Genomic DNA, 121,868 nt, shown 5'->3' with positions numbered 1-121,868 from the left:
CGGGAACAGCTAGAATAGGAGAAGCAACGTACTTGTCAGATGTGTGAATCTAGCTCAAACCCCTCCCCAAGCCACTGGAGTGGGATTCCTCTGAAAGAAAGCAGTGATTGCAGATCACACCCACCAATGATTTTGAATCAGCCATTCCTGCCTTTTCAGTGGGTATTTTTAAAGAACTGCCCAGTTGCAAATGAGCCTCCTGGGCTTAAGGAAGCAGGAACTTCAGGTGCGGGCAACAGGCTCCCGCTGTCTCCCACTGCTGTCCTCGTGAATTTGGTGACAACACTTCACTGATCTTACAAGCAGCACAGTCAGGCTCTTTGGACAGACTGTCAAAGTCTGGTTAAAAGAACGGAGCACTGAAGAGTTTAACTAATCTATATGCAGCCAGTAGTGATTATTAAAGACACACTTCTGAAGACTTCCAAATACACACACAGACATACGTATCTTCCAGAGGAAATAAAAAAGTTTGCACTTCAGAAATATGGTTCAGATTAGATCCATGTTTCCGTAGGCTGAATCTAATTTTCCTGAAAACACAGGCAAGGGAGAAATGGAAAAGATGTAGAGATCCCTGCCCATGGCAGGGGGGTTGGAACTAGATGATCTTAAGGTCCTTTCCAAACCATTCTATGATTCTATGGTTGCTGGGCAGCATTCTTTTCCTGTCAGAGGTATAAGGTGGCTTGTGTTTTCAAATGAAAAAATGTAATCATCATTTAAGACTGCTCCATAAAAACAACCCAAGTACTTTTTGAACAGACCTTTGTTACAAACCTCTCTTCAAAGGACTGTGTAATTGGGCAGCCCTGGCAAAAGGAGATAATGTTCATGTATGATGATACACTCTAGGAATAATCAAAACATGAAAGGTTCATATAGACACCTTCTGTATTTAACTAGAATGGTCTGTGAGAGTGGCAACTTCTCTATTTTCCTCTCTCCTATAATCTTGCTTTGAAATAGTCAATAGGTTTTTTTGTGGGTAGTACCAATGGAAACAGGACTTGGCAGTGACAGCTTTGGGCAGTGTGATGTACTGTCATGGTACCACACACCCATAAACATGTCATTCCATTTGTTTGCCCAACAACTGACTCTGAGTATGGTATCAGAGATAGGATTGCTGTTGTCTTTCAGCTGGGAATACACGTGTCAAACACTTCTCCAGTGCTAGTACAGGATAGATGCTTGGCTCACTCAGACTGGTTCCCTTGTGAAACTTGTGCTTGTGTAGACATCAGTAGTTTTGTGATTCTGGCTGGGATGGGTCACAGGCTGCTCAGCAACAGAATTACATTTAATTCTGCCTTTTAATTTGAAATCAAAACTATCTTGTACCCTTTTAGGTACAAAATGAGACAGCAAAAATATGACGTGCTTTAAAAACCTGCCCCATGGAACCACAAGATTTTGATGTGTAAAGATTTTAAAAAGTTCCCCAAAATATTTAGAAAGAAAAACCCCAACAAAACAGTCTATTTAAGAATACTTTTAATTTTTATTACTTTCTAGTAGTCATTTTCTCACGTCTGCTTAAATTCTAAACCAGCTATACAATTTACCTCATAGATTTCTTCCCTGTAGGAAAAAAAAAACAAAGTCAAGGACAAATCTTGGGAAAGAAAAGCTGGAGAAAGTACCATCATTCTAAATAGGCTGTATTGTTATTGCTTAATTAAGATAATGAAATGCTAAGGGTTGGAGCAACTGAGGCTGGGAGTTTTCACTTGGCATTTCCTTTCTGCTTTTGTTCTTTCTGCAGAAGACATGCCCCCTTGTGGGGAGAGGTTCAGGCCCATAAACCACCGCTCTCCCTTGACAGGTTTGGGTATCGGGCAAAAGAAAGTTGTCACAAACCAGCTTTTTGCTTCTGAATTTCTCACTTTTCAGTCCCTCCTTAGACGTGTGATACCTGGGGTACCTCACGTTGGTCTATTCTGCGGGCTGTGGGGAGGATGGGGAAAAGCAGCAAGCCATAAGGCTCTTGAGGAGATGATACTAGATGGCTAACTAGGAAGAATAGCGTGGAACCGGTTCCTTCAATTGTGTCAAATACCTTAGTTTTAGGACCTCCATAAAACAGAGGAAAACTGCTCTAAAGAAAGCACTGCATAAACATTTGCTCGTGACAAGGGTAGGAGGACACAATTCCCCGGATCTAAATGAGCATCCTATAACGCAGAGTCATCACTGCAGGGCTCTCTGCACTGAACTCCTCATTGGCAGGCTCTTAACCCTTGTCTAAGCTATGGTAGCACTGAAGGAGTTCTGAAAAGATTTGCAGGCTCTTAAAAGCCTTTTTCCTCCCTTTTTTGTGTGTCAATTTGGCCGTTGCAACCACAATGCAGTTATCTACATATGTCCTTGCCCACACCCTGAATTAATTTTGTTATTTATTAAAGCTGGTCACTTCAAAATGCCAAAAATTTAAGTGACGTGGATCATGAACATCCACTTACTGTTATTACCATGACAACAGATCTTCAAGTAATGTAACAACTCCACTGGAGTTATGAAAACTGAGACTATCAAATTGCATTCAGTGTGAACACCGGGTGAGGAATACCAAACAATATGATACCTCATGACTATTAAACACAGGGTAATAGTCTTCTTCCTCCCTTCAGTATTGAAAGTATGTTAATTTTCACATATGAGCTATAAGTGAGCGAACTGTCTCTCCAAAACAGATACGGGCTGATGAAACAAACAAATGATCTTTCAATACAAGTAGAAAATAAAACCCAAGCACATTAAAGCACGGGGTCTGGTACAGTGACAGGAGGCTATTCAGCTCCGCTACGTAAAGAGAGGACAGAGAAAGGGCACCGAAGTGCACCATAATGAGCCAGGAAGGAAGATGGCAAGGGAAGAGAAGGGAGGAAGTCTGCGCTAACAGTGCTTCTATCTGACCTATTAGCATAAGACATGACAAAACAAACACCGTGTTTTCTAGATTCACATAACATACGTTAATCTGTCCAGCAGCGGGTTCTTTGTGTCTCAAAGTGCAAGAACCCCAAGGTCCTCTTTCAGAAAACTGTTCATCACTTCAGGGAGAAGGGGTTATTCTACACTGGTTTTGTTCCTTATACCTCAGTACACACCAAGTCACTTTTCTTATCACTATGGGTACATCTGTCTGATTTGTTGCTCTAGACATAAACAAACTAGAGTATGCAGTAACCTGACTTTTGGGTGCCGACCCTCATGGCAGACTACAGGGATATTCTTTTCACTTGTGTGAAATCTTCATCTGATTTCCCTTAATGAGAAACTGTAGAACACACCAAACAAAACTTGAAACATGAGCTAGCCGGCTTGAGACAATTCACATGCTTCTGAGTGAGTGATTCCTATTTCCTTTCCATTCCACATAAGAGGACTCAGCACTTGAAATACCTGAGAACTGCAAAGCATTGCAATGTTCATCACTGCTGCAGTTGACTAACAAAATAACAAATGTAAAGTCAGTTGTTGGAAGGGTTCTGCCCTCTGCTCACTTGCTCAACCGTTACCTAACAAACTGTACGCAAACTGCATTAGCTTTGCGTCAGAAATAAATTGGGGTAGAATCTCAAGCCTTCCACTGAATCATCTCTGCAAAGATGGCCCATCTTTTCAGCAAGCAGCAGCCTAGAGAAAGCAAAAGAAGATGGGCTGTATTACTTGAGGACAACACAATAGTGAAGGTATTAAATACAGCAATTATTACCTACCTTTCTTTGGCTAAGAGAACAGACATCCCCACCAGCTTAGCAAACTCATCAGCTGTGAGAGAACCCTTTTCAGATACCTGTTAAAAAACAAATACACAAATAAACAAACTGTGGCATTAAAAAGAACAGTCAAGTTCTCTCAGCTCCTGAATCAGGTCTAGCCTTGTGAAGTGATAAGCTGGTAGCAAATCCCTTGCGGAGACAAGTGGTTTGTTTGCATTTTTTAAAAGTACAAATAATTATGAGTATTTCCGCTTACAAATACCTCTTCTTGTGTCCTGGGAAAATTGCGAAGTATAAAAAAGGAATGTATAAAAGGGTTAAATGTGTAAAAAAAAAAAAAAAAAAATCACAAAATAAACCAAATCACTTTTTAAGATACCTTGGGACAAAATGAATGGAAAAACCAGAATAGCTCAGACAGCAGTGTACTGTCACAGCCCAGCTATACTAAGTGATTTTGCAAACAGTGAAGCCTAAATGAGAAATAAAAGACCTATCCAGGGCAGGTCATTGATTTAGAAATTTAAGTCATCCCAGATGGAAGTGCAGAATTTGAGTTTAATGGGATTTAAAATATTCCCACTGCCTATAGAAAAATGCGCCAACCTCAGTACTCCATCCGATATTACAGCATACTAGGGGAACAGTAAGAGCCACCATCACATTCAGTTGACACAAAAGATAACTGTTTTTTCAGTCTTGGGATTCAAAACTTTGGCCCCATTGCCTCAACCAGGAGAGTTAATGCATGCTAAAATCACAGAATGGTTCAGGGATGGGGCATCCACAGCTTCTCTGGGCAACCCGTTCCAGTGCCTCACCACCCTCACAGTAAAGAACTTCTTCCTTATATCTAATCTATTTCAACCTTTTTTTCCAGTTTAAAGCCACAAAGGTTGGACAGGTGGATGCTTAAAATATTAGGTATGAAGTCTATTCTTATTGCTACTGCATTCAATTTCACAGATAAACATGTTTTCTTACCCTACAAATCAATAATTCTTCCATTTCTCCATTGCTTCAGATTCAAGCAGACTTATAAATCCAGATGAAGTTGCTATTTCCTGCTTCCCATCTAACTTGGTGGGGAGGGGTCTACTCTGCATCACTCTCAGCTGTAGTCTTTTTACAGAAACTCAGACTAAATTAGTCCTAACTTGATACTATGAAGCTAAGTGACCACATCTGGGTAATGGAAGTCAGCTACACAATTTAATATGCATATCGGTGATTACTTACTTTTCCTTCCTAAACCACTACTCTCATCAAGGGTGACTTTGGGTTCCTTTGACCTCCTGTCTTCACCAGCTGCTCAAAACCTCTCTCCTGTCTGAAAGCCTGTGACTTCCTTTCGCTTCTTTTCAGAAGTTTCATGTTACTGTACACGATACATTAAGTACAGGGTGCTTTTGGCCACAAGTCTGATCTCATCTTCCCTTTCTCTTATGGGCTAGCCTTCCTCACTCAAAGCCTCTCCCTTACATTTTTCTATGGAGTCAAAGTTTCATATTATGAGAATAAAAGAAACAAGGCACTTCAGTAATAAATCCACCATCTGTTGCTTTTTGCTGTTGACCTCATTTGTTATCAAGAAAAGGGTTTTCCTTTCCTTTCAAAGAGATAAGCACTCTTACTGAAGGCAACAAATTAATTAGAAACCAAAAATGATCAGAAAAAACCCAACTAAAATGGACTGGATTTTTTTGTAAATATAACAAAATAAACTGACAGGATTGACATACACTGAAAGATTTCAATTTTGATAATTTAGGATGGAATCTTTTAGACAGCTATATACATTTATCTCAATCTTTTTGATGAGAGAAAGCTATATGGTAACAATCATGCAAAACATACTTAAGAGTCTACCTCACGTATCAAGTGAAAAGGTGTCTGTGATAGCTCTATTTTATCTCGACTGCCTAAGTTAAAGTCCTTTTTGACTTTGATGTTTAAGTTTGGATACACCGAATCAGCCTTTACTCGACTTTATGAAAAACAAAAAATTACATCCCACTAAAAAAGACACAGGAAAATAAATCAAATACTGGGATAGCAGGACTTTAAAGAGTTCAGAGGTAGCAAGATCACAAAGGTTTACCACACCAAGCAATTTATACTATTTTTTCCTTAAGCTTAATTATATACGTGCTACTCTCCATCTGAGTGCTCTTCACAGCAGCAAACTCAGTACAAGATGTTACACATACAATGTGCTCTTTTATGAAATAAACCCAAGCTAAACAAGATGTAAGAGCTACTTTCACTGCCTACAAGCACATTGTGTACAGTCTGAAGTCCACTTCTGTTAAATTAAGTGCTTAATACATGCCATGAATTTCATCCTGCGGCACAAAAGATTTAGAGGAAGGCTGAAGGTTAAGGAAGTTTGAAAAGAGATGGAAAAATGATTCATCCCTTGAGGAGAAAGCAACGACTTAAGATTATTGCCTGCACAGCACTTTGAAGATGAAAAGCGCTATTTAAGTATTACTGTTAAGATCTGGAAGTGGTATATTTTGTATTTCAGAACCTCAAAAGGAAATCCTGTACCTCAAATTTTAATACCTAATGTGTTTAAATTTCCCCAGCACGGTCAGAACACTGAAGGAAATGAAGGACACTTACTGTCTCTAAAGCAGAAGCTACCATTTCCTCTTCATTATGAGACTGGAGTTCAATCACCATCACACCACTGTCAAATATCCGAAGCCTAAAATCCAAGAGAGAGTCAAAGTAACTAAAAACCCTGCTCACATTACCTATGGTCACATTTCTAACACATCCACACCTATAACCACATTACAAAAGGAAAACAAACACAAAAAAAGCCCTCTGTAAAATGAGCTGAATATTAAAAGTATCTTTAAAATCCGCAGAGACTGAAAAGAGCAGGGCATACGCCTGGGCTTAGTTAAATACTTATCCTAGTCTGAAAAAACTATATTGGACATGAAAAGAATATTGCCTGCCTAGCAAAGTAAGACACGGTTAAAAATTCCTATTTTAATGTAGAGAGGATGTTGGTGCATACAGCAGCATCTTTTAAGCAAAGCATAACTTTGTTTAGAACGACAAAATAATCTCCTGGAGGTAAACTACTAACTCATTGAAACACCGTGGTCTGCCTTGAGAGTGCCATGTTTTATAAATACATCTGTAAAGCTCTTACCTTAGTGGTAGTTTCAGTGACTCCAGCATCTTACAAGCATTTACTAAATCTTCTGGTGACAGCAACTATTAAAATAGTAAAACATATTTATTCACAGCTTGCGTTTCAAGTATACAGCGTAACAGTGAAACAAACACTTTTAGTAACTACAGATATAAAACAGACCAGGCTACACAATACTATTAGTTTTCTTTCTTTGTATTGTGCAGTCTATTTTCTTGGCTTGTATGCTCCTGTTTCCTTACTCTGTATTCTATAATAATCCTTCTTGCCCTGTTTACAGAAAGAATTGATGTATTTTGTAAAAACCCCAAACATTCACCATTCTTTAGTACTCTCCGTCCTTTCAGTTTTCTTTCACAATAAAGATGGATTTTTCCCTTTTATATGGTATTATAAAAAGCAGCATACGTTATAACAATTTGCAGAGGATACATAAACATTACATGGAAGTAGGAGAAAGAAAAAAGGTAAAAAAACCCCTAATTTTAATAAAGGGCTGATCACTTCATGCTGTTAGACAGGAAGCGTGAGCAATTAGTAGGGAACATTTTGACCCTTTTTCTTTAATTACCTTATCACTGAAGTGTATTTTATGAAATACTTAATAAACCCAATTTCTCACCTCTAATCCTCGTGCACGATTTACCAGACAGTACACTTCTGTAAGTGACATGATCCCTCCTCGCTCCTGTGTTAAGCACAAGACTGGTAAGAGAAATAGCATTAATCTGGTAACCATGGTATCTCAACTTGCATTTGACTGACTGAACAGGTAAAACAGAGGAGCTCATTGATGGGCCTTAATGAAAAATCCTACCCAAGCAATACCATGTATTTCTGCTGTGTCAGGTAAGCTGTTTATGATACATATTTCTCTAATAATTTTAAAATGCAAACCACCGATACTATACCCAAAGACTGTGAATTACTTTGATTTTAAAGCAGAGAATAAATCTCAGGAACAAGGAATTTCAATATATTAAATCTATCAATCAATTTACTGGTTTTTATTTTCAGACACACTCAGTTTTCTGTTCTCATCACAGTAGGTAGCACACAGCTTTCACAAGAATACTGTAATATCTATGCTTTTTAGCAGACATACAGCCCTATAAGTTGCAACATGAAATCTAACTCTTTGGTGAGACTCCTGAATTCTGTAATAGCTGCAGATCAATTAAAATATGAGATATTACTAAGGTGGGGTAATCTATGTAATAACTCTGTGCTACATTTGCAAAATACGTAATTTTTAAGGAGTTTAAAGACTGACTACTTATATTTTCCAAGTCAGTGTTGTTTCACTCTTTCTTTAAAAAAGTAATATTCTGCAGCAAGGGATGAAATCAGGGCTGTTCAAACAGAAGAAGGACTGCTAGTATGCTTTTCTGAATATCACTGATATTTTGCAAATTAGAACTTAAGATGCCATTACTCCACAGAAAAATTTTTACTTATATCTAGACTTTCTGATTCTGAAAGAGGATATATATTTCTTTCATAAACACTGAATATGAGGCTGTGCCACTAAATCTGAGGCTTTAAAAAGAGGCACGGTACTACAGCTGAAACACATTTCTATCAAAATTTAGGAACACATGGAAAATGCTGGTGCAAAATTAGGTACTTTACCTCCAACGGTGTCTGCAGTATTCCAGCCAGTTGCTTTGCCAGCTGCATGTGGTACTGTGTACCAGATCCATATGTTTCCCTAGTAACTGGATTAGCTATGCCCATACTCAGTAGGTAGGACTTGAACCTGATAGTCTAAACAAATAAATAAATGAGTTTAAAAGTACATCAGCTAGTGAATGATTCTGGTTTTTAAAAGCCTTTGATTTTATTCCTATAAGACAGTTTTAACGACTAAATCCATTCATTTTACTAGCAATAAAGTCAATTACTAGCAAAGAGAAGGCAAGACTTAATACAGTTTCTTCTTGACCAGCAGAGGTCAAAAATACAGAAATTTACACAAAGGCAATAAAATATTTACTTTTAAAAGGGGTCAAAAGACAAGCTAACACTAAACAAGTAAATCCCTTTTACTTTATGTAGAATTAAATCACAAAAAAACCCAATCGTGAAGTGTTCTTTATTAACATTGCATGTATTAAATGGATAGCTTTTTGCTTTGCATAGGAACACTTCTGTTGACTTTAAAAACAAACTTAATTTACCTCATCCTCAGTGATATCACCTTGTTTTTCCTTTATCTTATTAGCTATTGACTTGGATAACTCCACCATTTCCTTAGCCTATCAAGAAAGACACATGGATAAGTCAACTTTCAGCTCGACAGAGAAAAGCATGCTTAAAACTGAGAAAACAAGCATAAGTCTGCTTGGGTAAGTGACACATGCCATACCTTCTCCATCAGTTTGCTGAGATCCTCAAAAGCCTGAAATGAAAAGTGGACACTACAGATCAGTATAGTTACAGGATTCAGCTTCCTGGATACAGTAATCTGCCTTTGTCCACCTATCCAAGCTACTCGTAAATATTATATATAATTGGTTGATATGTCTGGTTCATATCAGGTCTTAAAATCAAAATTATACAATCCATAAAGAATGCAGAGAAGAAGCAATCACACACTTTTCTAGTATGTGAACACTAGTTCAATATGAAGTCCGTATGATAGGAAGGAACAACAATATACTGAGGCCCAGAAAAGAGTAAACTGTTCAAGTTTATTATGCTCTCCTAAAAGTTGGGGAAAGGTTTCTTGATGGTGGTGGTAGGTTTTCTTCCAACAGTTAACTCTTACTCAAGGAGATCTATTGTTTCTGGCCAGCAGCAAGCTAGCTACAGAAGTACTCCTCCTGACAAGACAATTTTCCTTTAATCAGTAGATGTTACCAAGTTAGTAAGAAACAGTAATTTCAAATGAGCAAGGAAGAGGGTAAATGCTTTAACACGTATGTATGCTTAACCAAAGAGACAAAACCTCTGAAAAAGTGTGGCAACATCCCTTCATTTTAGTGTCACATGCTTAGGAACAGTGGTGCTACCACAATAAACAAAAAACAGTTAAAAAAATCAATGAAATAAGGTCCACGAGACAAATTATCAGATTTAAATAAATTAAGATAAAAACTAGATTAAAAACATCCTCTGAAAACTCTAGTTGTCGGATCTAAAACCAAAATGCCTGCTAGCGCAAGAGAAAATTATTTGTACAAAACAACTTACTTCTAGTCTAAGAAACCTTTTGTTTCCACAAAAAATGTATGTAATGAACTCGACATTCACCATAGGACCACAGTTATATCAAGTCTATTAAGCTTAGTAAAGTGCTATGTTCTCAAATGCAACAATTCTACAACTCACAAAGGGCATTTTTAGGCTTCAACAAAACATACTTTTAAAAAAAGCTGAAGGTACACTGAAATTCCAAAGTTTTACTAATGATAACCAACTAGCATTGAAAAATTCATGTTAAGAAAAAAAGTTAGCATCTATATTAATGCAACTATATTAAAAAGCAACTCCCTCGCAAGCTCAACAACACACATTTAGCCTCCTCATCCACTTCTCTCAAACATATGACAACATGCCCAGTGAAACTGGTGTGAGAAAAATTTCTGAACCTCTTCAGCTAAAGTTTGCCTGACAGCAGCACCCAACCCCTCCAGCCACAAGTAAAGAAGGTTGTTCAGTCAGAGTATGTCAAATGACCAGAGATACATCTTGCCTACAGCTTCCTGCCATTGCTTCTATGGGATTCCTAGCTTATTCTAACTGATCCCCTACTGAAAAGACGCATTTTAGCAGAGTTTGTGCAGGAAGACCCGATTGTTCCCATCTACATTTAGGTGCCTTACTTAGTAGCTTATTGGTCTGAGACTCAACATGTGAAGAAGATAAGGAGATGCTTCTAAGAATGGATAAGGTTGCTTTTCATCTGAAACCCCCTCTGAATGATGCCACTGTTTCTCCACTAACTGGAGAAGTCTAGCCTCTTAACACCTGGTGTTAAGCTAAGTGTATCCAAAGCTAGGTATCCAAAATTAAGCGGGACAAGCCTAGGTCCAAGGCGAGAACAGAAAACATACCACTGTATAACAATAATCTACCACTATAAGAACAAAAGCTCCTCTTTGGAACATTTTTTCGTGCTTCCTAATCTACCAAATTCCATAATTTACAATAGATTTCCCAATCTCTAATGTAAAACAAAGTTGTTCTACTGTACTTGTATATGCTATCAACAAAATGTTTTCTAACAAGGCTTTTCCCAGCTTATTTCCAATCTCTATAACCTGCATGAAAACATCACTCATCAAAAGAGCCCTTGATTTAGCTAAATAAACAGCATGCTGTGTCTAACTCCTCCTCTGCCTGACTCACCGAGGGCAGGCCTGGAAACAAAGGGGAATGTGCACACACCTAACAGGAACTTCCTCAGATAAACAAAAGGCTAAAGAACTGGATTCTTATCAGCAGTGAACAGCAGATGCAGGAAGCCTTTTCCTGGAAGCCAGGGCACCATTTTTTAAATTAAGTCATTTATAACATTTAAAGCTGGAGGAAGGCAGGATTTTACAAGTCATGGTTTTCCTCCGTTCATACAACACATATAAATGGATTTCTTTTACTCTCTGACAAACCTACTAAAGGAAAAAATAACCAGACAATACCTTTTGAACTATATTCACATGCATGTAACCACAATACCTTTTGAACTACACATAGAACTTCATTCATTATGTTCCTCATAAACAGAAAGCAAAAAGTTTAACGCTACCAGTATCTGAAACAGCACACGGCCTGCAGAGGTGCTATAATTTTCTTATGTATCAGACCAGTGAATGCCTTTTTCATTGTGGCACACTGAATCCCATAAAGCTTTGCCATGAAAATTAATCTATTGCATGCAGTTCTGAGTACTTCTACATCAATCTCTACTACCAAGACAGAAACAGCCTATTTTTAAGGATATTGCTCCCAGGTATATACGAAGAAGTTAATTGCCTCTTGTCCATCAGTATTGGTATCTGGAATTCAACTATTGTGCTGTTTCCAGGGAAAAGGATGGTCTCCATCTAGCCCAGGTATTTTGCAAAGGCACTTGTAACATCTTGCTGATGCCTGGACTTTACAGTAACTATAAGCCTAAACCTAACATTGAAAATTTAAATATTTATAATATGAAAACCTAACTTCACCACAGTTAGGTGCAGACACTTGGATCAGCGTATTCTTCTTACTAGATATTAAATTTTCAATTGAAACCAAAATTAGCTGTAAAAAAAGAAAAAAAAACAAACCCCAAACTTGTAATAGTCTCTTTCTGCACACGCCTTTGTGTTCTGCTTCCGCTGATGAAAAGTCACTGAGATTTCTAATTCTACCAAAATCGATTTTACAAAGACACACCGTTAGTTTCAAAGAAGAGCCTTCTTGAAAGGAACTGTTTCAACGAAGTATCTTTACATATAGTGAAAAGCCAGTTAAACAAGGTAAGTAACTGTAAGTTACACACTCTTAATCAATTCAGACTTCCCAACAGAAACAATAAATAGTCTCAGTTGTCCCTAAAAGAAAATGTGAATGAATGTAAATGGTTCAGACAGGTGGTTGACCTTGAAACTTCAGTAGTATTTACCTCGGAAATGTTTTTGTCAGTCTCTTTTCTTTTTTCCTCTAATTTCCTTTCGATCCCCACAATTCCTACAGCCCTTATTCTTCCTGCCTGCAAAAGAAAATAATGAAAGGAATCAAAATAGGAAATGCTAAGTTTTCTCATCCGCCTCTCTGTGAAAAACCTTACATTATGAGACAGGAAATGTTCCCCCAAAGAGCTAGTATCATGCATACAATACTTCATATATTTCTTGAAAGTATGTTTTAAGCCAGTGTAAAAAAATAAACAGCAAGTGTAAAGCATGTATGAATTTGCTCTAGTAGACAGATAATAGATTATTATATCGAACCTATTAATATGAAGATGCTTAACAGCCTTATCCAGATTGAACATCACAGCTCATCCCAATCAAAGCCTCTGAGTCCATATGAACAGCCATACTAGAGCTGTGGAAACGCTATCTAAACATGACTACCTCAAGAAAAACACCCTGAAGAAACGTAGCCACAGAAACATGATGCTAAGTGCAGTCTGATTTACCTTGCTGAGAGGTATCAGTATGAAGGTGATGGTCAACCTTCCAGTTGATGCCAAATGTGTTTTAGAAAAGCTGGTACCTAAGTTACAGTGGTGCCAGCCCACAAACCTCTGACTGCAAAGATTAGCACTAGTGTTAATGATTTGCTATGGCTTAAGAATAGGAGCAGGAGGTAAGGCAATCTCATTAAGTGATTCCTGACACAGGGTACAGGCTTCCCCATGAGTCCAAATGCAACTATGTTTATAGGCACTACAAAGGACGACATGTCTGATCTGACATTGAACAGTCTTTAAATTGTGACTTCATTCATATAGTATTATATGAAACAACATCTACATGTTTATCACAATTTATAACCTAGAAGTATGCAGACAGATAAAGAAGGCAGTCTAACATGGCAGAAATTCTCCATAAGTACTGTCCATTTAGAATACAATGAATTAAATAGGTTCTAGAGAGTTATATAAAAGTTGAATGTTGTATATTCGACTTCCAGCCACAAAAAATAAAAACATAAATCACAAGAAATAAAATCTTTCAGCTTCATTAGATCTCTCACGCTGAATAAAATTGTATGCAAATATATATAATGTTGGCATAAGTGTGTGTGTATGTTTGTCACTACATTAAAAAAATTGAGGTCTTTCAAGTCTAAACACACTTGAGAAAGAGAGGGTAAAGTGTTCTATATCAGGTGAAAACTGTGAAAGAGAAACTAATTTATGCCAGTGAAGAAACAGGCAAAGTAAAGCTGAATTCCCATTTGTGCCCATGATGTTGGTTAGAGAGGCATGCCAGCTGCAGCATATGGGGGCAAAAAGAATCAGAACCAAGAGATTACACACAGATTCTGCTCGGAAGCTCTGCAAATACCTGTGGATCCTTATTAACTTGAATGGTCTGACCAGTAGGCATGCTCTCCCACCTCCTTTGTGTGATTTCTTCTGATAATCGTCTATAGAACTGCAAATATCAAAGAGTGACAACTCAGTTTCATAAACTGTGTGGAGTACCTCTGGATACTTCCAGCATCTTGGTGGTAGACTAAATAAATTTCACTGTAAGACAAAGCATGGTCACACCTACCCATCCACAGTACAACATTCATTATCTGGAAATTCTTAATGTCCAATCTTCAAAAACATATGCATTAGTGGAGGAGCCATGTAGTCACCAGCTAAACTTGCCTAAGTACTTTTTTCAGATTTTTCAAAAATGTTCCAAAACATGCTCAAGTTAAAAATGTCAAGGTCTGCTTAAGGACATGCTTTTAAATGGAAAGGAAGTTGAACAATACAAGTACTATTGATTTGTTAATTCAGCAGTATAAAGAAAGCCACACAGATCAATTACACTTATTCGTTTACTGCTAATACCAAGAGGTGGCATTAGTTAATTAGTTAATAGTAAGTGTATCCCACTGACCAAAATCCAGAAAGAAAATCTATTCCATTCTTTTGGTTGTTCAGAGTTCATAGGAAAGCATTCCAAATTCACAAAGAAAAGATCTGGAGTGTAATTGATACGCTGGGTAACCAGTAAGCATAGCATGTTTGATTTTCAGACACGAACATTAACGTGAAAATAATCAAGGTTAGAATTAGGCAAAACACCTTAACAATTATAACAAGGCATAAATCTACACTCATCCTAAGCTGAAAACTGCTCACAAAGAAATGAATGTGAGTCTAATTAAGCACACGCATTTATAAGGCATTTATAACTAATTCCAAGTTGAAAATCTGATTTCAACAGGTACAGCTTTTTTCATCGTTCGAAGTTAAAGCTCTCAGTCTCTTCAAGTGAGGATCTTATACTGTGAAATTTATTTAGAGCATGCAATTTCTTCATGATTATTAGGATAAGCCTTCTTTTAAAAATAGATCATGGGGTTTCTTCCAGACTGCTCGAAACTTTTGAGATTCAGTGTAGGTAAAAATAAAATAAAGATTTCTAAAGCGTAAACAAAGCTCTGAGGCAACAAAAAGTGTTCAGCACTAAAATTAGAGAGATGATTAGGAGTAAGTTGCTTGATTCCTGTTCAGTAAAGCATTAACTACACAGAAACACCTTTTACTCTGTCAAACATTTAACAGATTTCAGAGACGTCATTCTGGAAAATCCTGTGCTCAATTTAAAAGATTTAAAAAAAAAAGTATAAGATTCTATTAAAAGTACTAACACAAGAAGAAAGCCTAATAATGCTTCTTAACATTTCTGGAACTCTATGTGCGTGATTTAATCAAAGTATAGAACCCTGAAGCTTCATAATGTTTGTGTTCAAAAAGGATGTATTGAAAAAGCTCCACCTCAAAAGTAAACATGGAAAGATCATGGAAAATTATCATTAACGCAGCAAGCAGAGAAAAGCATGTCCAAAGATCTGATGTGCTGGGCTTGCATGGTACAAAACTTACCTCAATCTGCCCATGTTCTTTGAAAGAAAGTTTGATGTAGGAATATTTGCTGCTTTGGAATGGACCAGGCTCTTTGTTTGAAGAAGCAGGATGAAGATGAACCACTATTTTGGCACTAAAGAAAAAGTTAAAGGAAAGAGAAGAAGCAGCTTTCTGTAATACGTAAAAAAAATCTTCTATGATCAAAGTTGACTATTTAATCAAAACTTCTCTTACCTTTATCTCAGATAGGTGCTTAAGTACATGAAATAATACTTTATGTCTGTGCATCAACATTTAAGTATTTTGACTCAATATTATAGTAGATCTTGCATAAAACCTACTATAACCTCTAAAACATCTCACAAATTTAAAATGTACCCACCATCAATTCCTAAAAAATAAACTTAACAAATTTTTACATTTCAAGTAACAATTTCTGAAAAATCTTTTAGTTAAGATAAAAACTAATATTTGAGTTGGCTTTTCACTTGCAGTAACTACTGCCAAAATACAGTATCTCTGTCACAGGAAAACAAAAGGTCTCAGTATTACATTTAATCTATCCCACTTGTATCCCACTTGCAAACACTGTATGTCAGTTTGTCCAAAACCAACATTCAAAGGTAATATGCATGGAAATAACAGTCTAAAATGACACCTACCACCAAAACAAACCTTGAGATAGCATTATTTTAGGAACATAACAGTCTGCTATCACAGCATGACTGCAAGTTCACCATTCCCATTTCATTTTACTGATACTTCTTCAACGGTCTTTATTTACTTGACTTTTCCAGGATTAGCAAATTACCTGATTTCCTCTGGAAACCCTCAGGATATTCCCTCACCCATTCTGTAGGCTGCAAGCAGATGTCAACTACATACATATTTCTGCATTTTTTTTTTCTCTTTTTCTTGTGAAACTTAGAATCACAGAATTGTTTAGGTTGGAAAAGACCTTTAAGATCATCGCATCAAACCGTTAACCCAGCACTGCCAAGTCCACCACTAAACCATGTCACATCTACAGGCTGCCCAGGGATGGTGACTCAACCACTTCCCAGGGCAGCCTGTTCCAACACTTGACAACCATTTTGGTGAAGAAACTTTTCCTAATATAAACCTTCCCTGGCACACCTTGAGCCCATTTCCTCTTGTCCTGTTGCTTCTTAGTTGTGAGACTGACACCCACCTCGCTACAACCTCCCTTCAGATAGAGAGTGATAAGGTCTCCCTCAGGCTCCTTCAGGCTGAACAACCCCAGTTCCCTCAGCCACTGCTCATCAGACTTGTGCTCCAGACCCTTCACCAGCTTCATTGCCCTTCTCTCGACCTGCTCCAGCACCTCAATTTCTTTCTTGCAGTGAGGGGCCCAGAACTGAACACAGGATTCAAGGTGCAGCCTCACCAGTGCCACGATAATCGCTTCCCTGGCCCTGCTGGCTACGCTTTTTCTGGTACAGGCCAGGATGCTCTTGGCATTCTTGGCCACCTGGGCACACTGCTGGCTTACACACTTCTTTATACACATACCATACTGAATTAGTTATTCAAGCAAGTGGAAACACTTGAGTTCCTTCTAAGTATTGCTAGCATTTCCACATTCAAAATCAATCATATGGTCATGAAAAGCTGTATAATGTGGGAACATGGCAGAGTTTCTACTCCCAACCAGTTCTGTGGCACAAAAGACTAAAATGAGCTTTCAAATTCAGATCCAGAAAAATCACTGTTGTCATTTATGACTAATCAAATCTAAGCTAGAACATATACTTGTTTAGCAATTACAGGACAGTTATTTAACAAATCACATCAGACACTGTTTTGTCATGACTCTCTTACACATTTGACCTCAAGTAAGGAAAGCAGGTCCTTGTAGCTGTCAGTCTAGAAATGTAGATTGCAAATGGAATCTACCATGAATTAATATATAACCTTGGGCACCTCACATAACATGCATGTGCAAACTATCCATCTGAAAAAGACAATGACCTTACCTTTTTCCTATCCCAGCTGCTTGCTCTTCAATAAAGACGACCTGAGACAGAGGTACAGCAATGCAGCACTCCTGGAATAATCAATGCAAACACAAGTGAAATTAAAGACATATCCTGCCTACTTATTACCTAAAACCAAGTGTTCTCTTACCCCATTTCACAAGCAGTACAGATATCTACAGGTGCTGCCTGAGGAACTCCATATGAAATATGATAGTAACAATAGAAACATTCTATTAAAGACAAATATAAGTAGAAAACTAATACAAAGTTGCAACTGAGTTCTAGTTAGTCAAAAACCAAACTTGAGTGTCAGCTTTCTACACCTCAGGCTAGATTCATAGAAGGACTCAGGAATTTAAGAAGGCTTTAATATCTACATTCAAAATTTCCACACTAAAATTTCCACACTACTGCAGCTTACCCCTGAATGCACAGGGTATGGGTTCTTAACATTTTTTGCATTGATGTTACTTTGGAAGCTAAAATAACATCCAAAAGTACCAGTCTTTTGTGCTTTTGTTGAACATTTAAACAACTAGACTATCCTCTGAGTGGAAGAGGAATTTCTCCACCTACCCCACACCCACTGACTTAATCCAGAACTTGATGCAGCTCGACACACATTTATTGGGCTGTGCTTTAGATAAAACAAAGCAGAGCAAGAAACAAGACTGTACCCATCTGTGGGAGAGTAGGCTAAACTCTTACTATATGCACTTGAGACAGAAATTGCTCATTAGGTGCCTCGTCTTGTTTTGGTGAATATCCTTTGGCAAACATCATCTTCCACAACACAGCTTGGTGACTGACAGTCACCCAGGATATAGGAAGCACAGGTTGCATTCCCTCTTGGAACCTCTCTCTTCCATCTGCCAAGAGGGTGTGCCTAACACCAAGCCATAATGAACACTGTTACAGGGCCCTCTCAAACCCTGCTACCAAAATTGCTCCTCTTTGCATGGAATAATTAAATACTCATTAAATTGGAGCTTAGGGAAGTAGACATTCAGAGACTTCGACTAATGAGTAAATCTCTCATTGGGAAAAAACATGGGTTGTACTTCCTGTTCTAAAACCTCTTAATACAAGCTATCTAGATTTTTCTGTGGCTCCAGATTCTACAGCCATTACAGAAAACAGTTACTGCCTGGCAAAATGCTCACACAGTTCTGGACACTTTAAATACAGGCAAAATGATAATTCTGTTAAAAAAAGGTTTTGAAAATGACAAAGGAGTCCAGCTATGTATAGCGTGTACACTGCCAAAATGATTCATTTAGTTCACAGCTAGAAAGTTATGAACTTATTGTAAGCACAAGGTCTTAGAATCACCCCTTTCTGGTGAGAGAAGCGATACAAAAAGAGAGATGTGTTAAAAATGCTGTGAGTTTATTTGGATTTTTTTTTGCTAATGTCTTATGCTCATATTAGGCATGATTTTATCATTTAAAATGTTGTACAGATATAGCTATGTAACAAACTTACAAGATTTACTTTTATTTTCCTCTGGAAATCTGTATTTTCTATACTGTTCAACTGCAGGTGGTATGTAACAACAGCAGTCACACAACACAGCTGTTTGGCTTTGTAAAACAGTTTGCTATGTTAACCTAATGACAAGTGCCCCATTTATTACTCAAGTCTGCTGACACAATAAAAGGGAACTCTCTCTACAGGTTTCTTCTAGGTATGCTAGGTAAGGTTTCTAAGGCTGACGTTACATCACAGCTGAAATTAGCGAACAACTCACCATGAAAATAAAAGGGCACTGTGCTACCCATGTTTCAGTCGTAAGAGCTTGAAAAGGCAGCAGCTTGACTTACCACACTAACAAAGTGATCTATATTTATACGTCCCTGATGAGGACTGGGTGATTTCTGCCAATATCCTGGACATGTATTTCTGCCCTGTCTGTTAATCAAGCCTGGAGCTTGTAAAAATCTTTGCTGAAACCTGAAACTATTTTTCTTATTCTCAAAGATTCTTCTCTGTTGATTTAGCAAATTCAATTAGCTGGGTACAAGAAACCACGTGGCCTAGGAGCAGGGTGAGAGGTCAGGAAAAAAAGAGACAAATGTCATCCTTTTGTTGGGAAGGAGAGAATAGGGATATGGACAATTGTAAGACTTGCTGAAACCATAATGCTTAATGTTACTCTATGCAAGAAAATGTCCAAGCCAGAAGACTGGAAGCTGTGCATGTGGCAGTACATGCCTACCTCTCAAAAAGAGATGCTGATAAACAAATAACAAACAGACATTTTAGCAGAGATAAGTAATCTCACACTGACTGTACCAAACCCAGAAAGTTAATTTATAGAGAACAGGTCATGGCCTGGATAACCAACCCCCGACTTGTTTAACAATAACCCCACCCTGGGACCAGCTCTCAAAACATACTGAAAAATTTGACTAAAAATAGTTCTGCTGTTCCTGCAAACAATCTGTAAAGAACAAATATACGGCTTTGCCAAATTAGGAATAGCCTCAGTGACTTTACCTTCAGAAGGCTCTAAGTAGCTTCCTGCTCTGGAGCAAGGACGTGGTATTTGGTAGTGAGCGGCCTTTGGTCACGAGAGATGCTTCAGCTATCCTTGCACAAAACTAGTCCAGTGAAATATAATTTGCCTTTAAAAAGTCGTCATCTGAACAAGCTCTGTCTAAACTTTGGCTTCTGGGGCTAAGTTTCTAGAATACTGTGTCCAAAATAAGCATAATCCAACCTGGGTCAGATTAAGACTTCTTCAACTGCAGCTGTGAAATGGTGCACATTGCCACAGTCTACTTAGAGCTTTGCATCTGTTTGTTGTCTTCACTTCCAGCCTGCAATCTCAGGCTTTGGCTTGATCATACAAAGCATTCAGCAGCAGTATTACTACACTGTAGTTCTGACTGTCACCCGAGCTCTGAGCCAGTTCTCCATAGCAGTACAGACAAATGTTCCAGCTTCTTGAAGGGATGGTTCAGCACAGGAACAGGCAGTGGGGAGGGTAAGACCCAAAGAAAACAATACTGCCACAAAACACATCCTATTGTCAAATCATGGTATGGTGGGAACAGAAGACAGGGAAACTTGGAACTGAAAACAGTGAGGAAGAAAAGGTCTTGCTGGACAAGGAGCACGGGAGAGGAGTTAACATGATGATCTGCCTGACGTATTCAACTTCAGTCTCAAACCCAACATTTTTTAGTGCATGATACCAGACTCTTCTATTCTATTTTTGTGCTGTAGAAAGGAAAATTTGTATGATTCATTCCCATCCCTCCTCATCTCTGCATGATTATTTTATTAAAGCAGAATTGGGTGAAAGATCATTCCTGTACATAACTTTCCACTGTGAGCCAAAAAATGGACTATACTTGTAAAACAAAACACACACAAAGGGAAGCAAAACCTTCTCTCCATGTGCAGCCTCTTCAGTGGCAAACTACTTGTTTAGTACAGAATTTACAATCGAATAACGTAAAAAGAGACAAAAGCGGGACTTACATGATTCTTCTGATCCCTCCAGAGTAGCCTGTGTGTGCTAAGCAGTAATACTCCACTATCAAATTTCACCTAAACAGGAAAAATTAAATGTATCAACAATAAATTTAACTAGTAAGCTGCATAAACACTGATCTTGGGAACATTACACATTACCACAACATCGTGATCAGATTCAACAAGGCAATATTTTGAGAGCATTTTTTTTTTTTTTTTTTTTTTTTTTTTTTCAGAAAACACAATAAATTAAGTTTAGGAAACAATGGAGAAAATTAGTATAAAAGGACTAGATAGATATACACAAACTTCCTTTTTCAACTATATAAATTTTCCCCTAGGATATCCTGAAGGATCCTCCCTCCATATGCTGTGCAAGATATACAAACATTCTTAAATATCATGTTCTAAACGGGGCTATTGGCTTTGGAATGCTACGTGCTGACAAAGAAAGTGAAAGTTACACAAAAAAGCAGAGCCACCTAATAAGAAGATGCTATGCACAGTCTGCAATCTTCCAGCGTGTCGCACCGGAGTATTGCTTCTACCCATTTTACTGCTGAAATGTTCTTTATTTATCAGGCAGCAATCAGTATGTAGAAAATCCGTGTTAGCAAATTGCTTCCTACTTGTAAAACTTGAGGCATGTTTTCACAGCTTTTTATGAGGGTATGCAACTACTGTGGTGTGGAAGAAATAAGAGATAAGGAGTTCAGCCCAGCAGTAAAGTGAAGCAATAAGTGGGTAGGCTCAGATATTGACAGAACCATGAAGCACCAGATTGGAAGGGACCTCAAGCATCATCTGGTCCCACTTTTCCAGGCAAAAGCAGGAATAGCACACATAGGTCCATACTTTTCCAGGCAAAGCATGACCTAGACTAGATGTCCCACCCAGCACCCTGTCCATGCAAGAGAGCACCGTTCAGGACCAGAGCTAGAAGGCATTTTACAGCTACCGGGATGACTCAGGTGTGAATTGTGTGACACGCAGACATGACATCAAAGCCGAAGAGAGCAGCACGGGGGGTGCTCAGCCCTGGCCCCGGAAGTGGCAGCCCACAGAGCGGATGGACATCATGACACTGCCACCAGCTACCCACGCCCGATGGGGATCCCAGCCCCCCCTCCGTGTGGCACACACCGCCCGAGACCCTCCTCAGCCACAAAGCCTGGCTCCCTCCCTTAACATTCTCCTCCCGGGGCCGGACGCTGGGGCAATGAGCACTCTCCTCCCGCAGCGCTGACGGATGCTCCGCCTGCAGCCCGGGCCCCTCACACGCCTCGTCTCGCCCCCCCTTGCCGGATACCACCCACAGCCACGTCTCCCCCCGCCGCCCGCCTTGGCCGGGGCCCACGGCCGTGCCCTCTCCCCGCCTCTCCCGGCTCGCTGGGCCTCGCCGCGCCGCCGGGCCCCGCGCAGGGCCGCTCCCGTCACCTTCTCCTCCCCGTCGTAGAGGCGCACGCCGCGCTGCTGCACCACCAGCGTCTCCCCCAGCTCCAGTAACCCGCTGGTCCACGCGAACCTGTCCATGCCGGAGCCCCTTCCCCTCCCCGGCCGCCGGCAGTCCAGGCCGCGGCCGCCGCTCTCCGCCCGCAGCCGCCGGCGCGCCAGGCCCCATCCCCGGCCGCGCCGCGCCCCCTAGCGGCAGCCTGCGGGCCCGCCGCCATCTTCCCGCCGCGGCCGGCGGCACCGCCCCGCTCCTCTCGCGCCGGCGCCCGCCCAACGGCCGCCGCCGCACGCCCTCTGCCGGTGCGGCCCCCTCCGCCGCTCGCCATTGGCCAGTTCAAGCCCCGCGGCCGGCCCAATCAGGAGGCGCGGCGCGGCGGTAGATTCAAACGGCTCTGTAGCGGGCGGCGATGGCGGCGCGCTCTGTGCCCTGGTTGCCGGACAGCCGCAGGGCCGAGCCGGGCTACAGAGGTAAGGCCGCCGTGCGGGCACCGAGCCCCGAGGGCATGGAGCCTCCTCCGCTCGCTGCCGGGGCTGCCCCGCGTAGCGCCGGGTGAGGCCGCGGCGGGTAAGGGAGTGAGCCGGTGGGAGAGGGGAGCTGGCCGCTTTCCGTGGGGAGCGGGCGGAAGGGTCGGAGACCGGATAGGCCCTGGCAGCGGCGGCCGCGGTCGTGGCTTCAGAGCTGAGCGCTGCGAGCGAGGCAGTGAGACCTCGCTCTCCTCTCGCAGGGCTGGGGCCGGTGCTCCCCCCAGGCAGGGCTTTTCGAGCGAAAGCCTTTCTTCACGGTAAAAGGCACGTCTTAATCTAAGAGCATCCTACTGCAACAGGCGAATGCTCTGACATATACCTGCACTCCTCTGTTCGTTATTTTCTGACCGGTTTGGTTTCTGCAAGTTTAACAAGTCTAATTGCTTTGGTGGGGCTCTGCTCTTTGGAGTCGGCAAGACTTGAGTTTCAGAAGCATAAGGTGCCTGGAGGCTCTAGGATACACACTGAGCCGGCTGCTGTGCAGCATTTCTTAGGTACCCTGCTGGTGTGCGCCTCCTCAGAAGCAGGTCATGCATGCAGCCTCTCGGGCTTCATGCAGCGTGGGCTTGGACAAAACATGAAAGATAATGAGCACATACAAAGAGATTCAAAAGGCGATTTCTGCCTGCCTAGGAGGGGCAGAAGTCAGGGTTTATATGTGAGTTCATTGAAGGCTTCCATGGCTGAATGGGCCTGTCGATGTTGGGGGATGGTGCAATGCCATGAGTTCTGAATACAACAAAGGAATTATTGTTCTGAGTCAAAAATAATGCTCCAACTTCTTGCTCTCACATCCTACTGCATGTGAAACTGTTAGGATTTGGAATTCTAACTGTCTACACTGGCCCTGTAAACGCTTGACCTTGCTTCGGGTGGCAGGGCCATCTTATCCCAGCTGCTTCCAGCAAGCCAAGGTCACTAACTCCTTACAGGAATAAGGAATATTCTCTGAAAAAGATCAACAGTATAGTCTTATGAAAGGTGTAAGTCTCTAGTGTGCAGTCAGCCAGTGAAAACATGAGAAAGTATCCTGTTCTGGAATCGCTCTCTGTATTAAGACAGTGACAGCTGGCTTCAGGCCTTTTCGGCATCACTTCCTGCTGTTACTAACACTGCCGTTGGTCCAACATTTGTGCAGATGCCAAGATCACCATGGAAGAGAAGCAAATGATTTTGCAGACGGTCATTTAGGTTCAAGTGCTTGGTGTTTTTCATGTGTGCTATACTTGCGCTACAAGCAAAGTGTGCTTGCTGAACCAACAATGTGTGAAATACTGCTCAGGCATCCAGAAGGCAGAAGAGTGAGCCTGAACTTCTTCCCATCACAAAACTGTGTTTCTTTTAGCTTAACGCAGCAAACCAGCCACCTCCTATAGCTGTGAAATTACATCCATCCACCCCTTGAATAGTCTTTCTCAAGAAATGAGAGAATGTGTAAGACATCATAAGATGTGAATATTGAACTTTCTTAATCCACAGTGTCTACATTTCATAATTTCTTGATGCTTTTCTAATTGCATTTCCTTCTAAGAGACAAAGTTTGGTATTACTAATTTAACTGAAAATGTAGCAAATCTTTATTTTTTTTTTAACCCACTAGAACAAAGACGTCAAAAGGTTGAAGAATATCTATCAAGAAAAAAGACCTTTTCTGGTGTGCCCATTCAAGAAAACGAAGCATCCATCAGGTAGTACTTCTGCTATAGCTTATATTCATTTAAAAAGGTCCATGGTTGGTGGGAAAGACATAAATAGTTCTTGCAGAGAACCTCAACCAAAAGGTGAGACCATGCAATGAGACTAATGACCGCATGGATTTCCTAAAGTCCTTTTATTGTCAGCAAATACTAAAAGTTTTTAACCAAATACATAATAGATACAATTGGTGAAGAATATCATCTGTTCCTCTAGAGACAGACAGTTTTCATATGGAGAGCTCTTCCTTCAGATGCCACTTTGCTCTTTGCTTCTATAACAAGGGATAGTATGAGAGGAAACTGCCTCAGGTTGCACCAGGGGAAGTTCAGATTGAATATTATGAAAAATGTCTTCACCAAAAGGGTTGTCAACCATTGGAACAGGCTGCCCAGGGAAGCGGTTGAATCACCATCCCTTGAGGTGTTTAAGAGATATGTCAATGTGGCATTCAGGGACATGGCTTAGTGGTGGGCTTGGCAGTGCTGGGTTAGCGGTTGGACTCAATGACCTTAAAGGTCTTTTCCAACCTAAACAATTCTATGATTCTGTAACTTCTGGTCAGTTCCCCTTAACATGTATTCTCTATCACTGGTGACATGGTGTGCAGACTGCTTTTTGCAGCATTTCAAAGTCACTGATTATTTTCACTAATGTACCTTCATGTTCAACTCAGCTGGCTTCCAAAAGATCATCTGATGGAAAGATATCAGTTGCTAACTGAAATGTTAATTTTCAGTCACATGTTTCATACAATGAATCATGAAGCATTTGAGGAAAAATGTGGATTTGTAACTTTAAACTGAGATGTTTTTCTTCTGAGCTGTCAATACATTTTCATAGTTGCCAGGAGACGATACTGGTCTTGGTGGTTTTGTTACTCACCATGTAGTCTGGTGCCAGCTCTGGTGTCTGACTGTAGGTTTTGGAACCTGTCAGTGTGGTAGGAACTATATATCCTTGTTCAGACTTGCCCCAAATGGCCTGGCTTCTGATGATTGCAGCAGATGAGCTTCAACTCCTTGTGCTGCTCCTCCTTCCCCCTCAACTGCAGCATTTAGAAACTTGACCTTCTCTAGCAGATGCATCAGGCCAGACGGGTTGGTGCTCATCCTTAAACATGAGAATGACACCTAGTAAATTCTGTTCCCTTCTGTTAGCCAGCTCTTTCATGGTGTAAGAGGGGATGTTTTTCAGCCTGGGCTCTGATCAGTGATTGCTTAAGCATTTATTTTCTTCTGAAGGAAGAGTACAAGCTGAACGGAAATGCTTCAGTATGATTTCAGCCTGCAGACTGCCACCTGGCCCATGTGAACTCTGAAGATAAATTCCTTTGTTACACTGCGGGATGATTTAAGATGTCTTAGTTTTGTTTTGTTTGGTTTTCCCCTACGCAGTAGCAGAACAAGGAGAGCAACTAGCAGTAAACTGCAAGACAAAATACAGCTTGCAACATCTCCGGAGACAGAAATGGTAAGTTTTGGACTGATATTCCAGTACTGGTGGCACTTTGTTTCTCTGGCTGCATCGTTCTACTTGCTTAAACTGTATTTTGGTTATATGATTTCCAGAGCATATAGTTTGCAGGTGCAGAGGTGCAGTTTGTTAAAACTTTATTCGATGACTGCTTATTACATGCTTTTTGGAGAGCTGTCACATTACCGTATGTAATGGATCATATTGATATTCAGTTTATACCTGGCTGGAAAGGGTTTAAAGAGGATACCATTATTGATGAAATATGACTAAATTTTGACAACATTTTTTGAGACTCACAACTTTTAGGATATATCCTTGGTCTTTGAAGAAGTTATTTAAAAGCTGAGCAAGGTTTTCTGTCAGAGTAGAGAATTCTTCTGTTGTACTCTGTTCCTTGCGGATGAGGGTGCAACCTAACAAAACTGTTAAGTGTGTGGTGGTTCAGCCGTGATGCTGGCAAATGTAATGTAATCAGAAGTAGGTGCTAATACCTAATCAGAGTTGAAGGGAATGTTTTCCCTCTATCATTCTGTGCCACTTTTCCAGAGTTAAGATGCACATGGTTGTGCTGCTTAGAAATAACAAAATACAGATTCTTCTCCAGACCTGCTTTCAGGGAAAGGTGAGGGAGGGGAAAAAAAAAAAAAGACACAAAACCTGTGTTCATGTTAGATGAGTTTGAGTTTTGGTTCCAAAAGATTTGAGAGACCTGGAGTTATGTGAGGAAGAAAGCAAAAACCCTTAATTTCAAAGGATTTTTTAGAGATTTCCTGAAGGGAGATACTTTGGTCTGTTTTAATGTGTCATGTGATTTTTTTAAGTTGAGTTAAACTACATCGCTTCCTGAAATAACAGCTCTTGTACTCAAGCTGTAGTTATTGGCTTAGCCAAATCTAACTTCTAAGCCTAAATGACAGACCAGGAAATGAGATGCGGTGTACTTTTCTTATGGTTTGAGGGCATCTTCCTTAAAGGAGAATAGTATCAGCTTCTGCAGACTTCCATGGGTCATTCAGCTATTTCTTTTTTCATGCTTTTGGATCTTTCAGTCTTCCATAAGATGCTGCTTGGACAATGCTGAATTGGTTGCTGTAGAGCATCCTCTTTAGAGGAAAAGGCAAGGTTCCACTTCTCATGGCCTCTAGGCTAGGGTTATGCTAAGAACATTCAGTTGAGAATTTCAGGGAGTAGTAAGGGCATATAAAATTCATGTGTCTGTTCATAAGTACCGCATCCTACAGCTCATTAATAAGAAAATTTCTTCCTCTTTTGGTAACATATCTTAATGCCCAACTGAAGGTTTTACTCCACTTATATATATATATATATATATATATATATATATATATATATATATACACACACCTTATTTATAAAGCCATCCACACCAAGCGGTGGAGTGGTGCTGCTATTAAATGATGGGCTATTCAGACTGTGAGATACTGCTTTTGACTATATACAGCTCAAAGCAAGTTTCGACTTTGACTTCTCTTAGAAGGTGATTTTGACAGTTAAAAGACAGTAGCCACTTAGAGTTTTGTTTCTATAGGAAGAATGTAGCCCTCAGGTTAGGCCTTCTTACTTTAAAGACAGAGTTTAAACAATCCTTATTTGTTTTTTTTTTTTTTTAATGTGAACTCTACAATAATAGCTGACAAATATTCTACTCAGTGTATATACACTGCTTTTGTAGACACTTTTAAAGTGGCATTTACAGTTAACCACTTTAGTCCTGTAAATGGGTGAAAACCTCTTTGGAAACAAATAACATGCAACATGAATGTACTTCTAACATCTCCATGGATATGCTCTTGATTTCAGGAAAATAAAGAGAATGCTAATGAACTGTCATGGGACCAGTCAAGTGGACCCTCAGAAAAAAATGTTATTTTAAACTCTTCCACAGTCACACTGACAAATTCCAAACTGGGGACAAACTATACTCCTGAAGAACATGCTTCCAAGTCCGAAGTTAATGAAATAAAATCTCAGCATGTGTCACTTACCAAGTGCTTCTTGCAAATAAAAAGCATAAAAGAGAAACGATTAATGGCAGAAAAACAAAGTTCAAGTGTCAGCCTACCAAAGAAACCAGTGCTTGGTACATATCGTGGCAAAGTTATCCAGTCCAAGATAAACTCCTTCCGAAAAGCACCAAAAAGTGAGGTGGGAAAGAGTTCTTTGCCAGACAAGAAGCTTCTTCCTTCTGCCACCAAACCAGCAGCAAGTTCCTTGTCCATGAGCAGCTGCAGTGTAGCTCTGAAGACCATCAAAGCCACAAATAACCGTAATTCTGTAAAACCGAATGGTGTCCTCCCTGTCCAGAGCAAACCATTTGACAAAGCTGCTGTAAACTCGCAGTCTGGTCTGAAGAAAAGGCAACTGGCATCTGCTGTAGTGCCAGAGAAAGTAACACTCCAAAAAATGAATGGTGGAAGGGGGCCACAGCCACTGAAGGCTGCTTCTAACAATCCTGACCGCAGAGTACTAGGAATGAAGAACTGTGGAGATTGTTGTGAAGATGCAAGACCAGGAGTTCCAGCAAAACCGGTTTCTGTTGTTCCTGGTACAAAGTCGGGACAGAATTCTAAAACTAATGGCAACAGAAAATCTGTTATGTCAAAAGAGTCAGCAGAAGAGAGAAGGTAACAGTTACTGTCATAGCTTGATCTTGGGAGGTATCTAGACTTTCTTTCCAAGAATATCTATTTTGATCTATTTCTTGCTTTAAATGCACTGAAAAATAAGAGAACTTGATGCCCAAAGGGCAGAAAACTAAAACTGTAGACTTAGGATGGAGAAATTGGGATTCAAACTTATTGCAGCAGCTCTTCAGGCTTATGGATTGTCCTGTGTGGTTATAAATAGAAAATGTATATAAAGCATGTTTAGGGACTGAGGGAGAGCACTTGGCAATGACATTTTTCAGCTTGGTGAATGCAGCTTAGATGATGGAGTGAAGATTCATAATCTAAAATTAATTTAATAGACCTCCTTGTAGAAAGTTGCATTTACTAAAAATTGGTCTAGAGGGATGGAGCTGAAATATATATGAAGACCAAATTACATTTATACATCAGTTTCACTGTTTAAAAGCTGTGTGATGAGGTTGTTCTGGGCTCCCCATGCTTTTGTCTCTTTAGAGATAGTTCCTATTTTTTCCAGTTTGAAGTGGAATTAGGGAGGAGAGGTGGCACAGATGAATAAATCGGAAGCAATTTTTTTATCCTCTCTTGAAGAAAAGGGTCTGTAGCCTAAGCCTCTTGTTGCTGCTGGAAAGAGATTAAAATGTTCTGACCTGATAGATCCCTAAAGCAGATAGCAATATGCATGGTTCTGAAATTTCCATGCAGGTCTAAATGGCAGCTGTATTCCTCTTAGGACTAAAGGGAGAGGATTCAAGGACTGTCTGGAAAGTATATCTTTGTATGACTTAATCCTAGTTAGTGTCAGTCAATGTAAAAAAATGATAAAACATCTGTCACTTCAGCTAATAATATCCTTACGTGCAGAGCTCGCCTGGATGAATGGAGGGCATCTAGAGGCAAAGTGATGAGGAGACCTCCTATATCTCTGCTTCTGGGACCCCAGTCTAAAAGCGAAGAAGCTGGTGATTCTTTAGAGCACATATTACACAATGAAAAGGCCAACGAGACTCTCGCAGAATGTCTGCAGTTAACTGAACAGGTATTCAGTCTCTTGCCTACCAAGTTCCAATCATATAAGTCCTATGGGCATGCTGGACCTCTGAATCAGATGCAGGGAACTAACTGCTCCTCAAGTTAAGCAATATCATAGCTTATTGCTGACACCTGAAGACATAAGTTCTCATGTAAGCTTTAGTAACTTACTGAACTACCCAATAAGATCAGGTAATAATGGTAACATAATAAAGTAGAAAAGCTGTAATATGAGAGTAGCTATGAAGTAATTAATCTAAAACAAGTTTGCATTTGCAGAAACTTGCCTGGACTTCTAAAAAAGTCTGGTTTAAGTAGTTCTGAGGGTGTCTGTGCATTCTACCATGCCTTCTACTTACAATACTGTATAAATCTCATTTGGAAGAATTGGTGAATGACAACTCTTCTGCCAAAGAAAGAAAAAAAAATACTTGTTTTCTTGTTCAAAACCAGCTAAAATAGAGCTCTTCAAAATGTTCACTTCAAAATAAATCTCTGCTCTTGTGTTGACTTCAGGAATGTCAAGGCGATGAAGTACGTGCCATGCTGGAAGGTCTGACAGAGAGCATTCCTGAGGCTAAAAAGCTTGCAAAGTATTGGATCTGCTGTATGCGTCTTGAACAGATGGGCCCTCTTGAAAAGCTTATTGCTGTCTATGAGGAGGCCATTTTGGCAGGAGCAGTGGTGAGCAGCTTGTCTTGAACTTTGAGATGAATTAATATAAATGCATAAACGTGTGGTATATAAAATACAACTACTTCTGATTTTAATAAATCCTTTCATAGCAGAAGGAGAGCCATATGACTTAGTTGAACATGAAAAATTAGATTTGGTTTGCTCTGTAACCGCTGTAGATGCTTACTACTTGCAAGGAGAAAGGTTTAGGATCATCAAAATACCATATGACCTAGAAGAAAGTAAGGACTGAGAGTTGCAGTATCACTAGAAACCCAAAACAGAACTTAATTTTACACTCATTGATGGTCTTAATTCTACACTTTATTATCAGCAAGATTTCAAGGCATCAAATACAGCCATAGTGCACCCAATACAGAAAATACGAGAATCGCTTGTGTTCCAACTTAGGTCTAAACAGCATTAAATGAAGGTTTGTAACATGGATATTATAAGGTCTATACTACTTTCCCTCTAATACCTGTTATACCAAATAAGCTGAAATGATGATTAATTTTGGAGTTTTTTTTCCTAAAACAATACCACTTTTTTTCCAGCCTAAAGATGAACTGCGAAACACACTAATAGATATCATGAAAAATACTGAAAGCCTTCTTAAGTCTGAGGATGGTAAGTCCAAATACTCTATTCTAGTTAAATGTTTGGCATGACAGGTAACACAAGCTATCTGTTGAAACCATTTGTGTTTATAGTAAATTCTATTTCATAGAAACTTCTCTGTTTTATTTTTTACTCAATTGTCTTTGAAAACAACATTGACTAATCCTTTTCAATTGTGGGCATATTAAAAAGAGTAGCGGAGATGCTTTCATATTCAAACTTTCTACTTAAATTCTATCAAAGCAATGTTGTTCGGCTACAATCAAAAAGTAAATAAAACATTTTTGTGAGTTAAATATCAGTTGCTGCTTTGACACATAAACTTCACTAGCAGATGCATGGTTGTGTTATGGCCAATTAAAGGTGGTATACTGATTTTGGAAGCAAAGTAGCTGTATACATTCCTGTTGAATATAACATAACCTGACAAGTATTTGATACCAGAAACTGACTGAAACACTTGTTCAGACCTGCTGTGCTGAGAATGACTCATCAGGATGTACTTAGCTTGAGTTTTCAGGTTGCATTATTAGTAACTTAAATCGCTGTGGCTCAGACTCAAAGAATACTTAACTTTCATTCTCATGTAAAGCTTTAAGATTTCATAGATCTCTCTAAAATATTAATTTCTCTTTAGTTGTAAATAATCACAGCTGTACTTTCTTCAATATTTCAATTTTAGGGGGAACTGTGATAGACACTCATTTAAGCGAGGTAGTGGAAGTCAGCAAGGAACCAAATCCATCTGTAGAGCAGGTTCAGGAGGCCTCCAAGGATATCTGCTCTGATGATGACCAAAAAGCAGAGAGTGATGACAAGAAGGCAGAGATTAGCAGTGAAGTGAACAAAAAAGAGGAAATGGATTTAGACTCGAAACCAAGAGAAGAGATCTTGCTGAAAAAGAATAAAAAGCACAAGACTAAAGAACGTGCAAAAAAGAAAGGGAAATGTGAAGCAGAAGAGAAGCATGAGGATGGGGTAAAAGATATAGTCCAAGCAGTTAATTCTCCTCAGAAGGAGAATGACACATCTTCTATAATAAGATGCAATCCACCTACCACTCCATACTTGGAAAGGTAAGATTACTTCAGGTAACTATGGAAATCTGCAGTGTCTGGAGCAACAGTATTGTTTGTCGTGTTGAAACGGGGAGGCACTGCATCTGTGAACACCTGCTTAAAAGGGCTCAAGAATTTAAGGGTTTTCTTAGGACTGCTTCCTCTTCCTTCAGGATGAAGTCTGTTTTGTTTTTTTTTTTTTTTTTTTAAATAAATTCCTCTTTATTCAAGCTATTTTGCTATTTGAATGCCTTGCTATAGAGTAATCCAACTTCTGTGGCAGAGACATAAATTCCAGGATTAGAATCCCCGCCCACAGGCCACATGGCAGCAGCAGTTCTACACTAAGCTAGGTAAAAATACAGGTGACTCCAGCCCTTGCCTTTTCAAAGGTATATGTGGTTGTATGTCATATAACATGGAAATGAACAAGATGTAACTGTCCTGTAAAGACTCTTAATTGTATCTTGAGGCAAAAATCTGGGTAGTAATCTCAGGACAAAACAGATGATATTTAATTTCTTTTTTTGCCACAAAATTTCTTCTAAGATTGCAGACTTAAGAAAGTTGTGCTCAGCTTGGGCATCTGCTGGACTCCTGTCAGCTGTCTGCTGTCCCTCATAGCAAGAACAATAGTTTCCCCCTGCTGGAATAGGAGGAAATCTTCCTTTGGAAACTTGTTAAAGGAAGTTCCCCTGAAAATATTTTTCCCAAGAAAAGAGTTGTATATCTGTTTTAACTGTATGAATGGGAAAGAGCCTGTTTTCTTTGGCTACGGAAATGGGCTAAATGGGAATCACGATTTGCTGTTTGTAGCACCTGCTAGATGCTACAGAGATAGTTTATATGACGGTGTGCCTATGTTCAGTGGTGATTTCCCTTTTTTCTTTTCCCAAGTGTGAAGATGCACCATGAGGCAAATGACTCCAGTGCTAAAGACCTGAAACTTGTAACCCCTCTGCGATATTCTCAGCGCATTAGAGAGAAGATGTGCAAGCTGTCAGATACAGTTAAAGATCAAGATCCATCTGTCTCTTCATTTGAACAGCCGGGAGAACTGGAATCAAAAGCCACTGCATTTATCCACAAAGAGAGCAATGTGATTGAAGAAACAAGTGCTGAAGTAGAAGAGTAAAAGTAGCATTAATGCTACATGAGGGTCAAAGATTGGATCCTTTTTAAGAAGAGTTGGGGGGAGTGTTTTGTTTTTAACAGCTTTGAGAGAGGAGCTACCTAAAACTTGCATAGATCACTTCAGATGAAATTTTACTGCCAGAGTCACAAAACTTTTGAATTTATAAGTTGCTGCCTTTTCAAAATCTTAGTAAATCTGGTCTGGTTTAGTACTCATAAATATCAGTGTCTTCATGTTAAATATGCTTCATTAAATATTGAATTAAGGACTAGGTGTAACACTTCATATAACGGGTCATAGTATATTGCTAATACCTACTCTTTCCCTATTGTAATTCCTATAAATTCTTTAGCATTGCACAATCTAACTTTTAGGTTAAGAAGCAATAACAACATAGTCATTCCAATAGGGCAATGTCTGCTACAGCAACGTTTAGTTTTTGAAAACTGAAACCAGCTAGTAAGATGTACACTAAATTTAAACTGTTGTATCCCTTAGCTAAGGTCTGATACACTAATTACTATGTGACTGTTCTAATGTTGGTTTGCATTAGTCTGTAATATGGTAGACTTATTAAACTAATCAACTGAGTTATATTTGTTCTTTATTTACGGGCTCTAGGCTGGAAACTAATTGTAGAACATGGCTATAGGCCTAAGTAACTTTTTGATGCTTCCCACATTTAGTTTAGTTCCAAAGTGGATTACCTTATAGCTCTGTCAAAAACAAAACCAACCAAAAAAAACCTCTCCTGTTTTTCTAAGTTTTGGGATAGTGCAAAAATTAATGTATTTTCTTTGCTTTAGGGTCACGTTTTGAACAGGCTATTGTGGAAACAGTCTAGTCTGGACATAATTCTAGCTTCTAGGGTCATGTGAGATTTTGGGTGAGGAAAATACATCACAGGTGGCCAAGACATCGCCTATGGGTACATTATAGCACAGACTGGCTCAGCTCTATTGAGTGTATTTTTCAAAACATGTTGACAGTAGGGGCTTTTTTTTTTTTTTCTTTTTAATAGACCTGTCAATCTGAGAAGCCTAATATGACTGCCTCTTTTTTTCCCTGGGAATACGAATCATTTATCTCTATATTGCTACTGTTCTTAAATGTAAAAAAAATAAAACCACAAATTGTATCAAGTAACTACGTATGTGCTTAGCTTCAAAAACTGAGATTATCTGTCAAGAAAAGGGCACGTCGTGTGAAATGTGGTGCAACCATAGGTTCAGTGCAATTGCGATTGGCTTCATGGTGTCAGTGGTTCAGTTTCTAGGCCCAGACTGGGTGCTGGAACTGAAAATGCTATTGAAACACAGTGACCGAAAGCTCAAATTTACCTACAGTAACAGAAGTTAGGTTTGCCAGTATTTATAATCTAAATCGTTGTTAATAGTTGTGGTTATTGATTATTTCAGTCAAAAAATTGAGTGGGCATGTTTTCTGTATCATAAAACTGATAAACTGTAAAACACACAACCAACTTTCTTACCTAGAGCACCTGCTAATAACTGAGTTTAATATTAGATATATTAGATGTATTTGGAGTTGGTAAAAGAATTGCAGAAATGTTCAGTCTAAAACCATTAGTGTCAGTGTTGTTCCGATTGCTCCCTTGTTGTACTTCAAAGAGAGAGTGCAACACTATGAGAACGTGTGAAGTTTTTCTTCATGACTATGTACTTAAAGACTCTATTGCGGTGGGTGGACAACAGGTGCCTACCAAAACTCCTCTATCTGTCCCCGTCCTCAGCTGGACAGGGGAGAGAAAATAGAACGAAAGGCTTGTGGGTCGAGATAAGGACGGGGAGAGATCATTTACTAGTTACTGTCATCGGGACAACAGACTCGACTTAGGAAAATCAGCTGTTGCACATAGGTTGGTACGTGAGGCTCGGCCAAGGATTCAAGGCAGTCGGGCTTTTCTTGGGGGCCGCCCTACTCCTGATACTGACCTCCCGAAGTAAGGTGCGGTTTGCCTGAGGGAAGCAGGGCTGCCCCTGCTCCCGGCCGCCCCGCCGCTTCTAACGCCACCCTCCGCCGGGGGGGCGCGGGGTCCGGGAGCGCTCCTCCTCCGGGCGGTGGGGTTCCGGAGGCGGCCGAGCGCACGCAGGTACCGCGTCCCCCGGAGCCGGGCCGAGTCCAGTCGGGCCGGGCCGGGCCGCAAGGAAGGGAGGCCCAGACAAGGGCAGCCCGCCTGGCGCGCCCCGTCGCCATGGCAACGGCACCACAGCCAGGGCGGGGAGGGCGGCGGAGCGCGATCCCCCAGCGCGGCGAGCCGAGCGGCACCCCCAGCGGCTGCCCCTCCACGGCCACCCGCGGTGCCGGCCCCGCAGCCCCCGGGCAGGAGGTTGGACACCACCACCCGTGTGTAGGTCCCGCTGCGAGGGAGGCGGTGGCCGCCTCCCCTGTCACCGCCGGCGGGTGGTGTCCTTCGAGCCCCGTCACCCCGCCCGAGGCCTGGCCCCGCCGCGGGAGTGCCGCGGGCAGCCGGGCGGGAGAGCGGCAGAGCCCTGGCGCGCAGCGCACCCCGGCTCGGTGTGAAGGGCCCCCCTGTGCCGAGGTGCTGCTTCTCGCCAGCGACTACGAACAGGAGCTGGCTTGGACCCGAACACCGACACTGAAACTGCCTGGGGTCACCCTGCCAGCGCCTCGAAGTGGTGCTCAGACACTGCCCGTCATAGAGCCTCCCGAGGCAGCCTGTGAGGGCTTGCCTGGCCTTCCCGGCAGGAAAAGCCTAGTATCTTAGCAAATCTCCCTTTCTAAAACTCAGGCCAACTAATAAGAACGGCTTGAAGTGTTTGCTTATGTTTAGCTGTGTAAGTTTGCTTATGGATATGTTGCAAGTACCCAATGACATTACTGTTTCTGTCAGAGGTTTCCAGAGGACTGCTGATGCCCAACTGCACTTGGCTGTGGTCTCCTGCAGAATGCAGTGGCTATTCGTCTTGCTGCCAACCAGTTCACACCAGTTTCAACTAAATGAACATGAAAGAACATATAATTTTATTTTTCCTCCATTAAAAGTACAACTCTACAGTATTGTTAACTTCAGGAAATAATGAGTCAGACTTCCCAAAATCATATAATCTCACATAGTGCTTTCTACTTTCTCGTGTTTTAACTTTAAGGTGTACTAGGACTAAGCTTCAAGCTTCTCTTTATGAGACACTCATAAACTTGCTGCTTATTGAAAATTCAGATCCGCAATAATTTGCAGGCTTCCAGGAGATGACATTTTTAGGAAGGATCATCAGCAGTAATAAAAATACGATAAAATATAAAAACTGTGATGAAAATGACAGTTTTAAAAGGTAGCGTCTATTTCAGTAGCATAAACTTGGATGTTAGAGCACTGACTATGTGCAATACTAATTTGGGGACTTTTTTGTTTTAGCCCCTGCTTTAAGACAAAGACATCATGGATAAATATGAAATCATTAAAAAAATTGGAGAAGGATCTTTTGGGAAAATATTCTTGGCAAAAGGAAAAGTGGATAATGAGCAGTGTGTTATCAAAGAGATCGATTTAATTAAGGTAAACCAACAAAACCTGGATGATAACAGTAGTTATTTACCTGATTGTGTTAATTGTATTCAGCAGCAGTATGAACTTGGGTTATGTTTTATCTCCTTTGTAGTTCCATCTTCATTATATAGACTTAAACTTTCTGAAGACTGTACTCTGTGCTAATGTAATAATTTTACAAGTGTAGACAAAATACATATTTTGATATTGTGTTTACTTTTTACTTTGTTTTTGTTCTTTCAAAAACTTTTCCCTACCTTCAGTGCCTGACATTACTTAATTCAGATTTTACGCTAGAGGATTCAACTACAATGAAACTATTACCACTGAAATAACAAATCACAATTTTGTGATATATTTCTCTAAACCTTTTAATTTCCTCCCCCCCCCCATTTTCAGGCTTGAGTAATTCACAATGATGTCTTTCCAATGCTCACGTTTATGGCAGTTTGATTCATCTCATTTTAAATTTCCATTCTGCTGCTCTCAGCATCTGAGCTGCTTGGCTACACTCCCTTTCTAGGAGAACAAGAGAAATACCTGGTTTTAGGAAGCTGTCGATCATGTGAACTTTAGAGTGAGCTGAATCAGGCCATAAAAGTGCTCTCTTCTTTCTTTCTGTTCACCAGAGGCAGGTTAGAGTCAGTAGCTCAGGTGTCAGAGAAATACCACTCCTATATCTTGTTCCAGAAAGACAGGCAATTTCAGTCAGTGCCTACATGCTTTTGTCAGGTCTTTTGCTATTCTGGGCCACACTAGTGAATTTTTAATATCTTAGAGAATTATAATAAAAGATTTAAATTTTATGCATCAGTTTTAGAAAGAGCTGTATAACTGCTAGTTTGAAACCCAGAATTGATTTGCTAGTTATGGCAGCTAGAGAAAAAAGAATAGTTTCTCTCTATGCTCATGACCAATAAACCCTACACATTTCTAATCTTAGATTTTGATGTACACAAAATAGAAAATAGAAGTTAATAAAATATTGTGGATCCCACTCAGGAGCAGGATAGGGAGAAGTCATAATGTTTTTTTTATATGGCAGAATGTGTTTCATTCACTTTCTGATTTTTGAATCTTTGAATCTTATGTTTCAAAATTATTTCGTAAGAATGAGGGTAAGAAACTTTTTGTAAAATAAGAGGACATTTTGATGGATGGATACTCAGAGACATGCATTTTCAAGAAGTTGTATTGATGAAAGTGTGATCACAATGAACCAAATAGAAGTTTTCCGTTTAACATAACAGGGCAAAGTTTGCCCGAAATGTTACAAGAACTTGTAACACCAGTAAAATGAAGGACTTTTTTTCTTTTTATTCTTTTGAGATCACCCATGTTAGAAAAACAGAGTCACCTAGACCCTTATTCTTCAAATAATTAAGGGAAGTTCAACTTCAGAGTTGAACTCCATCCATCAGCTAGCTTAACAATAGCATTTGTGTAAAAAGTTCAAAGGTAGACATTTGCCCGCTTCTGTAACGTCATAATTTGGCTTGACTTCACTAATGTTCTAATATATTTCCAAGCATACACTGCAAATTGATACTTTGCATTACATATACATCACGTTTAATAATATTTCTGCATCACTTTGGTACACTGTCTTTTTGTATTTGTGGAAATGGTTTGATAACAATGTAACTATTTTTGAAAAGTTAAATATATCATTGCTAGCATATCGTTTCTTAATTCTTTGCAGATACCTGTGAAAGAAAAAGAAGCCTCTCAGAAAGAAGTCATTCTTCTGGCCAAGATGAAGCATGCAAATATTGTAACCTTCTATGCTTCTTTGCAAGGTTTATTCTTAACATTTTCTATTTGTGATTATAGGACTGGAAGGCAGCAAAACCAACCTTGCTAATTTTGCCCAACCATAAGCCTGTCCTCCATGTCTTACTTACCAGTGGGGACAGGTTCCAACTCCTGAAAATGAACCTGAGGTGTCAAAAACAGTCATCACTTGCCCTCTTCATGTGTGTGTGTGGGACCTAAGGTATTGTGGCATGAATGCTACATCCTGCAGTGTCTGCATGGCTGAAGCTGAACTTTAGTCTTGATCATCATAGGACTCCAGAGTTCAATGAGAATTTTTTGAGAGGTTCAATAGAAGAAGAGAGCTTTTGAGTATAGCAAGAAATAGGTCCTGTTGGCCTTTTTTCTTGAGCCATATTTTGAGGTATCACTCAAGGATACAGAATTCTTCAGGACTGAAGGAGATAGAACAAAGTCTGTTCTCCATAAGAGCTAATTCCCTGTGTTTATTTTTCCTGCTGACAGCTGTCATAAACAATGCCTTATGAAATGAATGCTGTAGTTATGGCTTGTGTTCAAATTGTTTTCTATGATCAGGACTGTAAAATTTTGAAGGGACACATAAATCTGGTGGTTTTCTGGACCCCAGAGAGGCAAGAATAGGGTGATTTTCCATATAAAGTAGTCCCTGTTGTTTATTGCTACTGTTTGGACACTGTCTACTTCTGATCTTTCCCCTAAGCGTAACTGTATACTTAGTAATTATTGGGGAACAATCCCAACTATGAAGCATTATGCTAAGCATTGCCTGTAAGAACATCTGTCTTTCTGTCAGTATGGTCTCTTGGGAGTTTTCTCATGTATTTAATATTTTGGTGAATCTCTGTTTAAATGTATTTTCATATCTTTTAGTTTTTGCACCAGGTTTCACTGGAAGTATCTATTTTTTCTCATTTACTCTTTGAAAGGGAGGAGTGGGTAGAGGATTAGCAACCCCCTTTTGAAAGAAGGACCATATAAAATAAAAATAATTTATTGATGAATTAATGAGTAATAAAGGAATAAAGGAAAAATTATACTTTTCCCTTCAGAAAAGAACAAGCTATATATTGTGATGGAATACTGTGATGGTGGAGACTTAATGAAGCGGATAAATATGCAGCATGGAGTGCTGTTTGACGAGGACCAGGTAAAATAACTTGTCTTTAGAGGAAAGGACATATTATGTAAAACACATGGTTTGATTTATCCAGTACTAGCTACTGTTTCTTTTCTGGCCTGAACATTTTAAAGAAACTGGTAATTTTAATGGAAGTTTAGAGCTTGCTTTTTATACTGCTTTAAGACCTTAAGTTACTTCATTATCATTATTTTGATGACATTTTTATCCCCCCTTCCTCCCATTGCTCCTTCTGTTGTGGCTGCACTTTGTAGTATACTTAATAAGCCATAAAGACTTTCTTTTAAATGGTGGTGTAGCTTTCTGAAGGAAATTTTCTCTTATGTATTTGACTTAGTGTACTGAACTCTGAGGTTGTTTAATTATGCATAGTTTTCTACTTTTGCAGCTATAATGAAAATGTACGTAGAAACTACACAGATAGTATCCAGTCTGTTAGTGGAAAGCACAGAAGTGGAAAATAAAAGAAGTAGTAGTATTGTGACTTTTCTTTTTGCTTCAGTAGCAAAAGAGGAACTCCTTACTGTAGAAGTCAATTGGAAGTGAATTACTTCAGTAATAATGAATTTTAAGATCCTATTGGGAGTCATACTAGAGGTAGGGAGAACATGAGAGAAAATAAAGAGAGGAAAAAACTACAGATCATGAAAGCACAAAAAAGAGAACCAACACTCACAATCCCCTTGACAATGAGACAGAATAATATATATCCAAAGAAAGGCAAATGAAGTACAGACATAAAAATGGCTTATAGAAACTAAAGATAACATCTGCTAATTAAGAAAGGAAAGCAAATTGCCCAATATAACATTATGTTCTTAAAATATCTTCATATTTTCAAATGTATGCTTAAGAAAGTCTCATTTGTGGCATCATCCCTATTCAGGAAATCATACGCTTAATGTGAAGCATTACTGAATAGGTTATTACTTGAATCAAAGTCTTTCATGACCATCAATTTTCCTAAATAGAGAAGCATATAATCACGTTGTAATTTGGTTTCTGAATTAAGTCCAAAGGCCTTTATGCAATAAAACACATGTATACTTAAAGTTAAATATGTGTTTAAGAGCTGTACTGTGTCAAGGACAAAGGATAAACCTTTGTGCTTACTTAATGTGCAAGTATCTTTATAGCTCCCTTCTTTCACTGCTCATCCTGTTTTTTTCTGGACCATATTCAGTAAGAGTACAAATATTATAACTGGGTGGTATGACTTCCACCACTGCGGATTAAGAAGACACTTCCCAATTCTGTCTTAGTTGTTATTTGAACTCACTCATTTCTAAATAAAGGTCTAGTATTCTTTCTGTTCTTTGACGTGATTCTTCAGTCTTTGTTCAAGTACTTGTTCAAGTACTTTGTTCAAGACTTTCACACAGTCAGTGAAAACCTGATGGGGGTGGCGAAAGTGGAGCAAGGATCTTTTTCTGCTAGTTTTGTGATAGCACCAAAAAAGGAAAGGAGAAGTCTACAGCATTAATTGTAAAAATATTATTTTTACAATTTTACATGTATATGCTCTACATATTTTAGATTTTATCATATCTTTTTTATGTATTTCTGTAAGATGCCCCATTGGACATTAAAGTCACATGAATTTATAGGTATCTTTTCCCTTTAACTTTCACTGCAGATTCTGAGTTGGTTTGTGCAGATCTCCTTGGGCTTGAAACATATTCACGACAAGAAGATTTTACACAGAGACGTAAAAGCACAGGTAGTAAAACTGGTACTGGAGAGGGTGCAATTTTTGTCTTGTAAAAATATGCCTAAGAAGCTCTGCCATGTTTAATTTTCACATGTGAGTTTTGGTTTTATTTGCAGAACATTTTTCTTAGCAATAATGGAAAGGTAGCAAAGCTTGGGGACTTTGGCATAGCAAGACAGTTGAACAGGTAAGCACCTTTTTTAATTAGTCTGTGACCTACACTAGGTAGGACAGGTTATGAGCGTTCAGAATGCAACCAGAGTGTACAAATTGCTTGTGGATTGGGCTTGTTCAAGATGTCTGGGATACAAAGTATCTGACTCTATGATTTTTCTGTTATCCTAACACATGCCATGAAATAAGAGATGTGTCTAGCCTAGTAGGATGATCAGGAGGCTTGAGCACCTCCTGTATGAAGACAGGCTGAGAAAGTTGGGGCTGTTCAGCCTGGAGAAGAGAAGGCTGCGTGGAGACCTCAGAGCAGCTTCCAGTGTCTGAAGGGGGCCTACAAGGATGCTGGGCAGGGACTCTTCATCAGGGACTGTAGTGGTAGGACAAGGGGTAATGGGTTCAAACTTAAACAGGGGAAGTTCAGGTTGGACATAAGGAAGAAGTTCTTTACTGTGGGGGTGGTGAGGCACTGGAACAGGTTGCCAAAACAAGTGGTAAATGCTCCATCCTTGTCAGTGGCCAGGTTGGACAGAGCCTTGGATAACATGGTCTAGGGTAAGGCATCCTTGGCCATGGCAGGGGGGTTGGAACTAGATGATCTTAAGGTCCTTTCGAACCCAAACCATTCTATGATTCTGTGATTCTATGATTCTAGTAACTGGACTTTTGTTAGGTATAGGACATATTCAGTGTATAAGCCTTTTCTTTCATTGTGTTTAATTAGCACCATGGAGTTTGCTCATACCTGTGTAGGGACCCCCTATTATCTGTCACCTGAGATCTGTGAAAATCAACCATACAACAACAAAACGTAAGTCTCTGTCTTTCCTTCACATCCTTGTGCATGAGGGCATGCAGGCACGAGATAACTTATTTTAGCAATATCATGGTTTAAATCAGTATTTCTGCAGGGCACTTAGAATTTCATGTGTCACTCCTGTGAAGTTTTGTATTACCGTGTACAATATTTAGGTGAATCAACCATATACAATAAATGTGTTACACTGTACAACACTGTCAGTAATATTTTAACTCACAGTGTCTAGAATATAGTAATCACGTACCTATTATGATTTATCTAAAGGCATAACATAAACGTATTTTTGTTTTTATAAAATTACTTGTACATTAAACTTAAATCTAATTCTCTTTTAATATTTCTTGTTAGTAGTGGCGTGAGATGTAAAATAGATTATTTTTTTTCCTTTGCTTTATCTGGTTCTCCATCAAATACTAAATTTCCTTCTGTGTTTCCAACATGTAGTAACCAATGCAAGCATAGATCTTTTCAGTTCCAAGGTTATGAATTTTTGATACACTTACTTGTGATTTATAAAAATACACTAAAAGGAAAGCTGCTAGGTTGGCAATTCTGGACTCCGCAGTAGCTACTCGCAGAAAAGACAAATATGTCTGAGAATTTTAAAGGCTTATTCAGTCTTAACACAAAGTACCAGATGAGAAGCACTGAAAAGTCAGGAGCTGAGTGAGCTAGACCCCCTCTGCTGTGTGTGGGATGTGATCAACAGCAAATGTTCTGGAGCCAAGACTTGCATCTCAGCTCTAATGTGCTGTTCACACAAGTTTACTCCCTTATTGTCTCCTTAACTAGCAACTCAGCTAGAGATAGCTTTGTCCTTCATCCTGCTAGAAATATTAGGCAGGCATTTTTTATGTTATGTGCCTTTTCCAGTGATAATGACAGTACCTAGTTAGGTATCATAGAAACATTGGTACCACAACTAAAAAGAAATGTCCCGTTGTTCTTTTCAGTGCATCTTAAGAAAAATTAAAATTTGCACCCCTATTGATCTTTGATAGAATAATGTTAACAAAATTGAGAGCTGAGAAGAGGTACTGGTTACATGTATGAAAATATTATAGTCTTCTCCTTGAAACTGTAATTCCTTTTTATTCACAGAGATATTTGGTCTCTCGGCTGTGTGCTTTATGAGCTATGTGCACTAAAGCATCCTGTAAGTATCATGGAATCAGATCATTATCATATTATTAAAACAGATAGTGGACATCCTTGAAAAACTGTAGTAATAATAGTCTTCATAGTCGGCTGCTAGACTTACTTCCAGCTTATTTATTGATATTAAAGAATGACTGCTAGTGCTTAATTTTTCACAGTGTGTCTGGTTTGTGCATATTACAATACAAAGTATTACACTGTATTTCTGCAACTTACATATGTGTGTGTATACACACATCAAATATATATTCAGTACTTTAATAAGTACTAAAATCTTTCAACAGGCAGATGAACAATAAAAAGAACTAAAGCCAAACTTCAAGGTTAGGCTTTAGGCTTATAATTTCACTTATTTCTATTTAAAAACAGCAGTTTATACTTACTAATGAAAGAGTTTGAAACCCACATTTTCCCAGAAAGCAGTTTGTGTCCCCAGAAGCATTTTCCTAAACATTTTGTTTTGCTTCAAACACATTCATGTCAGAAAAAACTGACATGGGATCTTCAGGAAGCTGTGTTGTCCTCAGCCTGATCTGATTCTCAGATAATCCTCAGCCTATGAGTATTATGTGGAGAAGGAAACACTGAAGAGACTAATCTCAACAATAGGAAAAGTGTCAGAGTCCTGCATGAAGCAGAAGTTGATGTTTTGCTGAGCTTGGATGTTGGAGAAGGAAGAGCAGCACTGATAGGGAGAGCAATTGTGCTGAGCTGAGAGCAAGGGGATATTGCTGAGGAAAATTTCAGGTTTCACAAACTAAGAAAACACTAATGTTACTTCATGCGAATATTAGGTGTTTTATTCTGTATTGCTGCCCATTTATTTAATTTGAAGGCAGGGGCCAGATTCTGATGTAGACAGGAAATTCAAGTGAAGCTAAGGCAGATTTTGGCTACACCTCCTTCAAAACAGCCATGTCAATAAAATGGTAATTTTAGAAAGAACTTGCTTAGAAAATTGTTTTTGCTGACCTATGAAGAGATCTGCTGAACTGGGAGAGCTGATTCATCTAAGTGGCGCCAGTTGTTAAAAATCAGGATTGGTGCCTGAGAGAACACAGAATGCGGAGACGGAGGGAGGTTTTGAAGGTGAACACTGTGTGTGATTGAAGGCGAAGGCGGTGTATGCAGGTCTCTGTTGACAGCTTTCGGCAAAAGAAAACTTGTTTCATTCTGGAAAAATTGCTTCTGTTCCTGTAGGACAGCAGAGTAGGAATAAAACTCTTCCAGGTCCGAAAGCCATTGGACCCTCTAAGTTGTGCAACTGAAACAAGGAGAATGTAACCAGAAAATACAATCAGACAGTCGTTATATTAATTTTACACAGCAAACTATAGTTAGTAAGAAAGGATTTGTGAGGAGATTGCATAGCACAGGGCTTCTGTCAGCAAGTACCTTTTTTCAAGTTGGGGTCTCTACTCCGTCATTTCCAACCAGCAGTACTTACTGTTCCCTTTTCACTGTTTTCATTGAGTAAGTTTGAAGACAATAGTTTGCACCAACTGGTGCTGAAGATCTGCAGAGGCCGTTTTCACCCAGTATCTCCCAACTATTCATATGATCTGAGGATATTGATTTCCCAGTTGTTTAAAATATCTCCGAGAGATCGACCATCTATCAATTCCATTCTAAGGAAGCCCTTCTTGCAGAAGCTCGTTCTCAGGTATTTGCCCCCTGAGGTAAGTGCCTGTACTGCTGCTTGCTGAGAGAAAACTGTGTATCAAAGAAGTACAAACAGTTCTATCAATCAGATACCTTTTTTCTTATAGCTAACACAGGAAGCACTCAGTCACACTGCGATACATAGAAAATGGCCTTCAGCATCACAGCCTGGAGCCAAGCTGATACAAGGTAATGATGGTATTATTTGACATTAATTCTACACTATCATTTGTTAGTTATGATATATGTGATGGCTAGAACTTTTTCCAGCAGTCTTTATTGCACATTTGGATACAAGAGTTTTGCACAAAGTTAAAAATAAAAAGAGGAGAGAAATGCAAGAGCAGAAACACACCAGACAGTCCATCACTGTCCCGTTCAGGAAAAGACAGCTTTAAGACTAACTCTTTAGCAACTTTCAGCTAGAAAAGCTGCTGTGGGAAAGTGCTGAAACATTAGTCTTAATTCTTTTAAGAACAGAATTTACAAAACTGAGAGCCTTTGGTCTAGCTGCAATTTAAGTCTGTCACATGAAAAACATCCTGACTTAATTTTACCAAGCTATGAAACCTCCTGTTTTCTGTTCTTGGTACTAGTATGAAATCAGCGTTTTAGTTTATAGAGGCCTCCTTTTTATTGAGTGTGCTTTGCAAAACTAATCAATAAGATCCACTTTACATGAGTGTGACAAATCATAATGTTTTCAAAAGCATGTCATTCTAAGAATGAAAGGCAGAATTCCTACCAGGTGTGAAGCATGATGATGATAGTGATGATGATGAAAGGACAGCTTGTTAGCCCAACCTGTCAGTGTTGGGTGTATGCACCCTACTGTGGTTTGCAACTACATGATCACTAATCACATAGAGAACACAAAATGTAACTTTTTCATACTTTATTGTTAAAAAGCAGATAAACTTCAAAAAAGGAGAGTCCAGGACCAAGTTTCTCCAGAATCTGGAATGGTGGTGCCTGTCAAGAAACAAGAATTATTTCAGAGAAATGAATGGAAACCTCCTTCAAGAGGGCAGCAGCCTGTTTTTCAGGTACTGTGCATCCACATTCTCATAATATTTAATCATCTTCAGAAGGCAAGACAGTCTGCTTATGTATTCTCTAATCTGATACTTCTACACCAAGGGTACAACTTCCTTGCTTCAGACTCCCCACCCTGGAGGCCAGTCTTGCTAGTAAAGACTGAGGCAAAAAAGGCATTTAGTACCCCAGACTTCCCCATGGCCTGAGTCACCAGGGCACCTGCTCCACTGGTCATAGTTCTCAAGCCTTTTACATTTATTCAGATGGTCTGATTTGTACTCCCTATTGCTTGGGATTGCCATACTTCTGGATACCATACTGTAAAACTTAGTTCAGTGAGGGGTAAGATAAACACTTTTTGAGGTTACCTCTTCCTTGGAACATTATTGGCAGTAGAAAATTTTTTTCTTATATAGATAGGAATTTATATTCTACTGTGATCTGTACTATACCATAGGTAGATAATCCTGGTTTTAGTGTTTCTAAAAGGGAAAGCAGGGAGTAATAGTTATTGTATTTATCAGCTATGGAAGGGATACTTACATGTTTTTTAATTTATTTAAAAAAATAAGCAAAATTCAGCATTTTTCTCATATACCATATAGTGTTTCCACCACGGAAACATTTGTGAATATCTTGCCATGCTTATATCATGCAGTGGCACCTTCTCTCCATTGTTCCTATGAGAAATGGAAAAGACAGTCATCACAAAGTGGAAACACAGGGATGTTTCATCACAGTAAGGACGTTGAGAAATGAAAGGCAAGCTCCCACAGGCATATAATGAAAAAGATGGTGAAATAAAGTAGCACAGTGCTCCCCTGAAAGCAGCAATCAATGTGTATACTGCCTCAAACTACATCCCAGGTTCCCCTTGCTCTCAAATGTCAAAATGAGACTCTCCTGAAATAAATTCAGTGCTTTAGGCTTCAGAACAATGAAGTGACTCTAGGGCAATGGCACTATAGAGTACAAAGCTGATTGACTCACACAACAATATGGGCTGCTGCTTAATGACAGGAGTTGATGGAAGAGGGGAGGAGGGAAAAACAATTGTAAGATTACAGAAAGCCCTGAAAAGTTAGGAAGTTTCTGGTTTACATGTGAAAGCATTTGGAAAACTTACACCAACTATGCTGTAGACAGTCTATGTTACCATGTAACTTAAATTGCAGTGGACAGGAAGTTGATTCAAGCTTGTACTGATACAAATGAAGACAGGTAAATTAACATGCTTTATTATATTTTCAGCCACAGCCCTCCAGATTTAAGATGGCAGAAGAGCCAGAAAGTATGAGAGTATATGGCCATTATGGTCATTACTATGATAAGCTTGACAACTTGCAGAGGAAAGCTAATGCACCTTATGAGCTTTCTCATATCAGCCAAAGAGTTGAGGAATATTATAAACTAAAAGGACAAGTTGCACCTCCACCCCCACCACCTGACTGGTAAACTTTTCTCTGTTCATTAATGGTGAACTGTCATGCATGTTTTGAGTTATCAGCCTTCCCGATTAGGTAACAGTGGACATGGATCATCCAGTATAATTCCTTCTTTGCTTGGTCTTTGATATTTTTCTTACATAAGGTTATTGCGCAACAACATAACTCCTGTTTCTGTGTATCCAGGGGTTCTTTCTGAATATATTGTCCTGATGTTTGACGTTCATTATCAAAATGTCTCCCTAATCTCAGCATTTTATTGTGCGAGAAGTAAAACACAGGCTTTTTGTAGACTTTCTAATTATATTAAGGATAAACACTGTCTTTCTTTCCCACTGGGATCAGATCGATATAAAGACCACACGCAGTTCTCCACTTGAAGGAACAGAGTGGAAGGCAGGCCATCATAATGTTGTTGGCTTTTTTTCCCTGCAGAGCTTATATTTCAGTTTCAGATATAAAACCCCTTTCTCTAGCAGTTTACTCCAAAGCCTTTCTCTTAGAAAGTAGAGGTACTTTATTACATTCAAGATAGCCTGTCCGTTCCAAGATTGGCCATTTTAGGTCTGGATGAGCTTTGAAAACCTTGAGAAAGGAAGGTAAGGAATCTATACTGTCTACTTTTGGATCCTTCTTTTAAGGTTGGCCGAATCATTAGTTTTCATTCAATGACAACAGTGTTTAGAATGTTTCAGTTAAGGATCATCAGCTTTAGAACATCTTGTCTGAGCTGAGTTTCTAGTGTCTTATTTAAGGAAAAGTCAACTCAATTTGCCTTCTGGAGCACAAGTGGATTCTAAAAGTAAGAAGTAAAATAAATAGAAATCAGAGATCTTACAAGTGACTGTTGGTTATTGTGTACCAAAAAAAAAGGAGGTAAATATTTAGTAACCACAAAACAGGGGAGAAGGGAAATAGAAAAGTTGTTGAATATACAATCTCTGCTCTGACAATTTTCACTCATTTTGAGGACCAGGAACACCAACTTTATTTTCATTAGGACTTTCACATACCATCTATCAAATAAAAGGTGGAGAGGAACTTTGCTGCACTCTTCAGAAGAATGTAACTGAAGTCATAGGAAGGGGAATGCCTGAAATGGATATGTTTTCTTTTTGTGATTTTACTGTAGTGCCATATTTATACATATTTTATCCATATTTCTATATTCATGCAGTACAAAGAGAGATCTGTTTTTTTGTATGTGATAGAACCTGTAGAGAATTAATTGTGCAGAAGACAGCAGAGAATGTAAAATAAAATGTAGTATATGAACATCTCTCAGGCCTGCAGAATATCTTCAAAGGCGTTTTGAAGCTCAACAGTACAAGATTAAAGTGGAAAAACAGCTGGTGAGTAAATAGTGAATCATAAAATAAAATCTGTAAAAGAAAATGAATGAAAATCCAAATGATGAATTTCTAACAGCAAGCTGTAATACTGACAGGTAGAAAGTTCTGCTCTAGCGAACTCATTGATCTGCTCCACAATTCTCACATTGAGGTTTTATTTCCTAATACAAAATTGTAGCAGTGTAAAATTCTACTGTAACGTTTTCCTCCAAAAATACACACTTGACTTACTTCACTCTTCAGTGGGACAGGGAGACTCAATTGAGTGAGCAGTGAAGAAATTCCTTTGCTTTGGGATTTATTTGTACATCCACAGGGACTGCGACCATCCTCTGCTGACCTGTATCATGACCAAATAGAACAGCAGAAAATAAAGAAAGAGCATCTCAAAAACCATCAGCAGGACATGTCTAGAAAGAAGGAAATGAAAGAACGGGTAAATGAAATATCTTCCTTAGCTACTTAAAGATGTCTTCTTACACTCCTTGACAGTAGCATTCTTTATGTTAGAATTGATTCTTTTCCATCAGACCACTAGGAAAATGTAAGCTGTTTTCATCTGGTTCCATCTTACATAAACTACTGAAGACTTGCACAAAAGTTGATGCCCATAATAATTTCATAAACCAGGGCCTTGATTTTGATTTCACTTCTATTGAGATCAGAGGAGTTACATCACTGAACAAACAGAGGACAATAGATCCTCTATTGCTGGAGGACAATAGATCCTCACGTTTACAAATCAGAGAAAATAGTCATGCATGCATTATTCATGTATATATATTCATTGTACATAAGTCAGATGATGACATTTAAAATGTGACATTATACCATGTGATGCATACTACTTCCCTGGTATATTATAACTTTGGGAGATTATTTTATATAGGAACAATATACTTTCCTGGTTTTGCTTTTGGGTGACAGTAAAAACAAACTGATACTTCTTTCTTACACGAACACACATAAATACATTTACTCTTTCTATGTTTGATTTATTAAAAAATGCCAGAATAAGGATGAATATATTAACTTTTACATAATGATCAGACTTTGGAATAACAATATACTCATCACCTACACATTCTTCAGAGACTGTTGCTGTTTAGCTCCACAAAGTCTGTACTAAATATGCCAAAATAAAGGAAGAAAGTTTACAGATTAATCCAACTGTAAATGGGCAAATTGGGATAGAGTCTCATAAAACACTATGACATGACTCTTTATAAACAGAGATGTCCTTAACACAAAAATTGTATTTTGGCCAGATTTGAAGTTTTTGTACCAAAGCAAAAAGGAAGGAGCATCCATAGGAATGTTGAAGCTTCTGGAATAGAAGATTACCAGGTTTCATTTAATTTTGGGGAGCAGGTTGTAATACAACGAATATTACAGTATTTTTTGTCCTCCTGATTTCCAGTCCTCTGTTTTTGGATTGCAACCTTAGCATCATTACTCAGACAGTCCTTAGATTATTCTTGGAATTAGCTGGTTTAGATATGATTCTACAGAAAAGCCAGCATGAAACAGTCTGAAAAGCTTCAAAAAGGTTAAAGTCTGGAAAAGTTACAACTCAAAAATGTCCTCTACTATGAAGTAGCAAGCAATCTTTAAATTTGGCTGTAAAGGACACATCCCTTTTTCTCATATATACACAGTTTGATATCCATAGAATATTTTGTTTAGCTACTGTTATTTCTGTATGTATTTCTACCTTACTGTTCTTTAACAGGAGTACCTGAAACAATTGCAGAGAATTCGAGAAGAATACCACAGCGATATAAAAGATTTCAGATTTAGAGCAGGAGTGCTCCAGGTAACAGAGCTCAAACACGCACACTCTCGTACACCCTTTTTCTTTTTTAAGCTAGTACATGCAATTAGAAATTGAAATTTTATAAAAATGTTCCCTAGGAGAATCAAAAAATACAAGATAAAACCTATCTTGTGAGGCTAGGGAAAGCAGAGGACCAGTCTGAAACCGAGGATACAGCTGGAACAGGAAAAGAATCACTTCAGGTATCGGTACCATCTCCTAGTCTAAACATAAGTTCTTATGCAGGTCCTTAATGGTCTTTGATTCACTGTCTGTGACAAATCTGAAGAATGGTAAAGCTTAAATCTTACCTGATACTTGCACTGTATGGGAAAATCTCCCTAGGTTCCCTTCATGAATAGCCTGGAAAGTTTCTTTGGCCACATCCTGACTTGTTTTGGTAATTATTTTTCATCTGTAAATGTTAGGATGTACTTTTACTTGATTTCTTTTTGTGGTATGTTTCTTTTCCTTGCTCTCTGAGTGAAGTTAAGAAGAAGCCACTCACAATGCAAATCTTTATGAGAATTCCATGCAGAAAATATCGCACTTCGTGGCAGCCCAAACTAGCACTGTGTCAGAAGTTAGAATCCAGTTTTATGTGGAGTCCTTACTTAAACAAAAATTTGGGAGGAGCAAGAGGAAGAGGCAGAGTCAAAGCTTTCCAGCTACAGAAAGTTCTCTTTCTCATCAAACACTACCAAAGCAGCTAATGGAATGGAGTTTCAGAATTGTTCCACTTTTACTTTGCAATATTGGCATTGTGAACACCAGATGAGGTTTCCAAACCATGCGGACTTCTGCAACAAGAAGTCCACTTCTCTTAAAGTGAAATGAATGAAAGTCTCAGTTGATGCAGATTAATCTCAGCGTGCAAATACCCAGTATAATCTGAAGGGAAGGCAGCCCTGATCTAGCAACTAGGATTCTTCAGTCTGGATTTGCCTCATGTGGTGTAGGACTACTGCACTGTTCAGCTTGAGTCATCTTGAATATCATCATAAAAAATAAAAGATGTAGTATTTATTTCTTGACCCGGTACTGTATCCTCCAAACACAGGTTTTTGAAATATCAGAGTTTTGCACTTTATGCAAGGTCTCTTATTTTTCTTTTTGCCAGATAAGCCAGAATTGGCAAAGAATGGAATATTCTTACAAATATATGTACAAGGAAATCAGTGACTACATTTACGACTTACACAAGTGTTTTTTAAATAGGGTATATGCATATTTTGGTTCCAAAGAGTGCATTTTAAAGTCGGGGGTTTTTTTCTCCTTCCAGGACATGGAAGAAAACTTTAAACAAGTCAGACTCCAAGATAAGCAAGATCAAAAAATCTTGGAAAAGAAACATAGCACAAAGGTATCCATCCTTATTGTTGTATTTTTTTCCCATTTTCTTCTTATATCTGTACATTTCAAATGATTGCATTATCATGGTAGCTCTGGAAATCAAGTTATCTGAGAGTCAGCCAGGAGAGGTCTACTGTTTGTTAAAATTTTATATGGAAGATAGAATCACTAAGAAAATAAATGAGCTTTTCTGATACTTTGAGGGAGGCTTCCTTTAGATATTCCCAGATAGTAATTAATCCCTACCTACTCATCTTTATACCAAACTGCACCAGTAGTGTATGGGAACTCATGTTTAGTCAAAGTTTAAGTGAAGTCAGTGCTAATTTTTTAACATTTTGTTATAAAACATTATTCTCTACAGTGCTTTTTAAATTCTAGAAGGGGATGGGAATTGAATGGAGATGCACATGAGATATCAGGAAGGTTTCTGACCATAAGATCGTTGTGAAGTGAACTAAAGGTCTTTTGTGAAATACTGCAGAGAAGCAGTGCAGTATTCAAATTTGAGTACTCACTGAGAACCATCTGTAAGAACCAAGTGTTGCGTATTGCAAGGATTTGAATTAAATGATTATCAAAGACAGCTTTCCTTAAAATAAAAAAATGGATGCATGGATGCAATAATTTGAAAATAGCCATAAACTATATTTAGAGAAGTCTGCTTTTGTCCAGTTTGCTCTACTCTTATCTTGTTAAATAGAAGAAAAATATTGTTAAATAAAAGTTATTTTCAATGCAAGAATAATTTTCAAGTTCGTACTTCCATATAAATTGTGTACATTTATTTAAATGTTTTTAATAAAATGAATTAACGAAGTGTGTGATTTTTCTTTAGGGAGGAGTAAAGTTTGAAATTAATTTAGATGTCTGTGTTCCTGAGGAAGAGAGCGTTCAAGAAGCAGAGGTAGTTATATTCAAAGCATTTACATTAGTAATCTGAAACCACGACAGTAGCTCCATGATCTAGAGTTTGTTTCCATTACCTTCATCCTCTGCTTTCATTATAATGAAGCTTCCTATGGAGGATTTGTTGACATATTGCTTATATCTGACCTTCCTCAAGAGGATAACTGCTTAGAAGAAAATTGGGTGATATCTGGGTCAATCTTTCACATGGTAAATGATGAAGGAGTGCAGATACTTAAATTTTGTAAACTGGGCTTAAGGGGAAGAACTCATATCAAAATTGAGTTATTCTGCAAAACCAAATTTGATTTGTAAATTGTTTTAGTACACTTCTGCTTCTTTTCACTAGTATTGTGTCACAAAGCTAGAATAATATTGTGTTGAACCAGAGGTTATTTAGGAAAAATGTGGAAGTGCGACTACAGATAACATTATGGATTTCATTTATTAAAATTACATTTGTGGCTGATCGATGTAATAGCTGCCTACAAAGATTTTTATTAGTATATTAGAATTTTTTAAGTATTTGTAACAGCAGTATCAAAAATACAATTTCTTTCTAGTATATATATTCTTAATTTCTAAAGCACATTTTGTCATTCTGTTGTTTCCCATCTCTGCAGAGTCCCATGCAGCCCTCTGATACACAAATCAAAATATGAGTTTTGAGCTCTGCTGCTTCACTTTTTGTCCCACGAATTTCCTCTGCATACATAAGGATAGCTGGCAAGCACAGTAAAGTGACAAGTGATTCGTTAATGTACTGTATGTGTTTTCTCTTTCCAGAGTAACCTATTGTTTTTTCAGGTACCAGATAAACTCAGCGAGACTTTAACTTTTGTGGATGGTGGGAATCTTCAGGAGAAATTGGTGGAAGTTTTTGAGGATCATGTGGAAAGAGCTTTGGAAGAACTATCTGCATACCAAACAGGTATTTCTTGGGGAATGCAATGATGAGTATTTATCCTGAAAATTACATAGGAGTTAGGTAAATTCAGTAACTTTAGCCTATAACAAGTTTATCTGATGAGCTCTCTCTTGATATCAGACCATATTATAATTACACTTAAATCTACTTAAAAAGAAATAACTTTGCCTCCTCTTTTTCTTCCCATAAGAGTCCAATGACATAGATGATAGGAAAGAAAACAGAAAACATTGGCAAGCTGGAGCCCCTCAGACACTACTGAAATTTTCAGCCGATGCTGATCTCACATCTGTATATCCTGCTATGGCTGCAAATGAACTTGGTAAGAAAGTTTTGTTTTTCAGTGAAAGTAGGGAGCTGCTAAAATTCAGCCAGGCTATTTACAGACCTCGGCCAAAACAATTCCATACCAGAATATTCACATGATCTGACAGGCTTTTAATTGCAGGACTTCATAATAACTGAGGTTATTGTATGCGTTAAACCATAGAATACAGTTGTCATTTTCCCCTCTAATATAGCAATCATGTTGTGCTGCTCATACATATTAAAAGGGCTGAATTTAATGAATCACTCTGTGGCCTGGGTAACAATAGCTAAAAAAGCCAGTCTATCCAACTTTCTCAGGCCTTGAGCTGGCACAAGAACTAGGGCAGTCAGTTGCCAACGCCATCCCAGGGTGTGACAGAGTTCTGTTTTCCCACTCTATCCACCAGTGTTGCCACACAGCCCCAGGTGCATGCTCGCACAGCTACGGCTGTGGGGATGCTCCATTTCAGAAGAGGCTGATGGCAGGTTTTTCACAGTGCCAGTGCATATATTCTCAAGCAGCCAGGTATCTCCAGTGACTGGTTGCTGCAACCAAGGAGCCCTTCCAGCATTCAGCATACTCCCAGAACCCCAGATACACAGAAATAACCCAAAGAATTTACAGAGACGGTGAAGACAAAGCAGAATATTGGAATCACAGAATCATAGAACAGTTTGGGTTGGAAGGGACCTTCAAAGGTCATCTAGTCCAACCCCTGTAATGAGCAGGGACATCTTCATCTAGATCAGGTTGCCTAGAACCACATCCAGCCTGGATGTCTCCAGGGATGTGCCATGAATGTCTCCAGGGATGGTGCATCCACCACCTCTTTGGGCAACCTGTGCCAGTATTTTACCACCCTCATTGTAAGGAATTTTTCCTCACATCCAGCCTGAATCTCCCCTCCTTTAGTTTAAAACTGTTACCCCTCGTCCTATTGTAACAGGCCCTGCTAAAAAGTCTTTCCCCATCTTATTATTAATATGCCACTTCTTGTTCATTCTGTCTCAGACAAAAGAGAATAAGGCACAAAAGAAACAGGAACTTCTTTGAAGCATTTTCAGCCCCAGGATGCCAACAAGTTTGAGAGCAACGAGTGCTCAATGAATTAAGCCTGTCTATTCCAGGCTTAATAAGCAGTTACTTGAACATTAAAACTGATGTTAAAAATTTTTGGTGATAAATAGTCCAAACTATTTTTTCTCTACAGTATTGATCAGATCAAATACTTATAAAAATCTCAGGAGTATTTCATAAAGCTAAAAAAAGAGAGATAGGTTCCAGCATTACCCAAAGGGAAGAAATCAGTGTCAAAACTAGAGAGTGTGAATCTGACAAAAGACAGCGTCAAGCTACATTCATGCTTTAGTGACCTGAGAACCATGCTGTTCTTCAGCTGACCGTGCTGTTCTGCCTGAAGACATCCCAAGAAACAGGAAGCAATGGAAACGAACACCACCAGGGACACTCCTGAACGTCTTAGTCAAAGCAGAGCTATCTAATGATTCCTTCATCCATCTTGAAGAAGAAATAGGTAGGATGTTTGTTACTGTAAATTCTTCAAGCTTTTCTTTACTGTATTATTTCTTCTACCATTGGCAGATGGTCTGTGATGAGAACCATCATTTTGAAGCAGTTGGCAAAGTAGAACAAGGGCAGCCTGTCCCAGCAGCCACTGCTCTGTCCTGTAGCAGGGAAAGGCCTGTTCCAGGATGTCACTGTTTTCAGTAGCAGGAAAATGGACAAGCCATACTTACTGGCTATTACTTTCATATGTAATTCTTTTATTTGCTTGGGTGGACAAAGGTAGGCTACTACAGCTAGCACGTTGGCAGGCACCACAAACCTGGATCTAGCCCCTGCAACTGTTCAGGTTGAAGAACCCTGTAAAACACATTTATACAAATACATGTATTTCTGTAGAACAGCTGTAAACCGTAGTACATGGTGACTGAAACTACAGTGGTGTCTTACTTTACAAGGTGGTCCATGCTGATACAGCTGACACTAAAATAGATTTGAGCTCACACTGCAATGCACTTTCCCAAAGTAACAGTCTGTTTTAAAAATGACATTTACTTTGCAGCAAAGTTGTTAGCTAAAAAACTTAAGAGTATTTTCCACAGAAAGACACTGTAAATGTAACCAGACATTATGGTTTTATGCACAGTTGCCAATCTACTGAATGTGTAATTGCATGATGGGACTTTTAAGGCAGCCAAACATGCCAAGTTTCAACAATTTTAATGGATTGTGAGAAATACCTTTCATTTGTAACTGTGCAGTTAGCACTCTCCTGCTAATTATGCCTCACATACATATTTTCTCATAGCATAACAAGCTCCTTTAAAACTGCACCATTCTGAAGGCTAAACCAGCTAAATGTGCCAGCCAAATTCCTCTCCTAAGACTTAATTTATATTGCTTATAAATTAAAAAAAGAAACAAAAACACCAAAAAGACCCAACAAAATTAAATTCAAACCGCTTTTCACAAATGTCAGCAGTTCACAGGACTAAAGCAAGAACAAGTCACACAGCTATTCTAATTGCTGTTGCTTTTATCAGTTAGATTTATTAAAACATGGCACTCTCTCAAACCCAGTTCTGCCCTGCTACTCAAGCTGACATTGTGGAGTACGGTGCTACCCAGACTGACAGATTTCTGTTGGATAGCACACAGAATTTAGTCTTTATACTAAAATGACAACTCTTGGCATTGTTATCCCACCTGCAGGTTAGGGTCGCCCTTCAGTCTTGAAAGTAAGCATTTTTTGGTAACCGTAACTACATCCAACTATAATTTTCTGTCTTTCCCAAGCAGTACTCCCCTAAGTTTTCCACTGAAAGTGCAGATCCCTGTATTGGGAACTTAAACATACTAACATCAGATTGCCTGTCTTACTTAACTTTTATAGTCCTTTGGTTATGGTCTACAAACACACTAGGTTCCACTAAGCAGAAGTTACAAACCACTAACTAAAGGGCATGATCAAGAATAACAGAAGCCTGGCATTTACACTGGTGTGATTTCAACAACAAAAACATTCAAGCAGTTGCCTATTTGCTATTACTTTACCTACACTTTTGTAGTTAGCCAATACACAAATGAATGTTTCTCTTCCTCTCCAGAAGGGAGGTTAACTATGTTGCCTCCAAAAGCAAACAAGGAAGATGATTTGGAACCATACTCTGCTGTTACTGTTGATGAAGGCAGACTTGAGCCAAGATCAGATGATGAAGACACGTAAGTCAAGCTCATCAGAAGAAAAATTCATGGAAGTGAACAGTTTTAATGAAATGACAGGTTGCATTGCCTGAAGCTTTTCTTCAGTTGTTTTAATTTCATACATGAATAAAACTTACTTGTTTTACAGACTCTGCTAATTTAACTTTTAATTCTGTAAATTATAATGTCACATGCCAACGCTGTCATTAAAAATGTTATGCAGAAGTATTAATGTGGCTTGCAGCTCCTGTTCTGTCACCTTACAAAGACAGGTAAACAATCTCCCAGAGAAAGAAGAAACAGTTCACACTATGTGTGTCGCTTGTATGGTCTTTGTAAAGTGTTTTAAAAAAACCTCAAAGGCCTTGAAAGGAGAAAGGTTTGTAAAAAAGATATATTTAATTCATCAAACTATCTTGTTTTACTTTACAGAAAATTTGAAGATTCTGACGATGAACTCAGACATGAGCTGCAGGAATCTCTGGAAAAAGTGGCAGCTTCTCCAGCAGAGAGAATCACGGAGCCTTCCATTCTTTCAGTAAATAAAGGTCAAGCAGATGAAGAAAAGATGAGTTTACCGTGCAAACTAGTTGGAGGATCTGATGATGATGATTTAGAAAATAACCATGGCTCATTTAGTGTTGACACACATAATGAGAAAGGCAAGCAGGAAGCAAGCGCTACCTAGAACACCGGCACTGTTACTGCTTCAAAACCTGCTTGAAATTTCAGCCACGTCAGTGACAAAATTTAAGGCTAGCAGATATTAAATGCCAAGTAAATCAACTGCTTTTCAACAGTGCTAAATGCTCAATTAAAGTTAATAGAAGATCGTTACTAGTTTGTTTAAAAGGACAAAAATCAGGCTACTTTTCAGGTGTCTAACTGTTGAAAAATCCTCTTCTAGACTGAAATGCATTTTCATCTATTCTAAACTACCTGGGACATCTCTGTCAACACTTGCTTGAGCAAATTTCTGACTGCGTACTCTCTTTAACCATGTTTGTATCATGTAAGAAAGTCTCCTAGTCAGGATACTGGATTTCCCTAGCTCAATCACCTTCTTTTTTTAAGAAGCTCTTCCAGCTTTTTATGATCTCTGTTTACTGCCAGCACAGCTTTGTAATCCATAATTCCATTTACATGGTACTGACCGTACATAAGTATCACCAACTGCTCAGCTGTTTTATACAGTAGCAGTTAAAGGGTTTATTAGCAGCCTGAGACTTGTGCATTCCCCAATTCCTAACAAAATATGTATGGGCCAGTAGGCTCTTCCAACCATATTTTTCATATACAAAATTTCATATAACCCAGACAAAGCTTAAACAGAGGAAAAAACACATTCTAAACTCTGATTTCAGTAGCTTTTCCATAGAATTGCATAATCATTTTGGGTGGGGACAGTCACTGCCCTGGCCCTGCTGCCACACTATTTCTGATAGAGGTCAGGGTGCTGTTGGCCTTCTTGGCTGCTTGGGCACAAGCTGTTCATGTTCAGCCCATCAGTCAGCATCCCTGGGTCTTTTTCCATGAGCAGCTTCCCCAGCCTGGAGCGTTGCATGGGGTTGTTGTGGCCCAAGTGCAGGACCCAGCACTTTGCCTTGTTGAACCTCATTCCACTGGCCACAGCCCATCAATCCAGCCTGTCCAGATCCCTCTGCAGAGCCTCCCTACCCAGAAGCAGATAATGCAACACAGGAACTGAGTGTGATCAGGCAGTTACACCAGGGGAAAGAGAAATGCAAAGAATGTGCAAGGGAGACTGTGAAACTTTCCTTAGTTTGCTAAAATATCAAATACTGCTTTGATGGCTCAAAAAAGGACTGTTTTTTCATTTTTGATATGAAAGCAGATATCCAATTTTTTAACATTTTTTTCCTCACAGCGTTCTGTTTTAGAATAAGCAGTAGCTTAGAGCATTAACATTCACGTTTGTGTAGCATTTAATTATGCCCTCTAATCTAGACCATTCTGTTCCCTAGGAACAGAAAATAAACCTTTCAACAGAGTAGGGCTGGAAAAATACATTAAGTGTCATAGTGTGAAGGGCCACTTATTAAAAAGCAAGCTGGCAAGCCCATCATCTATGGTTAACTTAAGGGAATCACTGCAGGTAATGAAATCTCCATGACCACAATTAAAATCCCACGCAACAGAGTTTTGCCACACAACAGGGGACAGCAAATTGAAAATGTGCTGCAGCTTCTGGAAAAAGAGTCTTCTGGATACAAAAGGTATCAAACAGAAGTGCTCACTTTAAAAAGTGTGACTGTGGGTGAAGAGACATGAAATGAGCGGACACTGCAAGTATTCAGTAACTAAAAGGACTTAGAGATGTAGTTCAGGTACAAGGCAATGTAAGAGGTTGTGCAGTGCACCACTCTGTCATGTGTCAACACGGAGAATTTCCAGGTGCATTTCCTTCCCAGCAAAAAAAAATTGTTACATAAAGCAGATACTCTGAGAGAAAGAAAACCAAATCTCTTTATTGAATGGGACCAAGGGATCATAGATTAGACATATTTACAATCAAATATAAAAAGTTAATTTTACTCATATACATTTTTATTCACAGACATTTATTTAAATAATGGCTCCACGGATAACAGGAATGTTTCTTCAAAATGCTGGTCAGAAAACCTGTGCACGGAGCGACGGGCGTTTTCTCTGATCTCTAACCTTTTTTCAGGAGACAAAGAGAGGATATGAGCCATCCTCTCAGCGTAACTGTCCTCGTTTTCTGCTAGGAAGCCTGTGATGTGTCCTTCGAAGGGTACCACAATATCTAACTTGGGGCCTCCAGAGTTGTGAGCCAGGATAACTGTGCCAGCTGCCATACATTCAACGACTCCTGTAAAAGACACGGAACATGCTGATATGAACGTGCACATCACGGACTCTGCATTTCTGTAAGGCACAGGAAAGTTAAAACCACACTAAAACTCACCCAGAATTGGAAGTTACTACAGACTGCTGTTCTAGAGCAGTTTGAAGAATGATCTTGTAACAAAAAATAACAAAAACATACTGACGTTTTTCACTCCTAAGGACTGAAACATGTTTCTCTTAAGCACATAAAACTGAAATTAAAAATTACTTAAGTTGTGGTTCTTGTAACATCTCACCCAAGAGAGATTTTATCACCAGCATAAACAGTGGGGGAAAAAAAGCCAGACACTGAAACAAATGTAAAGATAAGCATGGAAGGCAGCTCTGCGACTGAACGCTGCGTGGTTCTGTTCTGCAGTGACAGAACGCGGCAACACTGGTGGCAGCAGTTTTAACTGGTGATTGTGGTTTGAACTTCATGGCGTGGTGGCAGCTGCCAAAAAATAATTAAAACTCAGAGCTGATCATAACTCTATTCATTATCTCATTCACACTGAAGAATTTCAGCATTTAGAAGGATGCTGAGAGAAAAGCTGACTGCACATTTCAATCGGATGACGTTTGGAAGTTCAGTATTTTGCAGATTAACAAATCTTCACAGCTTTTGACAAGTCAGCACAACAAACTAGTAAAAAATGTTATATTTGTAAAATTCTGTATTTTTGATGGAAGAAGTTTTCATGAAATGGGAATCTGACAGCAAGCTTTCCCCAGCCAAAAGTAGTGGGATAGGAATAGTGTGTAATACACACATCAACTTCAATTCTCCTCTATGGTTCCAGAAATCACCTCAGAAATCTTTATTTGCTTTAATTGCTGATTCTTCCCAGGTCTGATTTGATTTTTAAGAAATCCCTCCAGCTCAAAAAATCACCAACCATAAATAATGCCCCAAAGTTTTGGAACATGCTTTTTTACAGGTAGAAAGCCACTGGAGGTGAAGGTGAAGTCATGCTGCAATGCAAAATCAGTGTGATTGTATCGCTTTGTTAAATTTACTTAATTAAACTGTTTTATGGGGGAAATACAAGAAATCATTATTTCCATTTTGTCGTAGTTGCTTCTAAGAGACACTTCAGAGAACATTTTTCTATACCAAGTTCCTATAAACTGCTACTCCTGATACATACTTGTATTCTAATAACATCTGGTGGCATTAACTGCAGTTTAGTCACATTATAGCCACACACAGCATCCAGCTGCTTGGCTGCTAACTTACCCTCTTGTAGATTTATGGCAGATGGGCAATCTTGCATTCCCTTCCAAGGTCAGGACTCAACTAACCCCAATAAACTGAGCCCAATACCTTCACGCTGTATGACAGCACACTGCAAACCATGTGCCAGCTCCTCTTCGGCCGTCTGCTCCACACTACAGAGACTACTTTAAGGACTTGATCTGCCTGCCTTAGCACAGGTGCTTAGTGCAATGACATAACCAAGGGTACATGGTGGCATCTACCTGGGGCTCACAAATAAGAGACAGGATATGTGGGAGACTCGCAGCTCTGAAACAGCAGCTAGAGCTCCATGACATAAATTAGGCATTTCAAATGGCAGTTGAGGCAGGTGAAACACCATCAAAATCTCTACACATGGATGTCTACATGTGAACTGTGTCTAAGCTCCCCCTACAGCCAGTGGAGCTAACAGAGCACAATCTAAGGTGCCCAAACAGAAGCACCCGCTGCCTTTTGAGGCTCTGCTGAGTACAGAAGGCACCTGCGGAAGGCTGACAAACCTAACACAGGATGACCCGTGAATTTGCAGACTGATAGCTGCACGTGAGACAGGACATCTTGGGCAGCACAGATGGGACTCTCTCCCTTTTTAAGTGCCTAAAGCATGCCCATAATTAAGAATCTACTATATCTACAGTGCTTCAGCTTGCACTACAGTAGCACCTAGTGGTTACTCATCTGAATTGGTCCTGTAGGCTTTACTTCAGCTAGATTGCTGCTGACAAGACCAGAAGTTGGACACCTGTTTGGTACACAGGCCTCTACGCTTAGATACCTGCACTAAGAAGCCTTAATCATGAACTGAAGCCCTCCCCAGCTGTGTTCCCAGCTGGAATAAATGCCTGAACACCAAGGAAAGATACTGACCGATCCCAAAGTGCTCATTCCACATCGTATGCAGGCCGATGGTGGCCTCAGCCAGATGTCTCTTTAGCTCCTCAAAGGGAATGTTTATTCTGAATGTCACATTGTTACTAACTCCCAGCTCTTCACAAAGACGTTTAAGGTTATCTACACGCTCTTCATCTTGCTGGTTCCGACACCCTCCAATTAAGATAAGCTTCAAGGATGGCTGCTGCCCCAGCCTCTTCTCTTTTAGCAATTTAGCAAAAGCTCTGATTTGCAAAGGATGATCTTTTTCAGGTCTGAACTGGCCAATGGAAACAATGGAATATTCACAGGCGCTCTTTTCCGCTTCCAGAGGAATATCCAGGAAGGTCTGAACATCGCATGGTGGATATACAACGCTAGTGCAAGCCCCAGCTCTCCAGAGCGAAAGGATGTGATTTAGTGTCCAAGAAGAATTAACCATGACCACATCGCTGCAGGACCCAACCAATCCATACATGAAAGCAAAGAAGTAGTAGTAGACAAGTTTAAATCTGCTGAAAAGAGGACTGTTTGTAATGAAGGCTGCGTTGTTAAACCTGGTGTCCTGATTCCTAACGACAGAAAGCATGTCAGTGCTGATAGTGGGGTAATGGATGTAGCATCCAACGTGGCACCCTCCTAAGTATTTAAAGAGGGGAAGCGTGAAGGCATAACCCATTGAGTCAATATAAATATCAGGAACACACTTTAGAAGAGCTTCCCAGCCAAGAAACACTGACCCTAAACTTTGTCCCAGCAAAGTGAAGTGAGGGTAAAGAGAAGCTTCCACAAGGTAGCGTTTTTCTAGAAACACAAACTTCACAGGGTGAGTTAATTTAATACTGAATCTTCTGAAAGCGCCTTCTACTATTTCTTCTCCAGTGACATCTCTATCACCAGTGTAAACCACACACGTCACATTTCTGTACCTGCAACAGTAAAGAAGAAGAATTTCATACTCTCTTCACGTTTTTTAACATGAAACTAAAATGTTATCAGTTCAAAATTACTCAAGAAGTATATGAGAAAAAATGATTGGCCCAGCTCTGAAATGATTTTAACTAAATTATACTTTTCCTTATATTTCCACAGGATTTTTCCAATCTGCAGAAAAACATATGGCTGAGGACTTGGGGAATATTTATTATTTTTAGTAAAAACATAAAGGGAGTTCAGCATTATCCTACAGACTTAAGAATGCACAGCCCTACACTAGAAGATGTCTGTCTAGTGCAGAGCATGAGTAAAATGCAGAAGACTCTGCAAGCCAACATACGTGCCAATTCACATATTAAAACGTTTTGCCTCCCGCACCAAGAAGCAAGTATAGAGATTATCAGCTATCCTCTGATGAGGTATGACTACAGTGTTCCACATCAGTAGTGGAAAACTGATGATGCAGGAACAGTTCTCCCAAGGAGAGAAAGAAGTGAGAGATACCATCGCAGGAGTATCAAAATCTGGGTAAAGGGATGAAGTGGAATGGTGCAACCAGGTGAAACTCGGATGTAAAAAAAATGTACGACGGGTAGATTAATGACGCCTATTTCACTATATAAAATGCCAAAATGTGCATCAATAATACCATCAGTAACTGGCAATAATATGGTACTTGATAAACATATATGCTTACTTTTTCTGGAGCGTCCTTATGGCACACCACAAGACTCTCTCCCCTCCACCACCTGCATTACAATAGGGGTGAAAAAAGGCAACCAGCAACGGCCGCTTCCCATCTCTTCCTGCTGAGGTCAGCTGTTTTTTCCTTTGCTGTATCCAGAACCGTATTCCCCACAGTAGTACCGCCACGCAGACACACAAAATTCCACTTAGAAATAATGCAGGGATTAACAATGAGCACAGCAATCTGAAACAAGCCGGAAATTTTAAACTATAAAATTGCTTTAAAGAAATACTGTGTATGAAGCTGAGAAAGGCTGACAGGCAGAGCTACAGGGAGTTCAGGAAGTTCTTGAGTTCTAATCTCAGAAATCGATTATTTGTGTATCATTTCAACAATTATGGAAAAAAAATTATTCTATATTGCTTAGTCAAAGACTTTTCTTCCTACTGTTACCTCACAATCTTTTTACTATTTATTCATGCCATGCATCTGTATCTGCATCTATCTCCACATGCTATGGACATTGCATAGGTTGCATACCCTTAGCAATCTGGCACAACATGACTAGCAAAGTGATTTCTAAATAGATTTGCTAGAGTTTTCTTCAGTCCCAGCTACTGCTTGGCCTGCGTCTGTGTGAGCTGCTTTGGTGGAGTTACTTGGGCCAGCCTGCAGTGCACAGAATCACAGAACAGTTAGGGTTGGAAAGGACCTTAAGATCATCTAGTTCCAACCCCGCTGCCATGGGCAGGGACATCTCGCACTAAACCATGTGGCCCAAGGCTCTGTCCAACCTGGCCTTGAACACTGCCAGGGATGGAGCATTCACAACTTCCTTGGGCAACCCATTCCAGTGCTTCACCACCCTCACAGTAAAGAGCTTCTTCCTTATAGCTAACCTGAACTTCCCCTGCTTAAGTTTAAACCCATCGCCCCTCGTCCTAGCACTACAGTCCCCAATGAAGAGTCTCTCCCCAGCATCCTTGTAGGCCTCCTTCAGATACTGCAAGGCTGCTACGATTTGAAGAGCTCTGCCAACTGCCCAAAAAAGCTCTGAGCAGCTTCTCTGACTGTAGAGACCCGTGTTGCGGGTTACCTGAGGCACTGACAGGGGCACTCCCTCTGCTCACCACCGCCTCCCTGCACAGCTCTCCTGACCCAGGACCGGGAGGTTTCTCACAGGAGCCTCTGCTCCGTCTACAGAGCACCACAAGCGACAGCGCCTGACTCCTCACGCAGCGCTACGCGTTATGACACACGCCATTTACTCGACCCTGACGGAGCTGCCCACGGCGAGCCACGCGTCACGCCTGACACCCCACATAACGCCTTCATTCTCGGGATGAAGCAGCGGAAAAGCACATTAACCCATCCGAGGCCGGCGGCAGGGCCGGGAAGGGACCGTCCCACCTGGCCCTGCTCTCCTGAGGGGGGCACGGCGCCGGCTCGGGGAGCGCGGGTGCGGCCTGGCAGGGGCCGCGGAGGAGCGGGGTGTCCTTTTGCCCCCCCCTCCGCTGTCAGGCTGTGCCGTGCCGTGCCGTGCCGTGCCGTGCCGTGCCGTGCCGTGCCGTGCCGTGCCGTGCCGCCCCACACGCGGCCGCGCTCGCCGCCCGGTACCTGATCAGCCCGCACAGGCACAGCCCGCCCGACACCATCTTGCCCAGCGCCGGAAGGCGCGGGGGCTGGCCGCGCGGAGGCGGGACCATCCGGCACTGGCGCCCTCTCATTGGCTCCCGCGGGGACAGCCGGCGAGAAGGGGAAGGGCCGGGGCCAGCGGGAGGGGAAAGGGGCGGGGCTCCGCCTGGCGCGGGGCGGGGCGCGAGTGCGGCTCGCGGTTGCGCGGGCTGTCAGCGCCACCTGGCGGGCAGGAGCGGAGCTGCCGCCGTAGGCTCGACCAGGCTGGAGAAGACCTTTAGGATCATCAAGTCCGGCGTTTGCCGCAGCGCTGCCCTGTCCACCGCTAAACCGCGTCACTGAGGGCAAACTGACCTCCCCTCATGGCCGACCCCCACCTCTCATGGCTACTCCTCATCTCCCCTCACGATCTCCCCTCACGACCGCCGCTCACCCCTCAAGGCCGCCCCTGTCTCTCCCTCTCCCCCTCCCGCCGACTGACGTCCCTGTCGCACCCCGGCTCTGGCCGTCGTCTCCTCCTGCTGCTGCTCCTCCTCCTCCTCCTCCTGTTCTCAGGGGCCACCGCCTTCCCCCGAGCCCCAGGGAGGGCTCGGAGCCCAGCCGCCGGGCAGGGCAGCCCTGCCGCGGGCGGGCGCGGAGCGGAGGGGGGGTGCGCAGCGGGGGTTCTGCATCCACCACATGCAGAGTTTGTAAACACTGGCCCCTTACTTTGGCTTGAAGAGGGTGGTACTCGGTGTCCTCTCTTCCAGCCCTGCCTCAGCCTGCTTGTAACTGAATCTCCCTTTACAGAGAGGTTCCCGTCTGCTCTCGGCCAATGTGTGCGTGTTAACACCCTGAGGCCGAGGACGGGATGTCCAAAATACCGTGCGCCTGCTGCCGCCCCTAAAAGGATCCCCATGAACACACTCAGTGGGGACGCTTTGCACTGGAGGATGCCCAGCCTGTCTCTGGCTAATACACCTTGGCTCCTGTTTTGTCTTAATTGGGAGTAGATGCACGGATCAGGAGATTAGTGTAGCAATAAGACTGAACAGTGCTGGTTCTAAAAATGCTACTAATGATGTGTCAGCACGGAGCAAGGCTCTGTAGTTCTAAATAGCTTCCCATGGAACAATATAAGAAGCTCATCCTGCTCTCCCGGATGCTGGGAAGTGTTGAGTGAAACTACGAGACTGTAAGTGAGGAGGGGTTTAGGCAGAACTGGCCAAAACATTTCTGATCTCCTGTTATATTACTAGGTGCTTTTTTCCCCCCACTACACTCTCCATTTTAAAACACTAAAATGCTTTATGTGGCGAATTTGATCCATATAACAGTCTGCAGCCTCTTGCAGAGTTGAAGTTGCCTGAAATTTGAGGGCATTTCAAGCCCTGTTTCTTTGAACATGAGCTTTCCAGAACCTGTCATCTTTTCAGCCTCCTTGAGGTCAGTGTGATCTCTTTCACGTCATAGCCACCCAAGCATTCTGAGGTCTTGAAGCTTCTAGGGATGTTTATGAAGGTCATCTTGTGTCTTCTTCATCAGAACGGTGCCGGTTGGAAAATGCTGAATCGTAGTTTATTTGGCCATTGCTATAGCCTGAAGCAGAGAGGCAAAGTCTAGAAGAGTTCGGCTTAAGTAATAGTTATTTGCTTCTGACCTGGCCGGATTGAGTTTACCATTTACGAGGACTCACCCTGTGGGAATCAAACTGGAAATGTGTCAGGCCCTCAAAGTTAGAGTTTTATTAGTTATTTTACTGGTGTTTTTATTTAAACATCTTCACTGCCATAAATACCACTGACTATATGTTTTACCAGGGCACCTCTGCCTTTATGTAAGCAGGTAAATTGGAAGAGTTCTGCTTGGAGGTCCAGCAAGTATGACCTAACGCTTTGTTTCTGAATCAACAGCTCTCATAAATAGGGTGCCACAGGCATTGGTTTCTCTCCTTTAATCTTTTTCCTCTTCCCCAACAGAGCAGTTGCCTGAGAAGCATGGGGGATGTTTGCAGAAGAGATCTTTGCTGGATTCACATCTCTCAACACAAATCACCTCTCTTGTAATGTCAACATTTGAAGATAATTGCCTGGGTTCAGAGAGGAGGCACAGTTCTTCTACGGAACAAGAAATCTGGTCTATTTTAGATGACGAAATTTGTGTGTCTGCCCACTGACTTGAAAAGGTGCTTATGGCCACTCCCTTGGAAAGTATGAATCTTAGATGAAGTATATTTATGAAGCTGCAGGACCTTCCTTAGCCCATGAAGCTAACTGTCACAGGCTAGCCATGGCTTAATTAAGATGAGGCTTAAGTAATGGTGAAGAATTCCACAAAGCAAGAAGAATAATAAATGAGGAAGACACCTACAGACCTGTTTTGTGAGTTTCACTTGCTTGTTGCAGGCAGAAAGCTGCATGATGGTGGGAGTACCAACTAGTTTTCTCGTTTCTAATAGTTTACAGTTCACAGAATCACAGAAGGGCTGAGGCTGGCAGGGACCTCTGGAGGGCACCTTTTCTACACTCCCTGCCTGAACTGGGTTATCTACATCGGGCTGCCCAGGACCATGTCCAGACTGCTTTTGGATACCTCCAAGGATGGAGACTCCACAACCCCCCTGGGCAACCTGTGCCAATGATCAATCATCTCCACAGTGAGAAAGTGTTTCCTGATGCTCAGAGGGAACCTCCTGTGTTTCAGTTTATGCCCATTGCCTCTGGTCCTGCCACTGGGCACCACTGATAGAGCCCAGCTCCATCTTCTTTGCACCTTCCCTTCAGGGTGAGATCCTCCCTGAACCTTCTGAACAGTCCCAGCTCTCTCAGCCTTTCCTTTTAGGAGAGATGCTCCAGTACCTTGATCATCTTAGTCATTTTATTTTTAGTTAGTCCCTCTAGTGGTAATTAAAGCACAGACATATTCATACATTCATAGTTCTTTTGTTAACTCTTTTTTAATGACAGGGTATTCAGCTTCTGACATGAGCAGTGTGAAAACCGTGTTGCTAACAGCCTTACAGACTGCAAGGGATGCCTTTAATGTGCAAACGTCCAGCACAGACTAGTTGACTTGTCACCACTTAACAACTTCCCCACCTTGATGCATATGTAGCAGATGATATTGTATGCATGCATTTAGGGTATTGGCAAGAACTTCAGCAAGAACAGTGCTGAGCTCTCTCTGGTGTTCCCACTCCAGCAGTGAGAACGCTGTTAAAAACCTTGTCTGTAGAAATGCCATGTGGCTGACATGCGAACGAAATTAAACTAGTCTTGTCATGAAGTCAGCTTTGTTTTCACCTTCCCAGAGATCTACCAAGTTTTTAATCTCTTGCTGCCTCTGTAAGCATTTTTGTCCTCTTTAATTGCTTCCTTCTTAAGGTCCTTACTCTGAAGGAAAATCAAACAGGCCTTCTGAAGTGAGGGGTATTTAGAACAAATAGCAGAATCCACTCACGGTGTGTTCTCCGCAAGCCTGTAAGGCATTTGAGACAGTTTTAAAGTATATATTTGTAACTCTTATTCTTGCTGAGTACTCCACATATGAGTAACTTGGTAAGATAAACCCACTGGCAAGTAATAACCCAAAGAAACTGGATTAATATTGTGTAAGGATATTCATATGACAGTCATGTGGTCTTTCATACTTTCTTGTAGAGTTGGTTACTTTCTTTCGGAGACATGCAGTCTCTCATTCAGGGCTGCTGTCCTATCTACCAAAATGCCTAGGACTGTTTTTAGCAGAAGGAATCTTAGATCATTCACATACACAGTAAGTTTTTCTTCTTTGCACATCTTACGGTAGGCTGTTAAATGTTACTGTGTAGTAATAGGAGGCAGAAATAAAGTTGCACCAGTTCTGTGCTTAATATTTGTGAAGCAAAAAACAAGTATTTGAAAGAAATTGTGGCACTAATATTTTTAGGGCAAAGTACTATGGGCTTGTTTGTACTGACATGTTGTAATATTAAATTTGCTAAATGTAAGCAATTCTAGTAAAATTTAACAGTCAGTTTTACTTTTGAGCTAGATGTTCTAATGATGGGTGCTCACACCATGTACCTGTGAGCAAAAGTTGCCCTCTCTTTTTTTGTTTGGCAGAAGCAATGAAGAATTAAGCAGCTTGGATCTACACAGATTTTTTGCAAGAGCTCCTATAAACAACATTTATTTGTATCACCAGGCACTATAAGTAGGTTGAACCCATAGCTTTTGATTAACAGAAGATTATTTTCACACAAATTGTCCAGTTGGGCAAAGACCATATAGGAAAACCAGTTCCACTGTTGGAGTTCAATCCTGTAGATCGTGCCAGTGTTTGAACCTCCCATTGGCTCTTCTGTCAGTTCTCCTAAACAGGCATCAGCAGGAAAAGTCAAAATGCCTGCCATTGTTTAGGGTGGCTGAGGGACACAGAGCAGAGGCAGAAATGAGATGGCAAATGATGTACCCTGCCAATAACATTGCTGAGCTTGCAAAATAACATGTAGACTCACCTTAAGTCCCAGCTTTTTCAGGTAGAAGTCAGGGATTCTTGAGGGGCTGAGGACTATTTCTGAGTGTTTGTGATAGCAGACCCAGACTCTTCTTGCTTTTCTTTCTCCCTTACGCAGATACTGATGTCTTTGTTACCATCTGCACCTAACCAGGACATGAAAGGGATCATGAAGGACTACCTCTTTCTCAGTCATTCTTTAACATATGTTTAAATCAACTATGAAACTGCTCAGGAAGCTGCAAAACTTCACAGTGTGAAATTTTTACTGAGTTAGGAACCTTCATCATCAAACTTCAAAGGGTTCACATATTGAAAAAGAAACACCTTGCACTAACTTGTTCAAGATGCATTTTTGACCATGTGTTTGTGCATGCTTCTCTTTGCATGTTTAAGGCAGCGAGGGAGATGCTATTTGGATGAAAATCCAAATTGTTTCACATGAGGCCAGGACGAGGCAGGATTTGCATTCTGTGCTCACATCTTGGCACAGATCAGGAAAGAGAAAGGAGCCAGAAACTGGCTGTGGAGCAGGAGAGAAGGGAGTTACAATTATTGGAGGAGACGGTTTGGCTAGTCTAGACATGAGAGATGCAGACACTGTGCCTCGTCACCTCCTCTGACTTATTTCTATTCAGAGGATGAAGAAGACTTGAAGGGTTGGTGATTTTCCCCTGGGGTAGATTCAATCAAAGGTTCTCCTCTGGGGGGTGAACTAGGGCTGCTTAAAAGTAGTTCCCTGTTGCACTGCCTTTTTTTGTCAACAAGCAGAAGTACCAGGAGGGAATGATAAATGAACTGAGCCTGAATTCTGAAATCTCAGAAGGTTGCTCAGCAACTGTCAGGATGCTTACCTTCTTTTATACTGAGCTGCAGAATGCATTGGCTTTGACTAAACATGTCTTTGGAAGAAACTCTTTGTCTGGAGAGCAAACTGAGGTGAACTCTGGAAATGGCAGAATTGCCAAGAGCTGAAAAAAAACCCCATTTCACTGTTGGAAAGCTTTTTTGTATTTTCTTTTTCTCACAACTGCAGGTTCCCATGAACTCTTTCTTTAGGTATTAAATGTCTCCAGTTTCCTCTGTGTGCTCATGCAATAAGCAAATGCTATTTTTACAGTGAGTTTGCATTTAAAGAGCTGATATGCATGCCACGGAAAACAACCTGAGAAATCTCATCTGCCTTTGAAAGCAGGATTTTAACTGTGTGTTTCAATATAGATGTTAAATATTTCAGATAAAAATGATTGTAAACAGAAAGAGGTTTACTCTGTATTGCCTTTTCCCTTAGATGTTTTTGAAGCATCTGTTTGTGTGGAAGAGATTGCTTAAAATTAGTAGCAGTTTCCTGTGTTGATGCTTTCACCCCTGACTGTCACTTTAATTCTGACCTTTCCACCTGAATTCTTCCCCACTACTTGTTGCAGGCTGCTGGTGTTATTTGAAGTAATAGGAAATTATTAGGGTTGGAAGGGACCTCTGGAGATAATCTAGTCCAACCCCCCTCCCAAGGCAGAGCCACCTAGAGCAGGTTACACAGGAACGTGCCCAGGTGGGTTTTGAATGTCTTCAGAGTATTCCAGCAGAAAAAAACCCCTCAGCAAATATGTTTTCATCCTTATTTTTAATTTCTCTGCTTAGTTTCTGTAAGCCTATGCAGTGAATCAGTACAGCTCTATCTAGGCAAACTTGATGTATTGTCATGGACACTTGGAAATATGTTTTGCCTGCTGATAGAAACTGGCACCTCTCTGGCTGTGCATCTTGCTTGAGAGTTGATTCTAAGTTCATGCGAGATATTAGACTTGGTCAGGGCACTGCTGTAATATATCCTACCCCTGAAAAGCAAATAATTATCAGGATTTTTGTAAAAAAATAAGTGAGCTAAACAGCAGCTCACATACGTTACAGTTTGGATCTCTCAGTTTGGGAACAGCAAAGCCCTTACCCTCTGTGCTTCAGTTAAGAGGAATTGAATTTGGGCTTGCCTTTACATAGCTAGCCTGTCCTAACAAAGGCACTATGTTTGTATTTTAGACATGGCATCTCTAATGCAAACACCAGTTGCTGTTTTATCTGTTTTTCTTGACATGAAGGTGATTATGGTGTGTATAAATTAAATGAGATTACACAACCTTTTATTCAGGGGCCGAGCAGTTTGACTTGGGATTAAACACTGGCCATAGAACCAGAAATACTTGCTTAAATCAGAGTCACATTTCTTTTTTCTTTTTCTTTTTTCGTTTTTTTTTTTAGTAATTTTGCTTTTTTGGCATGCTTATCAAATATGACGTGCTTTATGGTATTTACATAGTATCAAATGACTCATCAAAATCAAATCTCTGGCTGTCAAACATGACCACAAGAATGATTTGAAACAAGTGTTGGCGAGGAACTAACAGTATATCTAAACGGTGTGGACTCTAGAGTAGAGGACGGTTTAGAGGTTATCTATAATATGTGGAGGTCACTTAAGACATAGGCTTACATTCCTGATCTGTGGATTTGGCAGGGCATCTTAGAGTCCGCTATTTGTTTGCATCCTACATATTAAACGGCTGCTTGCTTGGGAGAAAAAAATATCAGTCTTCCCATTTACTTAAATCAAAGTTCAGAGACTTCTCACTTTATTTATTCAAAACAAGTGTAAAAGGTATTTTTAGAATGCCACAACAAATACTGAGGAATTTGCAAAATAAAACTGGAATTGAGAATTTGTGTCTTATTTCTAAATGTGGGTAACAAATGTAGGTGACAAAAGCTATGATCTTTAGCAACGACTGATATAATTCACAAGTAATAGGTATTTTTGCCTTCTAAAATTCACCCTTAAAAATAGTTACTTCTGTAATATTACTCATTCTAAAGTTATGTTTGAAATATGACAGTCAAGATGGACAGAATATGGGTCCTTTTTCTCTGTATGGAACTCAAAAAAGCTTTTGCTCAAAAGTCACAAGCCAAAACCCAGCTATGAGCAAGAGCAAATCATAGACAACGGCAGAAACCTGATTTGGAAGCAGGTGAAACAGAAGGCAAAATACTGGTTTCATTTTGGCGCTGCCTGATGAGTTCTGCCAGCCTTCTGCATCTGCTAGGTGAATGAATGTTACTGAGACCTGGACTGAAATAATTCATGCAGATTGCAATTGTTCTTTGCACTTAAACCCTGACCCAAAAGGTGTGCCTCTTCCTGTGGTAATATGATCAGCCTGGTAGATTGCAGGCTTTGACAACAAATTCCTGCAGTATAAATAGACAGATAACAGAAAGGATCATAACGAAATCCACACTGCTGAAAGCAAAGTACCAAGTCCACACAATTTGAAATCATATTAGAAGCCGTGGAGTGAAAAAGAATTAGTAAGTATTTGAGGACCCTGTTACAAAAGAGATACTCCGCTGAGTTGTGCTGGTGTAGAGCAAACAAAGCTTTTTTAAATATTTAGAGAAGATTGAGGCTGCTTCCTGAAAAACTGAAGCCAAAGTCTGAGATGTTTGATTTGAAGCAATTTGATTTGTGGCAGGTAGGAATTTGATTCCTTGTATTTCAGTTATGCACAGTTTCCTTTTTTCTTATAGTGTAAGAAATAATATTACTTATGATCATGCTTTTTAATCTGTTAAAAGAAATATGATACAGATACTCATGATATAGAAACACTTGTGTATCTGATAGCTGTTAGTTTTCTTAGGACTATAGCCAAAGAGTTATCTTCCTGATTTCATGGCTCAAAACTAGGGAAAATGTAGGTAAAGAGGCAGTTTTGTTGCCTCTTTGATGCTACAAAGGTATGATATTTTATGTAATAATGTAATGTAAGAAGTATGTCAGTTAATTAGGAGAATTCGGCTGATAGTTATGTACCATGAATCTTACCAATCTTCCACTGAACTTCCGGCTGCAACTGATTGAGTTCGTGGGGAAAATGTGACGCTTGTGTTGCTTAGCAGGACTGAAAACTGACTGCTGAGCAAGTGCAGGGATTTGCTTGAAGAAAAAGTGCATACCTCTACTAACTACTTCTCTTCTGGCTTAAAGAGGACACTGACAGAGGAGAAATAGTTGTTCATACAAGGGCTGGGCGTTTCACAGGTTCCTGCCCAAGCAATGCTGTTAACAACTGCTTGATAACAGTGAATTGCCAGCACTGTTGTTTGTGATGTTACTAGGAGCTTTGCAACACAGTGCTTCCTACCACCCCACCTTTCTCTCTTCTTAAAGCTCCAGTTTCTGCAGTTGCATTATATGTATAAAACCCACAGTCAATCTAACCCTGTTATGATGGGGGAGAAAAATTAAAAATTTTAGCTGACTGCATCCTGAAGACAAATTAAAAAGAACTCAAAATCCTGTCAAATGTGAAATTGCTGGGGTTTTAGCCTCCTATCACTGTTTGTATGCCTCAGGATGGATTGTATTTCAGTGGTTTAAAATTATATCTGAGGAGGACAGCAGGAGAACGGTTAACATTCAAAGGCAGACTGGATTTCTGGAGTGATGCTGCTACATTCTTCTTCGCATTGCTGTGATGTGCACGTATCTGAACTGGTTCCTCTTGTCTGTCTGTCAGATTAAGGCAATATGACCCTCTTACCTCCAGGTCCCCAGTTTTCCCCTGGAACCCAAATGTCCCATCTTTCAAGGCATTATTAAGGTTATTTTAAGATGCTTCCTTTGGGCAAGGAGCCAGAGGGATTAGATGCAGGCCAGAACATCCTATCCAGCCAAGGATGAATGCACCCAGGAAACAAAATTTACATGAAAACACAAAGTTCTTGTGTGTTTATCATATTCTCTGATATTAGCTGGCCATGTAAAGAGGAAACCTCATGTTTTACCATCTCTTGAGGCTTTAAGTCAAAGGGATTTAATTTTCTTGGGGTGTTCTTCATTTTCTCACATGGAAATGCAAACATCTCTGCCCTATATTAGCAGAGAGCTGCAAAAGCAGCAGACATATTTGCTATTTGCTATCTAAATCTCATGCTACAAAACCTGAGTGATTTGTCCTGGCAAAACTAAACTGTGCAAAATCTAGCCTTGACCCAGAGAATGATACTGTTAGATAAGGCAGGCAACATTGCCTTAACTTAAGGCAACAGGCCCTAACAAAAATGCTCTCCCTCAATTCCAGGTTATAAAATTAACATTAACTCTATTAACTCTAAGGGCCAATTAATTGAGCCAGAATGGGGAAAATAATTTGGAAACCAGTAGCAGTCTGTCAGAGTTCAGCACCAGGCAATTGCAAGCTACTAAATCCCAGCAGCTGCCTCGCTCCCCTCACAGAGATTGCCACCCTTGAGCTGTCAACATCAGGTCCCTTTGTGAGCTGCCTCTGAACCATGAGAGAGTTGTGGGGTCGTTGGGATGGGGCAGGACCTCTGAGCTTTCAGTGTGGTGTACTAAGGTAAATAGAAATAGTTTGGTTTTACAAGATGCTCAGCGGTTTCTGCTTTGTGAATGGTAGCTCTTCTCCAAGGGCTGCTTGCAATTTGGTCAGCTACACAGGTTTTATTTGCCATTGCTATATACCTCTACTTGAACCTGCAGCTAAACTAGGTATTTCAAATCAGCTAGACTGGTTGACATACATCTTATGCCCCTTTCGTCTGAAGAACTATAGCAAACTTTTTTTCCAGCCAAATAATTCTTTTAATGTGGGTAAGTATCTTGTAAAACTGAATGCATTCAAAGCACAACCTTGTATGTTTCTTGCCTACTTCCAAATCAGTGTTTGGGGCTTTGCCAAAGGCAAAAGACCATGGAACACTAAGTAGGAACTTTTGTCCACTGCTTTTACAAGTAAACAGATGTTTACCTCAGAGTTGCTCAGAAGTTGGGAGAAAAAAAAGGATTATGTTTGAAGGGAATTGGGGAGAAGATACTAAATATCTCTCTATTCTGTCAGCCCAAGTTGAGCTTTGCTGGTGAACCTGAAATGAAGAAGAAAAATACTAACTTGTTTTTACAGTATGTTTCATCACAGGATAATTTAATGATATTAGTTACTTGTAGAAACATGCTAGGTAGGGTTTGGGATATTTTTAATAGCAAAGATAGTGTCAGAGATGAGTGGATCAGGTATAGAATTTAGAGCTGGTCAGAAACTGGAAGTTCTTTTCCCTAAGACAGTCTAGAATTTGAAATTTCCATTATTTGGAGTTAGGATGCAGAGCTGAATATCTTTGGTTTGGGATCAGAGAATTATTTTGCTTTAGAAAGACAGAAAATGGTTTTTAACTTGCTATATGTACATATGTATTTAGTATGTAGTTGTAGCTTTAGTATTTAAAGACATTATAGTGAAATATTTTCATGTCAGTCAAATTGTATGATTTTCAATTGCTTGTTTCAAAACCAGTTTAAACCAGTAATTCCTGAAGATATTTCGCCTTTAACACAGTTTTCTTTTACAGAAAAGTGTTCCAGCTGAAGACAGATGTGTTTCTAATCTGTGTCATTGATAAATACAAAACAAACACAGATGCTTTACTCTTTGTAGCAATGCTCTTTAGAAGGGCCATTTCTCAATATGTTTTCAAAATAACCCTTGTTTAAAGTTTAATACTATCACTGATCATGTATACAAAGACAATGATACAAAGTAGTGCTACAACAGTATTTTGATTCTTCATTGGCAGAAGACCTTTTTCCACAGATGTTCCTGACTCTGAAGTGGAGTCAAGAACTGTATGGTGTGAGCAGAGCTGAGGATTCACCCTTGTGGGAAAGTAATGACAAGAAGACAAGCCAGTGTCCTGCATGGTGGCTTTCTGGACCACTGTGTTTGTGGCAGGGGTGTGAGGGATGTACTTCTTTTGGAAGTAAAAAGAATCTGAATTTGTCATGGCAGATAGGTGGAGTGTCTGTCATGGATTCCCTTGGATTCTGACCCTGTATGCTAACCTCTGCATAGGACTAAATTTGGGGACAAAACCAAGAGATTCTGATTAAATGTTAAACAATTATTTTAAGGCTTGCCTGTGCAGTGAGGCCACTGCACAGCCAGGGAACATGTGAATTGCTGACATGTCAGCTGTATTATATCAATTCTTTATGTGTCCCTGTTCAGAGGTGTCTTCAGGAGTGGGCTGCGCTACTGTGGGCTTAGGGAACTAGAGATTTGCTAACTAACTTGCTAAATAACTTGCTAACTGAGCAAGTTAGCTCAGCACTGTGAGTTTGCTGTGGGCAATCCCAGAGAAATATATTCAGGCTTGGCTCAAGGCACTACTGATAGTGGTGCTCATCATGCGTGTGGCTGTCTGAATTAGATGTTCCTGTAGTTGCCCAGAGAATTTAAGGGGAACTGAGTTTGCCAAAGGGAATATCTTCTTTTTTCTTTTTTCTTACTTTCTGGCACTAATTGCTGGTTTAATGTTGTTTGTTTTTTAGTAAAGCTTGCTGATGGTAAAGAGGCACATTTTAAAGAGTATAAATATTGTACTCATTCTTCCACCCCCTTACCCCCTTGAAACAAAGAATGAATGTTCTCATGCCCTAAATGAGTGAAAGAACTTTGGTCTAGGAACCCTATCTAATGATATAATCACAGGCATGTTTTCAATGTTAGAATGGGCCACATTTTATCCCAGAAATCCCTGGTAATTTCATAGAAGAAAATGGAATAGCATTGCCCTTTGTAGGAGCTGTGATTATGCACATGGCCACAAGGAACTAATGCCTGGCTGGCTGAGTTAATTATGCACTGGTGCACACAGGTCATGTTTGACTAGCTTGTGAAAGGCAGCCTTGGCTGAGCTTGCTGCAACGCCGTGTGCAAAGATTAACAGTGCAGAACGCAGTTTGGTAAGCACGAGGGATGCCAATTGGTGGGAAGCATTTAAACTGGCAGGAAAAGCAGGTGGCTGAGTGCAGCGAGCAGTGTACACAGGGATCACAGGTTACATCTGGGATTTTGTGATGAATGCCTAATGAGCACGTTGATTAGACGGGCAGAAGTCTTCAAGCCATTGTAAATGTAGCTGAAAGAAGTGTGGCTGATAAGACACTGAATAACCACTCTTGTAAAGCTTTCCTTTGGAGTTGCAATATTTAAAGTCCAGAAAGATAATGGAGAGAAAGCTGGACAATAAAATGAAAAGGGAACTGTCCTGCTTAGCTACTTTGAACAACAAAAACATAACCCTGGTGTCTATTCGTAAGCGGCAGGCAGCTCATGATGTGCCTGAACTACTGATTATTGGTGAAAAGTCCAAGACAGGATCTCCGGTAAAAGCAAGCAGTAACTCGCAGAAAGAAGAGAAACTTTTGCAGAGTTACTCCATGGGAATGCCAGAAGTCAATGCAGTTGAAAGACAGGTCAGTGAGCTGGTGTGTATGTGTGTGTTGGGAGGAAAGAGGTGTTTCTGAACTGGAGAATTTAAAACACAGCATGTTGGATGTGGGTTGTATGTTAAAGGAGGTTAAACCTTCTTTATCTAAATTGTCTCAATCCCCAGCATGGATGCCTGCCCCAAAAGAAGCAGTACACAAATGCAAAGTCCTCTGAAAGCAATCTTTGAAAGCAGATTTTAATGATGAGTTATGCTGTAGTAATTAATGAGCATTTTTTTCAGCTCCACCTCTAATAATATAGCATCGGGATTCTTAGTAAGGAAACACATTAGTATTTCTCCTTTAGAACTGCAATTGCTTGACTAGTTTGACAGCAGCTCATACCAAGTATTCTCTGGAATAACAGAAGTTGCAGAAACATTAAAAGGTCCTAACTGTAGGTAAGTAGTTTATTTATAACTACTACGTGGATGCTAGTGGAAGTTCTTGATAATACATCTGTGGCAACATTTATTTTTTTATTTTTTTTAAATTCATTGATGTATATAACTATGGTATTTTGGAAATTAACTGATGTGAAGAGGCTTAGGAAGATCAATGCTGATAAAAACCTGATGAGGTTTATTATTTGAAAAGAGGTTTTGCTATTTAAAAGGCATGTAAATGACAGCAGTGTAGTTTGGGTCAGTGAATATTGTGAATATTTAAGGAAAAAGAACTCTCAGAACAAATTTTGTGTCGTTGGAAACTGCATATGCTTAGAATGGCTTAAATAATTAGTGTCAGACTGGAATAAAATAACAGCCAGGACAGACCAAATATAGCTGAAGGCTTTTTCTGCCTTGAGTTACTTCTTACATTACAAATGTTTGCTAGAAAAAAATCATGACATAAATGACTTCTTTCTACCAAAGGATCTCTTTTCTGTGTTCAGTTCACTGGGATATACATTTTGCTTGTACTGAAGCCATCATGAATATCATGAAGTGTTCTGCTTTAATTCTAAATTGGAAACAATCCATTAACAACAAGCCTTTCTCCTTTCCCACTAAAGTGAGCTTGGTTTACATAGCTCCCTTTAATTTAAAAGTACCTGTTAAGGTCTCTAAGGTGTGTTAAACTATGGTGTAGGTTTCATTTCAGCAAGACTAGCTGTAACTGCGTAAATAATTCCCCATCATCTGTACTGTTACAGAAACTTGTTCTTAGATGTGGAATAGCAGTCACTTGGCAGAAGCATTAGGGAACTAACATAGTATTTTGAAAACAAAAGCACATAAAGGCTGCTTTAAAGTAATATTTTCTTTCATTGAATCTCCATATCCAGGTGGAGAGGATGGTTTTTCCCTCATTTAAAACTCAGCAACTGTTTGAAAAATAACAATCATCTGTGTTGCAAGTAGTTACTGAAAATAGTAGCTACTGACATTTGTTAATCTTCACTAAACCTGGGGGAAGAGGGAAGGAAGAACAACCAGTTAAGATCTAATTCATTTAAATGATACGAGCTAACAAGATGGATGAACAAGTTGCACTGAAATTTGTTAAGGAGGATGAGGGTTGAATTTCTGCCCATTCAGAAGTGCAGGCATGAAACTGAAGACTCAGGACCTTTGATGTTCCTGAGGCTGCTCTGTCCTCATTTCGTTGTTCACTGGCCGCCCATAACAAACTGGGAAAGCATGTGAAGCATTTAATTAATAGTATGTGGCTTTTCAGTTGTGTGTTACTGCCTGCCTGAATCCAAAGCCATGAATCAGTGGGTTGTGAAAGAACAAAGCAAGAAAGGTAAAACAGTGACACAGATAAGATAATTCTTTGGCAGTTGTGTGCTTGAAGGTGAGAGGGCAGTAGCTGGTTTCAGCCAGTGGAGGTAAAGAGAGAAGAGCAGCTCAAAACCTCTGGAGATACTGGGCGAGAGGTTCAGTGAGGTCCGGAATTCACGGATGAGCAGATGGGGAGAGGCAGAGGGGAAGGTGATGAATGGGCCGGGCCCTGTCTCCTCGCCGGCTGACTGCCTGACATCGCAGTGAGGAGTCTGGTGCTTGAATTTCAGGAAGTGAAAACTGGCATCCCTGCAGGCCAGGTGTAGGAGGATGGGAAAGCAGTACCAGCCTGGGGGAGAGCCTTGGTGGACCACCAGAGGGGTGCAGCAGCTGTGCAGGATCTCCATGTGTGTGATGCTCTGGGAGCTGTGAGGTGCGCCCGACATGGACTCAGCCTTGTGCTGCAGATGCCAAGAATGTTATACTGGCATTCTGGAAGTGGCTGCACCCCCTCAGGAGGAGAGGGATGGCGTTCCTGGTGACAAGTCACTCCACAAGGTGACCATGGAGCACAGGGGTGGAGGCAGCATGAGGACTCAGCCAGGGGCAGCTGGTGGCTGGAGCATGAAGCCAAGGAGGGCACCAACCTTGTTGATTTCACAGCCACGGGGTTGCATCCATCATCAGGACACTGGTCACCATGTGTGCATACAAGAGAGGCCTGCCCAGTGCTGAGGCTTCTTCTTCTTCTTTGTTTTTTTTGTTTGCTTTTTTTTTTTCCTCTGTTCAGTTGCTTTTCTCACATTTATTCTGTGTCCTCTCACTGCTGTGTTGAACTCTCTGCCTTTACACTTCTGAATGGGAGTACCCATGGGGGGAAAGTGCAGCACTAGGCCTTTGAGGGCAGCACTCAGTGGGGTGGTTTTGCTGACCAGTTGCACAGGCCATGGACAATGACCAACTTTCCTGCCGGACCTGCTGCTGAGGTCTGGATGCTGTGATGCCAAGAGCTGCATGCCAAGCTGGGGCTGAAGACCTGGTGCTCCCAATCCAGCGATGTTTCCCTGCCCTGCTTCACCTCAACGCTTTCCACAAAATTAGTCCAGCCTCAGGGCATAGTCCTGTTGGATAACCTCCTTTATACTGGCTGGGGAGCAGGAGCGTCTGCCTCTTCCTGCTTCCTCAAGCCTTGCTTCACCCTAAGGCAGGCATGAGTGCTCCAGCTCCTATCTGGGACATCAAGGGTTGTTCTTCATGCCAGTGCATTTGCTCTGAAATTCCCATGCTGGGAGCTGAGCTTCAGATGCCATGCACATGCACATCCACAGTTTCCATTGCTGCTCATCTTGGGTCTGGTTTAGAGCTATCTTCCGTAGGTGCAAACGTTTTTGATCCTACTCTGGTGCTTCCTTTAAAGCTCTCCAGCTACTGCTGCTTCTGTGCCAATGTGTTTCTTATCGATTTTCTTCTTCCTTTTTTTTTCCTTTTTTTACTTTTATATTGTTTAAATGAGCTTTGTAACACTGCTTTCCATAGGAATTCTTAGCTTTCAGACTAGAGCCTCGCTCTGCTGTGCGTTTTTGGTTGCAATTTTTATGTGCAGAACAAGGGAGGCAAAGAATTGTCATAATGTCATGCTTTCATTATTTACATAGTTTTTGCATAGTCACTGTAGAAATATGTGTGAGACTGGTAGAGCAAACAGATTTGGTGTACATCTGCCCTTCAAAGTAAGCAGGCCTCCTTTGTGTGAGAGACAAATAGTTCGTAAATGCATCTGGTTCTTTTGCACTCTCTTATGGATGTAGAGTCACATGCATTTTCATTATTTCACCGGTATTTATCTCTAGGCAGAAGCAAGCAGGAGGGGTAATTCCTGGGAATCCCAGCCACTTTTTTTTTGGCATTTTTGGAGGCTATTGCTTCTCTGATCCTATTGCAGATGGTGTCTCTCAATTCCTATACAGCCTCATAGATACCATTTTATGTGTGGGTGTCAGCTGGCATCAGGAAACCCTCTTCTGAGACCTAGCATGTGCCCTGGGGCAAACTATGGGCACATTTCTGCATGCCTTACCTTTGTGTCCTCACGCAAACCTGCTGTTTTGCTCTGATATAGTGTAGCAACACCCCTTCTTGAAAATTCATACATAGATGTATTTGTGCCTTCTCTTCTCTCTTTTCTTTTTTTTTAAGTTGTTAAACAACACTGAAGACTTTGCAAATACTGTATTTGAACCTGTGCATATTTCTGTTTTTTTTTTTTCTGGGGGGAGATTCTTCAATGATTTGGCATTTTGGGGTTTTTTTGGGGTTTGATTTTGTTTAAGGGAAATAAGCCTTTTTCTTTTTAATATATCCACATCCACTCTCTATTTTCTCCTTGTCATTTAAAAATTTGTGTGCAAGGATTTTTCTCCTACAGAGCATAAACATTTGGTTTTGTCAAGTAACAAAGAAAATATTTTTGCCAACTCTTCTGAATGTTGGGATAGATTTTTAGCCAAAATATAAAGTGGCAGCCAAGTTTTGATGTTCCCGTGGCTTACAGTGCATTGAAATAGTAAAATCAGTCCTTGCTTTTATGTTTTTCAAGAGAGTGGAGGATAAAAAATACCCTTTAATCTTTTTATACATTTAATTTGAATTGCTTTTATGTCACTGTGTACCTAGGAAAACTGAGATGCTTGGGTGTAGGGGTGGAGGAATGCAGTGGAGGACATAAGGCCTGTAATGGTTCCTGGGTTTCATCTCCAGGTGGCTGCCAGAAACATGGTGGAGTGGAGTAGGCAAGCGGAGGATGTTCGTCTTGCTCCTCTCTCATGCTCTGTTTTGCCAAAGGGTGCGGAAGACCTTTGTCATATGAGCCAAAGTAAACATACAGGGTGAGCTCCTGTAAATCCCATGCAAAGTTTTTCCTTACTGGGTGTTTGTGGTAAAAAGAGCGGGCCACCACGAGCAAAATGGGTGGGTGAGAGACTTTTCACTTATCAGATGAGCTTCTTTCCCATATACGAGGCCATGGTAGTTGTGCATTTTCATGTGTGTTGGGGATTTCAGCAACTTCTGGGAAGACAAGGGCAAGGAGAGCAGTACGTGCCCTGGGTGCTGCCAGGCCTGTGGCAGTGGGAGGCAAAAGAGAATGTCAGGGCTAAAATATTCCCATGACTCTTCTTCCCCAGCATCCCCAAAGCCTTGAGGCCCAGTGGAGATGGAGGGGGCAAAGGAGGGGCGCGTTTGGGGTAGTGAGGAGCTGCAGTGTAATGCTGAAAAGCTGGAGTTTCTCATTCCTCTTGTTTTAAGAAGCACAGTAGAGAAGGCTGAAAGCAAATTTGTCTTAATGTTTTGCCATTTTGGTCGTGACCCCAGACCTCATTATTCTCAAGCTGTCTAAGCATGAAACAAAATCAGGTTAATGAATTTTGAATACTGCAGCAAATGAACTGGATGCAGTCTAGTGTTAATAATCAGCCTAAATGCTTCTCATCTGTACTGTGGTACTGAGGAGGTACTTTTCTTCTCAGTGGTGTGAACAAGATTTGTGGTACTGAGCCTGATCCAGCGGCCCCTTCTCCTGCTCATCCCTGCAGTAATGCCCAGCATCAGGTGCTTTACTGAATGCTGGAGAGATCAAAGCTTTGCAGGCAAGAGAATAGATCTGTCGTAGCTCGCATTTGGATTTTTAGTAATTAAAGCTGCCTTAAGTCACAGACATGAATTTTGATGTTCTTCCCATGAAATCTGACAATGTGGGACTTGTCCATCCCCTTCTCAATCTTTCTCGTCACTTGGTGCCAGCAATTTCCTTAGGCAACAGAGTCTGTGCTCCAGTTAACTGTTCTGTAAGAAGCATTGCCTTTTATCACTTTTTTTTCTTTAATAATTCATTTTGAATTTAATTGGGTGTATTAAACCATAGAGTGCCAGTACTGCAGAGCCCATGAGAGATAGTCCACTTCTGGCTGATCTACTTCAGTACTGGCCACTACATTCTGAAAATTGGTATTAGATCAAACCAGTGAGTTCTTGTGTCTCAATATATGGTCTTTCTTAGGTGCCTTACAAGGAGGTAGATTAAACTAAACCATAGTGGAAGTATCTGCATATAGTTCTGTGTCTTTTAAAATCTTTGTCAGATATAGATTTTAACTTCAAAGATCTGCATGCACATAGCTCTTCAGATACCAGGCAACAGGTCCTCCCTGTGCCAGCTTGCTTCAGGCTCCTGGGAAATCCTTGGTTCTGTTTGCTGTGAACATTTTGGTTTGGTTTGGTTTGGACTCCTGCAGTAGCAGGCTGGCCAGACTGAGCCAGCTTCTGACATTTGTGGAGAGGCGATCAGCCCACACTCTGCTGTGACCCTTTGTGCCAGTGTGCCCTTGACAATCAGGGCTTGGGCTGCATAGTGGAAGTGCCCTGTGGCTGCAGAGAGCTCAGGTTTTAAATGGTTGCATTGGGGTGGGAATATTGAGATAATTTTGCTTTTATATCCCTAGTAAATATTTTTTAAATTGCTGTGCAAGAGAAGTGTCAGAGGCATGATTCGTCATCGTAGGCATAGATCACTGGTAATGTATTCAAAGTGTAAGTTAACTGTGAAGTATTTTGGTGGTATAGCCTGACTTGAAAGCACATGCAGAATATTGCTGCTTTTACAGGGCTAACGATATTTTATTTTGCCTCTTGCTCCTTAGGCTTTGTCCAATACTGATTCTCCCCCTGGCTGTGAGCTGGAGTCTACAATGAAACACAGTTTTGCTTTTGACAACATGGGCTATGAGGACAGCTTTGAAACTGGGCCCTCTTCATCTTCCCAAGAACGCACTGTGGCAGTCAACATTGTGGGAATGACTTGCCAATCATGTGTGCAGTCGATAGAAGGTCGTATTTCCAAGGTGAAGGGCATTGTGAGCATTAAAGTCTCTCTTGAACAAAACAACGCAGTAATAAAGTATCTGCAGTCAGACATAAGTCCTGAGCAGATTTGCCAGGAAATTCAGGATATGGGCTTTGATGCCAATACAGCAGAAGAGAGATTGACAACAGCAACTGTAAATTTGTCATGCTTGAAAGAAGCAGTAGTTAAGCTTCGGATAGAAGGCATGACATGCCAGTCCTGTGCCACCAACATTGAAGGAAAGATTAGGAAACTGCATGGTGTGGCAAAAATCAAGGTGTCACTTGGTAACCAGGAAGCAATTATTGCGTACTATCCTTACATCATTCAGCCTGACGACCTCAAGAGTCATATCAGTAACCTGGGGTATGACTGCACCATCAAAAGTAAATCAGCCCCTTTGAAGCTGGGTGTCCTCAATCTTGAGCGCTTGCAGAATGCAAACCCCAAGGAGACACCAGCAAGTCTTGGGAGTGATGGAGTAGATCTACGGGTCACCAAGATGAGTAGCACAGCTACGGTGGCTGTACAGATAGAAGGCATGCACTGCAACTCATGTGTCAGAAACATTGAAGGAAATATATCAGATCTGCCTGGCATACAAAGTATTGAAGTGTCTTTGGAGCATAAACGTGCTGTGGTACAGTATAGCCCAAATTTAATTACCCTGTCAGCTCTGCAGCAAGCTATTGAATCCCTTCCACCTGGAAACTTTAAAGTATGCCTCCTTAACGGTTCAGAAACAAATAAAAGAGCATCTCCATCACCTGCTTCCCAATGTGATCTTTTCAGAGAGCCACTGCAAGACATGAGATGCACGGCTGTCATTAGGATTGATGGCATGACCTGCAATTCTTGCGTACAGTCCATAGAAGGGACCATATCACAGAGAGAAGGAGTGCAGCGTATAGAAGTTTCTTTAGCTGGCAGAACTGGGACCATACATTATGATCCAGCTGTCACCAATGGAGAAGAGATAAGAGCTGCCATAGAAGACATGGGGTTTGATGCTTCTGTACTGACAGGTAACAGTGTTCCTGGGTTCCGTGGGTAGCGTGCCAAGCTGGGCCATGAGACACCTGAGTTGAGATTCTCTTCTGGAGAGAAACTCTTAAAACATCACATTGGCGTTGTCTTTTCTAAGGGACTGACCTGATCTGACCTCACTTTGCAAGGGAGAGAGATTTCAGCTGTGAAGCACCTTATTTCAGCCCTTAAGAACTGTACTGGTGGGTGGAAAAGTTGAGGTACATTATGAACCCAAAGGTTTGAAAGTTGGCACAAGGTCTTTAAAGAGCTGATCCCCTTATCCACTGGAGTAGGTTTCCTTCTATGTCTACAGGCTGCTGTAAGTAGATCTATCAAACCAAATGTTTTCATTTATGTTCCAAAATACTAAAACCCACAAACTAATTGACATCTCTTTCATTTAAAACCACCTTTTACCTAACTAAAATCTCTTTTTAGTGTCCTAATCCATTGACCTTTATTTATTGAGGATTTTTGCTAGCCCTACTTTACTAAGCCTTACTTTAAGTGAGGAAGTGGCAAGATGCAGGTACTCTTTGGTGGGAGCAGGTACTTCCATGTGTCAGCTGCAGCACAGTTTGTATGTTTTGTACATGTGCTCAATATTTAAGAACTTGCTATTGTACACAATCTCCTTTTTAGTGAATTTCAAATGAGGCAATATTTATCTGCTTCAACTCAGCAGATTTGCTTTCAGATGCTGATGTACTTTATCTGGAATGATTTAGTTTGATCACAATAGACCACATCCTGTGTGCTTTTCTCATGGGTCCAATCCCTCTGAATCTGTGATACTATACAAATGAGGAGAAGCCCATACGTGGTGTTTAATTATGATTTGTTTGGTTTATAATTTGTTGGTGGAACCTGATTTATCTGTGGAAAAGGAGGGGACTCCCAGTGTTTAATGTGTTCAGAAGCAACTCTAGTTCCTTTACACAAACCTCTGCTAAAGGGAGGCAGTTTGTGAACACAGCTGGAGCTGTTGGGTGTCTGTTCAGTATCTGGTAAAGAACAAAAATGATTGCAACGGACCTGTATGTGTTGAAGTCTTCCGGGTGCTGCAAATCCTTCCACTACTCATTTGCAGTACTTGCAGTGTAAATATTGTGCCATAAAGAGAAACACGTTGAGGAACTTGTCCTTTTCCTTGTTTGAGATGAAGTGCTATAAGTTGTGCGCAGATGACAACAGGGACAGAAGGGATATGACTGGACTGCCTTCTCTGTGCTGGATAAGGACCCTCTAGATAGCAGTATATCTTTGGTGAGTGGAGGTTGGTGTCAGGTCTAGGCATTGAAATTGGAGGGAGTCATTTGCCATCTGAAAGTGGAAAACTAGTTCTATAGAGTTAAATGGTCATGCAAGTGCTACTGGTGAATGTGTACTGTTACACACATATATTATTTCCATGAAGAGACCAAGATTACTATGTCACCTTTCAAACAACTTAGAGACTTTGCATGATTGATAAATGTGACCCATTTGTAGTTTTGCATCATCCAATCTCACTGTAAATAGTGTTTGTTCAGTGTATTGTGCATTTATTCAAGATACTGCCACTGGAGAACATAAGCACCAGCCTGACACCAGCAAAGCTGCTGTGCAGCCTCAAGCTCCAGAGCCTCCTCGCCAAGGCTGTTCCTCAGACGCTCTTCCAGACAGTCCACATCTTCATGGGCCAAACCAGCCCAGCGGAGGAACAGCTGAGAAGTGTTTTTTACAAATCATGGGCATGACCTGTGCATCCTGTGTGTCTACCATTGAAAGGAATTTGCAGAAACAAGATGGTAACAAATTTCAGATTCCTATAATCTTCATTGATGGCCAGGTTGCATGGGGCCTTGAGCAACCTGGTCTAGTAGAAGGTGTCCCTGCCCATGGCAGGGGAGTTGGAACTAGATGATCTTTAATGTCCCTTCTGACCCAAACCATTCTATGATTCTATGATAATAGAATTCTATGATAATAGAATAGAAGGGACTATAGAATGGAAAAGATATTCCATGTGATTAATGGAAAAGACTGTGGTACAACATCTGGAGGTTAAATAGGCTTAATATTCTTTCTTAGTGCTAAGGTAACTGTATCACTGTTTTAACTATCCTACTGCACTGGTGGACAAACCCAATGGGCATAATTGTATCGTAACAGTAAGTTGCTGTAATGTGATAAAAATTTCAAATAAGGCTCAAGACAAGAGCAGAGAAATGGTTCTCATTTAGTTTTCAGGGCTTTATTGCTTTACAGAGCAATCCGTCTCTTCCAGAGCTATTGAGAGCTCTGGCATGTTTGTGAAACTTACCCTTCAGGTCACATTTGCACAAGCAGGTATAAACAAATGCATGGCTCCAGTGCCTTGGTAATTATATTAAGTTAGGCACAGCAAAGCTTATTAGGTTAGAAATCTGCAGACTGGAGCTGCCTTTCCCCTGGCCATATAGAAGATGAACAGATGAGCCTCAGCAATGTGTGATTTAATTTGTGTAGGGATGCCTTTGGAGGATTTTGCTTATTAATTACTGTGCCCTGAGTCTCCCAGTGGTGGTCCCACTGCCTTGATTTAAAAATCTAAGAAACCATTAGCACTTCAGAATAGCTATTTTTGCCTGTGATTTTTATGTTTTGCTTTTAAATTCCAAATGTAGATTTCTGTGGATTTATTTATTTATTTAAACAAACAAACAAACAAAAAACCACACAAAACCAAAACCAAAACAAAAAGAAGATGAAAAAATAACCCATTGTGCTGTGGGCTTTGTTTAGGGCTTTCAAAACTTAGAGAGTCCAGGGTAGAGCTTGCAGCAATGAGTGTAAAGATTGCTTCTGAACATATTTTTTGTCCCATTAGATAATAGCAAAGCTCACCTCTTTCTATGAGTAACTCTTGCAGTTCTTCTCATTGCTGAAGGGAGCTGCAGTGTGGCTGGATCTCAGAGAAAACTGCTGTTGTGACTAGGGAGCAACACTAGAAGGAGGCAAAGAGAAATCATTAGGCTTATAACATTTCTTCAGTTGTTACAGCCCTTGCTGACAATTACTGGTAATATTTTATTTTTCTTCCTCTCAAAGGAGATACATTATCTAATATTTTTTATTATTGCCACTGCAGGAATTGTTTCAGTGTTGGTAGCACTGATGGCAGGTAAAGCAGAGATAAAATACAAGCCAGAACTTATACAGCCTGTTGAAATAGCACAGCTGATCCAGAATTTGGGTTTTGGTGCTACTGTCATAGAAGATCATGAAGAAACAGAAGGGAATGTGGAGCTTCTTGTAAGTCATGCATATTTGAAATCATATGTTGGGTTTGGCCTGGAAAAACAATTTTCTTGCAAATGCTTCTGGTTAAAGAGCTGTGGCTTCAGCAGGTCAGTTCTGGCTGGTGACACTATTTTTTCTTAATTGCTGAAAAGACAAAATCAATTTGTCTTGGAAGAACCTGTCCAAAGGTGCTGTAGTGAAAAGTGATGGTTGTATGTACAGAATAGACTTTCCATAGCAAGGAGAAATGAAATTGAACTTTTCTGTGAAGGCATTCAGTCACCACTACAGACTCTGAGCAACTGAGAATGTAACATCAAATACATGTTAATAATGCCCGGGGCTTTGTATAGAGGTCTGAGAACTTTGTGTAAAATTAGTAAATTGTTTGTATGAAGGACAGATCCTTCAAAAGTCTGTTTTTAGTCTCTGACACGTACCTACTAAAAGACAGATAACAACAGTCAACAGCTGTGCTAATAGATCAGAAAGTAGGAACATGTCTTATTGAAGCCACAGGAAAATTTAAGCAAGCAAGAGCTGCACCCATGCAGATTTTGATTTTTGGTAATGTTAATATTGCTGCTGATAGGACTATATTAGCAATACTATGACAGTTAATGCAGAGTACAAGTGCTGCTATACAAATATCCAGTTGTGACTATAATTGCTGCTTGCAGAATTTTATGATAAAAATGTATGGTTATGTTCTTGGCTTTGTTTCATTAAAGGCAGCTCTATAAAATCTTCATGTTGAGGCCTTGGGTCAGTACCAGCAGAGCTTGAATAGTCATTAGTACCTTTGTGACACCAGGAGGGTGGGTTTCAAATTCATCCACAAATATTGGATGAATGTTGGGGGTTGCTAACTGTATCTCAATTTGTCTTTTCTTTAGATTGCAGGGATGACTTGTGCTTCTTGTGTTCACAATATTGAATCCAAACTCATGAGAACAAATGGCATATTATATGCCTCAGTTGCTCTTGCCACTTGCAAAGCTCACATCCAGTTTGATCCTGAGATTACTGGACCTCGAGATATTATAAAAATAATTGAGGTAGGCTTTAGAAATGTTTTATGTACAAGCAATTGTAAGGTGAAGTTAAAAAGGAAACAAAGCAGCTGATATTTGAGAGGTTTCACTGACTTTTGCAGATAACAGTTATTGTCATATGTTTTTGCTCTTGTAGTGGAGCAGCTGTGCTCCACAGTAGTGCATAGTAGCCCAGGTTGTTACTCTAAAAACACTGAAAACTGCAAAACCAAACCTTTCTTATCTATATCTGGTAAAGGTGTCATATATGCATTCGTTGCAATTCTGTGTGTAGAATCATGTGTGTCTGATTCCGTCATTTCAGTGAAGTGTTGATACTTCAGAAAAAAATACTACTTTCTCTTGCCAGTGAAAGAGGCTGTAAAAGAAGTTTTATGACAGCTCATACCACAAGTATTACACATCTCTGTATACACTGGCATTTATTCCCACAACAATTCAGAGGAGAACTTTTTAAACCGAAAGAGCTTGTGATACAGCCACTAAGCGAAAAAAATCTTGGCTTAACAGTAACCACACAGATCACAAAATCTGCCATTATCATGGCCAAGTTGTGGGCAAAATTTTTTCCTTCTCTGCCCCACCAGAAGGGAAGAGAACTTACTGTGTGGGGCACATGCAATCGAGTAGTCAGGAGGACAGCAGAGACTGTTTGCCGTTTGCGTTCCAGAGTATTTATGCAGGAAAAAGCTCCTAGACCACAGAATTGATGGGGCAGCAGTGATTAACATGTTAACTATTAGACTGTTCAGGCTGGCAAAGTAGTTCTGCAAAGTGTATTTTGTCACAGGAGCATCTCATGTTGCAGGTACAAAGTTTAAATGTATTGTGCTTACAAGTGTGCTTTGGGTTTTTTGTGAGCTTTGGGGGAAGGGAGCATGGTTCTACTGCAGTAACACATTAAAGCATCAGTCAAAACTGGCTATTTGCTTATATTTGTTTTGGGGATGCTTTGCCTTGTAGTCTGTTGTTTTACAGATTTAAACAAATGCTAGCTACTTTGATGTTCAACTTCCGGTTTGTCTACTCAACTGTAGTGTTAAGAAGATGCTCACAAGGTTGACTAGCCCCGTGGCTTATACATTTTTACCTTGCTTTGTGGTATTTCCTATCTATCATGTTTTTTTCTCTGGTGGAGATGAAAGGGCATAAATTTCCCTGGAGGAGGAGGGCAGTGAATCTCTAGCTGTCAGTGGGAGGTTCCTATGTCTAAGAAACCTGGGACATTCACTGCATCTATACACTGTGTCTATGTATAAGTAGCAGAAACCATTTGCAGTCCACATTTTGAGTACTGTCTGAAATATTCTCTCATGTTGGCAGGATCTGAAAATAAATAAGAAGTTGGCATTTATTAAATATGGAATGGTGTCCTTTTCTGACATTTCTTCTAAAAGTAGTGTCATTTAAATGTGTTATAAGTAATATGGGTAGTTTAATCAAAACTAACTCATCTTCTCTCCCCTTTCAATAAAAAGGAAATTGGCTTTCATGCTTCTGTGGCTAGAAGAGTTCCAAATGCACATAACCTAGATCATAAAAAGGAAATCCAGCAGTAAGTATTTCTCTTTCTCTCTCACTAATGAATGTGTATAGATCATCCCCTGTAACTCCCCCTGCCCTTCCCAGTTAATTTAGCTTATCATTGTGTAAAGCATATTTAATTTTATGATTTGCCATTTGGTTCAAGTACTTTTATTACTTTCATTAGTTTCGGTTTTTAACTAATAGAAGTCTATACAGTTAAACATGTAGGAGACACTTGAAACTGTCCCAAAATGTTGGTTCTTTCCCATATATCCTGAAGCTGTGTGTCACTACATTATTAATACCCCAAGCTTGGCACAGCGAGCACAGTATTGGCACAGGCCTCAGTACTGTGGCCTGTGTGACAACCAGGGATTTACAGCTTCTACTTTTCAGGTGGAGGAAATCTTTCTTGTGCAGCCTGCTGTTTGGTATCCCTGTCTTAATCCTAATGATTTATATGCTAATACCTGATGGTGAGCACCATGGGTCTATGGTGCTGGAACAGAACATCATTCCTGGATTATCTATTTTAAACCTTCTCTTCTTTGTCCTGTGCACTTTTGTTCAGGTATGTCCACAGACTTCCTAAGGGTTTGCTTTCTATTAATCTCCCATTTATGCAATCTGATGTGATAAAGACAGGAGACTGGAAGGGTTTAGTGGATTAGGCCTGCCGTCTTATCTGTACCACCTATGCAGAAGGAAGTGACACTTTTCTGCAAGTTATCCATTCTGTAATTGCTTGCAGCACTTACTCCTGACAAAGTTACATCAGTTGTCAAAGTTGACAAAGATAATTTTCCAAGTGGGGAAGGTAGTGTTAAAATGAAGAAATACCTGATCAGCTGCAAACTAATTGGGTAGCTGTAGGCAAATACCTTCAACTTCAGTGCCTTGTTTACCTTGCATTGCTGAGGAAAAGGATGACATTTATCTGGTAGAGTTGTTTGGAGAACAAGGAAGGGCAAGTGAGAGGTTGACAATGGAGTCAGTCTGCTAGTAGATTACTTCACTGAAGTTATGTCAATACAAAATTTGCATGGGACAGCAATGCTTTCCCTTACCTACTATGTGTTTATAATTCTGCTATAGGCAGTATTATGTACTCTCCGTTTTCACTGCTGTAATCTTAATATGAGTCTGTCCATGCTTACACCAACAGTTTCTTGGTGGGTGGTATTTTTATGTACAAGCTTACAAGTCACTGAAGCACAAGATGGCCAATATGGATGTGCTCATCGTACTAGCCACGACGATTGCCTATGTATATTCCTGTGTGATCCTGGTGGTAGCAATAGTTGAAAAGGCAGAGAAAAGCCCCGTCACTTTCTTTGACACTCCTCCGATGCTGTTCGTGTTCATTGCCCTGGGGAGATGGCTGGAACACATAGCAAAGGTAACTCAGCTTCACATTAATTATTGTGTATTTATAATGAGCGTAGATAAAACTATTCAGAGGAATTTTGAGTCAGATGTTTCTGCTGTAGCTTGTATTATACAAGGTCATTTAGAGTTCATTGTGTTAATTAGACATCAGCATTTATGTATCTCAATATACCTTAAACATTCATCTCTCTTTCTTAGAGTAAGACCTCAGAAGCTCTTGCTAAACTTATATCTCTTCAAGCCACAGAAGCCACCGTGGTGACTCTTGGACCTGACCACTCTATCATCAGGTATATATTTATGAACCAAAACCCCTTCAGCCTGCCTCGGTGCACAGACTAGGCTTGATGTAGTCAATGCGAAAGCATTATTATTCTTTAGATGGGTTAATAATCTGCCTGTTCTACTTGTGTCTTTTGTAGGGAGGAGCAGGTAGCTGTTGAACTGGTTCAAAGGGGTGACATCGTAAAGGTTGTTCCTGGTGGAAAGTTCCCAGTGGATGGAAAGGTCATTGAAGGCACTTCTATGGCAGATGAGTCTCTCATTACTGGTAACTTCCCTTACACTTACACAGAGAAGTAAAATCCTCTAGAACTCTTTCTTACAAGAAAAGAGAGCAGACCCAACCCAAAAGCTGCAGTATGAATAACCTCCCACCTTAATGGATGCTGTGCCCAGCGTTTGTGAGCTTGAAGCCAAATCCTGTGTCTGCACACAGCCTGAAAAGCTGGGGAATTTCTGCTCAGTTTGGTTACTTTTAATAACTTACTGATGAGATGGGTAGAGTCTAAGCACTACTGTCACTATTCCAAAGATCTCGTGGGAATTTCCGCTGGAATGTTTTTGTAGAGATGGTGCCTTCTCAGAAATAACTTCTAAAGGGCAATGGGGAAATATTGCTGAGATGTTGGGGTGTGTATGCATGGGCACCAATCAGGACTTCTCCCAATGAGCAAGGAGATGGAAAGAAAGCCTCACAACATGATGCTCATTAAGGGTCCTGGGACTTTCACAGCTTCTAAAACTTTAATTTCATTTTGTAAATGTAATAAGGATTTACTGCATTGTTCAATTCTTATAAATAAGTAAAGGATATGAAAATTTTACATTGCTATTGGCTTGTTTTAGTTACGTATTTACTTTGCTTGGGGAACAGAGACACCCTTAGTTTAAGAGAACCAGTCATTATCACTAACCCTAAAAATAAAGAAAATAAAGATTTTATAGAGATATTATTTTTTGAGAGGCAGTGTGAGAAGAGGAGCTTTTCCACAAAGACAACTTTTCTAATCTTTGAAAACTGAGGGTGGTAGAAATAAAGACAGATTTATGTCTTAATTTCCACCACCCATTGCTATGCAAAGTGTTAACTGGAGAAATTCCTAGAAGTTCTTTTTACGACCAATTTGCTCCTGGCCCTTTTGAGGGAGGATGTACTGGAGAGTTAGGACCAAAGAAACAGCATTTTCTTTGGAAGTAAGCCTAGAAAAAAGTTTATAAATGTATGACACCACTTAACACGTCTTGACTAGATAGAGATAGATAATACGTAATTTCTGATGATTATTGCTTAGCATACTAGTTTTGCTAGCATACAACGAGCTGTGGGCTAATGGGCTATGCTCACCGTTATGAGGGGCATTGGTTCATTTATTTTATCTTTTCTTTCTAGGGGAAGCTATGCCAGTCACTAAAAAGCCTGGGAGCACAGTGATTGCTGGTTCTATAAATGCACATGGCTCAGTTCTTGTTAATGCAACTCATGTTGGTAACGATACCACTCTGGCACAGATTGTGAAATTAGTGGAAGAAGCTCAAATGTCAAAGGTAAAAATAATAGGAAAGAAAACCTTATTCATAGGTTTTGATTAAAAATTTTGATATATTTACTTGTCCAGCAAACTATGTGTTTCTCCAGACTTCAAAAAAGAATCAGATAAAGACTATTAGACATTTTTATGAACTCTGCATATTTACGTGTTTTGACCATAAACATGCAAACATCTATTTTTCTTTCTTATAGGCACCCATCCAGCAACTGGCAGATAAGTTTAGTGGATATTTTGTACCATTTATCATCATCATTTCAACAGTGACATTGATAGTATGGATCACAATTGGGTTTATAAATTTTGATGTTATTCAAAAATATTTTCCTGTAAGTAATTTCAGTAAGAGATGAATTTGGGTGTTAGGATATCTTCCAGTGTAATTAACATACCTTCTGTGTGTAGGGTTTGATGTTGCAACTTGGCAAATACTTTTAAACAATATGGTGTTTTCTACACAGAGCACATAATTACACTAATAAAAATCTGTCTGCAGGTATAAATATATCTTTTCATTTACCCCTTAGTTCTGCATGTGGTATCTACAAACTGAAATTACTGACAGTCTTTGTGGACTAAACATGATCTATAGCTGCATTGCAAGGAGCTGAGCCATTCCTATCATGCCTAAATTTTTTTGGACATCTGCGTTCCTGATGGCAGATAGTGGTTTTGGCTTTAGAAAGATGAGCTTCTATTATCTCTAGGATGTGTGTTTGCTATGCTCAGAAACTGTGGGAATCTGTGTACTCAGAAATAGGATTGTCCTTTGCTAAGCTATAAGGGAAATGCCAACAAGTTATATTTTCATCCAGGAGCCCAAGAGCAGAGTCAAGCATACGTGTGCTTGAGCAGCAAAAAATACAGAAAATACTGCCGTAAACAATTCATAACATTGACCTTTCTGTACCATTACAGTAACAATAATATATTGCTTTCCTCTACTGGAAGTTTCCATGCAGATGTGTTTTTTGAAATTACTATGATTCATTGTACATCTATGTTGTCTTCTGTCAGCAATCATAGATCTCTTTCTTTCCCCCTATCCCTTCTCTCTTCTTGCAGAAGCAGAATAAACACGTTTCAAAAGCTGAACTAATACTGAGGTTTGCATTTCAAACCTCAATCACTGTGCTGAGCATTGCATGCCCATGTTCTTTAGGCTTGGCTACCCCCACAGCTGTGATGGTGGGCACAGGTGTAGCTGCGCAGAACGGCATCCTCATCAAAGGTGGAAAACCCCTGGAAATGGCACACAAGGTTAATAGTTCATTCTATACTTTTGTAGCTCACCCAGCTGTTGCTACATGGCAAGGATTTCCTAGGAAATCCTGCTGGTCCAGAGAAAGACTGCAGAATATTGTTTGTTTATTTTCTATTGGTTGCTGCTCATGAAGGTAAAGAAGACAGATCTGATCTTCTTTCTTCAAAGTAGTAACAGCAAAATGTTGAAAGCCAACCATTCTTGTAATCTCATAACAGTGAGGCTGCTAATCTTCCGCATGACCACAGAAGTTTCTGCGTTTTGCGCTCTCTTTACCTCTTCTGCAAAAAAGCCCAATAATCCGGTGTTTTCCTTCTCTTCTCAGAGGGCTGTCGTGAAATGTATATTGTTCATGATCAGCAGTTTAAAATGTAGGATGTAAGAGAAACACAGAATGATTTGATGTTGATTTAGAACAGAGAAAAAAGATAAAAAGGAGTTAGAAAAAGCCCTTCAAAGACAGAAAACTGATGAAAGGTGGAGGAGATTGAAGGAGGAACAGGTTTGACATGTCCACAGCCAGTGAAAAGAATATGAGTTTAAACCATGCTATAGTAGGCTGGATTAGACACACAGAGAACATTTTAACTGAAAAGGATGGTAAGAATAAGTTAAACAGACTGGTAATTATTGTTCCTGCTGGACATTATAAAGCACAGACCAGAAGTTTTCCAAATTCTCTGGAAAAAAAATTCAAACAAAAAATTACTGCTAATTACTGTCACAACCTTTTACCTTTTGAATCTAAGCAAGGCTAGGATCAGGGCTTGGAAAATCAGGTGAACTGTTGGATTCTGCAAGGCTGGTGGGTTGGAATAACTGGGAATAGAAACAGTGCCTACTTTGTTGAGCTTTTTGATTCTCCTGTTTCTCTGTGCTCTGTTTATTTTCAAGGTTAGAATTGACTTTAGCTTTGGGTTTCAGTATATGTGGGGCTGTGTTTTTTGGTTCACTCCTGATTCATTGGGCTGGCTAACAAGTGATTGCTGAATTTGGTGAATAGTGTGAGGTTGAATTTGGTTAGGTGATTGTTTGCAGAACTTGTTGCAGCTTCTTGTACTCTTCCCATCTGCTCTATTACCAAATAAATCAATGAGTCCTCTCTTCCCAGTGCTATTGTTTAGAATGGTACTTGTAAAAGGCCTCCTTTGATCATCTACTTTGTGATAAAAGTGATTAAGGTGAACAATGTGGATCCTGCATGTAACTACATACATGCAGACACAGAAGAGTACAAGTCTTGTAATGAGTGTTGTCTGAGATCCTAGTATAGGTACAGGATGAAGTAGCTTTGGTGAAATCACTGACTTGCGAATGAATAATGAACTATCTGCTGTACAGATAGTTCAAGGTACATACAGGAATCCCTACTTTTGCAGGTTTATTCTGTCTTGGTGTGGATATAATCCACTGATTATTAAGGTTTTGCCTGTGTTTATGTGCCTAAAGCATATGGGCATCCCTATGCTTGCAGGGCTTAGGCAGTAACTCTGGTTTATTTCTTGCAGATCAAGACTGTGATGTTTGATAAAACTGGCACCATCACGTGCGGAGTTCCTAAAGTCATGAGGGTGCTTTTGCTGGGAGACACAGCTGTGCTCTCTCTGAAGAAGGTACTGGCGGTGGTTGGCACTGCAGAAGCCAGCAGCGAGCACCCTCTAGGAGTGGCAGTCACTAAATATTGCAAAGAGGTACTTACCCTTCCTATTCACTAAGGCCTGAAGGGATCTGTGCAAATGCAGCAATGGTGTATAAAATGAGCAAGTCCCAGAGGGACAGGCCTGCCTGAATAGTAACAGACTGGAAAGCTGGGAGATTTATGATTGTGCATCTTAGTCTGGACAATACCAGAAGGCATATTCTAAGCTTTACTTTTCTGATAATGCTGTGGAGTTCTCAAACAAGATCTTATAAAATTTTTCCTGAACTAGTAGGGAAATAAGGACTGGAATATGTATGTGCAGGAGGAATACTTATGCTTAAAACAGCATCGTGAAGCAAATGTGTGTGGTGACATTTCATGTGTTGCCTGACTATAGTCACTTTTGTTAGCCACTTGCTTATCTGGATAGATTAGGCAAAAAGCTTTAAATCCTGACTATTAAACTGATACTTGTGAGTTTCACAAATGAATTAATAGGTTACTCGGGTCTTTGCAAATTTTGCAAATCCTCAAAGGTCAGTTATATATTGCATGCGTTCCTCAAATGTTTCAGGAAGAACGAAAGCACAAATAGTAACCAAAATAGGAAGCCTGGTTTAAATAGATAATTTTGTTCTGCAAAGACAAGTCATTAATTGATTTATGGAAAAATTTATTTGCAAGAATATACCAAACTTCTTAGTGATAGATCTTTCACTGATAAAATTTAGAAGTTAATGTCACAAAAAAGAGAGTATGGGTAATGTTTCAGTTGCCTTTCTCGTATTTTACATTTTCTGTTTTCAAATTTGTCTTAGTGCCCTGCCACTTCTATAGTCATCCCATGCACTAGTTATTGCTGGATCATGGCTTATATGAATTGCAATGCTGTTCAGCATTACTGTTTGCTAATATTCTTAGCACCTGCCTTATCATCCCTGTGTTGTAAGAAGGTCTCTGAAAGGTGCATGTAATTCCAACTTCCAGAGACAAACCAGAATAACTTGCTTATAAAGGAGTATTTTGACTTTAAGCTTTATAATGACTTTAAGATTTATAGTGGCTTTAAGCTGAAAGAGGAGAGATTTAGATTAGACATTAGGAGAAAATTCTTCACTGTGAGGGTGGTGAGACACTGGCACAGGTTGCCCAAGGAAGTTGTGGCTGCCCCATCCCTGGCAGTGTCCAAGTCCAGGCTGGACGGGGCTTGGAGCAACCTGGTCTAGTGGAAGGTGTCCCTGCCCATGGCAGGGGGTTGGAACTAGATGATCTTTAAGGTCCCTTCCAACACAAACCATTCTGTGATTCTATGATTTTCTCTATTCTTTTGGTAATTCAAAAGATTCTCATCTTGAAGGTACTTGCTGGCTTCTCCCTGTAACTCAACAGAAAGACCCAGTTCCTTTATCATCCAGCTAGATCACTCTAGGAATTTGATACAGTTTTTCACTGTACTACTACATATATATAAAACGCCTGCTCCCCCACTGCCAGTTGTCTGTGAGGTTAATTAGAAGTTACATCTTTTCAGAAGCTGTATGGCTGTATTGTTACAGTATTTGTCTTTAGTTCCTAGTCTCGGCTGAGGTCATGAACCACCAATGTAACTGCTTTGCCCTTCAGCTATGAGGAAAAGCTGTCCTTTATGGTTTGCTGGTGCTAGGCTGAGACCTGGATGTGATCTGTACAGCTGCCCCTTTCTGGAAATCTAAATCACAGCATGTCCAGAACACCCTTATTTTAACTTCTGTGCTACTGGTACTCCATGCTGCTTCTCAGCCAGTCAGTCATTGTGAAGAGGAGGATCGATGCCTCTTTTCAGCAGGAGTTATCTAATATTTGTACTCCACATGAGTAGCACAGACTGATGATGAACTCTGGTTATGTCCACAGGAGCTTGGTACTCAGAGCTTGGGATACTGCACCGACTTCCAGGCAGTCCCAGGCTGTGGCATCAGCTGCAAAGTTGGAGGTGTTGAGGCTATCCTGGATATGGCTGAGGAGGGTCTCGATAAGCTGGACGCTAACAGGAGTGGGGACAGCAGTGCTCCTCTGGGAGATAACACACTGGTCATGCTCTCAGAATCACATGGTATGTCTGCCACCAAAGTGACTGCCAGTCACAGTGTGAGAGCTGATGAATCAACAGTGCTGACCACTGTAAAACAATCCATAGGGCTAGGAACAAGAGACAGGTGGATTTATGGCAGAAGGAGACAAAGAACATGTAGCACAAAAAGGAGCCTTAACAAACATGAAGCTCACTTTCCCCTACTTTTGATCACTCTGCAATTCAGAAACCTAGATAAGAATTTAGATGCTACAGTGACAGGTACTCAAAAAGTCCATACAATACGTAGTACATATGTATGCCCTAAGGCATACTCAGCAGTGTTCCTTTTGGATAGAAGAATGGTCCAGCAGAGAGCGAAGTTTGCCAATTAGCATTATCTCCCCCTTTAGAGCAGTTACATTTAGCATATATTTTCTTACTGCAACTTTTTATATCCTACACTTTAGTTCCATATTAACTTGGACCTTTTGTTTTCTGTTCATATATCTCTCAAGGCACTTAATTAAAAAAATAATAATCTTTTCAGCAGATGCACAATAAAGCATGATTTATCTGCAAACTGAGTTTCAGTGCCTCATGGCTTTGATTAGGCCAATACACCTGGATTTGTTTCAGGCTCTGTGGAAGCCACTTTGCTCTTTTGTAGTGTGGGAGAGAAAGAAAAAGTATTTAAAGCCTTCCTTAAGAAGCTCATCAGTTCTCTTCAGAAAGCTGTGGCTCTTCTGACCTTTTTGAGAAAGCTATTAGAAGAATTAAATGAAATAAGAACTTTAATCATCAGAACTCTGCCATTTGTGAATGGTGTTAATGTAATATTTTCTCACCTGCTTCATACAGCTCTTGTGAAGTTGGATTGAATTCATAATGAGGTGCCCTATGTATGGTTTCATTGTTTGTTAGAACAAAACTACTTTTTTCTTACCAGAAATAGCTTTTATATTTGAAAGAAGTCATTAGTTGTGAGAACAAAGCAGCATGGCATTTACAAAACATGAATTCTGCACTTACTCAGAAAAACAATGCCAACTGGCAAAGGCAAATACTTCCATTAAGTTCATGATGCAGTTCTATGTATAAACAGGCACAGAGTGAGGCTTGAAGAAGAAAAGTTTTATAAGGCTGCCTCAGGTAGTGCCTGTGCATTTGTGTTTGGCCATGACAGCAGCACTTGAACAAGACTAATTCTGTTTGTGTCTGGGGTGTGACCCTTGCCAGTCTGGAACACAAAAGAACCTCTGAAGAAGAGGTTTTCCTAGCTAATGCACCCTGGCGTTGTCATCCTCAAACATCTCTGGCTTGTGTTCACTGGTTTTGAGTTGCTCATTTTGTTTTCTGTCTGTGCACAAAGGTCCACCAGTGTCTCACACATACTCGGTGTTGATTGGAAATCGTGAGTGGATGCGACGCAATGGCTTGCATATTGCAAATGACATAAATGATGCAATGACAGACCATGAAACAAAAGGACAGACTGCTGTACTAGTGGCTATCGATGGTAACTGCTGTTCTTTGGTGTGACTTATTAACATCAGTTAATCCTACCGTGGAATGGATGAAAACAAACTCTGGAGCAATTCATCAGTGCTTAGTGTCAAAAAACTAGTAATCTTTTAGTGCAGAACTGCTTGTGAACTGCCAAATATCAAGGTGTCTTAAAAGAAGCTTTCACCTCAGAACAGTGTTTATAAGATTTTGTTGGGTAGTTTTAAATTTAAGTATTATTTTATGAATCTCCTGTTGTCTAGGACTGTTGTTCAGAAAAGCAGTGCCATGTCCCATCTTAACTTTACATCACTTAAGGATCACAGGCCAACCTATTGCATCACTGATTTCAAAACATTTCATGACTAAACTTCACGATTCGTTAGATCATTCAAGTATAATAGATTAGACTAAATGAGTTTTGCCAGAGGGGTTCTGTGCTAAGCAGAAAGAGATCCCAGACAATACCTTACTATGAGAAACCGCTGTAACGGTGATAGATTGCCAGTGCATCTGTGATCTGGAAATGGAGTCTCTGATTCAATTACTGAATAAATATTCCTGATGCTCCTAGACAGCAATTTTGAGAAGCATTTGCATGTCTCAGCCTGGGCTCCATCAGTAACCCACCAAAATAAAGTCCTCTTAACATGGAAATAAGGGCCCTGATGTACAGCTGGTGTTCCTATCGCTGCTATTGATAGCAAATAGAGATATGGGGGTGCAAAACTTAGTTAAGTCCTTACTTTTGAAAGGTAACATACAATGATAAACCAATGTGAGACTTTGTAAGTCACGTAAAGGAAATGTGGATGCACTATTGAGTCAACGTACTGGAAGACAGGTACAACACTTGTGTATGAAAGTAATTGATTATAATAGAGATCCGACCCTGGAAGATTAGGGGACACAAAAGCAGATACTCTATATGCTTCCTCCTCGAAGAGTGGCTTCAACATCTGACCTGGACACAGATATGAGAACTTTCTCTGACCCACTGTCATATTTGTCTATACAATAAAAGCTAATCAGGCATGTTTAAAGGATACCCTCCTCCCCTTCTTCCCAATCCCCAGGTATCAAAGGTGTTTGTTGTTTGATCCGAAACAGATAAATGACAAAAGTATGCATGTATGTGCAAGAAAGAGCCCATAACTTAGAGAACTGTAGACAGTTTTTCAGGCTTATGAGTGTCAATATTGCCCAGAATGTATCATTTCACAAGACGCCATGGTGTGATTGATGGAGGAGAACTCCTGTTCTCTTGCTGCCACTTTGCCTCCCACAGCTCTCTCTAACAGAGGACATTTCTTTGTGCAGGCATGTTGTGTGGAATGATTGCAATTGCAGACACTGTTAAGCAGGAGGCAGCCCTTGCTGTGCACACGCTGAAAAACATGGGAATAGATGTGGTGCTGATAACGGGGGACAATAGAAAAACTGCAAAAGCCATTGCTACTCAGGTATTTGCTTCTTTGTGTTTCAAAAAAATACATGATGACATTCTAAAGCTGCTTACCCCAGTGAATTTGGAGAAGTAACTCAGCTTAGGGGGAAACATCACTCTCTACAACTACTTGAAAGGAGGTTGCATCAAGGTGGGTGTTGGTCTCTTCTTCCAAGAAACAGAAAAGAGGAAATAGCCTCAAGTTGTGGCAGGGGAGGTTTAGATTGGATATTAGGAACAATTTCTTCACTGAAAGGCTTGTCAAACATTGGAACAGGCTGCCCAGGGAAGTTGCAGAGTCCCCACCCATGGAGATACTCAGGAAATGTGTAAATGGGGCACTTGGGGTCAGGGTTTAAGCGGTGGACTTGGCAGTGCCAGCTTAAGGGTTGGACATGTTGGTCTTAAAGGTCTTTTCCAACCTAAATAGTTCTATGATTCTACGATTTCACTGAAACTTTTTGGTGGGTTAAGCAGCATGCATAGCTGAAAACTGGCTCTTCTAACCATTAAACTTTTATTGACAGGGCAGTAGAGCCTGAAGCTCTGCTTCTACATGCCCTGTGGGGCATGAAGCTAAGAGCAGAGCATGGTTTGCCTGCATTTCTGCAGTAAAGATGGAGGGTGCTGTAATCAGTCTCTTTTCTATGCCAAAGGCGCGTTGTTCTTAAGCTTTCTGTGTAGCTTGCGTTTCCTCCACCAGAATTAGTTTGGTTGATCTTCCTTTGTTTTCCCTTCAAACAGAACAGCAAATGGCTCTTCATTTCAGCATGAAGCATATCATCAACTTTCTCTCTTTGTTTCTTTCTTCGTACGTAGGTTGGGATCAAAAAAGTCTTTGCTGAGGTTCTTCCTTCTCACAAAGTTGCAAAGGTCCAGGAGCTCCAAAATGGGAGGATGAAGGTTGCAATGGTTGGTGATGGAGTCAATGATTCTCCTGCACTAGCCAGGGCCGACGTTGGAATTGCAATTGGAACAGGCACCGATGTTGCCATTGAAGCAGCCGATGTTGTTCTTATCCGAGTGAGCACTACAGTCTTGGCCTGTCCTCTTTTATCACTGACACTCTTCTTTTCGATTTGGTATTTGGAAGACTGCATGTGGAAAACTTCCAATGCTCTTCTGTCTTGCAGAATGACTTGCTGGATGTAGTTGCCAGTATTCACTTATCAAAGAGAACAGTTCGAAGAATACGAATAAATCTGGTTCTTGCCTTAATTTATAATCTGCTTGGAATACCCATAGCAGCAGGTATGTGACTGCCAGAGCTCAGCTTGTTGAAGACAGCAGCACAGTTGAGTTCTGTGGTGCCTCTCGCAGGATTTCCTGCTCGAGGAACCAAAGAGAGGTTCCTGGAGTATTTAAAACTTGACAGAAGGAGGACAAGATAAATGTGGTGGGTTTTATTGTTTTTTTCTTTTTTTCTTTTTTTCTTTTCTTTTATTTTTCAAAAAAACCCCCCAACTTTGTTCTCCAAGTTTTAAACTCTTGGGAATAAATTCTTATATCATGAAATTAAAAGCATGTTCTTATTTCACATAGAATTAGTTTCTGTATATTCAAACCCTGCTCTAATCAGAGATATCATTCCACTTCTGGGTGCTTCCTCTTTTATTTGTCCTGAATCACATATTTGCTCTCCTATTACTTGCACTCTCTTTGCTTCTGTCAGACATGCTCCAAATTCCTCCTTATATCTTACTTGAAGTGTTCCTCTCTTTCTTTATGACTAACTTCTCCCTGCTTTGCCTGGACTTTTGCCTTGTCTTTCTGTTGCTTTTGCTTTGTTTTGTATGTGCAGAATATCTGGAAGGGGCAAATAGTCTTGCCTTGTGGCTGCTGTCTTGTAGCTGAATTGGTGCAGAGGTCATCCTTTGCAATGGAAGGGACATATTTAAAAATAAGTGAGTAAATATATATCAATCTAGTTGTGTTTATGGAGGTCTGAGGAAGTCCTGTTGTAGATCTGCTGATCTATGATACCCAGGGACAGAAATGTCTGCATTGAAACGAGTGGCTCTGACTTGTGTTCATATGCTTTTTTTGCTAGGTGTGTTCATGCCTATTGGCCTTGTGCTTCAGCCTTGGATGGGATCAGCTGCAATGGCAGCTTCTTCTGTGTCTGTCGTGCTGTCTTCCCTGCAGCTGAAATGGCAAGTTGTCTTATACTCATCATCTGGTGAACCATAGGCAGTACTGCTGCTGGGACTCAAGTGAGATGTTACTTTGAGCTTTGTCTACCTAGAAGTATGTGACAGTCTTTTAGCTTGGGGTTTTTCTATCTAACCCTTGGCTCCAAAAGAGACAGGTGTTGCCATTATGAACATACCTGGACTAAGACAGTACTGAGCATTCTTTAACTAGCAGCTAAAAGTGTCACTGGATGCCATATGGACACCTGTGTTGGAGATCAAGTGAGATAATGATCAGCACTGGTTTTGCTGTAGCAAGTGAAAAAAATAATTCAAAAGATAGTTCTCCATAACGTAGCAGTAGATGTTTTTTAAATTTGTACCTGATTTTATTTTTTTGTCTGTTTAATCTAGCCAGAGAGAAGGAATCATAGAATCATAGAATCATAGAATCATAGAATGGTTAAGGTTGGAAAGGACCTTAAGATCACCTTAAGGACCTTAAGTTCCAACCCCCCTGCCATGGGCAGGGACACCACACCTGAGAGAGAAGCAGTGTATTTATTCTTTTGCACCTTGTTACAGATAAAGTATCTTGCTCTATTTTTTTTGGATTGAACCAATTTCTGGACTATAACAAGATTTTTCAAATTCTAGTAATTTTTTTATGCTACATTTTTTGGGTGCCCATTTTGGTTGCAGTTACAGGGAACCTCTTTTTAACAGCATTGTGAATAACCATCTTTCAAAACCAAGACTTTTTACAGTGTCTGAAATTAGTCCGTACCTCCACATATTTCTACTGTATCTGGGGTCTTCTGTATAGTATAGTATAGTGTAGTATAGTATAGTATAAACTAATATAGGAAATCTGTTGCTGCATCATGTTTTCGATCCTGCAAATGCTCAATGAGCTGGCAATCTAGAATAACAACTACATACATATTCATGTGTGTTTGCAGAATCATCCCTACCACTACAGGATTTTAATCCTGAAATTTTTCTGTGTGTAGTTATACAAAGGATGATAAATTTCATTGAAGGGATTAATGATCTTTTGATCCTGTGCTGATTACATGAACTGTCAGACTCCACTGTGGCTAGATATTGAGAACACCCAAAACCATGTTTGGCTTCAGACTTATGGAAGATGTATTACAGTATACTCTGTGGGACAATAATCTTTCTTGAAGATTTACATCAGCTAAACAGAACTTCAGATTCCAAAGAACATGAAAGTACATGTATGTGAAGAAGAACATGCATACTGGCCATTGCTGGGCTTTTTTTGACCTAGGATACATTGAATCAGAAAATTATTATTGGGTCATTGAGCCCATTCCTCTGCAATTGTCTACTATGAACCCTTTCGTAATTCAGCAAACTCATAAAAGTTCTTGAAGAACCTCACTTTGAGAGTCCCTCTCTTTTAAAGTTGAAATGTCTTAATGCTATGTGACCAGTACTCTTAGTCATTAACAATTGTGTCTTAAGTGCAGGTAACATTTGGGTTAACAGAAGTTTCTGATTTGTTCTGATGCTGAAGACACTTCTACACATTTGCCTTTTGGTACTAAACATGTTTTCTCTTTCTCTTCTTAGTTATAAGAAGCCAGACACAGAAAGTTACGAAGCACAAGCTCAAGGCCACATGAAGCCACTTACTCCTTCCCAAATCAGTGTTCATATTGGAATGGATGATAGGAGGAGGGATTCATCCAGACCAGCTCCTTGGGATCAGATTAGCCAAGTGTCTCTCTCTTCCTTGGCTGCAGACAAGCTGCCGAGACATAATGGGTTTGTTGAGGAGGAAGGGGACAAGTGGTCATTGCTCATTAATGGAAGAGATGAAGAACAGTACATCTGAAGCACTGTATTCTTAGTAGAGGAGGAAATATTCCTCCTTGCTAGTGATGGCAGGGACCGACTTCATGAAGAGCTTCAAGGTTGTAAATGAAGTCATTCCTTCAGCTCACAAAACAATTGCAAGTCAGCTTGATGTTGGATTGTGGATTTTTTTCAGGTCACCAGTTATTTCTAGTCACAGAAAGGATCCGTGCCTCTATAATGAACTGGCTCCTTCGCACACAGCAAGTAGTGAAATAACGTAAAACTGTAATTTTCAGAGTCTAAAAAAGTTTCTTTCTTCTGGACTTTGGTGTTTGCGGGGCACCAAATTTCATACTTTTCACTCTTTCTGACTTTTATCATTTCAAGACCACCTGAAGCAAAAGTATTTTCAGAGCTGCCAATTATTAATTTCTTTGCCCAAGTGAAAATAGCCATGGCATAAGGAGCTCTCTGGTAGGAAGCTGTATTTTTACGCAGAATCCTAACTAGTCACATCACTGTGAGAGCACTTTGTCTTTAGGATTCATGTGAATCTGCTTGGACCAAAAATGCTTCAGTGTTTCACTGACTATAACTTTCTGAAAGGTCTCTTGCAAAGATTTTTACTTGTTTTCAGGTATTGCATCTGTTTGATGCACATTTCCATTGCTAAACTTGTTCTGTCATTCCTTACGCTCTCCTAGATTTTCTCTTTTGCTCCATACAAGCTCTTTTTTTCCCCCTATTTTTGCACAAGATATCTTCTATGAGTAATTACTATGTTTACAGATAATCCTGTTTGGGACAAATTTCTTTAAGTCACCAGAAACTTTTCCTTTTCTATTGAAGTCCACAAAGGCAGAGCAATTTCTCATCCAAATTAGCATATAATTTTCCTGTGGATACCTTGAAGGATCCCATGAAGCTCCTGGCAGTTAGGCAGTTGTCTGTCTCTTCCCTCTGTTAGAGTGAAGAATTTATCCCACTGTGAGCAAAAGTGGTATTTACCATGGTGTGACTCAGAGCAGAACTAAGCACTGGTGTGACTCCAGCATGGCTGAATGGAGTGAGTTTATTGCATAAGTTAACCCCAGCTTGCTTAAAAGGGAGACAAAATTTTAAATGGTAATGGTGGAAAAAAGGCCTTAAAATGTGTGGCTTCTATTTGCTATCATATAAATAACCTTTTCTAATGACGGAAGGACTTGATCTAAGAAGATTTGTAATAGCTTGAATTTTAACATTAATTTGTATTCATGTTTTGAATTTGTTTTAATTTGCCTCTTTGCTCTAGTTTAATAGGAAATCAAGGTGTTGAACAACCCTGTTTTCACTTTAACATATTTACCAAAGCTTGCAGTAACTTTATCACTGTGAATGTCAAGTTCATCCCTTAACACTTTTTAGAGTCGGGACAGTAGGAATCAATGGCTTTGGTGCACTGAATCCAGTCCCAGGGTGCTGCGTTGCTCAACTGTGGGACTCTGAATTAAGCAGACCAGAGTTTTATAGTCTAATCTAAAAAAATGAAAGAAGAGGAATTACTATGCTAAACAATGTGAAAGAAATACTTATTTTCATTGATTTAAAGATAGAGTTGTTTCCAACATGGGTTCAAATCCTGATCTTCCTAATGTAAAAATGAAAAACAAGTCAGAGGGGAAAAGAACTGTGCTTGGAGCATTTGGCAGGTCTTCCTATTCTCCCTTCCTCATAGTATATTTGAGACCTCCTTAGCAAATGTCAACAGCGCTGTCTTAAATATAATTACAAATTGGTTTTAAACCTGTAAAATCTCTTTGTATGTGTAGAGATTACTTTCACAGCACACACACTTTTCAAACATGCCATAGGCGCCTATGCATGTCCCTGTGGGGAAGATGGTCTATTGTTTCACTGTTTTATGTCTTCTTACCAGTGCTTACAGTAAAAATACTGCTTTTTTAAAAAAAACCCAAACAAATAAGAAAATAACACTGTGTCTTTGTTTTTCTTTTTCTTTTTATTTTTTTAATTTTTTTTGAGGGGTACAGCGAAAAAGAAAGCATAAGCAGTGATTGTGGGAATGCAGGATGCAGGCACAAGAGAGATTTTGTGACTGCTTTGTGATCTGTTTCAGGCAGGAGGTACAGCAGGGAAAAAGAAACAGTGCTGTATTGTATGTTGAGGTAGGTGAGATTGCAAGCATGTTGAATTAAGATTCAAAATCATCTTGAGAAATTGGACAGAACTGACAAACTTTGCAAACAGGAAAGGGAGGAATTAAAGCTTGGCAGAAAAAGGTCAAGTAGTTGGCTGGCATTCATTTTGTGACCCATTCTAACCAGATAGTGATGCTGCAAAATGAACAGAAACATTGAGTGAGATGTACAAAGACTGTATCATCCGTATGACATAAAATGCCTCTTTCTGTTCAGATCTGGAGAGGCATCAGCTGAAGTATCAGGCCTAGTTTTATATGTCATGCTTGTCTGGAAAAACCAGCAACAGTTCAGAGAAGAGCAATGAGATTTAACAGAAATCTAGAAAACCTGAGCGCATAAATACATGAGAATGAGAAATATAAGAAGGAGATGGAAGGAGTTTGAGTAGGTTTGCCTACAGAATGCTCAAAGGAAGTACAAGCCTCCAAACACAAAGAGAACAATTGATTCCTTTTATCTTTGCAGTGTCTTTTATGTTCGTGGTGGCTTATTGAAATAAGAGGCTTATTGAATCAAAGAAGATTCGGATTAGTCACTAGGGAGGAACCCTGTAGCAGGAAAGATTGTGGAGCACTGGAAGAGATTGCCAAGGGCACTCTTCAGGAGCACGTGTCAAACAGGCACATATCTGATGATCATGTGTTAGCCAGAGGTGAATCCTGCCTTGGGGCAGGCTGCTGCCCTGGGCAATCTCCTGCCCTTCTCTCCAGCCCAGCTTTCTCTTATTTCTGTGAACGTAATATGAACTGGGAAACTATTGAATTAGAGGACTGATCACACTGTCCTGCTCTGAAGAGGTGTCAAAGGACTGGGAGGAAGAAAGATTGGATTTGACTTTATTTAACATCTTGAAATGAACTGGAAAATATGTTAAGATTTCCTAACTATATTTGCATACTGTCTTAGGTTGTAAACTGCTGTGAAATGTGCATAAATACCTATAAGGTAGTTAGAATAGCTACACATAGTCAAGAAAAAGAAATATAAATTCTAGTTTTGACTTAGAATCATAGAATCATGGACTCAGGTTGGAAAAGACCTTCAAGATCATCAAGTCCACCCTTTACCCCAGTTCTGCCAAGTCCACCGCTAAACCCTGTCACTAAGGGCCTCATCTACGTGTCTTTTAAATCCCTCCAGGAATGGTGATTTCACCACTTCCCTGGGCAGCCTGTTCCAATGCCTGCTCACCCTTTTGGTGAAGACGTTTTTCCTCATATCCAATCTAAACCTCCCCTGGCACAACTTGAGGCTGTTACCTCTTGCCCTGTCACTTGTTACTTGGGAAAAGAGACCAGCCACCTCCTCATTCCATCTCCTTTCAGGTAGTTGTAGAGGGCAATAAGGTCCCCCCTGAGCCTTCTTTTCTCCAGACTAAACAACCCCAGTTTCCTCAGCCGTTCCTTGTTACCATGTGCTCTTGTTAAACTGGAGGGGCGTATGAGATGGAGGACAGCATCTGCATTTCTGCATAACATAACTATGGGCTTTCCTTGTCTTCACCAGGACCATCTGCCTGCAGAGCCCCTGGCAGAGCCAGAGGCTGGTCTGTTACTGGTGCTCATCAGCACTGTGAGCCGGGTCCAGTAAAAGGACTGGAGGAAGAGCACAGAAGACATCTAAAGAATCAGATCTTTTACTTTGCCTTTCATGTTATTTTAGTGCGATAGCTCAGGAGCAATGTTTCCTGTGAAGTTTTTCAACTGTTTTCATTCTCATGCTATAGTTTTGCCATAAAATTTTTTGGTGCCCTAAGTTCATGAGAAAGAAATTATTCCATTTCATTTCCTCCTCCCTTCCCACATTTTCAAGCAAATTAACTGTCTGATTTCTATCAAAGCTGATTACAACCTTTCTCTGACTAAATATTCTTCCATGAATTGTATTTTCTCTAAATGCACTTGTGTGTGAAGAAAACAAATGAGTAGGTGGTGAAATTATACAACAGTGTACAGGGATGGGAAATCGGATAACACTGAAACGTCAGATTTAATTTCCTCTACTTGCCAACAGCAAGCGGGTTGGTTTTCAGTGGGAAATCATTTGAGAGTCACAACAAAAGAAGAAGTGGTGAAGCTCAAAGCATCCTGCTCACATGTCTCAGACAGGCACAAACACAGGAGGAGGCAGATTAATTCCTCTCCTTGTCTCGAGTTAAAAGCACCCAGGCTTTGCAAGCAACCACCGCCCATCCACAGGCTTTCCATGCAATGATCTGATTTCACCAGTTGTTTATCTTCATGCACAGAAGGACGATTTCTCAAGTTTCCCCTGGTGCTGCAGGGGAAGGATGTTGCAGGAGGTGTGTGTCTGTTTCCCCACTTGAGCATTCAGCTGCCCCAGGTGGAGGTAGGTCCCCTGTGTGCTGGTCAGTGCTGTGGTCCAGGGGCATTGGTGTGAGGTTCGGGTCAGGGGGGCTGTGCTGCCTGGCAGCCAGCACCTCACCTCGCAGGGGACCACGAGATGTCACTGCAGGCCCAGCCCGGGCCAGAGAACCTCTTAATCTGTAAAGCATCTGAAGACCCAATGCATTCACTGCTGGTTAGCAGCGAGGGGAAAAAATGCAAAGGGGGCTGTTTAAGTCCATTAGTAAAGGGTGTCTAAAAAGTTGGGCTGACTTGACATCATATGGCCCAGGAACAGATTTTAGGCTAGGGTTTATTTGACTCGAGCTCTGAATTGCTGCTTATTTTGTATTATTTGACACTCAAGTAAACTCTGAGCTCTGCAGGTGCTGTCTGCTGAAATTATTATTAGCTTGCTTTTTTCCTTTGACAAGCTGAGATTCAAGAAGAAAAGCAGTGCTGCAGGAAGACAAAGTGCTGCATGGTGCCTGCACCCTCAGAACCAACCTGCACCTTGCCATGTGAGTTTAAATTCCCCAGGTGCCTGAGGGTTCAAAATTGCTTGCTTGGTCGGGTTTTGTTTTAAGCAGACTGTTACCTTAGAGGCAGTCATTGTGTAGACCCACCTTAAGGCTCCAGGAATGTGTTTCTGTTCAGGGGAGCACCAAAGCACAAATGTAAATCGTTTTGGAGACAATGAAGATAAGGCAGTTGCTCAGTACTCCTCTGAACTACAGCTGCATGTGTCTCAGGATACATATAAAAGGAATTTTTGGCGTAAGTCTGAATTTCTGAGGCCTCCAAACACTGACGGAGCTACCCAAAACCCACACAACTATCTTTACAATGAGTAAATAGACGGGGCTTGAAAGAAATTTGCCAAACTCTTTTTCCTCCACTGCCACCTCTTTTTAACACTGACATAGTGCACACCTTTTGTACAAAGCAGTAGTGCTGCTGTCATGAAGCGCTGTAGCTCTGTATTATTATTTAAATCCCTGTGAGCCTGCTTGCCTTCAACCCCTGGCCGATGAGGAGCTGTGAGGTGATACCAGCTGATGAAGAAGAGCAGTCTCCAGGCAACAGAGGTCCGTGGGGCACCCATCAGGTGAAGCTCGCCAACAGTGCTTTTGGGGATCAATGATCAGTGGGATCACCCAAGCTGTTACTTTGGTAGAGGATGGTTTGTGGCACTTACTTTTTCTTAAAGCAAATTGCTTTAAAATTAGCATTTACCTCTCTGTTTCTTTTATTTTTTTTAGACATTCCTGTTTTTCGGGAACAGCTGGCAGAGTGTCCATGTCCCCGAAGCTCTTCACCTCTCTCCTACCCTTACAGCATTAGGGTGAGGGCTAATGGTGGCACCCTGGGATGTGTGGCAGGCAGAGGGCACAGTTTCCTCTGTCTGTGGGCAGACACAAGGGGGACTGCACAGCAAACCTTGTATTTCCCAGCTGCCCTGCAGCTCTGCAGCTTTTTTCCTTGCCCACCAGGCATCAGTGAGTGCAGAGGGGCAGATGTACAACACGCACATGGTGTGGGCTGATAGCAAGGAGGGAGATAGAATGGCCACTCTGTGCTGATTTTAATTGCATTTAGTGATGGGTCTGTTCATCCTTGCTCAAGCCTGTGGGTTTAATCAGGCTCCCTGGGGGACCCAGCATGTTCCTGCCAAGCTGATGCCAAGCCTTCTGCTGGGAAAGCCTGGGGGAAGCCTCACCATGTGAGGGGGCATCGGGGTCCAGGGACTGCTGTGGTCCTCTTGTGTGCACTCATTTTCAGTTTTTAGAGCTGGCTTATAAAGTCCCTGCATGTCAGTGGGATGGTTTATGGGGCTTAAGCCAGGGACACAGCCAAGGGTTTCAGACAGTGAGGCACAGGACTCCTGAGTTTGCAGTGAAGATCGAGTGCAGATGTTCTAGTGCATGGGTTTGTGCCGGCTTTCCTGCCAGGTGGGGGATTGCTTCGTCATGTGCTCCCAGCGACAGACATGGTAAATCGTAGAATGGTTTGGGTTGGAAGGGACCTTAAAGATCACCTACTTCCAACCCTCTGCCATGGGCGGGGACACCTTCCACTAAACTTTGCCCCTGCAGTGAAAATGTAACAGGCTCTCTGCAGAGGAATGTTGGATTTTAGATGGCCCAGATATGTCACATCCCCATAACTTCTCCATTGACTAGGATGCATGGGATGTGTTGAGCAGCCTGGGCCAGGTGCACACTCCATGCACAGAGAGCATACGCATACGTGTCCTGCTGTGCCTCCAGAGGTGTCTCTGCATGGGCAAAGCTGATGGACTGTTTTCTGGGCACCCAGGGGCTGCAAAAATATTTGGTTGCTGTGAAGAGACAATGAAAGCTTTGGCTTTCCTACAGGACATGGAATTATACTACACAACATAAGCCACTGTGGACTGAGCTACAAGGCTACAACCAGGTTGCATCCTGACACTGCTCACATTCAGCTCAGCCGGGCAGAACTGGCAACATTTTACTCATCAGGGCAAACCAGACCTGCACAGGGGGCTTTCTCTGGAGCCCGTCTGTGCTTTCCAACGGCACCAAGAAGGGTGTACAGAGTCAGGTCCTGCTCCAACAGACTCACTGTGTCCCCCCAGAAAGGTGTTAATGTTATTTTAAGATAGCTCTGCATTGCAGTTGCAAATCTGAGCTGCTGGGAGCAACCTGCTGAACAGGAAAGAGCTCATTAAATATACACTGTCACTGGTTTACAAGAGAGTGCGGAGACAATATAATTACTGTAATTATGTCAGATACTTGCTGCAGAGTTGCCATTTGTATTGGCAATTTTATCCTCTCACTATGGCAGGAGGATTAAAAACCACATACACCTGCCAACATACTCGTGCCACAAGTAACTTACTCAGAAGCTGCTGTTTGATTGCTTTCTTTACAGACCATGGAGCTCATTAAGTGTACCACCATCTTAGGGAGGAGAGGAGGTAGGCAAGGCTTTTGGGTAGTGTGCTGCTTGCTTCACGCCCATTGCAAAGGCAGATTTTGGCTGTAAAGGTGACCTGGCTAACACTACACTGGCCAAGGCCATGCTGTGGTGAGAAAAGTGTATACCCTTAGTTCGCAAGAAGCTGCTGAAGGGGAAGTTTTGGTGGGAGATGCCTTCACTCTGCTGGTGCAGGTACCCACCATGGGATGTGTGGGCTGGGAAAGCCAGTGGTGGGTGCTAGGTGTATGCTGCTGCGGCAGCACTCATTGAGGGGTGCAGTGCCAGAGCTACTCTGCCATAACTCATTTCTCTCCTCCATGAAGGTTTGCTGTAGCCTGTCCTGGCCTCACTGGCAGGGTTGGGGACACCAGGCAACTCCCATCTATCCTGAAAACAGGGTGTCTATTTTCACTCATGACTGCTGTGACAGATGACAGCTGTGTAGCCAGGAGAGTATGATTTATATGGTCTATGGGCCATAAAATATGGGCTTATATGGTCTTATATTGGGCGAGGTGGGAAATAGAAACTGCAAGGAGGAGAAATATTTGCAAAGCACATAGGTATCTTAGGGTAGGAGCTTCTCACCATGACGTGTGATGAGCAGAGAGAGAGACTGGGACATGAGGGTTGCTTTTGTAGGGAGGAGGCACCCAGACTTTCAGACCACTGGGGCACTTTGCTGGGGGATCCCAGAGGGTGGGAAGCCTCAGCCACTCAGGGGGGTGCTGGGGTCTGAGCCGGGAGCACCCCAAAACCTGCAAGCCCAAGGCAGGTTCCACACAGCACCTCCTCAGTGGAAGAGGTGGCAGATGAAGTTCTTTTCCCTGCAGAAGCCACTAACAAGTTTTAATGACTACAGCAGTAACTCTGTGTGCTTAAAGAGAGGGGAGGAAACAGGAATTTGACAGAGAGCTTTCCCTACTGAGCACACTAGGCTGTAGGAAAAGACCTTAAATAATAAGCAGGTTGAACAAATATAAGGCAGCAGAAAAATAGCCTTGCTCTTGAGAGATCTTCAAAGTAACAAGCAAAGCAGCTTTGCTCAGAGAATTTCAGGCTGAGATCTTGGCTAAGAGAGGGCAGGGCCTCTATGACATTGCTGAGAGGGAGGGCTGGGGCAGAGGTGAACAAGGCTGAGCCCAAAGCAACCTCACTATTTTCCTCCTTCGAAATGTGCCAAATTCTACAGAAAAGCACACCACTGATTTGGTAACGTTATCATTGACATTGTTACTTAACTCCCTGACCATTTAGTAAGTGCAAACCCTGAGATAAAGGTGATCAAAACATCGAGCCACTTCCACAAGGAAACTGTTGATGGCATCTTACAAGAGGCCAAGCTGAGGCACAGGTGAAGTGACCTGAGCAGTGTCTGACCCAAGCAGGGTCTGAGACGCTTTACATTTAATCCCTGTTTCTTTACCACCATCTTCCCTTATTCACCCAGTTGCTTGGCTTGTTTATAAAAACTCAAGTAAAATTAAAATGGAATTTAAAAGGGCTCACTTCTAGCTTTGTAAAAACAAATGAACAAAGCTGTAACTCACCAGCAGACAAGTAATTAGTCTCTGAATCAGGCACATATGATTGTTTCCTCACTCTCCACTCTCACCAGCTCATGTTCAGCATCTTGTATGAGTAAGTCAGAAAAGAGACACATTGGAAAACCCTGTAATAAGAGACCTGAAGAGTAATGAAATGAGCAGATTATAAGTTCTGCCAAGGTGTATTATCTATGCGTCATATTTACCCATCTGGGCTGATGACAGCACTTCCTCTGAATGCTCTTCTTCTGCTTACTTCTTTATTAATTAAAGCACATGTTTAGAAATGTCAGTAGGTGTACTGAGAATTTTACCAGTATTAACACTCTCTTCCTTTAATGAACTGTGCTGTACATATATACGTTTGGTGCTGTGAATGGCCACAGAAATTTTGCAACACATACACTGGCTTCAGCAAGAAAGGGCTTTTAACACCCAAGAACCAAAAAAAAAAACCAAACACCAGAGACAGAAATGGCAAACCATGGCAAATGATAAATTCCCTTTATTCTGGTGAGTTGTTCAGACAGGCACTGGGGCACAAAGCAAGCCATGATACTCTAGGCAATCCCAGCTCTTGCACTATCACTTGCATACAGGGCAGTACCAAAGCAATAACTAGAAAGAAACATTTCCCCCAAGGGCTGCTTCTCCTGCATCAGCTGCTACCCCAATTTATCCTCTGTTGCTCTGAGAGAACATTAGTCCTTCTGTTTCTTTTCTTTCTGGTTTTCTATTGATCCCAAGGTGCCTGTTTACAGAGTTTGGTGCTTTGATGACCATGGTTTCTTCTCCACTGAGGGTCTCCTATTGCCTCAGAAAGAAAATTATCTTTCCATTTACTTAATAAGGCCACTCAGAGCTTACATCGTTGGCCTGGCAAGAGAATGCACATAGGTCAGTTAAATTTGCCACTTATGCCAATAGTTTACTTCTCTGTTTCTCATCTTCCCCTACAGGTTTAACTGGCGTCGCACGTGTAACATGCATTGGAATTCGAGTGTGGAAGCAAAACAGGCCACACATGTGCAGCAGCTCAAGGGCAGAGTCTGGAGAATCCAAGCCTAAGTGGCCAGGGTCTTATAACACCTCTCCTATTTTAATAACTGAGAGAACAAGCCTCTATGCTGCCTCTGCAGGCGGATTCCACCATCACCAGTGCATTATTTGCAGTTCTAGCAGATCCCAGTGTCATCTTCATTTTTTCAGTCCCATGTGGCGCAGAGACTGGAGTAATGCTGACACTGTGGCCTGGGTCATCATGCACTGACTTCAGATCCATCTCCCCTTTCTTCACCCTGCTAAGGTTGAAGTAGACTAGTGTGCCTTGTTCAGAAGAGCAGGACACAGGTATATTATTCCCAGGCATGTAATTGGGGTTGACATATGCCTGGCTCTTTCCCACATGTGGTGGTTTCTTTTTCTGACTAGAAACTTGGGACGGCATTGGAAGATGCCATCCAGTTTCAGTCAGACAACGTGACTTATTTCTGGAACAACCTCATAGACTCCTGGAGTGCATGAGCATCTACATGGTATACCTTCACAACCTGTTCTTCAGGTGTAAAGGCTGTAGACACTGCCTAAAGGCTGTAGACATTGTCTATTTGGGCACTAATAAAGCATTTGACACTGTCTTCCACAGCGTTCTCCTGGAGAAACTGGCTTCCCATGGCCTGGATAGGTGTATTCTTCACTGGGTTAAAAACTGGCTGGATGGCAGAACCCAAAGAGTGGTGGTGAATGTTGCCACATCTAGTTGGCGACCGGTCACTAGCGCTGTCCCTACATCTCTTTTTCTATCTGGTGCTTAAAAAATACTAGGCAGTCCCTCTTGCATGGGTTTCTTTCCATTTTGTATTTCTCCCCATCCTATTTTCCACACTAAGCAAGTTATTTTAGAATAAACAAGCTATTTCTTATTCGCTCTATTAATATTTTCAAGTCCTGGCTCAGGTGTTCCTGCTGCGTGGCAGTCTTTCATCTTGTATTAGTTTCTATTTAAAATACTAGTGCAGTGATACCTTTTGCAGAAGGAATGGAGAGCTCAAGTGTGAGAAGTGACTGCGAAGGGCTGCATGAAGATGTATCCATCTGGTTTAGTGAAGAAAATGATACAGCTCTGAAAGTGCTGGTAAAACTTTTTCATTGCTTCACGCATGGCCCAGCTCCTGTTTCTCTCTGACTCCATTAACATTTGGCTGAATCCCAGTTCTTTTTGAAGATAATTAATTGAGGAAAGCTATCCTTATTACCTATTAGTTATTCAGCCTCAGCTTTATTTACCACAAAAGCAATTACCAGGGAGGTGGGAGATGGCTTTTCTACTCAAAGAGATTGGATTGGCTACAGGAAGAGCCAGGAACCAGCATTCCCCATGGCCTCAGAAAGCTGGGGAATGTGTTTCAGCCACAAAGGCTGATGTGGACATCCTGTCTTAATGTCCACATCAGATGTGCTGTTGCCAGCATGGCTGGTCCTGTGCTGGGCGCCATGCGGCACTGTGTGGGGAACAAGCATTTCCCAGAACCACTCCTGTTGCCATATGGGAATGTGCTGCTTGTCCCTGCCTCCAGAAGCTGAGAATTGAAAAAAGGTCATGAATGTCAACTAACATTTAACCAGCTTTCCTCCATGTCACTTCATTGCTAAGAAGGATTTAATGCAAAAGAGTGACGCGTTAAGAGAACACAGTGGTGGGAGGGAGCACTCAGTGATACAGACCTGGTTGTCTCTGCTCTTTCCAGCACACTTGGAAGCCTCACACTTCTGGCAGAGACACCCGCTTCCTGAAAGCTTGGTGATCATGGAGCTTAGCCATGCTTCTCCCACCAGAAGGAGTGTGCAGCTCCTCAGTCTTCATTTGAATTCCCAGGCATTGCTTAACTGAAGAGTTGCCTGAATCTGCTGGTTTGCCTTTAAACAGTGAAGTTCAGCCTGCTCTCTGCCACATCACCTGGTTGCATCCTTGTTTCAGAGCCCAGAAGGGCTTGGGGTTTGATCACCACAACGTAGAGGAGCATGAGGTGACACTGCCACGATGAGCACTGCAGGCTTTCTTTACCACTCATCAGCATAGCAAAGAAATGTTTTCTCCAGGCAACCACTTGCTTTGCTTTAGAAAGTGTTCACAAACAGCTATTTCCTTTTTGAATGTTCTCTTCCTCTGGTCTAGAACAACTCTGGGATGGCGTCATCTTGAGATAGCATGGCCAGAACAGGAGGATGCCTGCTGCAGGCCTTCAGGGCATCTTCCCCAGGCAGATGGTGCATGTGTCGAAAACACTTAAGTATTCCTGAAATCCTTTAGAAGCCCTTTTTAAGAATGAAAATAACAATGAGAAGAAAATAGTGGGTTAAGGCCACGTCTAAACCCTGCTAGAAACTTTATTTGTGCCCATAGTTACTATTCTCAGGTATTCGAGAAAACCCATAAAACATAATAAGATCTCAGTTTCACTATATTTTTAACTGTGTTATGGTATAGCCGTGTTGCTCATGCAGCTTTATAACTGATGTAGTATTTTGCCATCTGGACCTTCCCACACAGTCAGTACTTGTAAGCGCTTGCCTCCTCCCCCTCACTACAAACAAAACCATCTATGAGCTCTTTAACAACAGCAGAAGCTACCAGTACTAGTTAGGGTAGTAACCAGCTTCCAGCCCAGCTCCTTGTGAGTGTTTTGGGGTAGAGAAGGGATCCCACCTCTGCAGTGATTCCTTACCATAGAAAGACAGGTGAGCATGGCTGATTGGGCATTCTCCTTGTGTCCTGAAGACTTTAACTCATACAAGCAGTCAGGGTCTAGCTCTTTAGTCAAATGGGGTGAAAAAAAGAAAAGGATAATGCTAATCTAGTATAGTAAAATGCAAACAATCCAGCGTCATCCTTTAGATATGGCACCAGCAATTTATAGTTTAATAGGAGAGCTCTGTTTCTCCAGCTCCTTGGAGACTGTGGCTGATGTTTGAAAGCAGCAAGAGGATGATATTGTCTCTCATTGCTGTTTTCTTCTGGCTGACTCTGGGTAATGAGAGAAAAATCGCACCATTCTACCTTTGATTGCAAATGCAATATTGGACACTCAGATTCCATGATGACAAACACAGCAGAGGTGCTTAGTGAGATAAACTTACCGGGTAGATTTTCATTATGAACATTAATTGGTGAATGAGGGGGACAGAATTACTGATACCATCTAACACAAGAAACACTGACACCAAAGAGGCTGATTAGAATATATAATAATCCAAACAATGAGAATCAACTGATGCTTGTCCAGCAGTGGAGCAGTGATAAATTTGGGCTGTGGCATGCTCAGGTTGCCTGGGAAGCCTCTGGGGCAGCCACTGGCCTGCTGCTGCTGAGAGTTTCTTGCATTTCTTTTGTTCAATGTTCTTGCATGGCCGTGCCCCGTGCCAGCCTTCGGGTGAGGTGGCCACTGGGAGCAGGGACCTGGTACTGCAGAGCAGCGGTGTGATGTTGTGTGGACACTCTCTTCTTCACCTGCTTTGCGCTGGCTTTTCTTTTTGTGGACACACAGTGGAGCTGGTTTGTGGTGTTTGATGTCCCTCACAGTTATGGAAATTATCCTTTGGTGTGGGAGGATTTTCACAGTACAGTAACCTAAAAAGCATTGCCAGTCCCTTGGAAATGTCTGGTGGAAAGGCACTCAGTGCAAAACCCTGCAGCAGAACTTGGGTAAAAGGGAATTAAGGTTTTCTCTGGTACATTATGTTTATGGTCACATACTTCAAACCTCTGAAGACTTGGAAAGGGCTAGTGATTAAAACTAGATTTCTGGAAGCCAGGAAATGCTGACCACTGAAACCAGGGAATACTGCTCATGCCTGAATTTTGTAGTAGTGGAGACTAGCACATCTGTGCTCCTCAAGACTTCACAGACCTTTTTAATTTCACCACGGGCTGCAGGGCAATCTCTGCTCTGGAACACCTCCTCCCCTCCTTCTGCACTGCCCTTGGTGTCTGCAGGATGTTTCTCTCACATTTTCTCATTCCTCTCTCTGACCGCAGGTTGTCGCACAGATTTTTTCCCCCTTCTGAAATACATTATCCCGGAGGTGGTACCACTGATGGGTTCAGCTGTGGCCAGTGGTGGGTCCATGATGGAGACAGCTGGCATTGGCTCTATCAGACATGGGGAAGCTTCTAGAAGCTTCCCACAGAAGCCACCCCTACAACTCCCTCGCTACCGAAACTTTGCCACCCAAACCCGATACAGACAATGTCCAAGCCCTTCTGAAACATCACAGGACACATTTCCCTCATATCAGTATAACCACCTTGACAGAAGTGAGCAGAACTGTACTGCTGGCAGTCCTCTCTCCCAAGAGAGCCTAAGATGAGATGGACTGACAGGCTGGGGAGTGTTGGTTCGAGTTTAATGATCCCACCATACCTTTTGGAGCCATCAAATTACAATGCATTGAAAATGCAGCGCTTGTTACCCTGTGCATATCCATGTTTCCATCTTGGTAGTACCAGCTGCTCTGTACAGACCAATTTAGGCACCT

At 40.8% G+C, this 121,868-nt stretch overlaps 5 protein-coding genes and 1 long non-coding RNA gene across 12 annotated transcripts; 3 read left to right on the top strand and 3 right to left on the bottom strand.

The window, feature by feature from the left end:
- Positions 1-1,484: 1,484 nt before the first annotated feature.
- VPS36 (vacuolar protein sorting 36 homolog) lies at positions 1,485-22,608 on the bottom strand. 2 transcript variants are annotated; one of them, XM_030476769.1, is made up of 15 exons: positions 22,354-22,541; positions 20,923-20,991; positions 17,431-17,501; positions 15,452-15,566; positions 13,908-13,997; positions 12,515-12,601; positions 9,272-9,304; positions 9,084-9,161; positions 8,536-8,670; positions 7,526-7,591; positions 6,901-6,965; positions 6,357-6,441; positions 3,726-3,802; positions 3,525-3,642; positions 1,485-1,584 (listed from the first exon to the last, which is right to left on the bottom strand). In XM_030476769.1, exons 1-14 carry the CDS (start codon positions 22,447-22,449, stop codon positions 3,549-3,551), a joined length of 1,161 nt encoding a protein of 386 aa, XP_030332629.1. In that variant the 5' UTR covers positions 22,450-22,541; the 3' UTR covers positions 1,485-1,584; positions 3,525-3,548. The 2 variants fall into 2 exon arrangements, with proteins under 2 accessions (XP_030332629.1, XP_030332628.1); XM_030476768.1 differs by having other exon boundaries at positions 1,485-3,642; positions 22,354-22,608.
- Positions 22,609-22,730: 122 nt separating this feature from the next.
- Positions 22,731-33,830, top strand: CKAP2 (cytoskeleton associated protein 2). The gene is made up of 9 exons (XM_030477123.1): positions 22,731-22,836; positions 24,494-24,581; positions 25,986-26,061; positions 27,889-28,712; positions 29,580-29,754; positions 30,264-30,431; positions 30,980-31,052; positions 31,726-32,119; positions 32,999-33,830. Exons 1-9 carry the CDS (start codon positions 22,776-22,778, stop codon positions 33,234-33,236), a joined length of 2,097 nt encoding a protein of 698 aa, XP_030332983.1. The 5' UTR covers positions 22,731-22,775; the 3' UTR covers positions 33,237-33,830.
- A 1,450-nt stretch (positions 33,831-35,280) lies between these two features.
- NEK5 (NIMA related kinase 5) lies at positions 35,281-60,070 on the top strand. Of its 4 annotated transcripts, none has more exons than XM_030476944.1 (23): positions 35,281-35,349; positions 36,634-36,774; positions 38,468-38,564; positions 39,612-39,709; positions 41,337-41,420; positions 41,528-41,598; positions 42,307-42,393; positions 43,504-43,558; positions 45,039-45,239; positions 45,330-45,411; positions 46,132-46,268; positions 47,512-47,711; positions 48,991-49,057; positions 49,374-49,493; positions 50,790-50,873; positions 50,972-51,076; positions 52,156-52,236; positions 53,065-53,133; positions 53,943-54,066; positions 54,254-54,385; positions 55,770-55,907; positions 57,505-57,619; positions 58,034-60,070. In XM_030476944.1, exons 2-23 carry the CDS (start codon positions 36,658-36,660, stop codon positions 58,287-58,289), a joined length of 2,520 nt encoding a protein of 839 aa, XP_030332804.1. In that variant the 5' UTR covers positions 35,281-35,349; positions 36,634-36,657; the 3' UTR covers positions 58,290-60,070. The 4 variants fall into 4 exon arrangements, with proteins under 4 accessions (XP_030332804.1, XP_030332802.1, XP_030332803.1 ...); XM_030476942.1 differs by having other exon boundaries at positions 53,922-54,066; XM_030476943.1 differs by lacking the exon at positions 35,281-35,349 and having other exon boundaries at positions 36,109-36,774; positions 53,922-54,066.
- LOC115604153 lies at positions 46,103-49,790 on the bottom strand. The gene is made up of 2 exons (XR_003990137.1): positions 49,289-49,790; positions 46,103-46,940 (listed from the first exon to the last, which is right to left on the bottom strand). It is a non-coding gene; the product is annotated as an uncharacterized LOC115604153 (long non-coding RNA).
- On the bottom strand, positions 60,071-65,922 carry ALG11 (ALG11 alpha-1,2-mannosyltransferase). Of its 2 annotated transcripts, none has more exons than XM_030476947.1 (4): positions 65,845-65,922; positions 64,237-64,470; positions 62,601-63,532; positions 60,071-60,455 (listed from the first exon to the last, which is right to left on the bottom strand). In XM_030476947.1, exons 1-4 carry the CDS (start codon positions 65,880-65,882, stop codon positions 60,184-60,186), a joined length of 1,476 nt encoding a protein of 491 aa, XP_030332807.1. In that variant the 5' UTR covers positions 65,883-65,922; the 3' UTR covers positions 60,071-60,183. The 2 variants fall into 2 exon arrangements, with proteins under 2 accessions (XP_030332807.1, XP_030332806.1); XM_030476946.1 differs by having other exon boundaries at positions 64,237-64,494; positions 65,845-65,896.
- A 12,330-nt stretch (positions 65,923-78,252) lies between these two features.
- ATP7B (ATPase copper transporting beta) lies at positions 78,253-107,433 on the top strand. 2 transcript variants are annotated; one of them, XM_030477252.1, is made up of 21 exons: positions 78,253-78,667; positions 85,104-86,331; positions 87,889-88,125; positions 89,448-89,611; positions 90,496-90,657; positions 92,133-92,209; positions 92,578-92,752; positions 93,347-93,580; positions 93,769-93,860; positions 93,993-94,120; positions 95,243-95,397; positions 95,594-95,728; positions 96,465-96,659; positions 98,172-98,354; positions 100,199-100,397; positions 101,728-101,874; positions 103,182-103,324; positions 104,128-104,331; positions 104,442-104,559; positions 105,359-105,461; positions 107,043-107,433. In XM_030477252.1, exons 1-21 carry the CDS (start codon positions 78,419-78,421, stop codon positions 107,305-107,307), a joined length of 4,593 nt encoding a protein of 1,530 aa, XP_030333112.1. In that variant the 5' UTR covers positions 78,253-78,418; the 3' UTR covers positions 107,308-107,433. The 2 variants fall into 2 exon arrangements, with proteins under 2 accessions (XP_030333112.1, XP_030333113.1); XM_030477253.1 differs by lacking the exon at positions 78,253-78,667 and adding an exon at positions 79,004-79,083.
- Positions 107,434-121,868: the final 14,435 nt, after the last annotated feature.

This window comes from Strigops habroptila, chromosome 2 (genome assembly GCF_004027225.2).
Source record: "Strigops habroptila isolate Jane chromosome 2, bStrHab1.2.pri, whole genome shotgun sequence".
In the NCBI taxonomy this organism is placed as follows: domain Eukaryota; kingdom Metazoa; phylum Chordata; class Aves; order Psittaciformes; family Psittacidae; genus Strigops; species Strigops habroptila.
This window is presented reverse-complemented; position numbering and strand designations above follow the sequence as displayed.

Bases quoted from the DNA above. Each gene is read 5' to 3' on its own strand.
- VPS36 (XM_030476768.1), bottom strand. From the start codon at position 22,449: ATGGACAGGTTCGCGTGGACCAGCGGGTTACTGGAGCTGGGGGAGACG. The intron at 15,567-17,430 runs GTAAGGTCATTG...CTTTTTCTTTAG, and splicing joins GCAGCTGGGATAGGAAAAAG to TGCCAAAATAGTGGTTCATC. The intron at 12,602-13,907 runs GTATTTGCAGAG...TTTCTTTTGCAG, and splicing joins AAGTTAATAAGGATCCACAG to GCAGGAAGAATAAGGGCTGT.
- CKAP2 (XM_030477123.1), top strand. From the start codon at position 22,776: ATGGCGGCGCGCTCTGTGCCCTGGTTGCCGGACAGCCGCAGGGCCGAG. The intron at 29,755-30,263 runs GTATTCAGTCTC...TGTTGACTTCAG, and splicing joins GTCTGCAGTTAACTGAACAG to GAATGTCAAGGCGATGAAGT. The intron at 32,120-32,998 runs GTAAGATTACTT...TCTTTTCCCAAG, and splicing joins ACCACTCCATACTTGGAAAG to TGTGAAGATGCACCATGAGG.
- NEK5 (XM_030476942.1), top strand. From the start codon at position 36,658: ATGGATAAATATGAAATCATTAAAAAAATTGGAGAAGGATCTTTTGGG. The intron at 42,394-43,503 runs GTAAGTCTCTGT...TTTTATTCACAG, and splicing joins CAACCATACAACAACAAAAC to AGATATTTGGTCTCTCGGCT. The intron at 55,908-57,504 runs GTAGGATGTTTG...CTTCCTCTCCAG, and splicing joins CCATCTTGAAGAAGAAATAG to AAGGGAGGTTAACTATGTTG.
- ALG11 (XM_030476946.1), bottom strand. From the start codon at position 65,882: ATGGTGTCGGGCGGGCTGTGCCTGTGCGGGCTGATCAG. The intron at 64,495-65,844 runs GTACCGGGCGGC...GCAATTTTATAG, and splicing joins TGCCTGTGCGGGCTGATCAG to TTTAAAATTTCCGGCTTGTT. The intron at 60,456-62,600 runs GTCAGTATCTTT...TGTCTTTTACAG, and splicing joins GAATGAGCACTTTGGGATCG to GAGTCGTTGAATGTATGGCA.
- ATP7B (XM_030477252.1), top strand. From the start codon at position 78,419: ATGGAGAGAAAGCTGGACAATAAAATGAAAAGGGAACTGTCCTGCTTA. The intron at 89,612-90,495 runs GTAAGTCATGCA...TCTTTTCTTTAG, and splicing joins AAGGGAATGTGGAGCTTCTT to ATTGCAGGGATGACTTGTGC. The intron at 92,210-92,577 runs GTAAGTATTTCT...TCTACTTTTCAG, and splicing joins CATAAAAAGGAAATCCAGCA to GTGGAGGAAATCTTTCTTGT.